Source organism: Salvelinus namaycush, chromosome 1 (genome assembly GCF_016432855.1).
Source record: "Salvelinus namaycush isolate Seneca chromosome 1, SaNama_1.0, whole genome shotgun sequence".
NCBI lineage: Eukaryota > Metazoa > Chordata > Actinopteri > Salmoniformes > Salmonidae > Salvelinus > Salvelinus namaycush.
Genome location: NC_052307.1, coordinates 61990524 through 62134702, shown reverse-complemented (window position 1 = coordinate 62134702; position 144179 = coordinate 61990524). Strand labels below are relative to the sequence as shown.

At 42.2% G+C, this 144179-nt stretch overlaps 1 protein-coding gene across 2 annotated transcripts; it reads right to left on the bottom strand.

Annotated features, from left to right (window-relative positions):
• Positions 1 to 24492: 24492 nt before the first annotated feature.
• Positions 24493 to 122413, bottom strand: LOC120046724 (polypeptide N-acetylgalactosaminyltransferase 18-like). Of its 2 annotated transcripts, XM_038992183.1 has the most exons (11): positions 122163 to 122413; positions 75416 to 75611; positions 74513 to 74679; positions 60752 to 60935; positions 58196 to 58393; positions 57605 to 57719; positions 50015 to 50200; positions 47588 to 47725; positions 45437 to 45532; positions 28985 to 29149; positions 24493 to 25092 (listed from the first exon to the last, which is right to left on the bottom strand). In XM_038992183.1, exons 1-11 carry the CDS (start codon positions 122398 to 122400, stop codon positions 24946 to 24948), a joined length of 1830 nt encoding a protein of 609 aa, XP_038848111.1. In that variant the 5' UTR covers positions 122401 to 122413; the 3' UTR covers positions 24493 to 24945. The 2 variants fall into 2 exon arrangements, with proteins under 2 accessions (XP_038848111.1, XP_038848119.1); XM_038992191.1 differs by lacking the exon at positions 50015 to 50200.
• Positions 122414 to 144179: the final 21766 nt, after the last annotated feature.

Below are 144179 nucleotides of genomic sequence, written 5' to 3'. Positions count from 1 at the left end.
AATAATAAAATCATCATTGTTACCTACAATATGGCAACTTAAAACTTCGCAAAAGGGAAATTATTTATTTTGTTTATGTTATGCAGGGATGCACACAAACACATGTGTGTGTACCCTCACACATGTGTGTGTAACCCCCCCCCCCCACACACACACACGTGCATGTGCGCAGAAACACACCTGAAGAATCCTGCTGGGGTTAAGTGGAAACAAATGGGTCTTCATCTTCATCCTCAGGTTCAGACAACATTTGTGAAGACACCTGTGTGGCTGAGGAGATAGATGGCTCCTCGTCCTGGTCAGTGCCAGAGGGTGCTTCAAAATATTTCATTAGTGCCCCTGAATTTGCATTGAAATACAGTATATGAGTCTGACACCCTAAATACATTTGTTGCACAATTAAATATACATGTGTAACGCTCGTCTTCCTCCTCGTCTGAGGATGAGCAAGGATCGGACCAAAATGCAGCGTGGTTTGAATACATACTTAATTTATTAAAGAAAGACGAACACGAAAAAACACTTGATAAACTACAAAACAATAAACGACGTGAACAGACCTGAACTTGAGAACATAAAACAATAACGCACGAACAGGAAGGAACACACGAATGAACGAACGAAACAGTCCCGTGTGGCACAAACACTGACACAGGAACAATCACCCACAAACAAACAGTGAGAACAGCCTACCTTAATATGGTTCTCAATCAGAGGAAACGTAAAACACCTGCCCCTGATTGAGAACCATATCAGGCTAATTGAAAATGAACCCAACATAGAAACACATAACATAGAATGCCCACCCCAACTCACGCCCTGACCATACTAAACAAAGACAAAACAAAGGAAATAAGGTCAGGAACGTGACAACATGTCATTATGCACAATTTATCAAACTTTCAGAATTGGAACCAAAGGAACCATACAACCTCCTGGACTAATTCTAGGCATAAGCCACCCCAAAAGACTCAATATATCACAAAAGATCAGCATAATATAGACGTCTTTTAAGTTAGCCTACAGCATTGGAAATTCCCCTTACTGAGCTTAGGACCTAGTCAATACAATCACACAAAACCTTTATGATGTCACCTCAATGAAAGTTAACCAAATCAGTAATGTGCTAGTTAGGTTGTAATCGTTTTTCTGCAGGCTACACACATCATCATCATGAAACTGTGTGAAATTACATCCAACGTTATGTACACTAATTTGGACAGAAAACTGAATATTGTCACACTATGTGTAATAGCATAGCAAGCAACATAGCAACATAGGCTAACAAACACAACAGTTATACTAGCCTATTTCATGACATGCATAATATTATACTCATAAAGAGATGACATAGCTGCATACCTTTATCTTTTGCGCGTTTCTCCTCTTCTTTCCTCTTTTTCCTAAACTGGGCACCATATGGCTTAGACCTTTTCTTATTCATTTGTGTTGATTTGGCACTCGAGCATCAATACATTACCCATCCCTCAATACTGTCAACCAAGAGTCAAGACTAAACCAATTCACCTTGGTGGTGTGCAGACTGGTTTTATATTATTCTTAACAATTTCGCACAAACTGGAAAAAAATGCAAACAATATGTCTGTGAAACTATATATTCACAGAATTATGAATGAATTGTGGTTTATTTGGTAGCATTTCGTAGTGTGACTGATTTGACTAATTTCATTAGTACTGTACAAAGTTAGAGGTGCGCTATTTGATAGATTCCCCCACCCCCCCTACCTCGGGCTTCCAGTGGGGAGACCTGAGGTCAACCTACCCCCGCCCCCCTACCTATCTCGTACTTCTGAGTGGGAGCTTCCCAGGCAGTACCTTGCCTAGCTCACAAACTAGGATCAGGGCGCCCACTCCGACAAGGTTAATTGACCCGCAGTCCCACACGGTGACATGATATAATTGACGTGCAAATGAGCAATAGAAAACCAATCGCGCAAATGTCACCATTCCCCCAAAAATTGTACGACTGCCCATGTCGCCCATACCTAAATCCGCCACTGTCTCCTGGAATGCATTTCAATTAACAGGTGTGCCTTGTTAAAAGTTAATGCGTTTGAGCCAATAATTTGTGTTGTGACAAGGAAAGGGTGGTATAGAGAAGATTGCCCTGTTTGGCAAAAGACCAAGTCCATTTTTTTGTCAAGAACAGATCAAATAAGCAAAGAGAAACGACAGTCCATCATCACTTTAAGACATGAAGGTCAGTCAATACGGAAAATGTCAAGAACTTTGAACGTTTCTTCAAGTGTAGTCACAAAAACCATCAAGCGCTATGATAAAACTGGCTCTCATGAGGACCACCACAGGAAAGGAAGACCCAGAGTTACCTCTGCTGTAGAGGATAAGTTCATTAGAGTTACCAGCCTCAGAAATTGCTTCACAGAGTTCAAGTAACAGACACATCTCAACATCAACTGTTCAGAGGAGACTGCGTGAATCAGGCCTTCATGGTCGAATTGCTGCAAAGAAACCACTACTAAATGACATCAATAAGAAGAAGATACTTGCTTGAGCCAAGAAACACGAGCAATTGACATTAGACCGGTGGAAATTTGTCCTTTGGTCTGGAGTCTAAATTTGAGATTTTTGGTTCCAACCGCCGTGTCTTTGTGAGACTCAGAGTAGGTGAACGGATGATCTCCACATGTGTGGTTCCCACTGTGAAGCATGGAGGAGGAGGTGTGATGTGTGGAGGGGCTTTGCTGGTGAATTCAAGGCACACTTAACCAGCATGGATACCACAACATTCTGCAGCAATACGCCATTCCATCTGGTTTGTGCTGAGTGTGACTATAATTAGTTTTTCAACAGGACAATGACCCAACACACCTCCAGGCTGTGTAAGGGCTATTTGACCAAGAAGGAGAGTGATGGAGTGCTGCATCAGATAACCTGGCCTCCTCAATCACCCGACCTCAACCCAATTGAGATGGTTTGGGATGAGTTGGACCACAGAGTGAAGGAAAACAAATGCTCAGCATATGTGGGAACTCCTTCATGACTGTTGGAAAAGCATTTTAGGTGAAGCTGGCTGAGAGAATGCCAAGAGTGTGCAAAGCTGTCATCAAGGCAAAGGGTGGTTACTTTGAAGAATCTAAAATCTAAAATATATTTTGATTTGTTTAACACTTTTTGGTTACTACATGATTCTATATGTGTTATTTCATAGTTTTGATATCTTCGCTATTATTCTACAATGTAGAAAATAGTAAAAATAAAGAAAACCCTTTAATCAGTAGGTGTGTCCAAACTTTTGACTGGTAATGTGGTAATGTTTTCCTAGAAACAAGGATTGCTCAACTTGCCCCTTTTGCTAAACTTGCCCCTATGTTATAAATAATATTTTCCTTCCAATCTTTCAAATTAATAATTACACGATGTTGATGTAAGCAAAATTAAGTCCAACTAAATTTGTTGAAAATGTGTCATCTAATGAGTATGAATGCAATACATATTTTAATATTTATGATTGAATATGTTTACCATACGGAGGTTGTGCCTTGGAAAAGAACTAGGATATTAACTTAACCGCAGTGGGCAAAATCAGGGTCACACAGAGTGTTTATTGGTAGTCTTAAATAGATCTACTTTGAAACAAAAGTATACACCTCACACACATGGTTACGGGCTTAATTAAACTGGCAAAGACTGTGACATACTCTGTTTCCTGGTGATTATACAGTGTCTCCAGAAAGTATTCATACCCATTGACTTATTGCATATTTTGTTGTGTTACAGGCTGAATTCAAAATTGATGAAATATATATTTTTCTCACCCATCTATACACAATTCTCCATAATGACAAAGTGAAAACATGTTTTTAGAATGTTTTCTAAATGAAATATAGAAATACAGCATTTACATACAGTTGAAGTCGGAAGTTTACATGCACTTAGGTTGGAGTCACTAAAACTCGTTTTTCAAACACTCCACAAACGTATTGTTAACAAACTATAGTTTTGGCAAGTCGGTTAGGACATCTACTTTGTGCATGACACAGGTACTTTTTCCAACAATTGTTTACAGACAGATTATTTCACTTATAATTCACTGTATCACAATTCCAGTGGGTCAGAAGTTTACCTACACTAAGTTTACTGTGCATTAAACAGTTTGGAAAATTCCAGAAAATGATGTCATGGCTTTAGAAGCTTGGCAGGCTAAGCTGTCTGCCATCAAGGACCTCTACATCAGGTGGTGTCAGAGGAAGGCCCTAAAAATTGTCAAAGACCCCAGCCACCCCAGTCATAGACTGTTCTCTCTACTACCGCATGGCAAGCAGTAGCGGAGTGCCAAGTCTAGGACAAAAAGGCTTCTCAACAGTTTTTACCCCCAAGCCATAAGACTCCTGAACAGGTAATCAAATGGCTACCCGGACTATTTGCATTGTGTGCCCCCCCAACCCCTCTTTTACACTGCTGCTACTCTTTGTTTATAATATATGCATAGTCACTTTAACTATACATTCATGTACATACTACCTCAATTGGCCCGACCAACCAGTGCCCCCGCACATTGCCTAACCGGGCTATCTGCATTGCGTCCCGCCACCCGCCACCCACCACCCACCAACCCCTCTTTTACGCTACTGCTACTCTCTGTTTATCATATATGCATAGTCACTTTAACCATATCTACATGTACATACTACCTCAATCAGCCCGACTAACCGGTGCCTGTATGTAGCCTCGCTAGTTATAGCCTCGCTACTGTATATAGCCTCGCTACTGTTATTTTTCACTGTCTTTTTACTGTTGTTTTTATTTCTTTACTTACCTATTGTTCACATAATACCTTTTTTTGCACTGTTTGTTAGAGCCTGTAAGTAAGCATTTCACTGTAAGGTTTACACCTGTTGTATTCGGCGCACGTGACAAATAAACTTTGATTTGATTTGATTCTGACAGGCTAATTGACATCATTTGAGTCAATTGGAGGTGTACCTGCGGATGTATTTCAAGGCCTACCTTCAAACTCAGTGCGTCTTTGCTTGACATCATGGGACAATCAAAAGAAATCAAGACCTCAGAAAAAAAATGTAGACCTCCACAAGTCTGTTTCCTCCCTGGGAGCAATTTCCAAATGCCTGAAGGTACTACATTCATCTATACAAACAATAGTACGCAAGTATAAACACCATTGGACCACGCAGCCGTCATACCACTCAGGAAGGAGATGTGTTTTGTCTCCTGGAGTTTGACCCAAGTTAAACAATTTAAAGGCAATGCTACCAAATACTAATTGACTGTATGTAAACTTCTGACCCACTGGGAATGTGATGAAAGAAATAAAAGATGAAAGAAATAATTCTCTCTACTATTATTCTGACATTTCACATTCTTAAAATAAAGTGGTGAGCCTAACTGACCTAAAACAGGGATTTTTTACTAGGATTAAATGTCAGGAATTGTGAAAAACTGTGTTTAAATGTATTTGGCTAAGGTGTATGTAAACTTCCGACTTCAACTGTATATACAAAGATTTTTTAAAGTGACAAGGATTGCACAATAACGTCAGAGACTTATTTCCATTGTGGTCCCCTTTTTTACATGAATACATAAACATTTACACAGATACATACACATTACATTGATAGAGATAAGAAATGCTCAACCTCCAGATGAGTATGAGGGGGTCAAATTCTTACAATCATGTTTTGCTGGTAGCTTATTCTTTATACGTTTGGGGCTGCTGGTGAACCATGATGTGACGGCATAATCAAAGTTACACTGGACTAGCACACTTGCCAGTGTCTTTCGGATGTCTATAGCTAGGTTTCCATCCAATTGGCGACAGATTTTCATGTGAATATTTTTTTTTAAATTATAAAAACAAAATGTAATTTCAGAGTTTCCTTTAGGAAAATTTGCTGCCTGACAACATGACAGGGAAGATTTTAATGTACTGGACATTTGAGACTTTTAACGGCCATCCATATGCATTCAGAGCCAACCTGGCACAGCCAGCGCCGTCAATAAATAAGGGATGTTGGCCAATTAAGCAACATTTACATGTCCTTAAAAATAGCCTTTATCAAATTACAAAACGATGTGTCACATATGGGGGGGGGGGGGTTTAAGCTACTTTCCTACTGTCTATGTGGGAAAGTAGTGTGGCTACTTGTCCCGTGTGGCTCAGTTGGTAGAGCATGGCGCTTGCAACGCCAGGGTTGTGGGTTCAATTCCCACGGGGGGACCAGGATGAATATGTATGAACTTTCCAATTTGTAAGTCGCTCTGGATAAGAGCGTCTGCTAAATGACTTAAATGTAAATGTCTATCTCACGGTTAAACTGTCAGAGATTAGAGTACTAAATGTATCAGGGCATTGCATGCAAAGGTTTAGGTGTCCACCGAATGCACTGTATATAAAGAAAGAGAAGCTTAGCCTAACCCCAGAGAGATAGAGATATACAGGTGGCATGCTATGACATCGACATTGTAACGGTTGTCGTCTGGAGGAGAAGAAGAGGACCAAGGTGCAGTGTGGTAATTGTTCATCTTGTTTAATGAAGGTGAACACTCAAAATACAAAAACAACAAATGTGAAAAACCGAAACAGTTCTATCTGGTGCAGACACACAAAGACTGAAAACAACCACCCACAAAACCCAACACAAAACAGGCTACCTAAATATGGTTCCCAATCAGAGACAATGACTAACACCTGCCTCTGATTGAGAACCATATCAGGCCAAACACAGAAATAGAAAAACATAGATAAACAAACATAGACTGCCCACCCCAACTCACGCCCTGACCATACTAAATAAAGACAAAAACAAAGGAAATAAAGGTCAGAACGTGACAGACATGCACTTTATGTCAGAGGACTACTGCGTCTGCTATACAGATATAGACGTACAGAGGGAGGGTAATTCTTACATTTTCGATTTGAATATTTTGTATGAATATAAGCATTATATTGTTAGATTATAGGAGTCACTCTGGTAGGCCTGAAACAGCCTTCTTCGCCTCAAGTTCAACTGTCGGAGTCAACTGTTGCACTGCCTTCATATAATCGCAGTGCTACTGTAGCTGTGCCACTAGAGATCCTGGGTTCGAGTCCAGGCTCTGTCGCAGCCTGCAGCGACCGGGAGACCCATGGAACGGCATACAATTGGCTCAGCATCGTCCGGGTTAGGGGAGGGTTTGGCCAGCAGGGATGTTCTTGTCCCATTGCGCAATAACGACTCCTGTGGCGGGCCGGGCGCAGTGCACGTTAACACGGTAGTTAGGTGCACAGTGTTTCCTCCGACACATTGGTGCAGCTGGCTTCCGGGTTAAGCGGGCATTGTGTCAAGAAGCAGTGCGGCTTGGTTGGGTTGTGTTTCGGAGGACGCACGGCTCTCAACCTTCGTCTCTCCCGAGTCCATGCGGGAGTTGCAGCGATGAGACAGGACTGTAACTACCAATTGGATAACACGAAATTGGGGAGAAAAAGGGCAAAAAATAAATATAAATAAATAAATCATAGGCCTGCAATAGCTAAAGCTTAATAATAGCCAAACCATACCAAACCTTCACAAAAGTTTCTAAACTATATTAGGGTAATATCAAAGTAAGTCAGGCCATTGTTTATAGGGAAAATACGAGCAGAAGAGCAAATGTAAACCAGGGTAAAAACGCACTACCCTGCCCAGTGCCCCCCAAAAAACCACAAAACCCTCCGCAAAGCAAAAACCTCAGTACGTTTTACAACCCTCCCCAGTAAATTTGAATATGTCCCTTAGAATTACCTTTGACAGTGATTACAGCTGTGAGTCTTTCTTGGTAAGTCTCTAAGAGCTTTGCACACCTGGATTGTACAATATTTGTACATTATTATTTAAAACATTTATGTATTTCAGTCAAATTGGTTGTTGATCATTGGTTGTTGAACATTCAATGTCATCCTGTTTAAAAAATATATATATTTAACCTTTTTTTGGTAAGCAACTCCAGTGTATATTTGGCCTTGCATTTAGGTTATTGTCCAGCTGAAAGGTAAATTTGTCTCCTAGTGTCTGTTGGAAAGCAGACTGAACCAGGTTTTCCTCTATGATTTTGCCTGTGCTTAGCTCAGTTCCGTTTATTTTTATCCTAAAAGACTCCCTAGTCCTTGCCGATGACAAGCATACACATAACATGATGCAGCCACCAACATGCTTGAAAATATTAAAGAGTGGTACTCAGTCATGTGTTGTGTTGGATTTGCCTCAAACAGAACGCTTTGTATTCAGGACATAAAGTTAATTTCTTTACCACCTTTTTTGCAGTTTTACTTTAGTGCCTTATTGCAAACAGGATGCATGTTTTTGAATAATTTTATTCTGTACAGGCTTTCTTCTTTTCACTCTGTCATTTAGGTTAGTATTTTGGAGTAACTACAAGGTTGCTGATCCATCCTCAGTTTTTTCCTACCACAGCCATTAAACACTGTAACTGTTTTAAAGTCACCATTGGCCTCATTGTGAAATCCCTGAGCGGTTTCCTTCCTCTCTGGTAACTGAGTTAGGAAGGACACCTGTATCTTTGTAGTGACTGGGTGTATTGATACACCATCCAAATTGTAATTAATAACTTCACCATGCTCAAAGGAATATTCAATGTCTGCTTTTTTTTCTTCCATCTACTGATAGGTGCCCTTCTTTGCGAGGCATTGAAAGCAGTTGAATCTGTGTTTGAAATTCACTGCTTGACTGAGCCACCTTACAGATAATTGTTTGTATGGGGTACAGAGATGAGGTTGTCAAAAATCATGTTAAACACTATTATTACGCACAGAGTGAGTTCATGCAACTTATTATGTGACTTGTTAAGCACATTCTTACTCCGGAACGTATTTAGGCTTGTCATAACAAAGGGATTAATACAGATTGACTCAAGACATTTCAGCTTTTCAAGTCCACTTTGACATTATGTGTAGGCCAGTGACACAAAATCTCAATTGAATACATTTTTAATTCAGGTCGTAACACAAAATGTGGAAAAAGTCCACGTTTGTGAACACTTTCTGAAGGCACTCTATTTCAGTAAGGGACTAAACCTCTCAGGCTAAACTAATCTTGATGGGGACAGAAATTTTCCAACAGCGATGAGATTTCAGGCCAAGAAAGGCTTTTGTTCATTGCTCTCTTTCACTTTTCCTCCCTTTCTCTCTATCACTTCTGAGTTGATGGTCTCATCCTCCATGGTCGCTTCCCCCAATTACAGAATATTAATCTTCCACACTGTACAGATAAGAATCCTCAATATTGCTGATACCAGAATATACTCTGAATTGAAATAGCTTGCATTTCATTTTGAGTAATTTGATAAATCAGCATGTAACTATTCCCATACCATTACCCAAGACCACTTTCATAGGTCGGTTGCCCTGCCCAGTAATTGACTACTACCTAATACATCTCAAAAAGGGTACAATTAGATTGATTCCATAATCATTCAATCATTTTCTTAAAACATATATTTTCTCACACTGTGCCATTTGAATTCACTTAGCCATAGTTAAAGCTGGAATCCTTCATTGTGAAACTGCCATGTCTGTTTGGGATTTTACAACAATAAAGAAGTTATTGCAAACAACAAACACCGTTTTTTCCCTCTCAGACATCTATTACAAGCGCAATAGAACAGCAGAATATGTACAGAGTTTTTAAAACATGCTGTTCACTTCCATTAGGATGCTCCTCCTCTGTTTAGTCAACATAACAAAAACAATAACAAATGTGCCTGAAGCGACCAGTGTCACTGTTTCCCATTTTGTGGATCCCAGCTTTAAATAGTTATATATACTGTATATTCAGTATTGATCATGACACACAGAGATTTACAATGTTGGGCACGCATGTTTATCAAGGTTATCTGAATGAGCTGAAGTTTATTCATCGTAATTATCCAGAATCAGTAAGCACTAAGATTACGTTGTTTCCCAATCCCTCTTCTGCATGAATTCACACAGCATCTCAAAGACTTGGCAAGCAGAACTGTCTCTCTGTCTCTCAGAACATAAACTTTCTAATAATGTATTACATTTCCTAATTAGTCTATTCAAACATTTTGATCCCCTTCTCGTCTCAAAGGTCAGAGTTTGAATTAGTAGGCTGGCGGACCCTCCGACCTTGCTGTAAAGGCACCACCTCAGATAGCAATGCTTGCCAAATACTCAGAGGAAAACTAAGCAATTTAGCTCGATTTCTTTTATTTTTATCCTAAAAGACTCTCTAGTCCTTGCCGATGACGAGCATACCCATAAGCTCTTTCGGTTAAACCCGATGTCCTCTGCCTTTTAATGACTGTAAAGTAAACACATCTTCAGTAATAAACTTGAGTTAATTAAATTGACATTTCATATCTAATCTCAGTAATGGATTCATAGAAAACATTAACACTGTTTGACCCTTCTCTCACCTTTCTGGATAATAAAGAGATATACAAATAAATAATTGTATGCTTTCTTGTTAATTCCTCCATTCCTTTCAATCACCATCCACTCTGTACCACTCTCCTTCTCTGTTTTCTCTCTCTCGCGCTCTCTCTCGCGCTCTCTCTCTCTCTCTCTCTCTCTCTCTCTCTCTCTCTCTCTCTCTCTCTCTCTCTCTCTCTCTCTCTCTCTCAATTAAATTCAATTTAAGGGCTTTATTGGCACGGGAAAAGCAAGTGAAATAGATAATGTACAAAAGTGATATTGCTTAGTTAAATAAAGGTAAAATAAAATAAACAATAAACAATTAACAGTAGACATTACACTTACAAAAGTTCCAAAAGAATAAAGACATTTCAAATCTGTGCAGAAGATCTAGGTGCTGCTGTAGGCCCTCCTTGGTTGGGGAAAGAAGCACCAGATCATCAGCAAATAGTAGACATTTCACTTCAGATTCTAGTAGGGTGGGGCTTAGGCTGCCTCCCTGTCTTTACCCCCCACGGCCTTGTGGAAAGAAATGTGTGTGTTTTTTTAACCGTACACTTGTTGTTTGTGTACATAGATTTTATAATGTCGTATATTTTTCCCCCAACACCATCTTAGGTCCCTCGCAGCTGAGGCGGGGGGCATGGGGTGGGCAGAAGGGGCATAGGTCTGATATGGAGGGGCCTATATAGAGTGTGGCCAGGGTTTGCTTGGGCTGGTCTTAGCTGGTTAGGGTGTGGCTGATAATGCTATCTCTCTCTCTCTCTCTCTCTCTCTCTCTCTCTCTCTCTCTCTCTCTCTCTCTATCACTCTCTCTCTCTCTCTCTCTCTCTCTCTCTAACTCTCTCTCTCTCTCTCTAACTCTCTCTCTAACTCTCTCTCTCACTTTCTCTCTCTCTCTCTCTCTCTCTCGTCTCTGTGTCCTGGCAGGCCTGTGTCTGGTTGAACTGCATTGACAATGACATTGATAGCTTGCTCCCTCATGGTATGCTAAGTTTTGTTCCAGGAGTTTGCAACACATGCCGACAGATGTCACACAGCATAGGCACAGAAAGGGACAGATCCCCACAGTGGTTGGGTGAGGGATCAGCTGAGCGACTTGGGGACAGGTTCCACTTGAGCTACAGTAATGTGACTGTGTTTCAGACCTTCTGCTCAGAACAAGGGGAGTAAGGCATTCAATGGACGTGCCTGTGTGTTTAGCTCCCTCAGTCTGATGTTGCAGAGATTGTACACTGTGTAGCCCTGCCTGCTATTGCAGACTGTCAAACATGTCTTGAAACTCTGATCTCTGATGATTCAAGAAGTTACAAAAACATAAAAACTAAATCAAGGGAAAGTCTGGTAAGACTACTTTCAGTTTGACGGAATTCATCTCAGGTAGAGCTGTAATGAAATATACATATCAGAAATGTTTACTCCCCATGGTATTCCTTTAAGGCTATGACAGCTCTGTGTCAAATTATTTCCTGTCATCATTAGTTGGTTGAGTCATCAAGGTCAAACACAACTTGAGTGATGGATAATCAAAGAGATGAGGAGGCTCTGACAATCAAATCAAACCCACATCTTCAGATACTGAGACGGTTCCACTCCCTGCCTGCTGGAAAAGGCTCCTTTGATGTTCACTGTGGTTGGGCTGTGCCGATTCAATATCCGGGAATGAGAAGTAGAGGAGAGGCGCTTGCTTAATTATTTCCTTTAGTACCATAACTCACTGTCGAGACAGGAGAGCTGAAGTTCCAGTCAAACATCGCTTGGTGAGAAAAACATTCTAATAAATCACAGGTGGTGTTAACACAGAAGGTATGAGACTGAGAACACAAAGGCAATTGCTCTGCTGGATGTTCAGTGTCAACCTTTTCTAAACAGAGGAAGTAAAACAAGGTTTTGTCAAATACCCCTCGCTCTGTGTGGCGTTCCGTTGTCTCTGTACTCTGAGACTGTGATTACAGCTCATGTCAGGCTGGGCCGGTGATATTCTTGAACTACAATGTCTATTTATCTCCTGCTTTTCAAAGTAATAAGGTAAAACAAGGTAAAACAACCATGCAGGCAGTGTGAAACAAACAATTGTTGCAAACAGGGGCGCAACTTTCACTGGGGACGGGGGAGACATGACCCCCACCCACATTCTGAAATTGTATTTTTGTCACCCCCGAGTTTTATCATTGCACTATGATACAAAAAGCGGCATCGGTGTGCTTTAGGACCATGCGGACGCCGCAGAGCGGTCGGGTAGGCTGTTTGGTGGTTTTAGCCAGCTGGATTTAGGACCGCTCGGACACCACAGAGCGTGCGAACAGAGGCAGCTGTTGTCTGTGTAATTGACATGTAACATTAACTAATGTTTCATCCCTCTTGACTGAAGTTCTGTCTGAAGTGAATGAACGAGCTAGCTAGCGAGCACAGCCAGTTCAGCTCTAGCCTCTAGCTATCTGTCAGGTAGCAGTATCTAACAGCTGTTGTGTGTATGGAAATGTTTTGTAGACTTTGTTTTGTCCCATTTCAATAGAAGTAAATTTACTTGGCTCTTTTTTGCCAGTTGATATACCATTAGAGCTAGCCAAAAGTTGGCTAACGTTACCTATTATTTTTGCCTCAATCACACTAGACCTGAATCAAACGATGAAACCAGCGGCCAAATGATTGAAGACCGATATTCTGATGGTTTTTGACAGCGCAATGTGAGTTTTTCGGGGGTCGGTATAGCAATGTAATGTTATTGATCTGTCAGTTTCCCTAGCTAATTCCCTACCTTTCACACTGACACGGTCTAAACAGCTCTACAGGCTTCACTGTCATGGTGTACAGTTAGTACACAACACTATGCTCATCATGTCTTAGCAGGATCAGATGATGACAGGTATTCCCAGCCGAGACAGACAGCCAGTGAAGACCAGTCTATGGAGCAGAATTTTGTAGTATATTATAACAATCAGTGAATGGATACAAAGTTCCATCTTGAGTTGATAGGTAGACTACAGTCTGGGATCTGGGAATAATGGTCATTTTAATTATTGAACCATTAATACTATTCTTGGATAATGTAATGTATAAATCTACACCAAAGTAATTTTTGTCATGCCTCATTTGAGCAGGATTATTTTTCAGATTATATTGTGCCCAATACAAATGAATGGTAAATAATGTTTAGTGTCATTTTGGAGTCCCTTTTATTGTAAATAAGAATATTACATGTTTCTAAACACTTCTACATTGATGTGGATGCTACTCTACCCAGCCATGCTCCTCTCCCTCGTTATCTGCCTGCCACGGAGGTGTGACTATCACGGATAATCCTGAAAGATTAATAATGATGAGTGAGAAAGTTAGAGACGCACAATTATCATACCCCAAAGACATGATAACGATTACAATAGCAGAGGGGTGGGGGGTGGGAGTTTATAATGTGAGTTTATAATGGGGCGGCAGGTAGCCTAGTGGCTAGAGCGTTGGGCCAGTAACCGAAAGTTTGCTTGATCGAATCCCAGAGCTGACAAGGTACAAATCATTATTCACAATTCATTCAGGATAGAAGTGTTTAGAAACATTGTTATTTACAACAAAAAGTAACACCAAAATGACCCCAAAAGGGTCATATTAAATTGTGTAGAAATGCAGGAAATTAGCTTTAGATGCCTAAAAAATTCTGAGGGAGGACCCCAGACCCCGACAGGATATGTCCCCCCCCCACTTCTAAAACCAAAGTTGCGCCCCTGGTTGCCAGTAATGTTTGTCATTGAACGGGAATTGTTTGCTTCACACTGAGACATTCACAAGAAGCTGCTATTCAGCATTGTATTGAGCCTCACAACAACTATAAAAGTCAATCAGAGCAGTTGCAACACAAAGAAAACACTCCTTTGGCCACATGCCCACTGTTATCACTGCAACCCCTCTATTGACCACTATCTCTGTCCTGTCAGAGAGCTTTCATCCTCCTGTGAACTCTACCCAGCCATGCTCCTCTCCCTCGTTATCTATCTGCCACGGAGGTGTGACTATCACGGATGACTGATTGTCTTTTGGAGCGGGTTGTCCTTCAGTCCCATAGCAGCATCTAATATTGTCCTTGTTCCTTGCTAAACTGCACTAGCAGTCAAGTGCATGCATACGTTTATTACAGTAGATTGTTTACGATAGGCTGATCCTCAGCTATAACGAACTGTATTTCTGGGTAAAATCAAACTCTCTCACCTTTCCGACTGTCTCATCAAGGACAAGGTCACTTTTCTATTGTGATAGCTACTGACATGTACTCATTCTTGGAATCAGAAGGCTACTCTCCCCTCCAACTGTATGTGCTTTCTATGTCAAAAGAAGGTACATTTTACGTATATGGGAATATGCTCTGTTCCATGTCTTTATTGGTGGGGGGCTTACAAGTTGTTACTTTTTAACATCTGCTTCCATTGAGGAAAACATATACAGTTGAAGTCGGAAGTTTACATACACCTTTGCCAAATACATTTAAACTCAGTTTTCACAATTCCTGACATTTAATCCTAGTAAAAATGCCCTGTCTTAGGTCAGTTAGGATCACCACTTTATTTTAAGAATGTGAAATGTCCGAATAATAGTAGAGAGAATGATTTATTTCAGCTTTTATTTCTTTCATCACATTCTCAGTGGGTCAGAAGATTACATACAGTCAATTAGTATTTGGTAGCATTGCCTTTAAATTGTTTAAATTGGGTCAAACGTTTTGGGTAGCCTTCCACAAGCTTCCCACAAGGAGTTGGGTGAATTTTGTCCCATTCCTCCTGACATAGCTGGTGTAACTGAGTCAGGTTTGTAGGCCTCCTTGCTCGCACATGCTTTTTCAGTTCTGTCCACATATATTCTATGGGATTGAGGTCAGGGCTGTGTGATGGCCACTCCAACGCCTTGACTTTGTTGTCCTTAAGCCATTTTGCCACAACTTTGGAAGTATGCTTGGGGTCATTGTCCATTTGGAAGACCCATTTGCGACCAAGCTTTAACTTCCTGATGGATGTCTTGAGATGTTGCTTCAATATATTCACATATTTTTCTTTCCTCATGATGCCATCTATTTTGTGAAGTGCACCAGTCCCTCCTGCAGCAAAGCACCCCCACAACATGATGCTGCCACTCCCGTGCTTCACGGTTGGGATGGTGTTCTTCAAATTTGGGGAGTGGTTGGAAAACGAGTTTTAATGACTCCAACCTAAGCGTATTTAAACTTCCGACTTCAACTGTAGGCTTCTTTCTGGAAGATTATATGCATAAAACAGAATGCAAATTATTTAGTATCCCCTCCAAGTAGGTACCTGAACAATCAGAGCAATGGTTGCCAAGGGACCATAGATTGCTATCCAGCATAGCAGGCACCCAGGAGGCCAAGCTTGCTTGGTGCATCTAAACACAGTTTTCTGTGTTAGAGAGTTACATTGTATTTCAAATCAAGATATTGGTTTTAAAAGGGTGGATTAAAAGGGTGGATTGTTTTTCTTAGCTCTTGCCGATATACAGTAGATGTGCCCCCAGCCACTTTACTGATGAAGACTTAAAGTATAGTACTTTGTAGTGGTTTTTTGTTAGTTTATTCTAATCTCTCAAAGACAGATTCTCGTGGACCTAGGAAACAGCAAGAATCTGTCATGGTTCACGTTGAATTAATAATTATTATTATTACGAGAAGCAGGAGTTCTTGGTTTTGGGTTTTCGTCATTGATTATTTGGAAGAATCAGGATTGGGCGAAGACGGTGCTTAAACTGGTGCAGTGATTTTCAAGCCTGTGTGTGGATAATAAATGCTTCCCACTAAATTCCACAGCCACAAAGTCAAAATTGGCTATATTGTAAAAATTCATGAAACAAACATTTCCATTTTGACCATGATAAATAAGGATGACATTAGCGGAAGGAGGGGTTTGGCCGAGAGTTTCCGTTTGCGAGGGAGGAGAATTCGCTTCCTTCCTTAGCAGAAAGGTAATCACAATTGTTAACGGCATTCCCCCCAGAAGTAAAACAGGAAATGACAAACTTTCGCGAGAGAATTTTAGGTTTATTCTAATTCTCCTCTCATGTTTATATTTTCATTAACATGTTTCTCCCCCCTGTTGCCTGAGTAATAACGTGATCCCAATATTCCCTCATCTCACAATGCTGGGGTAACATAGACATCACTAGCTTAATCCAATTATAATGAAGAATACACAGACTGTGTAATGGAAAATGTGTAAAAATAATAATCTAGTGGCTAACTCCTGTCTCTAGTGGCCATCAGCTGACATTTCTGGGATGCATTAAAATAAAAAATGGAATAAAGCAATTTCTGGGTAGATAAAATATGTTGAAATTCATATTCCCAATTCGATGTGGAAAACATTTTAGATTTGACCTAATTCCTTATCTAATGAAGTAAATTACAAATCTGCACACTCTGATTCGGGCACCTTACTCACAGTCAGAGACATCTATAACACTTTAAACGTGTATCCAGTTTGGTGAAGTACTATGTAAGAGAAACAAAGTTTTAAGACAATTTAACACCCCTCTTTCCTTTGGTTCAATTTGCTTTGCCCAGTTCCTATTGATTTTGTTTCCTCAAGATTGAGACTGATGGGCTCTAAAGTTACATTCAAATGAGATTCCAGAGGAGAAGTGTGGAAAGTTTTGCGGACTCATTCCCTGGGTGGCTTGTCTCTCACTTTCTTCTGGGCTCTGTGCAGTCACTGTATAATTAATTTTGCTCAGTGCTAGTCGTTAGGAAACAATTTACTGCGGCTTAGGCTTTTTTCTCCAACAAATAAGTGACTTTTCTCGTGTCATTAAATATATGGTTTCAGATAGTTTTTTGAGTGAAGCCTGGATAATAAAAAAAACAATACATTGCAGTAGGGAACTAATGTTTTAAGCAAATGTGAATTGAAAAGGACGCAAATAATGAATATACTCATGCTGTTAAACTGAGGAAGAGTAGAGGAGGGATGAATAAAGTGTTATAATACACTTGAGTCTACCCTAATATAGGATACTCTGTGCACTTAGTGATACTGTGTGTATGTACCTAACTCTACTCAAAAGAAACCCCTGAGATGTGTCTGTTACAGTACCTTGATTATTACTCAACTCAAAACATTCCAAAAGTCACACCCATATACCGCATATTAGAGTTCATTCAAGTACAACACACAGATTGTTTGACAGAATAAGACATTTTCAGACGTGGTGTTATGCTGTTGGAGTGGTGTGTCACTGAGCTGTCATCCCCCTGGCAGTGGCCTAATTCTCTGGGTGCTCCATTCCTGTAGACAGACAGGCGGTGTAGGAGGCAGACGCAGAGGGACCACCGTGTCTGTCTGCCTCTTCAAACAGCCACTTCACGCACACACACACACACACACACACACACACACACACACACACACACACACACACACACACACACACACACACACACACACACACACACACACACACACACACACACACACACACCTTGTTTGTCAAGGCTGGTGATGCCTGTCACTATATCTATCTCACAATACTAAAAAAGGCAAAGACATAATCCTGGCCCATCCAAACGAGCTCTCTCATGAGATGTGGCAAGGGCACAATGTGTAGCTCAATATGTGGCTCAGTGATCAATATGTTTGATAAATTGCTGGAGCACTCAGAAAGTTGATAGTCTGACTTCATCAGGCTGTCACTGTGAGCACCACTCTGAATGACCTCACAGCCCTTGGCCTTGCACTTCATCCTTCCCTGGCTGGCACTCCTTGTGTGGTCATTCCACAGTCCAAACTTCAAGAGCTACCATTACTGTGTCTTAGTCCTGATATGAGCACATCGTCCCAAATTAATTACAGTAATGACTTCTTATTTTCTCCTCTCTCTCTCGCTCTCCCCCGTCTTGTTCTTTCTGTCTCACACATTCTTTGTCTCTCTGGGTAGAGTGCTGGCATGGATCAATATTTTGTACTTGCATATTGGTGTGTGTGTGTGTGTGACCTTGCCCACTGTTGTGCAGTATCAAACACCCTCCTCTGCTTACAGTTTTCTCCTGACAGATATCATTAGCATATCAAACTATCTCAGTATCTGTCACATCCCTTGTTCCGGCCAAGGAAACAACATCACAGCTGCTCAATGTTAATGCCTCTGTGTGTCATGCTACTCAGGTCAAATGGTTTCAGTGGGGAAGGAGGAGTGAGAGGCATATTAAATCTATGCCTAGTGTTTGTATGGTTTTGACCTAGAGACTCTAACTATATTCTTCTACCCAACAAACTCAACACTAATATGATCAGCATGTCTCTAAATGAATGTTTATCCCTTAGAGAGTGCAATTTTTGGTTTCGTTAACATTATCAAACCATAAACCCTTTTCATAATCAATACAATTGCATTGTTAACCCTGAGTGCAGCAGTACATTTCCAATATATACTGTATGTTTTGTTCAGCGGAGGTGATAAAACACAATCTCACACACTGACAATCTCAATAGCTATTATATTCTACAATCTAATTGTATTTATGGGTAACAATGGGCAACAAATAGTTTAAGACCTGAACCTTTTTTTGTCATATCAAAAGCTATCATCTTCAGGCTTGTGGGCACTTTGCTCCCTGGGAAACTACTAATCTCAAACAATGAGTAAGAGGGCAGGCTTGTCTGCAGGCAGCCTAATCAGTTCTGCAGCCAGGTTGCATTAGCGGGATGATAAAACCTGCACCGCAGAGGGTAATACTGCAGCATCTGTGAGGCATGGAGCTTGTTATCACACATAGTTCTTTCAGCATATTAATACAAAGGTAACGCTCCTCTTTTGGCGCCCGGTCTGGTCAGCCTCAGAAGGCCAGCCACAAGCCTTCTGATTGTATCTATTCACCCCATTTCACTGTTATGGGATCCCTACTTGACACAGGCATGGGGATGTGCTGACAAATGTATTCCTGACATATCCCTGCTCATTTTCCAATTAAAGCAAACCTTAGCTCAGCTGTATGAAAACACTGCCCCAGTGATTGAGCTGACATGCCCCCCCCCCCACACACCACCACTATGAGAACTGTCAGTCTTCTAATGGGGGGCTAGACCTCCCCTGTACTCTGAATGTATAAACTAATGGATTTCTTCGAAGTTGCAGTGTATGGCATTTAGTTATCATCTATCCATGATAAAGGCCTATTTTTCATTCCCTCGTAAATTGCAGGTTGACGTTTACTTTCATGAGTCTTGTCCTGGAGGCAGAACTGAGCGATTTCCGCCAGATGGGCCAGCTGTTAAAATGTACTTTTGCCCCTAATTTAAGGTTAGGGTTAGGCATTAGGGTTAGCAGTGTGGTTACGGTTAGGGTTAGGTTTAAAATCAGATTTGATGACATTGTGGCTGTAGTGACCACTCTGCAGAACTGCTTCCAAAACAAGATTCATGATGAAAAACGCTAACCTGCTCATAAATTAGGTCATGTCAAAGTGTCTTTAACTGTAAGAATTACAGCTCAAGTGAGAAGGTTACTGATCATGCAAAGGCAGAGATGTAGATAAAGAAATAAATATTGTCATTGCATGAACTTTTACTTTAGAGGAAGATCAGTAGCCTACATAAAAGATCCACCTTGCCTATAAAGGAGAAGTTCATCTCTCATATGTAGATGATTTAATTACACAGACCGGTAAAGCGCACGGAAAACAAAGTTGAGCTGAGATGTTGATCAAAAGTATATTAACTAAACTAGGAACGGCAGGGGAACAGAAAGCTTCTGGTCGTGCTTCTGTTTTTGCAGACTTCAAGGATGAGGTTGACATTAAAACCCTGAAAATTATAAATGACTCAGACATTTATAAATCATTGCGCAAACTAGGACTCTAAACCCAATATGTATCGCCAGGAAGCACATTATGAGTTTCAATGCCATAAGCAATGTATTTTATGAAGCTGAGTCACAAGGCCATTCAGAAGTATTGATGGGTTTCCTACTGCAATATACAGGGGATTAGGGCTTATTGTATTGTGTGCACCGCCGAGAGCAGGTGGTCATAAAATGGGTCTTTATCCCTGTAAAGTTAACACCATTGAAATATTGAACTCCAACTTGAAAGGTATTCTATGATTCTATATTCTATTCTATGATTAATTTTGAATATAAGTCAGCGTATTTTATTGCACTTTTTAAGATCAAACATTCAGTACAGCACCAAAATCTCAAGGTAATTTGCATGAAATATTCCTACACACTAATTGCAATTCATATTTGGTTGTGTTGAGAGGTTTTCTGAGCTGTGTGCATGTCTATTTATTTCAATAAAGATCCACTCACTCTTTATATTGCCTCCCTGGATAGTCTCTCCAAGTGATGAGCTCATGCTGAACAGAGAAACGCTGACTCTCCAAAAGGTTCTCTCTCCTCTCAGTATGTAATGAATTCATTTGCAGACTTGCTCCAAATCTGTCTGCTTCATGACGCCAAGATACCTGTGTAATTTACAGCTTGATTTATTCACATAGAGCTTAACAGAGGGTGTGGTTATATACAAGAGAAAAGTAATTTCACAACAGTCCACAGGAGAGTTTGGTGCAATTGGAGTACAATAACTATAGAAATGTATACAGTAAGACTTGACAAAAGAACAAAAGCAAAACGCACTGGTATAAAAAGATGAGCCAACCTTTATTTAGAAGATTGGAACTCTTAATTCAAACACCATTCCATTGGGCAATGGCACAATCCGTCCCTGCAGGCGCCGTCATACAACCAAATGTTCTTATGCAGTTATTGAGGTGTACAGACATACTGTATGTGTGCCTTGTGTAAATGTACACTGTCATCCACGATACTGCTGTAATCCATAAGCATAAAGAAAGTGAGGCACAGGAAATGAGCCTGATGATTTATCAAGGCTCCTTCTGCCTCTGTGATGATCCAGAAGTTTGACAAATACAGAAAGCCTTACTATTCAGCTTCATTGCTCTATCTGGAGCAGAGAAGCTAACACTGACTGCTTCAATAACATGTATCGATCTACTGACAGACATCCCAGCTGACATTTGCTTTGGAGGAACTTTGAAATTGCACTAGTGGATGTTCAATCGAAACGAGCACTGTTAAAACAGTGAGGAAATGGGAAAGGACTAAAAAAATCCTTTCAGAGATTTTTATGGATGAGTTGCATGGCTTGAATTCACTTCAGATATGGTTTGAGTTTGGTCTGAGATGTACAAGGGGCCTAACCTAAAAAAGCTGATGGTACTGCATGCTATTGTGGTTGCCTTTTTAATACTTGTGAACCTCCGGAAAGCTATCCATCAGTGCATAGCACACAGCACACCTTGTGAATGTTCTTTTTTCTCGTGTCCCTTTTGTACCACACACAGACCATAATATATGCAGATATAAGATGTTTGTTAGTCAGTTCCTGTGCATAGCTCAAGGCATTCAAGCATAGTATTAAAAGGTCAGAGATGAATCTTGTATCAGCAGGACATGTAGATTTGTCGAGTTTGTATGTTCACCTCTGGTGTGATGTCTTGGGATCTGAAAATAAGGTGACTTAAATTAAGCCGCGTTACTACAGTATGGCAACATGAAACATCCTCGAAGAGACGGTGTGGATAAATTGCACTTTAGATTTTGAAAACAGGGACATTTTACAATTTTTTAAATTTTACTAGGCAAGTCAGTTAAGAACAAATTCTTATTTTCAATGACGGCCTAGGAACAGTGGGTTAACTGCCTTGTTCAGGGGCAGAACGACAGATTTGTACCTTGTCAGCTCAGGGATTCAATCTTGCAACCTTTCGGTTACTAGTCCAATGCTCTAACCACTAGGCTACGCTGCCGCCCCTATGTGTTGGATGTAGGTTCACACTAAACCAGTGTAAAGCTATTTGACTATAAATCTGTCTCTTTTACAGCTCAGCAGGCTTGAAATATATATGCAATATAGAGATGACAAATGACTTTACTTTGAGCAAGATTTAATTGAATTTTCAATTGAAAGTTGGCTCCCCATCGCTAGCCCCAGTTCCAATATGTCTCTCGTATCTCCTGGGCCCTCCTGCGGTGGATCTTCACTTAGCCACCTGTATCTTACCTGCAGGATCCACAACTGATAAACTCTCTCCTCCAGTGAGTCCTGTGGGACATTTATTCACTCTCAATTCAGACAAGACGCCGACTCCCTCCATTTGCTACCCAAACCTTTTCTGATTCCCCCGATCATAGTGGGCTTGTTTTGTGCCAAGAATATATCTCTTCTCACTCTTTTTTATTGCAGCTGTGTCAGAGGCAGCAGGAACTGCAAGTGTGCATGATTATCGCGGTGCGCTCTCTCATTGCCTTTCTCCCAAGAGGCAGAAACCTGAATTATAAATGTGGGTAAGGGTAATGGGACCGTCTCACGCACACAGACCAAAGACACCACTGCTTTATTGGGTTAGGAATTCTAGATTTCTCAGAAAGCTCTTGTTTTTAGATGAAATAAAAAAAACAAGAAGCAATGCCATTCATAGAATCATCAAACCCGCATTTCAGATATTGGAAAAAAATGTCAGTTGTCAAAGCAAGATCGTCATTACTCAGTGACATATCCAGGAAAGAAATCAGTATCTTTATGTAAAGTTTGTATAATATCTGTAAAAAATATATAAAATGTAATTCTATTTCTCATATGATGCACATGTTTTTTAGTCATCTTAGAATCGCTGTTACTGGGATTGATTGAACAGGTCCATGTTGTCATGTAAATCACACTTACATTTCTTTGGCTTTAATTCCTGAAACGGTATGTGAATCCTAATGCTTTTACTGTCAGTATGAAGAGGACATTTCAAAGCAGGTGCTATCCCATCATTATGCTCATCTGAAAGGTTTTAAAGATTCACGATTAACATTATGCAAAAAGGCAACCTACTGTATGCGTTAACAAGAGCTGCAGTGTCATAAATAACTCAATGTCACGCTGAGATTCCAAGATTTGAATATCTCACTGAACGTGAGATTTGTTTGAAGAGTTCACTGTATGTGGTTCTGCATTATTTTATGAATTTAGAGCAATACAACTACTGTGGCAAAATTTGAGATGATGAATATGGTTTTCCACATATGAGGTTTGTGCATATCAGTTCGCAACCTTTGGAAAATCAATTCCTTTTTGAATTTGAGAACTCAAAAAAATATTTTCCTGATTTAAATCTGTTGGTGAAGGAAGCTCTGATGAAAGTGGGTTTACATGTATATTTAATGGCACGCCTCCCCTGGCCCGGCATGAATGTGGATGTTAATGAGGACTGGCATGTTGAAAACCGAATGTGCCACTCCTCTCCTCCCCTGGTACACACAACAGTCAGAATAGAAAGGCTTCGACAGAAACAAGCCCTGATTCTAGACTGGTGTCTGCTTCTACTGATATCACTGAGAAACTGACTAGATGTAATTTCTCCAATTGTCTCCCTGTGTGTATGTGTGTACAGTATGTGTGTGTGTGTGTGCGCTCGCAAAATGTTTTTGATACATTATTGCACAAAACCATAAAAGGAGTATACAGATGTAGGATATTATTTTGAAAATAATCCTGCAGCAACAGGAAATGTGAATTATTATGTGGATAATTTTTCATTAGGGCAAATCAAGTCTGACATTTTAAAGTGGAAATTTGACACTGTAGAATACTTTTTAAACCTTGAATAAACTACAAGTTCCTGCTGCACAGCAACAAAAGAGTAATCAAAAAAAGATCCTACATCTGTATGTGATCATTAATATAATTTGTGTAATCCGCATCCATTAAAAAGTGAACATAAACGATTAACTTCTGTATGTTGAGAGAGCTATAACCTTAAAGGCATGAGCGTAAGGGGAAAGACACACATTCATTTTGATAACATGACATTTGCCTTGTGTCACATGGGACAGACGCACATACGGGACAGCTGGTGGCGGTTTACATGGAAAGGGCACACTCAACATTGTACCATTGGGAGAAAAACACTCTACAACACATTCATATAGCATCAGTACTTTTACTGGCATATATTATAAATATTTTGAATATTTACACTTAGAAAATAGTATATTATTTCCATATATATATTCCAACATGTTGGCAATTCCCCAAAACTGTACAGCTTAATCGCATAATAAACTTATCCTACAAACCTGAGACACTAGAAGAAAAGAAAACAGCAGAGAACTTTTCGTAATGCTTGCTACACAGTAGCAGTTATTTACCAAGTACAACAATGAACATATAGAACCCAGTACAACCTTCAAGTCAACAGAAAACCAACTACACTCTTAACAAAATATGTTTCATAACATTGTAGTATCTCATAATGCACAATATCAACCATCTATGGCTGATCCATAGGCTAAAGAAAATGTTTAACATTTATCATGTGATGTCAACTGGTGAACAAAAAGACATCATGGTGCTCCAATGACTCATTAACCATACGCCATTCTCCTTTATCCACAACAGAAAGTCCAGAGGAGCAACAGAATAAGCACCCCACCCAGTCCAGTGTGCTACAGTATATCCAGTGTTCTCTCAGAGGAGCCCATCATAGGGCACTGCCAGGCAGTGTGTTTGTGATGGACCATTTCTGTCCAGTGCATTTTTGAAGGGCCAGCTGGTACCCAAACTCGTTGTCATTGCTGGCCACCAGCTCAAGGCATCGCTTCGATTTCCTGTTCTGAATGGAACCTCCCTGAAAGGAAAAACAGGTAGATCAAATTACAGTGGGATGCAACAGCATCATTGGTGTGCATGTCGTTGATTGCTGTGTCACCTTAACCCCACAGCGCTATGAATTAATGGATGGGGTTGATGTGTATATCTTAACAAGCACGCGCAGCTCTGTTTTTCACTGATTTCCCTTCGGCGCCAGCACTGGGGCCTTCCCAGATAGCATCAGCATGCTCACGAAGCAAGAACAACACTATCTACCATTATACTCAGTAGCACTCTCAGTAGGAATGCCAAGGTTATGTGATAACAGAAGAAGACAGCATTAGATGAGAAGAAAACATTTTCACACGTCACCTGAGAAAACAACCGTCACACTTACAGGAAAAAACTCAATCTTTGTCACCTAAGGAATCGTGTGCTTCGAAGTGTCTCATCATCTCATCTCTCTTTCCTATCTCTTAGAGCGGAGAATCTCTCACATGTATTGGAGGCCTTAAAACTTTGGGTTGGACTCAACTGTTGGGACCAGTGCGATGGGAGTCACTGCACAGATCAGAGAAATTCACTATCTATGTGTAACTTCAGGGCCTGCGATCAGAAAATCTCCCGTCACCTCTCAGTCAGGAGAATGACGACTCAAACTGGAAAGGCAACCGTTTTAAAATGGGCTTTCGTTCTGGTTCAAGATTAGATGCTGATAATAAGAAAGATGCTAGGGCATGTTAAGGTTCAGAAATTCAGACCAATACACATCCTTAAGATTTGCACTTACCAATTAATAATTAAGAGGACATTTTATGAGGGATTAATATTTATACGTGGAGTCAACAACCACCTCTAAGCAATCTCATTGTCAACTTGCCATTAATGTTTTGTTGCACATACAGCATACTGAGGATTTGGTCAGGTTAATTTGAAAGTGAATAAATCAAAATGACAGAGTCTAGTTGATGTCACTCTGACTCAGGATATGATAGGTTTTCATTAGAATAGAATACTGTATATTTAATTAAGAGTGCTTGTCAGGTCTTGCATGCCTAAAAGCTATGGAATGAAACAATTATCTGCTTGAATGCATTCTGTAAAATACATGGGGGACGGATACAGTTTACATATTCACTAATAGTTTTTCATCAGTAATCAACATCTCCACGTGTAGTACTGGTTGTCAGATGTACAGTAGCATGAAATATAACATGGTGGATTCCATATGTTCAACCAAATGAAGAAAAAAAACAGCCATTAGATACACCTCATTGGCCACATGGTGCATATAGCCTGGAATGAGTCCAAGGAAAACAACATTACCGGCAAATAAGATATGACAAAGAAAACAAATAGAGCTACACAATACAGTAGAACCAAAAAGTCACATATGAAAAAAGTTGTACATGTACATTTTTCTTATCATTGCTGCTGTATTTATTTCAGCTCATCAATTGTTAAGACTGTGCTTAGACATCTGAAGTTGTTTCAAAAAATAAAACAATAAATTCATTTTCATTCTGTCATTATCATACTTTGCCAGAGGCGCTTCCTGAAATATTTACGAGGCATCTACCAAACTGCTAAAACACGCATTTATTTACAGAAAATATTCATAATTTCATCCTGATTCTACTCATATTTGCAAGATTACCATCTTGCAGCAGGAAGCCTGCCAAGTTACCCTGGGGCTTTGGCATAATGTTCTTGACCTGATGTTTTGGCTATACATGGCTAAATAGCAAACATTTTCTGAGGCAGTTGAATTCCAGTGAGTCACTGAACACTTCAGAACAATTTCACACAAGAACAAATATCAGTATTACTCAGCCTTTCTCTATCTGGGTAGTCAACATCAAAATATTTTAAACACCAATAACCATTATAACCTACAGGGTGCTTAAAAAGCCTGCGTTCTCTCCAGGAGAGGCTGCATTACAATACGAGGCCTGAGGTTGAATTCTGTACTGGCAGAGGACCAGTCCTGTGCTTGATCCCGTGGGCTGCTGCAAAACCAACATATTGATTTGCTATAGAGAGTGAACCAGCGAGCCAGAATGATAATGGTCCTGGGTTCACAAGCAGCAGTGAAAGGTTAACCAACTCTCCTGTGTTCTTTCATCTAATTGATTATTTTTGAGTGAACAGTTTGGGAGTCTGTGTGTGCATGCATGTGTTTATGTGTTGTGGTACATAAGGAGATAGGAAGTATTTACAGTGGGTAGGCCAACATGAGAGGTAGAAGATACACCATGTAGTAGAAAAGCACAAAGGATAGTAGAAAACAGAAGCACTTGGGAAGGTGACGTCATCGAGTCAGTGAAAGCACTGAGGATGAACAGAAAGCTAATTAGATGTGTTTAATCAGCGTGTTAAGACTGTCTCCCAAGCAGGGCTCTTTACACCAAAACCCTCTGTGTCTCCATACTACAGCCCACGCTACAGCCACCTTAACTGCTGACAAAACCTTTACAAATACAAAAACACCCACTTCTTTCCTTCTGCTTCTTAAGATACATCACAATTATTTCATTTGTTGAATTTCCACTATAAGGCTCTAAAGCAAAGAAAAGTCACAAAATTGTAAGGCACATTCAACCACAGAGACATTCATTGATTGCTGCTCTTCTCCTCCTCTCCATCTCGTAGAATTTAAGTGTGGTAACACTTAAGCTAGAATGGGAATAGGAACATTCCTCCTCGCTACAGCACTGTACAACCCTATGCTTGAGTTGTATCGATGCATCCTACTTCCTTTTGAGGTAAAACACATTTCACACTATGTCTAGCAGAAATGTGATCAATAATGCATGGTGTCTGACTCCATTCCTTCTTAAATTATACAATGATAAACCAAGAAACCACCTACAGAAGAGTCATGTAGATATGTGACACGTGAGACGAAGCATTTCAATTATTTTACACCGCAGAGCTACCTATACTTCAGTGAAACCAGGTCGGTACATTCTAGACACAGTTCCATCAACAATGATCTCTCCAACATAATCAAAGAAAAATTGCATTAAGATGTAAAACCGTGCTTGGCAGCATTTCAATAAAAACCTTTGAACGGAACATACAACATGATTTCCTTCTCAGTAAGTTCACAAGGTATCACACTAATGTCAAAACTATAGACGCAAATAGGTTGAATCCAATATTGACAATACCTTGACTTTTAGGAGTTTTAGTGCTAGAGATTCAACCAATCCAGGCATTTGACATACAGTACATACTACTGTATAGTATGTTTTCAATGTCTCACTCCTTATAATTTTTGGGGGGGATAAGGTACAGAACCTACAAGTTTGTAACTTGTGCGGGCATCCACCCAAAATAAATAAGTGATCCACCAATGGAGAAAAAAAATACATCTTTATCTGTAAACACAATTCCTAGAAGTTGAATTCAAGGTTAGCACCCCACTATTGAGTGGATATTTTGAGTGCATACGTTATGACGACACCGAACATGATCAGAACGGTTTTAATTGCACCTTCAAAACTTCAAATGGGTGAAGCACTCTTCAGGCCATGTTGATGTGGCCCTCATTACAGGCCACTGTGCTCAGTGAGCCAGTCCAATAATGAAGACAGAGAGAGTCATTATGATGTATTTACTGTTCACGTATAAATGGTTTGGAGGAATGTGGAGAGGTCTGTGGACCGTAAAACTCTTATTCCTGTGACACTCCTTAATGAGACCAACCCAACCACACTGAGCAACTGAGCCATGGACTTCTGTGAATATTACACCCTAAAATGTACCCAAGATATCTACCTCCACTTGTGCCACATTTACTAATGGTCCAACTCCCTTGCAACAAAGTAGTAATTTAGATCATTGACCTGCCATTTCCTATTGCTTGCTGGTCTATATTCAGTGAGCAGTCTGAGTGTGTTGGTCAGGTCTGTATGGTTTCTTACCTGAGTAAATAGCCAGTGGAGCTTCATGCGCTTGGCTGTGGCGTAGCTACACTCGATGAGGCGCGGTCGGCTGTTCACATCCACCAGGCACTTGTTGTCATCGTCATCGATGGTGGGACTGAGCACCCCTACATGTAACTGCTGAGTGCTGGTGTAGTACACATTCTGGAATGATAGAAGAGACAGCACATATATACGCTACTGAGAGCTGGAAGGCATTCAAGCATTTCACAAAATGTTGATTTGTTTTAGGCTTTTCACTAGGACTTACATCACCCATATGGCATGTCTATTCATGCAGCTAACCTCACTGGACTGAAGCACAGGGCAGGAAATGGCACAGTGTGGGAAATGGCTTATTGTTTATGGAGAGGTGCGCACTCCATCAACAATTCAAGTCGACCAGCTAAACCCAAACACTTCTAATTGCACTCTCTGATGCGGTCCTTCCAGCCCGTATTTTCCAAGGGCACTTGAGTGCCCATATTTAGCTGGTAAAACACCAGCGGCAGGAAAAAGCATCTGTTTGAACTGAGTTAGTTGTGTGTGCTACAGATGGCAGCTACATCTGTGCTCTGACTATCACCGTGCATATGAGGGATGAGGAGGCTTGTCTGCACATGTGGGGTAGCTAGAACCCTGGGAGAGGCAGGTAAGAGCTGGATGGGTGGGAGGACATCACAGCTGGATAGGGGTGGGGATGAAGGTGGTAGGTAGCACAGGGTTACATTAGGAGGAGTTTACTGCTACCTTGTCGCTCGCAAACAGTTGTCATAAATACACTATGTCACCTTGAAAACTATCCCATCAATCTTACAGGTAGAATACATCTCTATAGAATGACATGGCTGCCAAAGTTTTTGTATTTATTTTCGGTAATACCAATTACCCCACCACTGACATTCTTTAAAAAAGTATACTCGGTCATAGAATAAAAATTAAAAAGTGTTACCTCTTCCTAAGTCCGAGGGTGGTTTTAACCTTCCAGACTCGGAATTCTATCAACTCGCCACCCAAGGCTTTTACTTGCCACATATAGTTAAATGCACTAAAGAGGAACAATGGGTACATATTGAAGATGCACATGCTCATCTCCAGAATATTTTTACTTGTCTATTTTCAAAGGATAAAGCTAAGAACATTAACAACTTCATAGATAAGAACACTATAACGATATGGAAGAAAATGAAACATTTTACAAGAACCAATATCACTCTCTAGACCTTATGGAACAATCCTTGGATAGCTTTTCAGAATTCATTGAAAAATAGGCCCACATGGAAAACTAAAGGCAGAGAAACGGTAAATGACTTGGTAACAGGAAATACATTTATTTCCATGACAGAATTTCAAAGTAATTTTGCACTGACAAATGTAGATAGTTTCAAATAATTCACCGCTTTATTGTCTACGTTTTGAACCAAAACGGATCTTCGTCAGGTCAAACAGACAGTGCTGACATCTCTATCATCCAATACATTTGCATACGCAGGATCTGTAGTACACAGAGCGACTATGACAAACAAGACGACTGTCTGGATGAGCTTTTCAGATAGCAGGGTTACCCAGAGGAATGGGTGCATGACACAAGGGATGATAAAAAAATGACCCAAAATGACATCCTCACACCCAAATCACCCCGCCCCCCCCTGACCAACGAGTTCAGAGTTTCCTTCAATACTCCCCACTTGGCAAACAGTTTGACCATATCATAAAAAAACAATGGCACATTTTGAGCCCTGATTCACAACTGGAAAATACGTTTTTTAGAACCCCCTAGTCTTTCGACGCTCCCCCAACAACAGTCGAATGGTGGTGGCGTCTGATCTTCCACCGGTGCCACGTAGCACCTTCCTAGACAATGTGCTGGACGGTAATTACAGATGTACCCAGTGTAACTTTACAAACAATGCACAATGTTCAATCACATATCATGACCAAGGCCATTAAGATCAAGGGCATCATTACGTGTTCCACCAAAAATTTGAAACAAGGATAGCAGAACACAAGAGTAATATCAGGACTCTTGATCAGAGAAACCCTGTGGCTGTGGATTTCATGGAGTGCTGAGATACATTGGTATCGAACATGTTAAGACTCTTAGGAGGGGGGCGGGGGGAGATAGTGATAATCTATTAATATGAAGAGAATTGTATTGGATTCACTATTTGTCAGCCATGTCTCCTAAAGGTCTGAACCAAGAGTTTGATATCAGACCTTTACTTACATGAATATGTCACGTTGATTTGTCCTACCATATTGGTCTCAACTTGGTCATTTTGTACATATTCGATTTTTTGTAACTACTGATATTAAATTATTAGAGGTACACAAGTTGTTTTTGAAATAGGTCACTAATTATATCTATGGCCACTGCGCGTTCCGCGTGTAATGGTTAAATGCGCGGGTATTCCAACAGTTTCCAACGTAATCTCATTACTGTTGCCTAGGTTTTAACTTGGACCCTTTTGTATGCATATAATACTTTATGACCATATGTACAGTACCTATGTGCAAAAGTGAATTTAATGGTTTCCACACCCATCATGCATCATGTGCGCAATGGTCATGTGAGGTGAAATGTGTATATTTTGGGATGTGAGCACTCAGTCTGTTTGACCTGACGAAGATCCGTTTTGGATGGAAACGTAGTCCATAAAGCGGTGAATTGGGAGCAGAAACAGTGTGCGGGCCTTAAGGTTCTTTACTGGACGATCATTTTCTCATCACTCATCTTGAAAACATTTATACTATAAACTTGGAAGTCAATCAATCTGCCATCTTTGACACAATGGAAAAAACATTTATTATTGAAATAGCATGGGTGACCAAGAAAAACGAATTGGTACAATTTAAGGCCATTTGGCAAACAATAATGCAGGCACTAGGGATGGGGGTGTGAGCATGCGGATCTCGATAGATAAGACGGAGCCATTGTTTGTGTGTGTCTAAGTTGATGATCGTATGTATAAGTTCGTAAAAAAAAAAAAAAGGGGAAAATAAAATATTATAACAAAAAAAATGTAAACTATCATTCAGTCCCTCACCATCAGTGGGAGGTAAAGCAGGAAGAAAACGGCATCTGTAGTGGTGTGAAATTAAAACGGATTCTAAAAGGAGTAACAGCACTGTAACCCGACAACTATTCAACAGAGACATTTGAACAGATTTCTAACATTAATGAGTTCTTAAATTAGCCAGCTCTCGGGATGTGAGATTTGGTGTCATGTTTTCTCTGGAGTTATTTGTTAAGAAAAGTGTGCAAGGCATCTTGGGAAAGATCAGCTCCAACTGGCTTTCTTTCTTGTAAGAGATCACAGGAGATTCCTCCAGAGCTTTAATTTGTAAACCAGCGTAAAAATCAATACAGGTGCAATGAGTGTGAATGGTTTACCATGGAGATGTTTGAATAGGCAAGGATGATAGTGGATGCAACTTTTAGCTTCCCTTTCAAGAATTAGACCACTTTTTACTACACATCTGGCTAAAAGATTACTGTAGCTCTGTTGGCATAACTTTTATAGATAATGTTGACACCTTTTGGAAACAGAATATACTCTACAGGAATGCCGGAGTCCATCCAAATCATCTTGGTGCTTGGACCCTGTCCTCCCATTTCAAGGCTGCGTTGAGACAATGATTTATCAGTGACCCAAGCCCTGCTCAGATAATCCCTACCATTGTGTTCCTGAGATGTCGTAGTGCTGCTGCAAATGTACAGTTTCCCAAGAAAGTTATCAGTCTTAATGTAAGTAACCTAATTTATGTTCCTCTAACTCCCCTGAATGCCTCCGTCAATCTGACAGCAATTGTCAGCAGTAATCATGCGCCTATGAACCAGAGTTATACTGTTAGCACTGATACGGTTTGCTCTAGTAGGAAGCTGTGAGCAGTTCACCTGCACTATCAGCTCAAATATAAATATCACTGTCATGTCTACCTCTGGTAATCCTCCCAGTAAAGCAATGAAAACAATAACGCAAAACAGAAAAGTGTTGAAAATAGCCCACTTTACCATACTGTATGTAGCCAAAGAAACAAGGTTGATGAAATCAATACCTTGCTAGTAACAGATAGCATTAATACACTGGCTAATCTCTGAAACTCACTTAGATAATTCCTTTGATGATACAGTGGTAGCAATACTTGGCTAGAAAATATACAGAAGAGGCAGGAATACCAAGGGGGGAGGTGTTGCTGTTTATATTTAGAGTCATATTCCTTTAAAACTTAGAGACTCATTTCAAATGCTGTTTGTTGAAGTAATATGGCAACAGCTTCACTTGCCTCACCTTAATGCCTATTCTTGTGGGAAGTTGCTATAGATCACTAAGTACTAACAGTCAGTATCTGGATAATATGTGTGATATCAACAGAGATATTTTCTGGGTGACCTAAATATTAACTTTCATCAAGCTGTCCACTCAAAAAAAAGCTTCAAACTGTAACCAGTGCCTGCAACCTGGTTCAGGCTATCAGTCAACATACCAGGGTATTTACAGAAATCTGCTCTAAACTGGATGTAGTGATCATAGTAGCCATATCTAAGAAAAACAACGTGTGGGCCTAATATAGTGTTTCAGAGATCATACAAGAGGTTTTGTACTGATCTTATTTTGAAGATGTAAATAATATTCACTGGTCTGTGTTTTTTAATGAGGAGCAACCAGACACTGAACTTTAATAATTTATGAAATTGCTTATTCCAGTTACTAATAAGCATGCACCCATTAACCTCTAACGCCTCACAAACCCGGATCCGGGATCCCCCCCATCAAAAAAGCTGACTAGCATAGCCTAGCCTAAAGCCACAGGGATATCATATAATAAAATGTTCATGAAATCACAAGTCCAAGACACCAGATGAAAGATACACATCTTGTGAATCCAGCCATCATTTCTGATTTTTAAAATGTTTTACAGGGAAGACACAATATGTAAATCTATTAGCTAACCACGTTAGCAAAAGACACCACTTTTTTTACTCCACCAGTTTTTTACTCCATCAGTAGCTATCACAAATTCGACCAAATAAAGATATAAATAGCCACTAACCAAGAAACAACTTCATCAGATGACAGTCTGATAACATATTTATTGTATAGCATATGTTTTGTTAGAAAAATGTGCATATTTCAGGTATAAATCATAGTTTACCATTGCAGCCACCATCACAACTCTCACCAAAGCGACTAGAATAACTACAGAGAGCAACGTGTATTACCTAATTACTCATCATAAAACATTTCTTAAAAATACACAGCGTACAGCAAATGAAAGACACAGATCTTGTGAATCCAGCCAATATTTCAGATTTTCTAAGTGTTTTACAGCGAAAACACAATATAGCGTTATATTAGCTTACCACAATAGCAAACATCACAACAGCATTGATTCAAGCCAAACATAGCGATAACGTATAAACTATATTATATAAATTTTTTCACTAACCTTCTCAGAATTCTTCAGATGACAGTCCTATAACATCATATTACACAATGCATATAGAGTTTGTTCGAAAATGTGCATATTTAGCGGCACAAATCGTGGTTATACAATGTGATTAGTGGCCAAAACTTCAAGCAATCTGTCCGGCGCCATCTTGGAGAGGCACCTAATCTAATCGAAAACTATTCATAAACTTGACTAAAAAATACAGATTGGACAGCAAATGAAAGATAAATTAGTTCTTAATGCAATCGCTGTGTTAGATTTTTTAAATTAACGTTACTGCGCAATACAGCGTGCGCTAAAGCGAGACCGCACCATAATTCATGGCGGAATTATTATTTGAAATTTGTCAACATAAATACGAATTAACAGCATAAAGACTGCTTACTATTTGCTGAGCTTCCATCAGAATCTTGGGCAAGGTGTCCTTTCTCCAGAACAATCGTCTTTTGGTTGAAAGATGTCCTCTTGTCCTGTCGAAATAGCCGCTAACGTTAGCCACCCACTGGAGAGGTGTCCAACTCGTGAAAGCGCATCACAAAGAAATCCAGGAAAATCGCAATAAACTGATATAAACTGCTATAAGTTGGTTTAAATTAACTACCTTATGATGTCTTTAACAACTATAACGAATAAAAACATGACCGGAGATACAGAACTGCTAAAACGAAAGCTTTGCAGGAGGCCATTGTGATGTCCCTGATGCGCCAGGCGCACCGTTGAAAAGAACGGTACTTTCGTTCCACGGTCTTATATAGGGCCCCAGATTGCGCAATCCACTCCATTCAAATTCTCCCCGCTTACTGACATCTAGAGGAAGGCGTATGCAGTGCATGTAGCCCGATGGCTTACATGGGGACTTATAAACTGACCTCAGAACAGGGACCTCGATTTCTGAAATCTCACTCCCTGACAGGAAATGTGCTGCAGAATGAGTTCTGTTTCACTCAGAGAAATAATTCAAACGGTTTTAGAAACTAGAGAGTGTTTTCTATCCAATAGTAATAATAATATGCATATTGTACGAGCAAGAATTGAGTACGAGGCAGTTTAATTTGGGAACGAATTTTTACAAAGTCAAAATGGCACCCCCCTAGTGTCAAGAAGTTAACCAACTGTGCTATTTTGTGTGTTTTTTCACATTGTTTGAAACTTATGTTGTACATAATGTTGCTGCTACCATCTCTTACGAAAAGAGCTTCAGATAAGAACAGCGATTACACGATCTGGACGAAGATTTTTTCTTTAATGAGTCCGAAGCGAAGGATACACTGTTTCTCCGAGACCAGGCCCAAATCCCAGTAATTTGCGTGAAGAAAAGACGGAGGTACAAGGGGTGGAAATCGGGGTGCCTTATGAGAATTCGTTGGTGAGTGGATAACCCACCTCTACCATCTGTTCTATTGGCCAAAGTGCAATCACTGGAGAATAAACTGGATGAGCTCCGTTCGAGACTATCCTACCAACGGGACATTAAAAACTGCAATATCTCATGTTTCAGAGTCGAGGCTGAACGACAACACAGATAACCCAGCCAACTGTATATTTTCTGTGCATCGGCAGGACAGAAGAGCTACGTCCAGTAAGACGAGGGTTGGTGGTGTGTGTCTACTTGTCAATAGCAGCTGGTGCACTATGTTTAATATTATGGAAGTCTCGAGGTATTGCTCGCCTGAGGTAGGGTACCTCATGATAAGCTGTACTATCTACCAAGAGAGTTATCAATATTTTTCGTAGCCGTCTATTTACCACCACAAACTGATGCTGGCACTAAGACCGCACTCAAAGAGCTGTATAAGGCCATAAGCAAACAAGAAAATGCTCACTCAGAAGTGGCGCTCCTAGTGGCTGGGGACTTTAATGCAGGCAAACTTAAATCCGTTTTACCTCATTTGTAGAGGAAAAAGAGGGGGAAAAAAGTATAATAATTTAACTCTAGACCACCTTTACTCCACACACACAGACGCACACAAAAACTCTCCCTCGCCCTTCATTTGCTAAATCTGACCATAATTCGATCCTCCTGATTCCTGCTTACAAGCAAAAACTAAAGCAGGAAGTACCAGTGACTCGCTCAATACAGAACTGGATGCTACACTACAGGACTGTTTTGCTAGCACAGTCTGGAAATGTTCCGGGATTCATCCAATGGCATTGAGGAGTATACCACCTCAGTTAACGGCTTCATCAATAAGTGTATCGATGACGTCATCCCCCAGTGACCGTACGTACAGTTGAAGTCAGAAGTTTACATACACCTTAGCCAAATACATTTAAACTCAGTTTTTCACAATTCCTGACATTTAATCCTAGTAAAAATTCCCTGTCTTAGGTCAGTTAGGATCACCACTATTTTAAGAATGTGAAATGTCAGAATAATAGTAGAGAGAATGATTTATTTATTTCATCACATTCCCAGTGGGTCAGAAGTTTACATACACTCAATTAGTAGCATTGCCTTTAAATTGTTTAACTTGGTTCAAACGTTTTAGATAGCCTTCCACAAGCTTCCCACAATAGGTTGGGTGAATTTTGTCCCATTCCTCCTGACAGAGCTGGTGTAACTGAGTCAGGTTTGTAGGCCTCCTTGCTCGCACACGCTTTTTCAGTTCTGTCCACAAATGTTCTATAGGATTGAGGTCAGGGCTTTGTGATGGCCACTCCAAAACCTTGACTTTGATGATCTTCAGCCATTTTGCCACAACTTTGGTAGTATAATTGGGGCCATTGTCCATTTGGAAGACCCATTTGCGACCAAGCTTTAACTTCCTGACTGATGTCTTGAGATGTTGCTTCAATATATCCACATAATTTCCCTCCCCCATGATGCCATCTATTTTGTGAAGTGCACCAGTCCCTCCTACTGCAAAGCACCTCCACATCATGATGCTGCCACCCCCGTGCTTCACAGTTGGGATGGTGTTCTTCAGCTTGCAAGCCTCCCCCCTTTTCCTCCAAAAATAACAATGGTCATTATGGCCAAACAGTTCTGTTTTTGTTTCAACAGACCAGAGGACATTTCTCCAAAAAGTACAATCTTTGTCTCCATGTGCAGTTGCAAACTGTAGTCTGGCTTTTTTATGGCGGTTTTGGAGCAGTGGCTTCTTCCTTGTTGAGCGGCCTTTCAGGTTATGTCGATATAGGGACTCGTTTTACTATGGATATAGATACTTTTGTACCCGTTTCCTCCAGCATCGTCACATGGTCCTTTGCTGTTGTTCTGGGATTGATTTGCACTTTTCGCACCAAAATACGTTCATCTCTAGAAGACAGAATGCGCCTCCTTCCTGAGCGGTATGATGGCTGCCTGGTCCCATGGTGTTTATACTTGCGTACTATTGTTTGTACAGATGAATGTGGTACCTTCAGGCATTTGGAAATTGCTCCCAAGGATGAACCAGTCCTGTGGAGGTCTACAATTTTCTTTCTGAGGTCTTGGCTGATTCCTTTTGATTTTCTCATGATGTCAAGCAAAGAGGCACTGAGTTTGAAGGTAGGCCTTGAAATGCATCCACAGGTACACCTCCAATTGACTCAAATGATGTCAATTAGCCTGTTAGAAGCTTCTAAAGCCATGACATAATTTTCTGGAATTTTCCAAGCTGTTTAAAGGCACAGTCAACTTAGTGTATGTAAAATTCTGACCCACTGGAATTGTGATGCTGTGAATTATAAGTGAAATAATCTGTCTGGAAACAATTGTTGGAAAAATGTATTTTTTCATGCACAAAGTAGATGTCCTAACTGTCTTCCCAAAACCATAGTTTGTTAACAAGAAATTTGTGGATTGGTTGAAAACGAGATTTAATGACTCCATCCTAGGTGTATGTAAACTTCTGACTTCAACTGTACATATCCCCACCAGAAGCCATGGATTACAGGCAACATCCGCACCGAGCTAAAGGCTAGAGCTGCCGCTTCCAAGGAGTGGGACACTAATCCGGGCGCTTATAAGAAATCCTGCTATGCCCTCAGACGAACCATCAAACACGCAAAAAGTGAACACGGGACTAAGATTGAATCCTACTACACCGGCTCTGACGCTCGTCGGATGTGGTAGGGCTTTCAAACTATTACGGATTACAAAGGGAAACCCAGCCACGAGCTGCCCAGTGACTCGAGCCCACCAGACAGGCTAAATGCCTTTTATGCTCGCTTCAAGCCAAGTAACACTGAAGCATGCATGAGAGCACCAGCTGTACACACCTCCAAGCTGTGTAAGGGCTATTTGACCAAGAAGGGGAGTGATGGAGTGCTTTATCAGATGACCTGGCCTTCACAATCACCCGACCTCAACCCAATTGAGATGGTTTGGGATGAGTTGGACTGCAGGAAAAGCAACGAACAAGTACTCAGCATATGTGGGAACTCCTTCAAGACTGTTGGAAAAGCATTCCAGGCTAAACTGGTTGAGAGAACGCCAAGCGTGTGCAAAGCTGTCATCAAGGCAAAGGGTGGCTACTTTGAAGAATCTAAAATATATTTTGATTTGTTTAACACTTTTTTTTTAATACTACATGATTCCATATGTGTTATTTCATAGTTTTGATTTCTTCAATACTATTCTACAATGTAGAAAATAGTAAAAATAAAGAAAACCCTTTAATCAGTAGGTGTGTCCAAACTTTTGACTGGTACTGTATGTGTTATGATTTACATCACCTTTAATGGAAGCTTCTCCAATATAGTCCAGGTAGAGTCGTGAATACCCCAGGGCAGCTGTCTAGGCCACTTACCGTACCTTTTTCTATTTTCACTAATGACCTGCCACTGGCACCGAGTAAAGCCTGTGTGTCCGTGTATGCTGATGACTGAACATTATACACATCAGATACCACAGCAAGTGAAATCATTGCAACACTTAACAAAGAGCTGCAGACAGTTTTAGAATGGGTGGCAAGTAATACGCTAGTCATCAATATTTAAAAAAACTCAAAGCATTGTATTTGGGACAAATCATTGACTAAACCCTAAACCTCAACTATATCTTGTAATGAATAATGGGGAAATTGAGCAACTTGAAGAGACTAAACTGCTTGGTGTAACCCTGGATTGTAAACTGTCATGGTCAAAACATATTCATGCAATGGTAGCTAAGATGGGGAGAGGTCTGTCTGTAATAAAGAGCTGCTCTGCTTTCTTGACATTGCTATCAACCAAACAAGTCCTACAGGCCCTAGTTTTATCGCACCTGGACTACTGCCCAGTCATAGAGTCAAGTTCCACTTAGAGGGAAATAGGCAAATTACAGTTGGCCCGGAACAGAGCAGCACGGCTGGCCCTTTCGTGTTCACGGAGAGCTAACATCAATGACATGCATGTCGATCTCTCCTGGCTCAAAGTAGTGGAGAGATTGACTGCATCACTACTTGTCTTTGTGGGAGGTATTGACAAGTTGAAAGCACCGAGCTATCTGTTTAAACGACTAGCACATAGCTCAGACACCCATACATACCCCACAAGACATGGAACCAAGGGTCTCTTCACAGTATCCAAGTCCAGAACAGACTCTGGGAAACAAACAGTACTACATAGAGTAATAACTACATGGAACTCTATTCCACATCAAGTAACTCAAGCAAGTAGTAAAATCGGATAAAAAAACTGATAAAACTAACACACGCACTGCACTCTACACAAGTACACTGTAACGTTGTAATTTTGTTGTATTGTGGTATTATACATTTTGTATTGTAGATACAGTTGAAGTCGGAAGTTCACATAAACATTAGCCAAATACATTTAAACTCAGTTTCACAATTCCTGACATTTAATCCTAGTAAAAATGCCCTGTCTTAGGTCAGTTAGGATCACCACTTTATTTTTAGAATGTGAAATGTCAGAATAATAGTAGAGAGAACGATTTATTTCAGATTTTATTTCTTTCATCACATTCCCAGTGGGTCAGAAGTTTACATACACTCAATTAGTCGTTGGTGGCATTGCCTTTAAATTGTTTAACTTGGGTCAAACGTTTTGGGTAGCCTTCCACAAGCTTCCCACAATAAGTTGGGTGAATTTTGTCCCATTCCTCCTGACAGAGCTGGTGTAACTGAGTCAGGTTTGTAGGCCTCCTTGCTCGCACACGCTTTTCAGTTCTGCCCACACATTTTCTATAGGATTGAGGTCAGGGCTTTGTTATGGCCACCCCCAATACCTTGACTTTGTTGTTCTTAAGCCATTTTGCCACAACTTTGGAAGTATGCTTGGTGTCATTGTCCATTTGGAAGACCCATTTGCGACCAAGCTTTAACTTCCTGACTGATGTCTTGAGATGTTGCTTCAATATATTCACAATTTTCCTGCCTCATGATGCCATCTATTTTGTGAAGTGCACCAGTCCCTCCTGCAGGAAAGCACCCCCACAACTTGATGCTGCCACCCCTGTGCTTCACGGGTTGGGATGGTATTCTTCAGCTTGCAAGCCTCCCCCTTTTCCTCCAAACATAACAATGGTCATTATGGCCAAAATGTTCTATTATTTGTTTCATCAGACCAGAGGACAGAGGACAAAAAGTGCGATCTTTGTCCCCATGTGCAGTTGCAAACTGTAGTCTGGCTTTAAAAAAAAGTAAAAAAATAAAAATTTAAAAATGGGGGTTTTGGAACAGTAGCTTCTTCCTTGCTGAGCGGTCTTTCAGGTTATGTCGATACAGGACTCGTTTTACTGTGGATATAGATACTTTTGTACCCGTTTCCTCCAGCATCTTCACAAGGTCCTTTGCTGTTGTTCTGGGATTGATTTGCACTTTTCGCACCCAAGTACGTTCATCTCTAGGAGACAGAACGCATCTCCTTCCTGAGCGGTATGATGGCTGCGTGGTCCCATGGTGTTTATACTTGCGTACTATTTTTTGTACAGATGAATGTGGTACCTTCAGGCATTTGGAAATTGCTCCCAAGGATGAACCAGTCCTGTGGAGGTCTACAATTTTTTTTCTGAGGTCTTGGCTGATTCCTTTTGATTTTCTCATGATGTCAAGCAAAGAGGCACTGAGTTTGAAGGTATACCTTGAAATGCATCCACAGGTACACCTCCAATTGACTCAAATTATGTCAATTAGCCTTTCAGAACCTTCTAAATCCATGACATCATTTTCTGGAATTTTCCAAGCTGTTTAACTTCTTATGGCTGCAATCCCGTTAACGGGATAATATGACAACAGCCAGTGAAAGTGCAGGGCGCCAAATTCAAACAGAAATCTCATAATTAAATTTCCTCAAACATACATGTATCTTATACCATTTTAAAGGTAATCTTGTTGTTAATCCCACCAAAGTATCCGATTTCAAATAGGCTTTACAGCGAAAGCACCACAAACGATTATGTTAGGTCACCGCAAAATCACAGAAAAACACAGCCAATTTTTTCCAGCCAAAGAGAGGAGTCACAAAAAGCAGAAATAGAGATAAAATTAATCACTAACCTTTGATGATCTTCATCAGATGACACTCATAGGACTTCATGTTACACAATACATATATGTTTTGTTCGATAAAGTTAATATTTATATCCAAAAACCTCAGTTTACATTAGCGCCATGTTCAGAAATGCCTCCAAAATATCCTGAGAAGTTGCAGAGAGCCACGTCAAATAACATAAATACTCATCATAGAATTAAAGATATACTTGTTCTTAATGCAACCGCTGTGTCAGATTTCAAAAGCTTTACGGCAAAAGCACTATAATCAATAATCTGAGAACAGCGTTCAGCCACAAAAGGAAGCCATACAGTTACCCGCCAAATTGTGCAGTCAACAAAACTCATAAAAAGCATTATAAATCTTCACTTACCTTTGCTGATCTTCGTCGGAATGCACTCCCAGGACTCCCACAAGAAATGTTCGTTTTGTTCGGTAATGTCCATCATTTATTTCCAAATAGCTATTTTTGTTAGCGTGTTTGGTAAACAAATCAAAAGTCAGAAAGCGCGTTCACTAAAAGCTGACAATGTCAAAAAGTTCCGTAATAGTCAGTAGAAACATGTCAAGCGATGTATTGAATCAATCTTTAGAATGTTTTTAACATAAATCTTCAGTAACGTTCCAAACAGAGAATTACATTGACTTCAGATATGCGATGGAACAGAGCTCCCTCTCATGTGAACACGCATGGTCAGAGCATGGCCAGGTCATGGTAGACCTGACTATTTCCTGTCTCCTTCGGCCCCACTTCACAGTAGAGGCATCAGACAAGGTTCTACAGACTGTTGACATCTAGTGGAAGCCGTAGGAAGTGCAAAGTCATCCATATCCCACGGTTTGTTCAATTGGGGCTGTGTTGAAAATCTACGAACCTCATAATTCCCACCTCCTGTTTGGATTTTTTCTCAGGTTTTTCACTGCCATATGAGTTCTGTTATACTCACAGACATCATTCAAACAGTTTTAGAAACTTCAGAGTGTTTTCTATCCAATATGAATAATAGTGGTGTATGATGTACTGTTTATTTGTGATGTAATTGCTTTAATCTTGTTTGGATCCCATTGGCTCACGGCAAAAACTTTACCTTATTCAAACAATTTGTTTTGTTGTTGTCTGTTTTAGTCAATTACAAAACTACATTTAAGAAAAGTACAACATGTCTAAAGATTACTTTTAAATATTGCCTGCTCTCTAGTGTTCTCACTACTTAGAAAAAGTACTCACTACTTCCCTCAAGCCCCTTTTAATGACGGTGCTAGCAGCCACTAGTGCTAGCTAGCTACTGTAGCTAGCTACCGACCGAAACATTAAGCTAGCCAAGACCAACACCACAAACAAATAGACTATACAGCTACAAGTAGTGAGTGGAATTACAACCAGACTGTAGTTAACAAGTTAAACGTCTTACCTGTGATTAAATATTTTCTACACACATAGCTACGTGTAGCCTACTTGGACACCGCGTCCCTACATTTCCCACACCGAATAGCCTGAAGCCACAGTGCTCTTCTCGCAGGCTCTATTTTTGACCTGGCTACATGTACATTGAACAAAACAGCAGCTTTTCAGCATGTTTTGTTATTCATGTATTACAAAAAATAAATTAAAATAGATGACGAAGTTGCCTCTCTTACAATGGGGGTCAATAGAAAATAATGTGGTCGAGGGGAATTCCTTATTATTACGTGAATACCAACTGGGGTCATTACAAAATACAAATACTAGTCTGGTTAAGGATCACATAAAAATCTCTAGGCATTGTTCTTAGCCCCTGGCTAGCTAAACCACAGGTTAGTCTGGCCCTGGGCTAGGCTTACCCTGTGTTCACACAAGCATTTGTTAACCCAGGGCTAAGCGTGAGCCCCGGGCTAAGGATTCACACTTGTATTCCAAAGCCCTGGGCTAACGGTCAAACAACATGCGACCAACATTATATCTATGACATGCGACCAATGTTATAAGCAATAAGACATTTATTAGCACATGATTTCCTCTTGCTTCTAGTCTATCATTTGATTTCCAACAGTGATGGTTTGTATAAACCTTGCTGTCTGCCAGTCTAACCTCGGAAACAATGTTTTAATTTTGAAATTCGATCTTGCCCCTGTAAGTCTACACAGAGAATGCTGTGCATGAACAAAAATCAATATAACTTTTCTGATCCAGGCCAAATTATGCAACAATATTATTATCATGGATATATCAAATTAAATGTCAATACAAAACCTATAAAAAGGCGAAGACAATTAAGCTTATGCTGCCCTTCCACCTGTAGAGTTTGTAGCTTTAGTTGGCTAAGTGAGAAGGCATTAGCCAGCCTGCATAGCAACCATTTTTTTAGGCATAGCAACCAAGTATTTATTTATTTTTTCCCTCAGATGGAAGGTTGAAATAGTATGAATTTACTAAATGATGTGCAGAATGCATTAGAGGCATCATCACAAGAATATGTAAATTAAGTGACAGTGCAGCGTTTGTGATTAGACAGTGAGCATTCCAGGCGTTGTTCTTGACCCTGTTTCACACTGGCTATTTTGGCACTGTGTTTTCTGGGGCTAGCCCCGAAAGGTCGATGCTAACCCTGCTCCGGAACAGGGCCAGCTACAGTTGGCCTGGGCTAAGGTTGGTGCTAGCCCACTTTAGAATGTGCAAGTATAAACACTCACCCTGGGGCTAAAATCTCCCTAAGCCCAGGGCTAAAATCTCACCTTCTGCAAACTTGAGAAGTCTATTCAGAAACAATAGAACCAAAGCTCTAATAAGAAATGACTGCTGTGCATATTTATGGCAGAAAAATATACAACTAGGTAGCCGTTGTGGAAAGTTATTTGAGTTTCAATTTTTGTTTTAACATTTACATAGTCCATGGTATCTCAGTTTTAAAAACATTATGGCAATTGTTAGAGAAGGTGAGGCTGATAGTGCAGAGACAGCAGTTGTGCTGAATCATTCTGCCAGCCTGACCCAGATAGAAACAGTGTCAGGGGATGCTCTCCATCGCAACAGCACTGTAGTGGCTTCCTGGAATTAACTGCTAATGCCTGTCTGGAGACCGGGAAAGTATATGTATGTATGCATGTATCTCTCACACACACACACGTTTTGTCTAATCTCTGAGGAAGCTTCCTGTAAATTTACTACTTCCTGCAGACTTGCCACTTTTGAAGTAGAAACTATCTACAAATGGATTCCACTTCGCATTCTGTCAATACAAGACAAATGCAGCTTAGGATGAAGTTCACAGATCAAGCCCATGGTGGATGGGGACCCTTGGCAGTGTGGTGAATGATAAGTGGAGTCCTGCTGGTCAGCTGGTAGATCATGATGGGTGCTGCCATTACTAAGCCATACAAGAGACCAGACACATGTTTCATACAATAATAGCTCTTTAAAGGGACCAACTGTACTGTAGCAGAGTCATGGACTGAATTTCACTGATAAGCCTTATGCAAGATAAGAAAGGGTCAAAAGGAGGGATAAGAAAAGGTGGGCTATACACATGTGGAAGATTTGACACAGAGACAGAAATGATGATGTAGTGACGTGGGCTGAAGAGGGCTCGAGAGGGATCTAACCTGAGGTGTCATCCCATGACAGAGGTACAGGATGGGGACGTTGTCGGTGTCCGGCCCCTGGTCCAGACACAGGTCACTCTTCAGAGAGTTCTTCAGCTGAGGGAGGAAATGATCACAAAGGGAGTCATAATTTGATATGTCACTCAATCGGCTAGTTCAGGGAGAGGTTAGCTGTGTGACAGAGAATCGATGAGACCTTGAAATGATTCAAATATTCCTGCTATCACAGCTCCCTATTCAATCAAACCAGAAAGCAGGTTTCCAGTATAACTTCAAAACAACACATGGAGGGAACACTTTTCTGTTCTTTGCAGAACAACATGACATAGAACATAAATGGGACTTGTAATCCAAACATGAAGCCTTGTGTTTGCACAGTTATTTCAATATATAGCAGTATTTATTTTACAGATCTAGTCAACAGGTTTGTGTGAGGAGAGGGGAGGTACTCTGGAGACAGGGATTGGTGGCTGGGCGGATTAAGATGTGTTTGCCTCGCTCTCCGTGAGGACAGGATTAGGTACGGATATGACATTACAAGGACACAGCCAGAGACTGTGCCTGTCAACTCCCCACTGGCACAGGATATGTCTCATTCTGTCAGCTGATCATTAAAACGCCAGGCAGCACCTGGGATACTCTTCAGGGACTGAACATGATGGAATAAAGTCTGACAGACAACATCTAACCATTTCACTCAGGTTCCATGAAATGAAAAAACTATAACGTGCAAGGTTCATGCATGAGTGAATAAAACCTGGGGCTGCTTGTCAGTGTGGGGTGTAGCATGACATTTGACCTCAAATGCTGTGCTGAACAAAGTCTGCATTCTAGATAATGAATTCTCTGACAAATATGATTGACAAGTTCATAAAATGCACCTAGCAAATGCAGAGTAATGAGGACATTCTATTTTTGAACCCACTTACTACTTGAATTAATTTTAATAAGGCTGACCTATTTTCCTCTCTGCATCTTACTACCTTTCATAATAATATGGAAATACAAAGAAAGAAACCAACCATGAAATGAAGACCGTACTCCAATGAGACTGCTTTTTGGGTGTGTCACTGTAGATTCAGGCATATTGCACTGATGCACTGTGGCCACACAGAAATAAAGCTGTTTGTGTTGAACATGAATTGCTAATATAAATACTGCCAGCGTGCCCTCATGGCCCGAATACAAATTCAGAAACATTTGTCTAGCATTGCTGAGAATTCCATTTGGCCACACAGGCAGATCTCTGTGAGAGGAGGTGACATAAACCAAGCTCTGCTCACCAGCCCCACCACTGCACAACAATATGTGCATACTCAATGGTATAACCTTTGGGTGGTGGAACATTCTTGATACACACAGGAAACTATTGAGTGTCAAAAATCCAGCAGCGTTGCAGTTCTTGACACAAACCGGTGAACCTGGCACCTACTACCATACCCCGTTCAAAGGCACTTAAATATTTTGTCTTGCCCATTCATCCTCTGAATGGCATGCATACAAAATCCATCTCAAGGCTTCAAAATCCTTCTTTTACCTGTCTCATCCTGTTCATCTGCACTGATTGAAGTGGATTTAACAAGTGACATCAATAAGGGATCATAGCTTTCGCCTGGATTCACCTGGTCAGTCTATGTCATGGAAAGAGCAGGTGTTCTTAATGTTTTGTATACTCAGTGTATGTGCATACTATACAATGGTTTGTCTCTTACTGTATGTGTGTGAAAACAATAGACTCTACTCAATGTGCATACACAATGGACAGATTCCTCTGAGTAGACTGGAAAAATAAAGCTTTAGCACATGGGCAGGTTTGTGTACTGTATAATCTCCAGCAAGTCTTCTGTCTTCTCCCGGAGTCTGAGTTCCTGCACCTTTTCCACATCATGCCCACATTGCCCAAGCTTAAGCGTGCCAACCCTGGCAGTGCACACAAAGACTGAGGCTATGGTAGGCATGTCCACGTGTTTTAGAGCCAAGCTGCCGCAGAAATGCATCTCTCTGTGAAATGAAAGTATTCCTAACTGCAGTCATCCAAACCGTAACTCAATGGATTATGATTATTTGTTCAGGCATGGACCGCATGGTTTATTCTGTGGAGGCTTTACTTGACATTGCAAAAAATGGAAATGCTGAGGGCATGTTGCTTACCACTCCATACGCAATGGTGTCTGTGTACATCCTCATCTCTGGGTAGATGTTGACCAGGTACCACCGAAAAGTCTTACACTGGAGCCTCTTCCTAAGGGCCTTCCTCTCAGAGATATCTCCAATGTCTATTCCTGAGTCCTACACACACACACACACACACAACACAGAGATAAACAGTTTGTATCTTGTAAAGATACAAATGCATAAAGATATCATGCATAGAAAAGGGTATATGTGCCAAGCTCTTAGGTGGAAAAAGGAATCAGATTCCCAGTTTCCCTGATTTCAGAGAGGCAATGTGACATAACTCCTGCGAGCCTTTCATGTTCCTTGTATAAAGAACCGCAGGACTAAGTGACTGACATCATTTAACATCATCTGCCATTTCCTCTGAGTCCTCACGCTGCAACAGCCACGCTCTGGCCCAGCCTTCCTTCTGCAGCAAGCTGCCGCTCCTGTCCACTCTACCCCAATTATCTTAATTGCTGCCTCGCTGACAAACTTAAAAGCTGAAGCAGACCTGATAGATCCAACATCAACTGCAATTGAAGCAACTTGCATCCTTCTGAGATACAATAAACAGACTAACGAGAGTCTAATAGACAAAACAGCAACAGCTCTGACTTGAAATGGAATAGGTTTCTAATACGTTTGGACATAATAAATTCACGAGGCTAATCCTGAGGCCAAATTTCCCTCCAAGCTTGTTGAGTAGAATAGCAGAACTCAGTGTATCGATATCAATTTAGAGATTTGCCTGCTGATGCTCATCTATTTGAAAGGAGTTTTTACATAATTCTGAGTATTGAGTGCAAACAGGAAAACTATTAAGCATCTAATCAACTCAGCCTTTGTTCAAAGAAACACCAGGCATTCCTGCTAATGTATTACAACATCTACATATATAAAACATATATACAAATATATATACACACACAGTTGAAATTGGAAGTCTACATACACCTAGATGGTAGTCATTAAAACTTGTTTTTCAACCACTCCACAATTGTCTTGTTAACAAACTATAGTTTTGGCAAGTCAGTTAGGACATCTAAGTAATTTTTCCAACAATTGTTTACAGACAGATTATTTCACTTATAATTCCCTGTATCACAATTCCAGTGGGTCAGAAGTTTACATACACTAAGTTGACTGTGCCTTTAAACAGCTTGGAAAATTCCAGAAAATGAAGTCATGGCTTTAGAATATTCTGATAGGCTAATTGACATCATTTGAGTCAATTGACATAATTTGAGTCAATTGGAGGTGTACCTGTGGATGTATTTCAAGGCCTACCTTCAAACTCAGTGCCTCTTTTCTTGACATCATGGGAAAATCAAAAGAAATCAGCCAAGACCTCAGAAAGAAAATTGTAGACCTCCACAAGTCTGGTTCATCCTTGGGAGCAATTTCCAAATGCCTGAAGGTACCACGTTCATCTGTACAAACAATAGTACGCAAGTACAAACACCATGGGACCACACAGCAGTCATACCGCTCAGGAAGGAGACGTGTTCTGTCTCCTAGAGATGAACGTATTTTGGTGCGAAACGTGCAAATCAATCCCAGAACAGCAGCAAAGGACCTTGTGAAGATGCTGGAGGAAACGGGTACAAAAGTATCTATATCCACAGTAAAACGAGTCCTATATCGATATAACCTGAAAGGCCACTCAGCAAGGAAGAAGCCACTGCTCTAAAACTGCCATAAAAAAAGCCAGACTACGGTTTGCAACTGCACATGGAGACAAAGATCATACTTTTTGGAGAAATGTCCTTTGGTCTGATGAAACACAAATAGAACTGTTTGGCCATAATGACCATTGTTGGAGGAAAAAGGGGGAGGCTTGCAAGCCGAAGAACACCATCCCAACCATGAAGCAAGGGGGGGGCAGCATCATGTTGTGGAGGTGCTTTGCTGCAGGACGGACTGGTGCACTTCACAAAATAGATGGCATCATGAGGCAGGGAAATTATGTGGATATCATGAAGCAACATCTCAAGACATCAGTCAGGAAGTTAAAGCTTGGTCGCAAATGGGTCTTTCAAATGGACAAGGACCCCAAGCATACTTCCAAAATTGTGGCAAAATGGCTTAAGGACAACAAAGTCAAGGTATTGGTTGACACATTTTTCATAAGGGAAAATTAAGTCTGACATTTCAAAGTGGAATTTACAAACTTCAGAAGCCTTTTTAAACCTCAAATACTCTACAAGTTTCAAATGTCCTGCATTGTAGGAACGTTCTCCTGCAACAGGGTGATCAAATTAATATCCTAAACCTGTACACTAACGTATTACACTATACATCACTCTTTATTTACAAATCCCCACTAGCGAGACAATATTCCCACCCTGGCCACTTGCCCACCCTCTATTAGACATGGTTCAGTAGACCTGGTCCAGTTAGCAGCTGACAAACTCTCACCTCCTGAGGGATGTTCCAGGCCATATAGACATGGCTCTTAAACTCGTCCATCCAGACCTCCGCAACCCTCAGGGCGTTCCGTCTCACGTGAGACGTCAGGTCCTCAGTGTAGGGCTTGTGGGCACGCTCTATATGGGCGATACGGGCACAGGGCAGGACTTCCACACTGCCCCCACACTGCCACACCTGGTATTACACATAAAAAGACAGAGCAAAACTTGGTTAATTATGTTGCCAGGCAGGAAAAGACCCAGGGCAGATCTAGAGCTCCAGAGGGTGCTCCAGTAGAAAGACTCAGATCAGAAGCCTCTTACTCTGAGGCTGACAGGGCTACATGAGCTCCACCTCTCTACTTGATCCAAAAAGCCTGTCAAATGCAGCCAGGAAGAGGAGAACCTGGAGAATCCTTGGTCCAGATAACACCTCACAGTACTGAGGTTGCCAGAAGCCTCATCAAAACGGAGCACCATGGCTTCACTGACATCTGACATGCTGTGTCTGACTTAGTGGTCTAACAGTTTTAATTGCTGATATGGGATGACATTTGGAGTCCCAGTGCCTTATGCTTAATGTCATGATTAATGGCTGCTAGGAGTGCGAGAGAGAGACAGCAAGAGCGAGAGAGAGAGGGGAAGAGGAAGCGAGCGAGAGAGAGTGTGTGCGAATGAGAAAAAGGGAGAGGGAGAATTCTGTATGTCAGTAACAACATTCCTACAATATGGCCTTATCTCCTGTTCTTTCTTAGACGTAGTATAATGCTGTGATTCACTGTTGTGATAAAACTGACTGCTCTTTGTCCCCTGTGGCTCTGTGTATCTGTGCTTTGCCTGCTTTTATCTCTCTGCTCTGGCCCTGAAGAGCTCATAGCCTCTCGTCTCCTCTCGACTCCCTCCACGGCACAGCACTAACCGACATCTAACCGGGCTTCAACGGGCTAGCATTCCATCCTGAGAATTCCTGCACACTGACATTCAGTCCACATCTCATCTTATCAGGTCCTATGTGCAAAAATGTACTTCAAAGCTCTGATGTAGTTCCAGAGTTCTGACAGATTTTCTGGAAAGGTAATGCTCATTCCATAATGTTATCATTTCCTACATTGCTGCCCACAGCACTGCATGAACTGGCATGGAGAGTAGATCGGCACCCGCTGTCTGCAAGGAGTTTAACTTCCTCTGTCTACTTATAGCACTCAGGGACAGCCACAGAAATCTCTAAGTCGTCTATCAGGGGATACAAAACAGGACACATACATACATACATACATACATACATACATACATACATACATACATACATACACACATACATACACACACACATACATACACACACACACAGACAGACCCAGAAAGAGAAACAAGTGCACACAGAACAACACACAGTTACAGACCACAACAGTCAGACTACAGTGTTATAGGAGTGATACAGCTCAATGACGCAAGTAATGTAATTGATGATGTCTGTGACTGCTGTGCTGTGATCTACTTCCAAAGATGAGGCACTCTGTCTCTTTCTCTCACAGAGGCGTTCAGTCTTGCTTACCAGAGTCACCTCCTCGCCTCTGTTTGCTGTGCTCATTTCTCCATGGCAAACTAACAAACTGGCAATGTCAATACCCACAGTCCCATTGCCCCATCTGGAGATTCTACTAAACAAACTGAAGGTGCAAAACAGGAATCTGTGAAAAAGTCACGTGCATGTATGTCGATCTTTTCCCCTGACCTGAGTGAACTGGTGTTAATACACTACAGACAGAACAGACAGAAATCTTCATCACTCTGATTGGAGAGGTGCAGTAAAGGTCCTCAAGAACATCAAACTGCTCTCATCATCATTCTCTGATCTTCTCATCTCTTATGGCATTGTGCAGAGTTTGGACACACCAGATACAGACAGATGACCTCAGACAGACAGATTACAGACACATGACCTCAGTGAACCTTCTTCAGGAAAACCATTTCACAACCCACTCATTCTCTCTCCTACATGTCATGACTGCATTTCATGTTACAGGAGCTGTGTATACACAGAGGATGTGTTATGACAGTTTTCCAGCCATTGGCTTATTGCGTCAACATTATGAATAGGATGTTGAACGGAGCAGTTCACAGCATACAGTGTATAAGTGCCTTTGGAATCTATGGAATATTTCCTGCCTACAATAACTAATATAGTAAAACAGTCTCAAAGCCTATGGAGCGTAACTTTTTTTTTTTTACCTGATGTTCAGTAAATTACTTCTGTGTGACACATAGGCTACATTAATATTCATTCTGTGCAGTATGTGTTGATTTACCTAAATGTGCAGGTGTTGTTAAAGAATATGTATGCAAAGCCATACATTCTCAATAGGGTTGAATGGCGGGAACCCGGTTACCGGTGAATTATAATAAATAATTCATGTGAACAGCATGAAATGGAACAGTTAAATTATATGCAATGTCTAAACCTGGTTTCTCTACGGCCTCTGCATGGTAAGTCAACACTCAGACAGCGCATCTCACAATGCGTGTAGACCTATCATTTCATCATAACTTTTTTTCTTATGACAGGAAGGCCTACATTTGCTGCCGCATAGTCTATGCTACAGCAATATAAAGACTGAATGCACGTCTAATTTACACATCTTCACCTGGCTTCAAATCTCCTCCAAAATACAGTAGCTAATTCTGTTATATATATATATATCCACAGTGCATTTGGAAAGTATTCAGACCCTTTGACTATTTACACATTTTGTTTAAGACAACCTTATTCTAAAATTGATTAAACACATGTTTTCCTCATTAATCTACACACAATAATAACGACAGTGAAAACAGGTTTTTAGATTTTTTTTGCAAAGTAATAATAAAAACATCATAAATACCTAATTTACATAAGTATTCAGACCCTTTGCTATGAGACTTGAAATTGAGCTCATGTGCATCCTGTTTCCATTGATCATCCTTGAGATGTTTCTACAACTTGATTGGAGTCCACCTGTGGTAAATTCAATTGATTGGACATGATTTGGAAAGGCACACACCTGTCTGTATAAGGTCCCCTAGTTGAAAAACCAAGGCATGAGGTCGAAGGAGTTGTCCGTAAAGCTCCGAGACAGGATTGTGTCGAGGCACAGATCTGGGAAAGGCACCAAAAAATGTCTGCAGCATTGAAAGTCCCCAAGAACACAGTGGCCTCCATCCTTTTTAAATGGAAGAAGTTTGGAACCACCAAGACTCTTCCTAGAGCTGGCCACCTGGCCAAACAGAGCAATTGGGGGAGAAGGGCCTTGGTCAGGGAGGGGACCAAGAACCCGATGGTCACTCTGACAGAGCTCCAGAATATCTCTGTGGAGTTGGGAGAACCTTCGAAAAGGACAACCATCTCCGCAGCACTCCACCAATCAGGTCTTTATGGAAGAATGGCCAGACGGAAGCCACATGACAGCCCGCTTGGAGTTTGCCAAAAGGGACCTAAAGAATCTCAGACCATGAGAAACAAGATTCTCTGGTCTGATGAAACCAAGATTAAACTCTTTGGCCTGAATACCAAGTGTCACATCTGGAGGAAACTTGGCACCATCCCTACGGTGAAGCATGGTGGTGGTAGCATTATGCCGTGGGGATGTTTTTCAGCGGCAGGGACTGGGAGACTAGTCAGGATCAAGGGAAAGATGAATGGAGTCAAAGTACAGAGAGATCCTTGATGAAAACCTGCTCCAGAGCGAAGGTTCAGCTTCCAACAGGACAACGACCCTAAGCACACAGCCAAGACAACACAGGAGTGGCTTCAGGACAAGTCTCTGAATGTCCTTGATTGGCCCAGCCAGAGCCCAGACTTGAACATCTCTGAAGAGACCTGAAAATAGCTGTGCAGTAACACTCCCCATCCAACCTGACAGAGCTTGAAAGGATCTGCAGAGAAGAATAGGAGAAACTCCCCAAATACAGGTGTGCCAAGCTTGTAGCGTCATACCCAAAAAGACTCGAGGCTGTAAACGCTGCCGAGGTGCTTCAACGAAGTACTGAGTAAAGCGTCTGAATACTTATGTAAATGTGATATTCAGCTGAATTTTTTTTAAATTACCAAACATTTCTAAAAATCTATTTTTGCTTTGTCATTATGGAGTATTGTGTGTAGATTGATGAGGATTTAAAAAAAAACTATTTTAGAATAAAGCTGTAACCTAACAAAACGTGGAAAATGTCAAGGGGTCTGAATACTTTCCGAAGATGTCATAGCCTACATCTTCAGGTAATACATTCAATGCAGTATTAGCCTTATATTTAGCTAATTAATGATGGGTTATGCATAATAAGCTTCTAACTTATAGCGTCCGTCTCTTGCGCAATACACACGTACCTGTGCTCGCTGGTCTCTCCTTAAAAAACGCTCCTTAGCTCTTGGAGTTCCATGCAGGAAAATCTAGACTAGAATATTTTGCTGGATTAGCTTTTCTTATACCAACAGACTATTCAAAGAGGGACAGAAGCTCTTGTTTGCTGAATGTTAAATATAGCACCCAGAAGAGTGAACGCGATATGGCGGTAGGTTATAGCAGTTATTTATTCAGACTCAATCATTCAATCTTCGTGAAGAGAAGTGAAAGCCTTCTGCATCTAATTCTGTCAATAGAATGATGGACAACAAAACTTATTTCATTTAACTGTTAAAAGCGAGGAAGGAATGAAGCAAAAATAGAGAGAAAGAGGAGGTAGACTAATAACATTAAGGGGAAATATTATGGAAGGTATATATGTGCCAGCCTAGTAATTTGAAAAATAGGCCCTATTATATTTCAAAATTATTTAGCCTATACTTGTAACTTTGTAGGCCGCATGTGCTGCACCAGAATTGGATGTTCTCTCCTTGCTTTTCATGGTTTGAACAAGGTCAGTATAATAGTCTACAGTATAATACAATACAGTAATACAGTTCGCAATCAAAAGGATTAGCCTACTGGAGCTAGTTTCATTTATTTACTCAAGAGAGCATATAGCTAGCTACATATATGGGCTTTTATGTTTTCTGTCGTGAGTAAATGTGCAGTAGCTTACATTACCGTTCAAAAGTTTGGGGTCACTTAGAAATGTCCTTGTTTTTGAAAGAAAAGCACATTTGTTGTCCATTAAAATAACATAAAATTGATCAGAAATACAGTGTAGATATTGTTATGGTTGTAAATGACTACTGTAGCTGGAAACAGCGGATTTTTTTATGGAATATCTAGATAGACATACAGAGGCCCATTATCAGCAACCATCACTCCCGTGTTCCAATGGCACGTTGTGTTAGCTTATCCAAGTTTATCATTTTAAAAGGCTAATCGATCATTAGAAAACCCTTTTGCAATTATGTTAGCGCAGCTGAAAACTGTTGTTCTGATTAAAGAAGCAATAAAACGGGCCTTCTTTAGACGAGTTGAGTATCTGGAGCATCAGCATTTGTGGGTTTGATTACAGGCTCAAAATGGCCAGAAACAAAGACCTTTCTTCTGAAACTCGTCAGTCTATTCTTGTTCTGAGAAATGATGGCTATTCCATGTGAGAAATTGCAAAGAAACTGAACGGCACAATCATTTGGCCTTTTTTGGGCATGTGCTCATTAAATGTCTTTAATGTAGGGCTCATAAAATGTATTTAATGGCTCAGGCTTGAATTTTCGTTCAAATTTCTAATCAAATCCAGACATAGGCCAATTTATTTACTTTAGAATGCTTTTGAATGACACTCCCGGTTTTGGCGGGAAACTCCAGGTTACCCGGGTGAAAATTGATTTATGCTCAGGACTGAACATTTGTAAAATACCGGGAAAATATTAAACCCTAATTCTCACCATCTAGCACAACAAAGTACATTTCTGCTTTGTGTTTAATTACGAAATTAAATTTGAGGGATTATCTTTCAGAAATATAATTTAGATTTGGCCGCCGTCTACAGCTGGGTTTTTCATCAGAAAGGACAGAAACATGTTGTGCCCTCTAGCTCCTCTATTTCCATTCCCTAGCAACACATTCTGCAAGCTAAAGCAGCGCACAGGGGACGATTACGTTAAAACTCTGACACATACAATAAATAAATGAACACCATTCATTGTAAATGCAATTCACATGACATTTCATGATCCTTGTATATTTTCTTCCAGTGACAGAATGTGAACATGGTGCAGCTGTCATCCTGATACACCCAGGACATCCCCCTACAGATTACGCCCAAGCCTGGACCAGAGAGGTCCCCTGCGCTGTGCAGCAGTGTTGGCCTTGTGTGTGAGTATCTCTGTGAATGTCCCTTAGCGCTGTTCTGCTGTCAGCCTGAGTGTGTGCAAGCAGGTGGTCTGCAGGCAGGACCAATATGCTGCACCAGGCCGACCCTGCTGGAGCTCAGTGCGCTTGCTGATATGGGCTCCAGTCCTGCAGCTCTCAATTCACTGCATCACCTTCTGTCAGACCAATGCCTCCCATCAGTCCACACATCCAGGACACAGACGAGGGCTGCAGGCTACGCCACATTAACCCTCCATCCAAGGACCAGGGGTCACTTCCTATAGGACTCAGTCCAGATACAGACCCCAGCCATTAAAACAGCATGGGGTTCAAGCAGCACATCTGGAGGCACAGATTTCCTTTGTCTCTATTTTTAGAGGTAGAGTTAACTGAAATTATTAATCAACTGTTTGTACATAGCAGTATGCAGGACACTGATGTATTATGTAGGTGATAAAAATTACCAACATTTTCAGCAGAAAGCAATCAGAGGGGCCATTATCAAGCCCCAAATCCTAAAAGCATGTAATGTTTTGGAGGAAAATGACTTATGGGACTAATCTCCTTCTCTTTCCTAAAGAGTGACTGATGATTACATCTCTGTCATTACCGAGGATGGATATTTCCCCACTTTGGCATCACATCTCTCTCTCTCTCTCCCTCCTGTAATCTACAGAGTACAGCTGGAGGAAGACTGTTTGTCCCGTCTCTGGGTGTTATTGTTGGAGTTGATTGCTGTTTTAGTGGCGGTATATGTACAGTGAGTATAGCAGGGTTATTATTAGACCTCCCTGGGGAAGTCGTGCCTCCTCTGGCCCATCTGCTCATTGTACTGCTGAGATCACACCGACTCTGGCTCGGAGACAGAGCTGAGGCAGGGGAAAGGACCGTCACTCACACATACAGGGAATATACTTGACTGGAGGTATGCTCGACAGTCTGGAAATATGACGTAAGATTAACACAGATAAATATAACTGGCACAACCCAAAGCACTCTTTGAAGTGTATAAAAGGTGTTGATTTAAATCTGACATATTTTTCTTTGCTAGGAAATAAGGGGGCCTTTAAAGACTGAAATAGATATACCACCCCAAACTCATTAAAAAATATAACTCCTCCTAGTCCTCTTACTATACATTGTTAATGTGTTCTAATTACAGACCGCACAAAGCTTTGAGCCAGAGGACACTTTACATAAAAAGTAGAGGGAGGCCAAACTCTAAAAGGTAGGGCTGCCAAAAACAGTGTGGATTATTATCGCTGTTAATTCTCCAGGATCAGAGCCATTACCTAAATGAACGATTCCCTGTGCCTGCTGGATGTGGCGTTATTACTCACCCTGACCCCCAGCTCCACGTTCTCGCCCCCATACACCTCCATCCCCTCGTCAAGCAGGCCAATCTCCTCAAAGTACAGCCTGTCCACCACGAAGCAGCCAATCAGAGAAGGGCTCCTACACCATCACACATGGAGTAGATACAAAATGTATTTACATGTGTTAGTCAACCTACTGGATACTTTGCTGAACTAAAAAAATAATAACTTGAAGGCATGAACAAATTAAATCAATCAATGTATATTTCAATGTGTTATATCCTGTTTTTGAGAGGAAATAAGTGTTTTTACGCTTTCATGTGTCATCCTCTCGGTATCTTGTACTTAAATACTGTATTTTTTCATTTGTACAAACGGTTTTACCCCAAATAAAATGTATATATAGATCTATCAATCAAAAGAATATTGTGTTCCCATGACTTACAGTATATTCTAATACACCTGGATACTTAATTGGCATGTATACTATATGTATACATTTGCCTTGTAAATCAGAAAACACAGCTGTTATGAAACAACGCAACCATCACATTCTGCCTGCATACAAAAGAGCTGAAAGAAAATATATTCATAAGTCCCCATATTTCTACCTACCTAATTGGAGCACTGTTGTTGGCCTGGTGCCACCAGGACTTGGGTGGGTTGAGGTAGCGGCACCACAGCTCCCAGTCGAAGCCCTGAGCAGACAGTGGGTACTCTTCAATCTCAAACGTGTCGTATTTGATGTTATCAAACGACGGCGAGATTATGCGTGTTCTGTCCTCCTGAATTCTCATGAGAACAGGCTCAGCCCTTCAAACACATAGTAGAATGCAATTAAGTTTTAGTACATGAGAAGCTCAATTACCTACCCTACACATGTAAATGAGGACCATGTGCAATAAATAAAAACTCCGCAATTAGCTTTCTGTAACAACCCCTAAAAAAGATCCAGGGTCCATTGTAACTAAGGGTCCAAAAAATATAAAAATGTGTATTATCCTACTAGCACTGACTTTGCTGATAACTACTTTATTGAGAAAAATGTATTTGCGATGACTGTAATATGTGGTTGTCTCACCCAGCTAGCTTAAGATGAATGCACTAATTATAAGTCGCTCTGGATAAGAGCGTCTGCTAAATGACTAAAATGTATATGTAAAAATTAAGCCACTGAGAAAACAGAAATGATTCATACTACTCCAAATGAGCACAAAAAACAATGCAAACAGTATACAATAGTTGTGCAATCATGCTCAGTAAAGGCTTGGATTAGCCACACACTGATAGTTACAAGTAGAGACAGGGTGGCAGGTAGCCTAGCGGTTAGAGCATTGGACCAGTAAACGAAAGGTTGCTGGTTCGAATACCTGAGCCAAGAAAGTGAACAATCTGTTGATGTGCCCTTGAGCAAGGCACTTAACCCTAGTTTGCTCCAGGGATGTTGTACTACTATGGCTGGCCCTGTAAAACAACAAATTTCACTGCACCTATCTAGTGTGTGACACTAAAAAAAAAGATTAGTTTGTAGAAGCTGAGTTGGAAAATTAATCTATTGTATTCTGAACAAACCATGTGCGTAGGCGCTCCTGCCAAGTATTCAGACAAACAATGAATCAGCCTGTAGCAAGCGCACATCTAGGTAAAAGCATTACTGAGGGATGCTATTTGTGCTATGTAGGTTTAATACCAAATCAGCACAGATTAAAAACAGAAATATTTTGGATGCTGTTCAAACCGCCCTGACAGATTTGGGTCAGGCTGTTGAGACCACAATTCGACGGTATGAGAACTCTGTCAGAGCAATGATCGTTGTACCCCAGGGAAGTATGTGTAGGGCCTACAGTAGGCCTCACACACTTCCTGCCACACTGTCATCATAGACAACATGTCATGCCACCACACTGGCAACTATACCTCAGGAGGCAAAAGTCAAATGAAATGCCTGCTCTTCAACCGATCGCTGCCCGCACCCGCCTGCCCGACTAGCATCACTACTCTGGACGGTTCCAACTTAGAATGTGTGGACAACTATAAATACCTAGGTGTCTGGCTAGACTGTAAACTCTCCTTCCAGACTCACATTAAGCATCTCCAATCCAGAATTAAATCTAGAATCAGCTTCCTATTTCGCAACAAAGCCTCTTTCACACATGCTGCCAAACATACCCTCATAAAACTGACTATCCTACCGATCCTTGACTTCGGCGATGTCATTTACAAAATAGCCTCCAACACTCTACTCAGCAAATTGGATGCAGTCTATCACAGTGCCATCCGTTTTGTCACCAAAGCCCCTTATACTACCCACCACTGCGACCTGTATGCTGTCGTTGGCTGGTCCTCGTTACATATTCGTCGCCAAACCCACTGGCTCCAGGTCAGTGGGTTTGGTCTATAAGTCTTTGCTAGGTAAAGCTCTGCCTTATCTCAGCTCACTGGTCACCATAGCAACACCCAACCGTAGCACACGCTCCAGCAGGTATATTTCACTGGTCATCCCCAAAGCCAAATACCTGCTTTTGCCGCCTTTCCTTACAGTTCTCTGCTGCCAATGACTGGAACGAATTGCAAAATAAATAAATAAAAAATAAATATCACTGAAGTTGGAGACATATCTCCCTCACTAACTTTACGCGTCAGATGTCAGAGCAGCTCACCGATTCGCTGCAGCTGTACACAGCCCATCTGTAAATAGCCTAACCAACCAACTACCTACCTCATCCCCATATTTGTTCTTCTGCTCTTTTGCACACCAGTATCTACTTGCACATCCTAATCTGCACATATATCACTCCAGTGTAAATTGCTAAATTGTAATTACTTCGCCACTATTGGCCTATTTATTGCCTTACTTCATTTGCACACACTGTATACAGATTTTTCTATTGTGTTATTGACTGTACGATTGTTTATCCCATGTGTAACTCTGTTGTTTTTGTCGCACTGCTTTGTATTGGCCAGGTCGCAGTTGTAAATGAGAACTTTTTCTCAACTGGCCTACCTGGTTAAATATATATTATATATATATATATATTTATTTTTTTAAGTCTTCGATCAAATGTGGCTTTGAGCATGGCCATAGAGTGCTGTAGCTGAGAACCCATATGCTTCACAAATCAGTGTAAGGAAGTGTGTTAATGTAATGTGCGTGTATGTCATGTGACTCACCAGCCTATGTTGAACTCCACGTGGGCGTCGAACAGGGCCACAACCGGAGCGGTGGCCGCCCTCCACCCACTCACCCTGGAGCGGATCAGACCCTCCTGCTTATCATGGCGCACCACCTTGATGAAGCCGGGACGCTGGCTGTTGGTCTCAGACACAAAGTCCTGTAGCTTCTCCTTCAGCTCATCTAAAAAGGAGACACACAGACACAAGGCATGAATGCACGCAAACACACATGATTAGGCACACACACACACACACACACGCAAACATGCATATGCACACAATAATGTGTTAAACCTTGAGTTTCCTCAATCTCTGGTGAAGGAAGTAAGAAAGGCTACGGATGATACATAGCCTACACCACACTCAATAGACTCCATCTTATCCACCTTGGGGTATTTAAGGGTAGGGGGAGGCAGCCAAAAGCAGTCATGCTCCACTGCTTTGATCAGTAGACCAAAGAACTTGCCTCCAGTTGTAGGGTTCCATAGGGCTTGCTGTACATGAGGGGATATTGCAATCCTGAAGAATCAGACCGCAATTCTATCAAAAGCGTGAAAGTAAGAGCAGGAATTGGGCACAGTTGGGGTGCTTTTGGCCTCAATACAGTATTTAACTTTTCGACAAACCAACAAGTCAAACAAACTGTAGGTTTATGGAAATGAATGGGCCTAAATAAAGATGGTGGCATAGCGCCACGGCTTGTAAAGTGTTGCTATAGAGGTCAACCAAAGACTGTTTCTCTAACCCCTTACACTCATGGGTATTGGCCTATAGGGCTAAATTAAAATGTTTCTTACAGAAGAAACATGGAAAGCATACTGTATGCATAACCATGGTAGCAATTAAAAGGGAACAATTTGGAGATTATGGGGAAATTAGTGTTAGTCACTAAAGGTGAGGACACAACAGTTCACCTGACACAAGACTCAATCCAAATATTACACTGTTGATTTTATTTACTGTACTTTTTGCCTGCATTTGTTAGTAACAAAATCTGTAAATACTCTGGATACATTCAGTAATATGATAAGAATATTCATGGGAACTTTGGGGTAGATGCAACATAATTACAAGGGTTTGAGTAAGAGGTCTATCTGGTGTCTCAAAATGGCCACACACCTCTCCAAAGTCTGCACAGTTCCTAAGCTTTTTCAATGCACTTTTATGACTCAAAGAAGAGTCTTCAACTATAAGGTGCTTTTTATTGCTCTCCTAGATGTGCCGTTAAGGAACTAGAGCAAGCATACTTGTAGTTGTTTTGTTTGGAACACAGACCTGCATCCCCGCCGTCACACAAATACTGCTGTTGTTTACTCAATTCAAAAATGGTCCATTACAAATCAGAAGCTGAGTTAGGGTGGGCATAATTTGAACGCTTGTTCTATTGCCAGCATGACTAGCTAAATTATAAAACATGATCTTACATTGTTAGGCTTTCACAAGGCAATTCAGAGAAGCAGATTGTCATTTTTTGTGCGCATAGAATGGAGTCATAAGTGCATGACTCCATTCTATGTGTGGTCTGTGGAAAAAAAGGTATTCACAATACAACAAACATAGGCTCATCTTGCAACTGATCACAAACCACTGTATTTTACATGAGTTTTATGATATGGAAATGTGAAGTGCACATTTGGATTGCTTGTATGACATCAAAGCAGTATTTATTATAATCCTCAAAATCTCATCTTTCCAAATACATTGAGTCCTTGTCATATGCACACACCATTTCCATCACTCATACAAACAACAAAAAAGTTGCAAAAGTTGCCCAATTAGCAGGAGTGGTGGGGGCAACTTTGACCCTTTTCACACTACGACAGATTCTCTGGAGGTTGAGAGAATACCCTTGGCTATACTGTTTTTAATAATGTGAACTTGCGAACATTCTACATCTCTACATCTACCTTCAGAGGGAGTGCACAACGCTCGCCCGACAGTTGCCCACCTTGAAGCAAGGCTGTGAACAGAATTGCTTTGTTCAGCCCAACACTCCTAGAGCAATACTTTTGAAACAGCTGAAATGTATAAACATTTTCCTAATATTTGAGACTGATTTTATTGAGTTTTTACCTGCACTGAGCCACGGAAAACTATGGAAACCCATCCTCACCACCAAAATAAATGTATAATGTCAATAGTAGATCATACAAAAAGGATATATACATTTAACATTGTGTGGTGATCATCACAGGTCCCAGAGTAAAGTAAGTAGCCTTGGCTTGTGCAAGCTGGAACAGCACATAGGAGCCTATCTCCTGTTTCTGTAGCATGAGGCAGCTTGATGTACAAGTAAACCCCTTGGACAGGACACTAGTCTATAGCAGGGCCTTACCCCCAATCCCCTTAATGGTGAGTGTCAAGCAGAGACAATTTTTTATTACATTTTTTATTTAACCTTTATTTAAATAGGCAAGTCAGTTAAGAACAAATTCTTATTTACAATGACAGCCTACCCTGGCCAAACCCGGACGACGCTGGGCCAATCATGCGCCGCACTATGGGACTCCCAATCAGGGCCAGATGTGATACAGACTTGATTCGAACCCGGGACTGTAGTGACGCCTCTTGCACTGAGATGCAGTGCCTTAGACTGCTGTGCCACTCGGGAGCCCAAGTCAGTTCCCATTTTTACAGTGTTTGGTATAACTTGGCCAGAGGATCAAACTCCCAACCTTCCAATCTCAATAGTCCCAGAGTGGTGGGGTGGGAAAATAGTTTCTGGGGCCCAGTGTTTTTCCTGATCTGGTAACCTAACCAACTCCGGACCCTAGTTGTAGACAATTACTCAGCTGTAAAAAAAAGTTGTATATGGGTTATGATGGGACCAGATTATTTTTCTAATCAGATCATATGTTGTTTTTTTAAACTCCTGGAAAAACTCCTGGCCATAGGGAGAATGAAAACATTAAAATCATGTAAAAACAGCAGAAACATTGTACTTGTTCATATAAATTGTATTTTATAAATAACAAATTTACACAGATGTACATGTCCTTCACACAGACAGAGACAACAACTGCGATTGGACAAATAACTAATAACAGGGCTGAGCGCGCTGTATGCAGGTTTGCATCGTGTAGACCTTGGCATCTGTAATTAAGTTATTAATACAGCATGCCTTCACTATTGTGTTGATTGATTAATTCCAGTCAACAACAAAAAATATAAAAAAGGACTTGAATATAAACCAAATTTGATCACATTCTAGCAGAATACAAATAAATGGGCGTATATTAGGCCATAAATGCATAGCTTAGGCTATAAATACATGACGTTACCGCTTCGTTTCCCCTGACCAGCCCAGATGGGATTTAGGCTATCTGCAGCTGTAGGCTGAAGTTGATAAGCCTGAAGCACAGATTAATTGCGCAAGAGTTGGAAAATCCTGAGGCATATCAATGCATTTCTTTTTTGGGGTGGCGGGTATGGGGTCCATATATAAACAGCTCATCGCAACTCCCCAGTGAATTTGCTTATATAGTATACTCACGTTCTCAGTCATAATTTGCTTTTATTTTACATGTATGTATGTATGTATGTATGTATGTATGTATGTATGTATGTATGTATGTATGTATGTATGTGTATATATATATATATATATATATATATATATATATATATATATATATATATATATATATATATATATATATATATATATATATATATACACACACAAAGGAATCATTGTAAATGAAACTAGGGTAAGCAATACAACAATTCAAAATGATCAGTACAAATTAAATACAAATAAAACTACAAATTACAGAATCAACATTACAGCTTAAAACACCACAAATAAAATGATTTACATTCAATCCAAACAGTTGCAATTCTCACTGAACACATTCAACATTAAAGTCCTAAACTGCCCTATGCCACACCTTGATCTGTTCCACCTGTCTTTGCGCTTGTCTCCACCCCCCTCCAGGTGTCGCCAATCTTCCCCATTATCCCCAGTGTATTTATACCTGTGTTCTCTGTCTGTTGCCAGTTTTGTGAAACCTACCAGCGTTTTTCCCCTTGTGCCTGGCTGTTCTAGTTCCTGTTTTCTAGTTTTTCCATGTTTTGATCATTCTGCCTACCCTGACCCTGCCTGCCATTCTGTACCTTGCCACACAACACTGGATTATTGACCCCTGCCTGCTGTGACCCTGAGACTGCCTGCCGTTCTGTACCCTATCTGGATTACTGACCTCTGCCTGCCCTTGACCTGTCGTTTTGCCTGCCCCCTGTACTAGTAATATACTTTTGTTACTTCGACACTGTCTGCACTGTCTGCATTTTACCACATGTAGACCAAATTATTTGCATGATATTGATAAAAATGAAGCCTGACTTAAGGTAGGCCTACTGTACTTTTATATTCGTATGAGAGGGGGGGGGGGGGTAGTAGGCCTAAACTTTCATTTTTGATAGGCTAAAGTTACTTGATAAAGACATGCTTTTACCAACTGTGCTTATGTCTTGAAGCTAAAATGTATTGTGTAGGGAAAGGGGATACCTAGTCAGTTGCACAACTGAATGCATGAATCGGAGAGGTGCGGGGGGCTGCCTTAATCGACGTCCACATCATCGGTGCCCGGGGAGCTGTTTTTGTTGGGGGTTAACTACCTTGCTTTTTCCACCTTACCGGCTCGGAGTTGAACCAGCAGCCTTTCGGTTACTGGCCCAACTTATTGTCTGCACATGCTTGTGAATTGTTGCCTTAAGAGTATAATGTGATTTGGTTCCATTTTTCAAACGTGTAATCTGGTTAAGATAAAGTCGCTTGCATAGTTGAAGCATACTGGTTGTGGCTATAGTCTACTGGGATATTTCATAGGAATATTTATGGTAAAATGTCCGTTGCCGAACCCTCTTGCGGCACATGACGTTCCGTTGCTAATGTGAATTGAAAAGTGAATATACATATTATGTAAACTGAAATGTTGTCACGCTGCCTCTCCTTCAACTTTTGTCAATGAGAAGAAAAACATGTCGTGCGCGGTGCTCAAATTCAGAACGGCAGTCATTCAAAACCCATAATGAGCTGTAAAGACCCTGAACTCTGACGTCATGTATAGCATGTAACTGTGCAGCCACTGCGTTCCAATTTAGGCACTTAGTGTCCAAATCTGCCATTTCAACCTGTATAGGGGTACGAGTGCAAAGGGCTACTAATCAACATGTCAAGCCAAGTCTCCAACTGAAGGAAACATGAGGTCAACCACCTGATATCAACTGACGTCAGCGGAAAGATAGTTCCAGTTAGCACGCAGGTGAAACAACTCTGAGGTACCACTGACTTAACCTGAAACATTACAATTCACTCTACAGGACAGGAAATCGTTACATTCAGAGTAATCACACATTGGGGAATAGCAGCCGATGAAATGCCAGCCAATCCAAAGGTTTCAGTCAATTACAAAGAACATTAAATACACTTTAATGAGCTGTGTAAACTTCCAGAGAAATGCCTACAGTATGAAGAAGATGGACTCTTCCAAAGTGCCCTTGTTCAAGTCTCAGCGTTCTGCTGCATCATTTATAAAGTAGAAAGATGTGGTAAATGACTCTGCACACCCCCACCAGGCACCTGCTTGTTTGCATCTGACGTGCTATCAGTCATCTCTCACAATGTTCACCAGATGGTATGACTACAGGCCAGGAACAGAGGGACCCCTAAGCACAACAACTACTGTGCTGTGTATGGCTGGCAGCCATAATCCAATAATCACACATTTCACCATGTGTAACACCACACTAAACAGTCCACCTGGGAGTAATGACTTACTGTAAACACTAATGGATCCACAGAGAATGGGACAGAAGGCCTCCCTGCCTACATTTTTTGGGTGGTTCCCTTTTCAGTCAGTACACTCATTACAACACAAAGCTATGGGGATTGCGCTCCACCGAGATCGACTGAAGAACCTTTGAGAAAGCATTTGTAGCGATCCAGCAAACTGGGAACATTCCTAACATTAGGATGATAACATCCCAAAAGCATTCATTCAAATATTGTTTTTGATAAAATGTTTTAAATGAAATATCCTTGGAATGTTCTCCTAACATTCACTAAAACATCTAACAACCACCACAGAACATTCCACAAACATTCTCATTAGGTTTCCCGGCTATGCAATAACGCAGACAATGTGTTCTGGGAACATTCTTGCAACATCAGGCGAATGTTTTATACAAACATTGTATAATCATCAGCACAACTGGACAGTGTTTGTGTTATGAGAACATTTGCTGCACCTTAACAAATGTTCTGGGAACTTTCACAGAACCAATTTTGGTATTCTGGGTAGACACTGCAGAGCTACCAGCTCTCAAAATTTTATAAAGACACTGATGGTCATCCCATTCAGAGGGAAAGCATTGAGTGTCATTATACTCAGAGGCATTGATTTCATTACAACCCAAGCAGAGGTAAGTAGAGAATGGAGGGTGTTATCTTAACTTGGCCATTTTGCTTCCTCATTGTTTTCCATAATGCCGCTGTAGTTCCCCTCAAGCAGCAGTCTCCATTCTAATCTTCTCCCATAGTGAACAGCAGCATACTAAACATTGTCTGAGGGAGTGGAACTCCAGGTACTATAGAATCTCACTGAATAAAAAAAGCACATGAGATCTCTACTAAGATACATTTTTCAGCAAATATAAGAATAATACATGCAGCAGAATTTTTTTTCAAAGTATGAATAAACATGACTGAATTAGATTTTTATAATACAATGGTACATTTGTTTATAATAACCACTCCAGCACCATGCAGTCCCAGTTCAGGTCAAGTAGATTGTGTTCTGAGAGAACCTTGTTTGCTGCCTTGAAGCACAACACCTTGCCCTTGAAATAGTTGTTCTTTTTGGCTGAGCGCACTAGTGTTTTGTTTATCCTTGAGCAAAATTTGTCCCTCATCGATCTTTGGGGAAAGTTCAATAGCCCAACTGGACGTGCTGTGAATGGTGGTGCTGTTCTATTTCAGAAAATGAGCGTTGGTTACAAGATGTTTCACAAATTGTGTTAATGCTTTCAGAGTGGCACATATCAGTTCAGTGATGGAATGGGGAGGAGCTAAATGACATTCTCTGTTCAGATCATTCCCTTTATCAGTCTCCTCAGGAAAGCAATTGGCACCTTATGGGCACGTGCTGATGACGTTTCATCAGCCGCATTAAGTCATTTGTTTTATACAATTAATAATTAAGAGATTCAGATGTGTGTGAATTGAGAAGAAGAATGATGAAGTGTAATGGGTTCTAATGAATCATAATAAAGCACATGGAGTTACAGGTTCATTACCCTGGGAACGGCTGATGACCTAGAACATCAATCTTTTATGACTGATATCCTAACTGAAGCTTCCTAAGAAATTCTCATGTTTGAATGTAATAGGCACAGTCCTACAGTTAGAGTTGTGGGAGGATCCAGCTGCACAAAACTGCAACATCCTCTCGATTTGTGAAGTCATCAAGTGAAAAGTGTTTTTCATATAGATTCAAAGTTCCTTTCATAAATATTATTCCGTTTTGTAAATTTGTGGAAAAAGCTAATGAAGACAACTGCAGAATCATGGACATAATAGTTTGCTATAAAAGCAAATGCACAGTACAGATGTAGGATCTTAATTTGATCACCCTGTTGCAGGATAACTTTCCTTTAAAACATGTAGTGGTTGAGGTTTAAAAAGTCTTCTGAAGTTTGTAATTTCCACTTAGAAATTTCAGACTTGATTTTTCCCTTATGAAAAATGTATTAACCCCTACAAAAATATCCATTAATTACAATACATTTCCTGTTACTGCAGGATTATTTTCCTGCTGTAGCAAACTGGCTCAAATTAAGATCCTACGTCTGTATAAGAAGCATAATGAATAGGTGATGATATACAGTGAGCTCCAAAAGTATTGGGACCGACTATTTTGTTGTTGCTTTGGCTCTGTACTCTAGCACTTTGGATTTGAAATGATAAAATGACCGTGAGGTTAAAGTGCAGACTGTCAGCTTAGTATGCTGATGAAAATACCCTCAAATATCCTCAAATTAAAGCCGACAGTCTGCACTTTAACCTTATAGTCATTGTATTATTTTAAATCCAAAGTGCTGGAGTACAAAGCCAAAACAACAACACATTTGTCACTGTCCCAATACTTTTGGAACTCACTGTTAAGTCATTTCCTATATTCCAAATTGGGCACAACTGAGGAGTTTATAATCCAGGGGGGATGGACACAATCCTTGTTGTTGAGTCAAAGTTTCTGTATGTACAGCCTACTCCACCAGCCAGCAGCACTATCATTTTAGTCAATAAGATTTTTTGCAACGTAGCTTAACTTTCTGAACATTCGAGACGTGTAGTCCACTTGTCATTCCAATCTCCTTTGCATTAGCGTAGCCTCTTCTGTAGCCTGTCAACTATGTGTCTGTCTATCCCTCTTCTCTCCTCTCTGCACAGACCATACAAACGCTTCACACCGCGTGGCCGCCGCCACTCTAACCTGGTGGTCCCAGCGCGCACGACCCACGTGGAGTTCCAGGTCTCCGGCAGCCTCTGGAACTGCCGATCTGCGGCCAACAAGGCAGAGTTCATCTCAGCCTATGCTTCCCTCGACTTCTTGGCACTGACGGAAACATGGATTACCACAGATAACACTGCTACTCCTACTGCTCTCTCCTCGTCTGCCCACGTGTTCTCGCACACCCCGAGAGCTTCTGGTCAGCGGGGTGGTGGCACTGGGATCCTCATCTCTCCCAAGTGGACATTCTCTCTTTCTCCCCTGACCCATCTGTCTATCGCCTCCTTTGAATTCCATGCTGTCACAGTTACCAGCCCTTTCAAGCTTAACATCCTTATCATTTATCGCCCCCCAGGTTCCCTTGGAGAGTTCATCAATGAGCTTGATGCCTTGATAAGTTCCTTTCCTGAGGATGGCTCACCTCTCACAGTACTGGGTGACTTTAACCTCCCCACGTCTACCTTTGACTCATTCCTCTCTGCCTCCTTCTTTCCACTCCTCTCCTCTTTTGACCTCACCCTCTCACCTTCCCCCCCTACTCACAAGGCAGGCAATACGCTTGACCTCATCTTTACTAGATGCTGTTCTTCCACTAATCTCATTGCAACTCCCCTCCAAGTCTCCGACCACTACCTTGTATCCTTTTCCCTCTCGCTCTCATCCAACACTTCCCACACTGCCCCTACTCGGATGGTATCGCGCCGTCCCAACCTTCGCTCTCTCTCCCCCGCTACTCTCTCCTCTTCCATCCTATCATCTCTTCCCTCTGCTCAAACCTTCTCCAACCTATCTCCTGATTCTGCCTCCTCAACCCTCCTCTCCTCCCTTTCTGCATCCTTTAACTCTCTATGTCCCCTATCCTCCAGGCCGGCTCGGTCCTCCCCTCCTGCTCCGTGGCTCGACGACTCATTGCGAGCTCACAGAACAGGGCTCCGGGCAGCCGAGCGGAAATGGAGGAAAACTCGCCTCCCTGCGGACCTGGCATCCTTTCACTCCCTCCTCTCTACATTTTCCTCTTCTGTCTCTGCTGCTAAAGCCACTTTCTACCACTCTAAATTCCAAGCATCTGCCTCTAACCCTAGGAAGCTCTTTGCCACCTTCTCCTCCCTCCTGAATCCTCCTCCCCCTCCCCCCTCCTCCTCCCTCTCTGCGGATGACTTCGTCAACCATTTTGAAAAGAAGGTCGACGACATCCGATCCTCGTTTGCTAAGTCAAACGACACCGCTGGTTCTGCTCACACTGCCCTACCCTGTGCTTTGACCTCTTTCTCCCCTCTCTCTCCAGATGAAATCTCGCGTCTTGTGACGGCCGGCCGCCCAACAACCTGCCCGCTTGACCCTATCCCCTCCTCTCTTCTCCAGGCCATTTCCGGAGACCTTCTCCCTTACCTCACCTCGCTCATCAACTCATCCTTGACCGCTGGCTACGTCCCTTCCGCCTTCAAGAGAGCGAGAGTTGCACCCCTGCTGAAAAAACCTACACTCGATCCCTCCGATGTCAACAACTACAGACCAGTATCCCTTCTTTCTTTTCTCTCCAAAACTCTTGAACGTGCCGTCCTTGGCCAGCTCTCCTGCTATCTCTCTCAGAATGACCTTCTTGATCCAAATCAGTCAGGTTTCAAGACTAGTCATTCAACTGAGACTGCTCTTCTTTGTGTCACGGAGGCGCTCCGCACTGCTAAAGCTAACTCTCTCTCCTCTGCTCTCATCCTTCTAGACCTATCGGCTGCCTTTGATACAGTGAACCATCAGATCCTCCTCTCCACCCTCTCCGAGTTGGGCATCTCCGGCGCGGCCCACGCTTGGATTGCGTCCTACCTGACAGGTCGCTCCTACCAGGTGGCGTGGCGAGAATCTGTCTCCGCACCACGTGCTCTCACCACTGGTGTCCCCCAGGGCTCTGTTCTAGGCCCTCTCCTATTCTCGCTATACACCAAGTCACTTGGCTCTGTCATATCCTCACATGGTCTCTCCTATCATTGCTATGCAGACGACACACAATTAATCTTCTCCTTTCCCCCTTCTGATAACCAGGTGGCGAATCGCATCTCTGCATGTCTGGCAGACATATCAGTGTGGATGACGGATCACCACCTCAAGCTGAACCTCGGCAAGACGGAGCTGCTCTTCCTCCCGGGGAAGGACTGCCCGTTCCATGATCTCGCCATCACGGTTGACAACTCCATTGTGTCCTCCTCCCAGAGTGCTAAGAACCTTGGCGTGATCCTGGACAACACGCTGTCGTTCTCAACTAACATCAAGGCGGTGACCCGTTCCTGTAGGTTCATGCTCTACAACATTCGCAGAGTACGACCCTGCCTCACACAGGAAGCGGCGCAGGTCCTAATCCAGGCACTTGTCATCTCCCGTCTGGACTACTGCAACTCGCTGTTGGCTGGGCTCCCTGCCTGTGCCATTAAACCCCTACAACTCATCCAGAACGCCGCAGCCCGTCTGGTGTTCAACCTTCCCAAGTTCTCTCACGTCACCCCGCTCCTCCGCTCTCTCCACTGGCTTCCAGTTGAAGCTCGCATCCGCTACAAGACCATGGTGCTTGCCTACGGAGCTGTGAGGGGAACGGCACCTCCGTACCTTCAGGCTCTGATCAGGCCCTACACCCAAACAAGGGCACTGCGTTCATCCACCTCTGGCCTGCTCGCCTCCCTACCTCTGAGGAAGTACAGCTCCCGCTCAGCCCAGTCAAAACTGTTCGCTGCTCTGGCACCCCAATGGTGGAACAAACTCCCCCACGACGCCAGGTCAGCGGAGTCAATCACCACCTTCCGGAAACACCTGAAACACCACCTCTTTAAGGAATACCTAGGATAGGATAAAGTAATCCTTCTAACCCCCCCCCCCCCCTTAAAAGAGTTAGATGCACTATTGTAAAGTGGTTGTTCCACTGGATATCATAAGGTGAATGCACCAACTTGTAAGTCGCTCTGGATAAGAGCGTCTGCTAAATGACTTAAATGTAATGTACTGTAGCTAAAAGCTGGGAGTTGGCGAGACAGAGGCTGCCATCCATCACTCAAAATGAGCCTGGGTTGGCAACTGTCAGGGCTGTGAATGTAATACATGAACAAATCCTCGTCATGCCGCCCAGACCAAGAGAGAGAGAGGGAAAGAGAAAAGAAAGCGAGAGAGAGAGTGCGAGAGAGTGCGAGAGAGAGAGAGAGAGAGAGAGAGAGAGAGAGAGAGTGCAAGAGAGAGAGAGAGAGAGAGAGAGAGAGAGAGAGTGCGAGAGAGAGAAGGCAAGAGTCTGAGAGAAGATGAGGGACCAGAGAGCGACAGAGAGAGTAGACGGACAAAGATGGATCCTCCTTCATGCTTCTTGCTCTAGCCCTGTGATATACGCCCTTTCTCCCTGCAATGGAGAGTAGCTGGATAACAAGGCATGACACCCTCATAGATATTCTACTCTTTGTCTGTTAGGATATGCCTAAGGGGTTCTCATTGCCTGTTCGTAATGATAATCATTTAGAAACTCACTCTGTGATGTAACCCTGTCAGATGACCTCATGCTAATTTGAATACAGAGATATACACAAGATCACAGGTTCAACTAAAGACTGACAACATTCCAAACAATATAAGTTCTGCTGTTTACAATTATCCTTAAATACAGTAGTGTGTAGCTCAATGTTGAAACACTGAGGGGTCATTGGCAGCCATTCCAAATCCTGCTTGGCTTCCAATGAAATCTTGAGCCTTCTTCCAATCAGTCAGATGATTGGACACCTGTCAGAGTCCCTGTGGCATGTAGACATGTCTTCCTCAGGCCAGGTACATCATCCAATCAGCCAGGCAAATTGGCCCTTCTTCCCCTCAACGGTCACAGTGTCTCCTGCATGCTAATGCTGGGTGGAGGTGGAGGTGAACTCTCAGAGATTCCCATTATGGATGCTCCTGGTGCTGAAGGACCGCAGCTAGATGGTGACCCCCTGAAAGCGGCCTCGGCAGCACCACGGGTCAACAGGCTGACAACGTTTAGTAGAGATAAGATTAGAAATCATGACGATAATGATAAGGGTAAATCTATCAGAGTGAATCTGACAGAATGCTCTGGCAAACAGGTTGCAATGCCATTAGCAAAATGTCACGGCGTGACTAGCTTTCCTGAGGGACCTCAGGGGCTGCTCTCTGCCTCCCAATTATGTGATAAAATCAAAGACTCCATGTGACACGGTAATCCACTTGAGCTGAGAGAGGACGGCAACAACCTTTGGAATTTCACCTCACTTAGGGGTGAAACAGATGGCATCTCCAGACAGGGGCACTCAGCCTACCCCCGTACCCAGGTAATAATGGACTGTCCCAGGAGGCTGTCAACTCGCTGAGGCAATAAAGTGTGCCTCAGGTACCTACGGATTAGCAGAAGGGTGCAGGAGGTTGAGTGCACAGCAGGATAGAGCGGAGAGAAGAGATGAGGGAGAAAAGGAAAGAGGGATATCTTTAAATGAGTTCTTATCCCAGCAGGGAGAGTATGAGGTTCTTCTGGCTGACCCAACCCACTGACCCACCCAACAGCATTCTCTCCAATCAGCAGTCTGCACCAACTGATAGCTGGGCATTATTGACTTTTAGTGATGTAGTCCTGCACAAACTCTACAACAGCAGGATGTTTGCCTACATCTCACAGCTGGCGTCATCTTTAATCAGCCTTCCCCTCCACACCAGACTGTGTGACGGTGGTCATTAGTAACAGTAGACACAGGCCGCTCACAGATACGGCTGCACTGTTTTAAAAGACGGTGTGCTTGTGGTGAGACTCCATAGGATCAGCTGGTGTTTTAAACCAGGCACAGTTTGAGACAGATCTCAGAACCAGTAGGCTCACACAGCTGGGAGGCCATAATACAATTCAAAATACTTAATTACCTCTCTGGATGGTAATCTACCATCAGGCAGATCTCCCTGCTTTTCTTGCTAATTAGTATTCTTTCACCTATCCTTTAAATCCAGTGAGCACAGCCCATAATTAAGGACATTAAAGAGCTAGATTAGAGATAGTCTACAGGAAACAAAGGGGTAATTACTAAGACTAGAAGATTCCCACAGAAACTGGAGGCCAACAGAGCCAAGACCCAGAGGGAAAGAAAAGTACCACTGCTCAAGTTCTCAAAGGAAAAGGCAATCAAACAAAATATGGGCAAGCTACGGCTGCTTCAGAGAAAACACTTTGTTGCAATACACTTTCATCATGGGTAATTTCAGTTCTATACAGTCTAATGATGCTCACCGTTGTCACTGTTGTCGTCAACCAGGATGATCTCTTTGAGGAGGTGGGAGGGGGTCCTGTGCATGGCAGAGTGGATGGAACGCAGGATGACGGACAAGGCCTCGTTCACAAAGATAAACACAATGCTAACTTGAGGGAGGTTAGATGGATACGTGATGTTTTTACACCTGGGGAGAAAACAGACCTATTGTGAGCGGAGTGTGGAAAGAAGGGACCTGATTTAGAGACGTGGACATGCATAGCAATAACATTCTAGCTAGATTAAACATATTTGTCTGTTTCTCAGACACTTGGGCAATTTGTAGTCTCAATGTTGAGGTGGTTATGTTAATGTCCCTGGCAGACCTCCAAACCCAACAGCAAAAATACAATATGTGTATTTCAGTGATCCAGATAAAAGCATCTGTGAAGCAAACAATGGGATAAGATATGACACTTTTCACAATGTAACTTTATAGTCTGAGAACCACAGATAGACAGAGGGGGAGTGAGGGTCTTTTATGCTCCTACTGGGTAGACAAGAGTTGGTAATCATGGGAGATAAAATTGCACCCCGCTGTTTTGAAGTAACACTTTCCTCCTCTGTTGCCTGTCAAAACAGTGAAGGCTTGAGTCAAATGCAGAGGCATATTCTCAACATGAAAACCCACTAGGCAGCTTTGTTTTTTATGCTCTCGACACAGTCAAACAAGTGGGGACTCTAATGTGTGCTCTTCCATATAGTCTGTATCCAAAACGATCACAACTAGTGTGTTATAGTCAGACCATAGTGAATTCAGACAGTCTGGATATGAAGGTCCTGTTAGCCCCTGGGCTGCTGGTATGACTTGGGGGGACAGCAGAAGTTTAAGTGGGAGATATTCTCAGTGGTTTTCTGTGCTCTATTCAGATAGCTCAGCTTACCCATCAGGTCTGAGGTCTGGGATGGCTCTGTCCAGGGAGAGGCGCTCGCTGAGGTAGCCGTTGTAGCCGTAGTACTGGAACATCTTCAGGGCCACCCTGCGGCTGTCAGCGCTCAGCTCCTGACCCCAGTGGGCAAACAGGGACGAGTCAGAAAACGATTTGTCTCCTAGAACGTCCTCTCCTTTCAGGGGGGTTTCTGTGGGAGCCAGAGAGAGAAAAAAATAGAATATTTGTATAAGCCAGCCACACACAGTCCCTGCCTGTTACTGGGGGTGCATGACAGGAGAGAGGGACACTTCAATAACAAGGTCAATGTAACTTAGAACACTTAGTAGAGCTCTCACATGAATAAATGAATTGATGTTACACTGCTTATGTCCACACAGCTATCACACCTTAGAAAGCAGTAACAATACTCATATCAATATACAGTTCCGAATGTTAAGTAAATAATTGTATAGTATTACATTCGTATACAATGATAGAAAATAGACTGTATCCATTTATACAGCTTTTCAAGATAATAGATTTCCATGGTCACTGAGAAAGACGTAGTCAAGCATTGTGATGAAAGCCCGCGCAGAACGCAGCCACGGCCTAGTGGTTTGTAAACCAAAGACACATTTAACCAAGTCGACAAAAAATGAAGGCTCCAGTGAGCGTGATAAAGTGAAACATTAAAGCTGTCAAACAGACTCGGTGTTGGTACGTGTGATTACAGTGTTTACTTCTGGAATCCAATTGAATTTAAATAGATCCTGCGTCTTCCTCTATGACTCTCACAGCCACACTGAGTGCCCCAGGGCTGTCATTTAATGCACTCATTCCTTTAAATCCCAGTGTGGAGGGATTCTACACTGTCAGAGTGAGGACAGAATGATACATCTGAAAGCTCTGTAAAGCTGAATGCTGCAGTGTGATTTGAATGTTACATTGTTGTACAGCTCGATTACATTTATGATCCCTGTGAAGACAAGGAAAACAGACTCAATACATTTGTGCAAATCTTGAATGTCGCTTCATCATAAATTACTCTATAGGGGATCAGTGGAAAAGGTTATTTTACGATGGTTCAGGGTAGTGTGTCTATCTAGGAGCTTTCAAGAGAAAACTGCAGAAAATCAAGCTGAAGTGCTGTAGGTTTTCAATCTGCTCATTTTGTTTTGGCTGCTGTGATGACCTTAAGCCTACAAGGTCTCCCATTTCTTCTCAAATACATATATCTCACATGGTGACCACAGTGGGGCTCAAGTTTAGCAGGAGGACAGTCTTTGTTTAAGGGGTTTAGCCAATACCTTGTAACACAGGGGAGTTGGGAATGTCACTGAGTAGTCATTGCCTTGTTTTGTGAAAGGAAACCAGAGTGTGCACGGCCGTTGTAACAGAACAGTAAGGGAGAGCAGCTCCAGAGGCACTGGTCAGGACACTGAGACTGAGGGGTCAGGGAGGGTCCTGGGCTGAATGAAAACCTGGTCTGTCAGATGTGGGCATGTGATAGGATGCACTACGTGAAGAAAAAAATTATGTAATGCATATGCAAATGTAACTATTATACAGTGGTTTTAGTCAGAAACAACATACTGTAAGAAAAAAATGAGATGACATTTTGTTTGGTTTCATGTTAAGGGGCCAATGGATCTAGATTGCCTACAGCTATTTCCAGATTAACTCAACAGGCTAAAACAATTGCTTTGACAAGACAAATTACACTTCCCCTAACATGAGGTCATTTTGAAAAGAAAAAAAGGGGTGAGAATTAGACTAGAATTGAAACTTGAAACAGCACTATGAGCATCTGTTTGATGGCAGCATGACAATGAACCATTACCCTTTCACAGAAACCCACTGTTACTGATTAAAAGAAAATGAAGCTCGACAGTGGGGGAAAAAAAACACTTCCATTTATTTTCCAGGTATCAAATGTGTTTTCCAAACCAAGAATAGACAAACATTAACAAGTAATGCTACTGTTAAACATCCAACAAATTCAGAAGGAAATATGTGCTTTTAATGAATTATCGAAAACTCTAAATATACATAGCAGATGGTTGATTATTGTTTACCTCCGATTGAATGGTATACTTTCAGAGACAGAAAACAGTACCTCCAATGGTCTGCCTATCTGTAGGTAAAGGTCTCTATCTATCATTTAATCTTATTACTTGAGTCAGTGTGCAGAGCGGCATTGGACTTTCCTATGAAACAAACAAACAACCTTGTTATTGGCTGCGTTTCAAACTCATAAAAGACACCCCCCTCCACTTACCCTGGCCTTATGCCCTTGGTGGAACACCCTCCTCCACTTACCCTGGCCTTATGCCCTTGGTGGAATCCCCGTGGCCACCTTTGCTGTCAGTCCAAACAATTAGCCAAGCAAGTTGGCAACATATCATGTTGATGACACTGCTCGCGTTGCAAAATAAATGTACACATACATGTTATTCAAATCATTGCACCCACACTGGTCGCGAGCATCTGCGTGGCCAGGCGTTAAAACAGAAATTGGTTCTATTTGACACCCAACGCGCTGCAAGTCCAGCCTCTCCCATATCCTCATTGGTTTTTAGGAGCATATACCCACGTGCCATCTCATTGGTTTTCAGGAGCCTATACCCACGTGGGTGATTGAAAGATTAACTGTGGTTTACCGTTTTATGTGGATTAATTGTCGGAGAAGAGGACCTTATGCATTTTAGCTAAAATAACAACACAATATTTCTATGCCAGGACAAATTAGCTAGCTAGCTAAATTGCCATAAATGTTTAATGCTTTTTGACCTTCCCCAAATTCATATAATTGATTTAGAGTTTGTTTTGTTATATAATCTGCGTGCCCTGATCGCTTCTGATGTGGGTGAACAAAATCAACGTGCGTGCGATGGCACACACGTGTCCGGTTTGGTCAGCATGTAAGCCCCTCAGCCCTAGTTTGTGATCAAGTGTGCGAGTGTACAATTCTGTTCACTCCAGGGCCTGAAACTGCCCATAATTCAATTTGCAATAATTGTACATTCGCTAAGAAAAGTCTACCAAAACCTTTTTTTAAACAATCAACATACAAGTGTTAAGTAATATTATTTTTTATTTTTTTAATAAGTTAGAAATTGCTACTAATGCACATAGCAAAAAAACATATCGTAAAACTAATGGTTTAGTTTGGTTGGCTTTTGGAAACGTTAGCAGGGAAAGTTGTATGCGCTAGCTATCACAGTTATACATTGTAATTTTCGATTTACTTGATATCGTCGGATAGTGTTCGTTGGCTTCTAGCCAAGATATGAAATGTAATCATAATTGACTGTAGCGCATACAAAGCACACACACAACAGCTACCGGTGGTTCCATGATGACTGAAAACACAACTGTGGGACGAACGAGTGACGAATTTCCAGGCAAGGGCGGTCCATTTAAAATTAATTCATTCTTCCCTCGCCCCTTCTGTTTCATTGAGGTATATACACTGCTCAAAAAAATAAAGGGAACACTTAAACAACACAATGTAACTCCAAGTCAATCACACTTCTATGAAATCAAACTGTCCACTTAGGAAGCAACACTGATTGACAATAAATTTCACATGCTGTTGTGCAAATGGAATAGACAAAAGGTGGAAATTATAGGCAATTAGCAAGACACCCCCAAAAAAGGAGTGATTCTGCAGGTGGTGACCACAGACCACTTCTCAGTTCCTATGCTTCCTGGCTGATGTTTTGGTCACTTTTGAATGCTGGCGGTGCTCTCACTCTAGTGGTAGCATGAGACGGAGTCTACAACCCACACAAGTGGCTCAGGTAGTGCAGTTCATCCAGGATGGCACATCAATGCGAGCTGTGGCAAAAAGGTTTGCTGTGTCTGTCAGCGTAGTGTCCAGAGCATGGAGGCGCTACCAGGAGACAGGCCAGTACATCAGGAGACGTGGAGGAGGCCGTAGGAGGGCAACAACCCAGCAGCAGGACCGCTACCTCCGTCTTTGTGCAAGGAGGTGCACTGCCAGAGCCCTGCAAAATGACCTCCAGCAGGCCACAAATGTGCATGTGTCAGCATATGGTCTCACAAGGGGTCTGAGGATCTCATCTCGGTACCTAATGGCAGTCAGGCTACCTCTGGCGAGCACATGGAGGGCTGTGCGGCCCCACAAAGAAATGCCACCCCACACCATGACTGACCCACCGCCAAACCGGTCATGCTGGAGGATGTTGCAGGCAGCAGAACGTTCTCCACGGCGTCTCCAGACTCTGTCACATGTGCTCATGTGCTCAGTGTGAACCTGCTTTCATCTGTGAAGAGCACAGGGCGCCAGTGGCGAATTTGCCAATCTTGGTGTTCTCTGGCAAATGCCAAACGTCCTGCACGGTGCTGGGCTGTAAGCACAACCCCCACCTGTGGACGTCGGGCCCTCATACCACCCTCATGGAGTCTGTTTCTGACCGTTTGAGCAGACACATGCACATTTGTGGCCTGCTGGAGGTCATTTTGCAGGGCTCTGGCAGTGCACCTCCTTGCACAAAGACGGAGGTAGCGGTCCTGCTGCTGGGTTGTTGCCCTCCTACGGCCTCCTCCACGTCTCCTGATGTACTGGCCTGTCTCCTGGTAGCGCCTCCATGCTCTGGACACTACGCTGACAGACACAGCAAACCTTTTTGCCACAGCTCGCATTGATGTGCCATCCTGGATGAACTGCACTACCTGAGCCACTTGTGTGGGTTGTAGACTCCGTCTCATGCTACCACTAGAGTGAGAGCACCGCCAGCATTCAAAAGTGACCAAAACATCAGCCAGGAAGCATAGGAACTGAGAAGTGGTCTGTGGTCACCACCTGCAGAATCACTCCTTTTTTGGGGGTGTCTTGCTAATTGCCTATAATTTCCACCTTTTGTCTATTCCATTTGCACAACAGCATGTGAAATTTATTGTCAATCAGTGTTGCTTCCTAAGTGGACAGTTTGATTTCATAGAAGTGTGATTGACTTGGAGTTACATTGTGTTGTTTAAGTGTTCCCTTTATTTTTTTGAGCAGTGTACTACCGGTAAAAAGTTTTAGAGCATCTACTCATTCAAGGGTTTTTCTTAATTTTTACTATTTTCTACATTGTAGAATAATCGTGAAGACATCAAAACTATGAAATAACACATATGTAATCCTGTAGTAATCAAATAAAAATATATTTTAGATTCTTCAAGTAGCCACCCTTTGCCTTGATGACAGCTTTGCACACATGGCATTATGTGTTTCATAGTTTTGATGTCTTCACTATTATTCTACAATGTAGAAAATAGTACAAAGAAACAAAGAAAAACCCTTGAATGAGTAGGTGTGTCCAAACTTTTGACCGGTAGTGTAAATATAAAGTTGACACACAGGCCAAGTTCCCATAGTCATTCATCACTTTGGGAAAGATCCGAGAACAGTAATGATGTGCGACCAAAGGTTGTGGAGCTGCACAAATCAGGAAATGGCTATAAGAAAACGGTTGAAAATGTCCACTATCAGGGAAATAATTAAGAAGTTTAAAGTAACTGGAGATGTTAACAATCGGCCTGGAAGAGGACGTGTGTCTATATGGACCCCACACACAGTGAGGAGGATGGTTCGAGTTGCCAAAAAATCTCAAAGGATCACAGCTGGAGAATTGCAGAAGTTAGTTGTGTCTTGTGGTCAGAAAGTCTCCAAAACTACAAATCAGACGCTACCTACATAACCACAAGTTGTTTGGGAGGGTTGCCATAAAAAAGCCTTTGCTGTCATCAAACAAACCCAAGCGCCTACAGTTTACCAAACGTTACTGGAACTTTCAAATGGGCCCGGGTTCTAAGGTCAAATGAGACCAAAATAGAGCTTTTTGGAAACAAACACCGGAGGTGGGTTTGGTGTAGACAGAAAGATAGCCAGGCAGAAAAGTACCTCATTGCAACTGTGAATTATGGTGGTGGATCTTTGATGCTGTGTGGCTGTTTTTCTTCCAAAGGCCCTGGACAACTTGTTAGGATACATGGTATTACGGACTCATGGTTTTACATGGTAAAACCTGACTTTTTTTACATGGTAAAACCTGACTGCCTCTGCTAGGAAGCTTAAACTGGGCCGTGGTTGGATCTTCCAGCAGGACAATGATCCAAAGCACACCTCAAAAATCAACACAAAAATGGTTCACTGACCACAGAATCAAGGTTTTGCCATGGCCATCCCAGTCCCCTGACCTAAACCCCATAGAAAACCTGTGGGATAAGCTGAAGAGGAGAGTCCACATGCGTGGACCTCGGAATCTGAAGGGTCTGGAGAGATTCTTTATGGAGGAATGGTCTCAGATCCCTTGCCATGTGTTATCCAACCTCATTATGCATGATAGGAGAAGACTCAAAGGGAAAGGGAGGTTGTACAAAGTATTATTATTATTTGAGAAAAATATTTCAAAAATGAGACAAATATTTGTTTTATGATAAGAATGTATTTTTTCTTTCAATTATTTGACTTTAATTAAAAAGGTTAGATTTTTTGTGAATATTTTGAATGAAAGACCAAGAGGATAAAAAAAGGTTTTGCGCATATTTACCAAGGGTGCCAATATTAGTGGAGGGCACTATAATGCCTGGAGCTGTGTATCGTAAGTTAAACATACAGCATTGAACATTTCGGTTGCTTTGATGAACAAGGGAATGCCTCCATTCTTGATGGGAGAAGAACACAGTGATTAGGCTCAGACCGGGATGAAGTTCTAAAAGTCTGCCAACCCCAGCAAACATGCCTCCAGGCTCATTCACGTGACTACTTGTGCTGGTGATTAATTAGGCCTTGTGAGACGCTTTCCTCAGGAGTGAAAGGCTAGAGCGCCGGCTGGGTCAAGGGTTGATGTTTTGCAGACAGGGTAACCTAGGCAACTTGTACTGGCTTAGTCTGGGCAGTGTGTCATCCCAAAGGCTCTTTTGTTGGGACAAGAACTCAGAAACCCCTAAAACATGTAGGCAGCCTCTCATGCCCATTGAACACAGTAGAGGAAGCACTCAACTACTGCATGCTCAGTGCTCTCTGACAAAAAAATGGTACTGTAATTCAGTGATGATCGTCTCTAAGACAAAAGATAGTGTTACTGAGTTTGACACTATGAACCAAGTCTGTGTAATGAATTATAAATTAATGCATTCATATATTTATAAACGCTTATTGCTAGTCATATTATCCCACTTTCTGCTGACACACACAAGTCCCAATCACAGTTCAACAACTCACAGCACTCTGGCCTCAAAACAAGACTTAAAAAAATGTAGAAGGCAGAAGAAATGTATATCTCAAAAACATGACACGAAGTAGGTAAACTGATGTTTCAGTAGGAGAAGAAGAGGGAGAGTAGAAGGAAAGGAGAATGCATGTCAATACATGTCTAGTTATGGAATGCTGAGTTTTGATATTATGTCGCACGATTTGCTAGCAACAACATTGAGTTACCAAGCGCATTCACACAGATGAGTAACACAAATGAGGAAAAAGTTGGTGGTTGTATTCAATAAAAGTTGTTATTAAAAGCATGAATTTAAGCACACAGCGGAAGGACCACAGTTGTACAGGACAAACATAGGTACAAGTAAGCGTTTTCAGAATTACATTTTTTACAAGTATCGACTGATGGTGGCTCAATGTTGTTGATAGCAAAACTCAACCCCGCCTCAATATAAGAGAACAGAGTTGAGCGTTCCTCAGCTAATACTGAGCGGTTCCATTTAAGTAGCCTACAACTCCTATGATAGGAAGAGAAACACCCTGCCTGTCTCTTGCTCCTGGCTTGTTTCTCTGTGGGTGGGAGTGTGTGTCTGTGTGTATGCGGTGGATTCTGAAGGGCTCAGGAAGGGGGACCCAGCGGGGTTTTGCTTTAAACTGTGATGGCTCTGGTCCAGACACAGAGAGCAGCAACATAGGCCCAGAGCTTATCAGCAGCAGTCCAGCCTGGTGAAGTGAGTCAGTCAGTGCGCTCCATTGTGTGTACATCAGGACAAGTCAGTTAGGGCCATGTGCTTACTGTGGCACATCCACAGAGGAGGAAGGCTGAGATACAACATGAAGAGGGAAACAGGACACACAAAGTGCCTTTATTCCTGGTTCAGGAAGGCAAACAGCACAATATAGCGAAGGGATTATGGCAACGAGAGGCGAGGGGAAGGTTTACAAAAGGAGGTCCACCGCAGAGGGAGAGAAAGTTAGATACAGTGAACAGGTCTGTACGCTGCAGCAAAACATGTGTTCCCTATGCTAACCTCCATGACAGAACACACAGAATCAACCCAGGGCGAACCGCACGAGGGAGGATTTCTGCTGTATTATGGGAAAACAGGGATTTCAGAACAATAAGACATTGCACCAGAGCTCCGCTCTTGCCTGCCGATCACTGTTCTCCTTAGTTGTTCAGTGAGATGAATGTCTTGTCTGGAGTATAATAGGCAATTAAGACTCAACAGCGCTCATCTGTGCTGCTGTACCATGAGGCATCATATCAAACACTATCAGACGATATACATGATGATGGATTAAAGCTGCTCTCCAGCAGAGTGAGGGGAGGTCAGCAGAGACAGAGGGAAGAAATACACTGAAGGTTTACATTAACCCTTTACATCCCAATTAAATAATTACTACAAAGTATTATTATATTTTTAAAGCTATCATATCATGCCATCATTTTCAATTACATTTTCCCCACAAAACACTAACAGTATCCTATCTGATGAAATCACTGTGATAAGAGTACTCTGAAGATAATGAAAAGAGATAAACTGAAGAAATCACATTACAACTCCCAGTGGCCTCGCAGTTGGAACATATTTCAACCAGGCACCGTTTGTCTTTGACACCTCCAAGGTGAGGCCCTGCACACATGGTAACTCAGAGGCAAAGTTGTGTTGACAAAAACACTGTAAATCTTTACCTGTCGAAAGAAGGGGAAAAAAGGAAAATATACACCCTCAGTACACACATTAGGCCCTCATAACTTGCCCTTGTGTGTAACTTTATTACCCAGAAATCCATCCGATATGACGCAACACTGTGAAAGTCGCTCTCACTACACTAGAACTTAATAGGAATACGACTTTTAGATTATGATAAACGTTTTCGCACATGTCAGATTTCAACACTAGCTGATGCCATAATTGGAGGATGTCTTCTCTCGAATGAGCCATTGATCATATTTCTGCGATATTCCAACCTCGAGAAATTTGTAATTTAATGCATTTTTCCTATTTGTCTGCCTCTTTAGTCCAGGGTGCATTGCATGTTGCCGTTGCCAGAGATATTATAGACAGGCAATAGGAATCCATTGAATGATGGACCTTATAATGCCCCACCCAGCATACTGTCAACCAATTGTGCTCATGTTGTCATGCTGTGTCACACAGTTGCTAAGCTAATGGTAACACAATCCCTTCTCAAAGTCAGTGTATATGTCGAGAAACGTGCCTATTTTCCTCCAAAGTTCCTTATGTCACGATTCCAAAACTATACGATACTACAGATTACAAGTTAATCTCACATCTCGGAAAATATTTATAATGTACTTCTTGTTGCCAAAATTCGTGCTAATGTTGGGTTTATGAGCTAGCGCCCAATAGACTCCCATTCACTCCTTGAAGGAGGGGGCTCCTTGTCCCAGAATCGCCCAGAATGCACCGCGCTGCTCATTGACATAGCATGGGCAACGTTTCCCATTTTCTCAAAAGTATATCTGCTGTTGCAAATGTTGACCCCACTCTGAGGCACATCGATCTGCAGGTTGAACATGATGCGATTGTAGACTAAATTGATAGTGTAGTTTGTTTTGGCAATTTTACAGCTAACTAGCTACGTTACATGCTGATATTGTCTTTGGTATTATTGTGTGTAGCTACTTTTGCTAACTAGCGAGCCACCAGCCAGTCCATAGAGAGAGCATTGCATTGCTTAACTCTACACACAGAGGAGAGGGACACTAATCCGGACGCTTATAAGAAATCCCGCTATGCCCTCAGACGAACCATCAAACAGGCAAAGCGTTAATATAGAACTAAGATTGAATCCTACTACACCGGCTCTGACGCTCGTCGGATGTGGCAGGGCTTGCAAACTATTACGGACTACAAAGGGAAATCCAGCCGCGAGCTGCCCAGTGACGCGAGCCTACCAGATGAGCTCAATGCCTTTTATGCTGGCTTCGGGGGAAGAAACACTGAAGCATGCATGAGAGCACCAGCTGTTCCGGACAACTGTGTGATCACACTCTCCATAGCTTATGTGAGCAAGACCTTTAAAACAGGTCAACATTCATAAGGCCGCGGGGACAGACGGATTACCAAGACGTGTACTCAGAGGATGCGCGGACCAACTGGCAAGTGACTTCACTGACATTTTTAACCTCTCCTTGACCGAGTCTGTAATACCTACATGTTTCAAGCAGACCACCATAGTCCCTGTGCTCAAGAAAGTGAAGATAACCTGCCTAAATGACTACCACCCTGTAGCACTCACGTCGGTAGTCATGAAGTGCTTTGAAAGGCTGGTCATGACTCACATCAACACCATCATCCCGGAAACTCTAGATCCACTCAGCTCAGTGCCGTGACATACTGTATCACTTCTCTCTACGACTGTAGTTTGGTTGGTGCCAGCTAGCTTGAAAGCACATATTACAGCTAACAGCCAATTAACGTGCTCACAGGTTGGGAGGCTGTGTACTCTGTCATACTGGTGCCCAGTGGAGACTGATGAAGTTCTCTGACTGGGTCTGTAAAGGGGGCACTCTCTCATTAGAACACATCAGCAGCTGACACGTCTTCCTGACATTGTTTTTTTCTCTGGGAGAAGGGGAGGAAGAATCAAATCAAAGTTTGTCACGTGCGCCGAATAAAACAGGTGTAGACCTTAGTGAAATGCTTACTTACAGGCTCCAACCAACATTGCAAAAAAGGTATTAGGTGAACAATAGGTAAGTAAACAAATAAAAACAACAGTAAAAAGACAATGAAAAATAACAGTAGCGAGGCTATATACAGTAACGAGGATATAAAAGTAGCGAGGCTACATACAGGCACCGGTTAGTCGGGCTGATTGAGGTAGTATGTACATGTAGATATGGTTAAAGTGACTATGCATATATGATAAACATAGAGTAGCAGGAGCGTAAAAGAGGTGTTGGCGGGTGGTGGGACACAATGCAGATAGCCCGGTTAGCCAATGTGGGGGGCACTGGTTGGTCGGGCCAATTGAGGTAGTATGTACAGTTAAAGTGACTATGCATATTTGAAAAACAGAGAGTAGCAGCAGCAGCGTAAAAGAGGGGTTGGGGTGGGGCACACAATGCAAATAGTCCGGGTAGCCATTCGATTACCTGTTCAGGAGTGTTATGGCTTGGGGGTAAAAACTGTTGAGAAGCCTTTTTGTCCTAGACTTGCCACTCCCGTACCGCTTGCCATGCGGTAGTAGAGAGAACAGTCCATGACTGGGGTGGCTGGGGTCTATGACAATTTTTAGGGCCTTCCTCTGACACCGCCTGGTGTAGAGGTCCTGGATGGCAGGCAGCTTAGCCCCAGTGATGTACTGGGCCGTACGCACTACCCTCTGTAGTGCCTTGGGGTCGGAGGCCGAGCAATTGCCGTACCAGGCAGTGATGCAACCAGTCAGGACGCTCTCAATGTTGCAGCTGTAGAAACTTATGAGGATCTGAGGATCCATGACAAATCTTTTTAGTTTCCTGAGGGAGAATAGGCTTTGTCGTGCCCTCTTCACGACTGTCTTGGTGTGTTTGGACCATTCTAGTTTGTTGGTGATGTGGACACCAAGGAACTTGAAGCTCTCAACCTGCTGCACTACAGCCCCGTCGATGAGAATGCAGGCGTGCTCGGTCCTCCTTTTCCTGTAGTCCACAATCATCTCCTTACTCTTGGTTACATTGAGGGATAGGTTGTTATTCTGCCACCACCCGGCCAGGTCTCTGACCTACTCCCTATAGGCTGTCTCGTCGTTGTCGGTGATCAGGCCTACCACTGTTGTGTTGTCTGCAAACTTAATGGTGTTGGAGTCATGCCTGGCCATGCAGTCGTGGGTGAACAGGGAGTATAGGAGGAGGGGACTGAGCCCGCACCCCTGGGGGGGGGGCTCCAGTGTTGAGGATCAGCATGGCAGATGTGTTGCTACCTACCCTCACCACCTGTTGGCGGCCTGTCAGGAAGTCCAGCATCCAGTTGCAGATGGAGGTGTTTAGTTCCAGGATCCTTAGCTTAGTGATGAGCTTTGAGGGTACTAAGGTGTTGAACGCTGAGCTGTAGTCAATGAATAGCATTCTCACATAGGTGTTCCTTTTGTCCAGGTGGGAAAGGGCAGTATGGAGTGCAATAGAGATTGCATCAACTGTGGATCTGTTTGGGCAGATCCACTCCAAATTGGAGTGGGTCTAGGGTTTCTGGGATAATGGTGTTGATGTGACCCATTACCAGCCTTTCAAAGCACTTCATATTACGGGTCTGTAGTCATTTAGGCAGGTTGCCTTTGTGTTCTTGGACACAGTGACTATGGTGGTCTGCTTGAAACATGTTGGTATTACAGACTCAAATCAGGGACATGTTGAAAATGTCAGTGAAGATACCTGCCAGTTGGTCAGCACATGCCCGGAGCACACGTCCTGGTAATCCGTCTGGCCCCGCAGCCTTGTGTATGTTGACCTGTTTAAAGGTCTTATTCACGTCTCTTACTCACGTCGGCTACTGAGAGCGTGATCACACAGTCGTCCGGAACAGCGGATGCTCTCATGCATGGCTCAGTGTTGCTTGCCTCGAACCGAACATTGAAGTGATTTAGCTCGTCCGGTAGGCTCGTATCACTGGGCAGCTGGCGGCTGTGCTTCAAGTCTTGTAGTCTGAAATAGTTTGCAAGCCCTGCCACATAAGACGAGCGTCGGAGCCAGTGTAGTATTCAATCTTAGCCCCGTTTTGACACTTTGCCTGTTTGATGGTTCGTCGCAGGCCATAGCAGGATTTCTTATAAGCTTCCGGATAAGCTTCTTGCACCTTAAAAGCGGCAGCTCTACCCTTTAGCTCAGTGCAAATTTTGCATGTAATCCATGGCTTCTGGTTGGGGTATGTAAGTACAGTGACTGTGGGGATGACATCCTCGATGCACTTATTGATAAAGCCAGTGACTGATGTGGTGTACTCCTCAATGCCATCGGAAAAGAATCCCGGAACATGTTCCAGTCTGATAGCAAAACAGTCCTGTAGTTTGTCATCTGCTTCATCTGACCACTTTTTTATAGACCGAGTCACTGGTGCTTCCTGCATTAATTTTTGATTGTAAGCAGGAATCAGGAGGATAGAATTGTGGTCAGATTTGCCAAATTGAGGGTGAGGGAGAGCTTTGTACGCGTCTCCGTGTATGGAGTACAGGTGATCGAGAATGTTTTTCCCTCTGGTTGCACATTTAACAGGTTAATGGAAATGAGGTAGAACTGATTTAATTTTCCCTGCATTAAAGTCTCCGGCCACTAGGAGCGCCGCCTCTGGGTGAGTGGTTTCCTGTTTGCTTATACAGCTGACTGAGTGCAGTCTTAGTGCCAGCATCTGTCTGTGGTGGTAAATAGCCAGCCACAAAAAGTATAGCTGAAAACTCTCTCGGCAAGTGGTGTGGTCTGCAATTAATCACAAAATACTCTACCTCAAGTGAGCAAAATCTAGAGACTTCCTTAGATTTCGTACACCAGCTGTTGTTTACAAATATGCACAGACCGCCCCCCCTCGTCTTACTGGAGTGTGCTGTTCTATCCTGCCGGTGCAGCGTATATCCCGCTAGCTGAATATCCATGTCGTCATTCAGCCACAATTCCGTGAAACATAGGATATTACAGATCTTGATGTCCCGTTGGTAGGATATTCGTGATCGTACCTCGTCTAATTTATTGTCCAATGATATCACGTTGGCGAGTAATATTGACGTAACGGCAGCTTTCCCACTCGCCTTCTGCGGATCCTTACGAGGCATCCCGCTCTGTGTCCCCTGTATCTGCGTCTCTTCCTCTTGCAAATAACTGGGATGTTGGCCCTGTTGGGTGTTTGGAGAATGTCCTCTGCCTCTTGCTTGTTGAAGAAAAACTCTTTGTCTAATCCGAGGTGAGTGATCGCTGTCCTGATATCCAGAAGCTCTTTTTTGCCATAAGATACGGTTGCAGAAACATTATGTACAAAATAAGTTACAAAACGCGGAAAAAAAACACATAATAGCACAATTGGTTGGGTGCCCGTAAAACTGCTGCCATTTCTTCTGGTGCCATTTCATCCGGTGTGGTGGGGAGTAGGCCTACTCTCTGGGTTTATTCCTGAGAGGGGAAATACACACTGGCAGAGTTTGGATTTAGGGTTGTCTCTGCTCCCCACAAACTATTGTTTACCCTGCTCCTTCCTTTCTGCTCATTAAAGTAATACAATCACTAGGCCCTTCAGGAAGGCACTCACATTTCCATCCCTGACATCCCTTAGGAAACCAATGGGTGGTTCACAGATGATAGATATGGCCTATTTTAACAATTCCAGGCTACAAAATGAAAAATAATGTTAAAAAAAAACAAGAGAACATCAGAAGGGGATATTTCTCTCCCCCAAAGCAAAGTACATGTTAAAAAAACAGCACAAAAACATTTTGTTTCTTATGTTTGTGTACATTTTTCAGTCTCTTCAATGAGGTAGACAGCAGTCTTTGAGAGACTAGATGTTAGATGTGTCACTCTATTAAACCAGTCAGTGGAGTTGCGTCTCCTGTTGCCCCCTATCATGTTGATCTGACTCCCACTACACTTGGTGCCTGTGGATTAGTGCTCACTCTCTGAAGAGGGGAGATTTGAAAAGAGATTTTGTTTTTGCTTTGTGTGTCTCATCTGCACAGTGCTCTGAGCATGATTTCTCATGAAGGGTTTCTATTTTCAGTGTAGGGTATGGCCTCTGCTCAGAAACAAACTCACCACTGCAGGAAACAAATCAAAACGTTTCACAGCAACACATTACAGTGGCTGAACAACAGTGGTTGCCAAAGGCATGCAAAGACAGTCAGGAATCAATATGAAAATACTGTGCATCTTCTTATCGAAGCACAGGCATCTTTACAGTACATGTCTCAAGTACCATTGATGATGGCCTCTCGTCTGCTTACGTGGCTGCTCTACCATCGAAAACAAAGGTTTTTACAGTAAAAACCCTTGATCAATATTTGTATAGAAATCAACGGGTGATATTTTTTTTCAAACAAAGAAATGTATCTCAGATCGATACATGTTTATTCTAGGACAAAGACCAGGAAATACAGCGACAGATGCATTCTTCAGGAAATAAATCAGGCAACTATTTCTTCACCATTTGACCAGTCTTAAATTGCTACAAAACCCTCATACACCTTCAGAAATATTCAGCAGTATCAGAGGGCCGGTCTCAAGTCTAGAACTCCAAAATCTATGTCTAATATTGTTTTCTGAGAGACGAGGAGTTGAGTATGGTACAAACTACTACCTACTAAATATAAGAACATTTAAAAGAAGTACATTGAAAATGTAAATGAAATATGGATAGTGTGGGATAATGTGTGTGGGCGTTGTTAAAAATCTGTTGCACTGGTGCTATTTATATCTCCTTGAGTCATTCATTTGATTAAATGTCACATGGTCACAGATGGAGAGCACTGAGCATGCTTTAGTGAGTGCAAATTAGCATGGAGGTGTGGTTACACTTTAAACTCTCATTTCCTTTGGCTACGCCACAAAACTGCAAACCTAGAGGGGTATCAAGAAACACTGCTAACTTTATGGGACAGGTATGTCCCCCAAAAGTCAAATCTCTTATGTAAATTATCCTGTGTCTCATTTGCTCAAATCTATACTAGCCTATTGGGAATCATCTAACGGATTTAATGTCCTCAGTTGCCAGACAGTCTGACTCACAGCGCATCGCTCAGCTAACAAGTTTGGCAGGGCTAGAGCAATTACACCAATGACATACAATAAGCTCTATGGACGCACTGAATATTCCTCAATGAAAGACCTATAAAAAGTCAACATGGCTCACATTTACTTTGTATCAAATTAAGTTCTAGTATGTGCACCTTAATGTTTGACTACATTGATTTCCAGTAAGCTATTACTTGCCTTGATTGCTCACCACCTAAACCTCATTGAAAATGTTTCTCCTCTGCCACAAATTAAGTATTGTAATGGAAATCAAAACACTTTTTCAAAATGGAGAACATAAATCTGAATGTCACATCATAACTTTTAATCAAAGTTTCAATAATATCCAATTAATCAATGCAATATAATGCTGGGAGGATAAGTTAAAGACTTAACCCAATAACAAAGCAAACTTTAATGTTTTTACTGCATGAGAGAGCAAGCAAGAGCGAGAGATGCGCCTCCCTAAACCTTTTGAATATTTTCCAATATGATAATAAGACTCTGAAGCTGGAAAGAGGCAGAAAATGACTTTCATGCCCATAACATTTCACCTTCCCTTCCCTTTTAGATTGGATCACAAGATTCAGGAAATAAATACTTGGCTGAGCCAAATGAAATGAGATCAAGGCGGCTAAAGCTGCCAAGATCTGTCTGATAATAGAGAGTTATCTGGTCAAAATCTATTATAAGTACAAAATGATGGTGCTTGATCCATTACAGAACATGAATTTCCACTAACTTGGATCAAAGCCCTGCAGGTTAATAAGTTAGATATTTTTATCACAGAGATAATACTGAGATAAGATAATACAAAGATCTTGCAAAGGAGCCTGCTTAAGCAAAGTTAATCTAAGTGCAAGATAACTTTTTGTGAGAGTGACATTGTTCAAATAATGGATCTGCATGTCTGCAATGATATCTAAACTAGAGGTCGACCGATTGATTTTTCAATGCCGATATCGATTCCGATTATTGGAGGACCAAAAAAAGCCGATAACGATTAGATCGGACGATTTTTATATATTTATTTGTAATAATGACAATTACAACAATACTTATTGAACACTTTTATTTTATCTTAATACATAAATAAAAGTAAATTTAGTCCAAAAAATATGATGAAACATGTTCAATTTGGTTTAAATTATGCAAAAATACAGTGCTGGAGAAGTAAGTAAAAGTGCAATACAGTTGAAGTCGGAAGTTCACATAAACCTTAAACCAGTTTTTCACAATTCCTGACATTTAATCCTAGTAAAAATTCCCCGTCTTAGGTCAGTTAGGAGCACCACTTTATTTTAAGAATGTGAAATGTCAGAATAATAGTAGAGAGAACAATTTCAGGTTTTATTTCTTTCATCACATTCCCAGTGGGTCAGAAGTTTACATACACTCAATTAGTATTTGGTAGCATTGACTTTAAATTGTTTAACTTGGGTCAAACGTTTTGGGTAGCCTTCCACAAGCTTCCCACAATAAGTTGGGTGAATTTTGTCCCATTCCTCCTGACAGAGCTGGTGTAACTGAGTCAGGTTTCTAGGCCTCCTTGCTTGCACATGCTTTTTCAGTTCTGCCCACAAATTCTCTATAGGCTTGAGGTCAGGGCTTTGTGATGGCCACTCCAAAACCTTGACTTTGTTGTCCTTAAGCCATTTTGCCACAACTTTGGAAGTATGCTTGGTGTCATTGTCCATTTGGAAGACCCATTTGCGACCAAGCTTTAACTTCTTGACTGATGTCTTGAGATGTTGCTTCAATATATCCACATAATTTCCCTCCCTCATGATGCCATCTATTTTGTGAAGTGCACCAGTCCCTCCTGCAGCATAGCACCCCCACAGCATGATGCTGCCACCCCCGTGCTTCACGGTTGGGATGGTGTTCTTCAGCTTGCAAGCATCCCCCTTTTTCCTCCAAACATAACAATGGTCATTATGGCCAAACAATTCTATTTTTGTTTCATCAGACCAGAGGACATTTCTCCAAAAAGTACGATCTTTGTCCCCATGTGCAGTTGCAAACCGTAGTCTGGCTATTTTATGGCGGTTTTGGAGCAGTGGCTTCTTCCTTGCTGAGCGGCCTTTCAGGTTATGTCGATATAGTTACTTTTGTACCGGTTTCCTCCAGCATCTTCACAAGGTCTTTTGCTGTTGTTCTGGGATTGCTTTGCACGTTTCGCACCAAAGTACGTTCATCTCTAGGAAACAGAATGCGTCTCCTTCCTGAGCAGTATGACGGCTGCGTGGTCCCATGGTGTTTATACTTGCATATTATTGTTTGTACAGATGAACATGGTACCTTCTGAGGTCTTGGCTGATTTCTTTTGATTTTTCCATGATGTCAAGCAAAGAAGAACTGAGTTTGAAGGTAGGTCTTGAAATACATCCACAGGTAAACTCAAATGATGTCAATTAGCCTATCAGAAGATTCTAAAGCCATGACATCATTTTATGGAAATGTCCAAGCTGTTTAAAGGCACAGTCAACTTAGTGTATGTAAACGTCTGACCCACTGGAATTGTGATACAGTGAATTATAAGTGAAATAATATGTCTGTAAACAATTGTTGGAAAAATTACTTGTGTCATGCACAAAGTAGATGTCCTAAACGACTTGCCAAAACTATAGTTTGTTAACAAGAAATTTGTGGAGTGGTTGAAAAATAAGTTAATGACTCCAACCTAAGTGTATGTAAACATCCGACTTCAACTGTATGTGCCATGTAAAAAAGCTAACGTTTAAGTTCCTTGCTCAGAACATGAGAACATATGAAAGCTGGTGGTTCCTTTTAACATGAGTCCTCAATAATCCCAGTTAAGAAGTTTTAGGTTGTAGTTATTATAGAACTCTCTCTCTCTCTCTCTATACCATTTGTATTTCATATACCTTTGACTATTGGATGTTCTTATAGGCACTATAGTATTGCCAGCCTAATCTCGGGAGTTGATAAGCTTGAAAGTCATAAACTGCGCTGTGCTTCAAGCATTGCGAAAAGCTGCGGGCAAAAGCAGAAAAGTGCTGTTTGAATGAATGCTTATGAGCCTGCTGCTGCCTACCACCGCTCAGTCAGACTGCTCTATCAAATCATATACTTAATTATAAGATAATGAACACACAGAAATACAAGCCTTAGGTCATTAATATAGTAAAATCCGGAAACTATAATTTCGAAAACATAACGTTTATTCTTTCAGTGAAATACGGAACTGTTCTGTATTTTATCGAATGGGTGGCATCCATAAGTCTAAATAGTGCTGTTCCATTGCACAACCTTCAATGTTATGTCATAATTATGTAAAATTCTGGCAAATGAATTACAGTCTTTGTTAGGAAAAAATGGTCTTCACACAGTTCGCAACGAGCCAGGCGGCCCAAACTGCTGCATATACCCTGACTCTGCTTGCACAGAACGCAAGAGAAGTGACACAATTTCCCTAGTTAATATTACCTGCTAACATTAATTTATTTTAACTAAATATGCAGGTTTAACAATATATACTTGTGTATTGATTTTAAGAAAGGCATTGATGTTTATGGTTAGGTACATTGGTGCAACGACAGTGCTTTTTTCGCGAAAATAAATTAACAGGCACCGCATTGATTATTTGCAACGCAGGACAAGCTAGTTAAACTAGTAATATTATCAACCATGTGTAGTTAACTAGTGATTATGTTAGGATTTATTGTTTTTTTATAAGATAAGTTTAATGCTAGCTAGGCTCCTTGCTGCACTCGCGTAACAGGTGGTCAGCCTGCCACGCAGTCTCCTTGTGGAGTGCAATGTAATCGGCCATAATCGGTGTCCAACAATGCCGATTACAAATTGTTATGAAAACTTGAAAATCGGCCCTAATTAAAAATCAGCCATGCCGATTAAAATCGGCCGACCTCTAATCTAAACCATATCTAAATCTTAATTATTGTATCAAGCAAATGAGACAACATAATATTTTAAAGAAAACTTTGAACAGAAAGAACAAAAAACACATCTCCAAAACTGACTAGAATTCAAGTCATGCTCGCTCCACCATGACCTATTCCTTTACCTGTACCAATCCATGAAGACACCATTAGGTAAAGTGTAAAGGAACTTGAGAAGACTCATGAAGACACCAGTAGGTAAAGTGTAAAGGAACTTGAGAAGACTCATGAAGACACCAGTAGATAAAGTGTAAAGGAACTTGAGAAGACTCATGAAGACACCAGTAGATAAAGTGTAAAGGAACTTGAGAAGACTCACGAAGACACCAGTAGATAAAGTGTAAAGGAACTTAAGACTGAAGGTTTCTTCTATCTTCTGTGTTAAAATATTTCAGTAACAGAATGCTGTCTTTAAACAGCCATTCTACAGATGTCACACCAACCACTTGTAATGTGCTCCTGAGCTTGAGTTGTTTCTCACTGCAACTAAAAACAGACTTCACTGGCCTATATACTAGAACACTAGGTCCACATGGATTTAGATTGCAGGCCCAATCACTGGGATCTCTCATCATAACATCAGTTATTCCAGCTGGTGTTGGTTTTCAATTAATTATTCAAGTTGGGAGAGCTCAGAATTTTACTGAGGGAATGTTGATGGGAATCTGGTACAGGTCAGTCCAGCCTGAGCCTTTTGCAATTACTTCAAATCAGACAAGCTGCTGCTCTCTTGGTGCTTGGCTTTTGGCTAGGAACATAAGGTCCTAGATGACACTCTGTGGCAGAGGCTAGGATCACACGTACACCACCCTTCTTCACCAAAGCACAGAGTTGATGGAAGTACAGTAAGCGTGTGATTTATTTGTCTGGCATTATATTCTGCTAACCCAGCTCTGGTGAACTAGCCTCCTCTGTTCTGCTGCCGGTGTGAACAGGTTTGCTGCATCAAGGAGAGATGGGATAGGTGGAATGATAGCCTGAGGTAGTAGTGTTGTTGTTGTTTAATAGCAGGCTGAATGTGTCACCAGCCATTGAAGGTGGAAAACAAGCCCCAGAGCCCAAGAAGTCTCCCATAAGGGTGCACGATGGAAACAGGCTGCCAACCTAATTCAAGACATCAAGATGTGAGCCTGGGAATAATACAAAATAGATGGTGAGCCTGCCTATTATAAGATGTATTTTCTGTACCGGACCATCCCACATGCAAACAGCAAGAAATATGTCCACCATCTTTCTATTCTCCAGCTCGAATACAGTCCTAGCCTTTTCCTTCCACGCATTGACAGAATATATGTATGATGAGAAATGACAAACAGCTGAATGGAAGTGAAGGGAAAGTCAGTCATCTGTTGTTATCTATTGTCCTCCCCTTGCCTTTATTCATCACTTACATTCCACTCCAGTTAGACTGCAGTCTGAAAATAAACAGCTTTCTATCGAGTCCTGTCTCCACATCCTCCCACTCTCTCTGAGGGAGTAATATGGGCACAAGGAGAGCAGAATTTAAATGTTTACCCATCTCCAACTGAACCTGCCCGCTCCCCTCTACCACAGAGACACTTTAAGGAACTTTCTGGTGACTATGGAAACCCCGTGACAGGACCAATGGACACAAGAGCACTTCCACCAAATGAAAAGGCCCGTCCTTCTCAATGAGGCCCAGATCCCCTCCTCTTCCAGAAGCTATTAGCTCTCTAACCAGAAGGAGCAGGACTGGAGGAGACTGGAGAAGGCTGAAGGAGACTGGGGAAGGCTGGAGCAGGAAGGAAGTGGCTGAAGCAGGAAGGAAGAGGGAGGAGGCTAGGGGTGACTGGATGAGACTGTCCTTTAAACAGGGCCTGACTGACTGGGGGGTCTCTGTGCTGCTGAGCGTGCTCAGTTTGCGTGCTGCAGAGACAGACATCCAGCAGGGAGCTTTAGGCTCCTTTCAGAGGGAGAAGTGCTTGGCTGAATCTGCATTGTGTGTACCAGACAAACAACATTACACTTTGTTTGCCTGAGGTGGAAGGCTACTCAATGAGGCTACAAAGATGTGCATTCAGATGTCTTATATTTTTTTCATGGATGTTTTTCCTCTCTAAATATTTATGGAAGGGTAAAAGCGTTCTCATTTGTGATAATTACCAACCTTGCTACAGCAGATAACTTTTATTTCTCTCAAAGCTGGAGGGTTTGACCTGTCTACTTAGCAAAGTTTCTCTCAGACACAACAAACAACACATTCTTTAAAGTGAATCACAACAGGGAACGGCAGCTGCATGGACCACCAGTTAATGCCGCGTTCATGTGCTAGTCGGAAGTAGGAAACTCTGAAATGTTCTACTTGCTAACTGGTTGAACGCGGCACATGTATAACCACAACCTGTTAGCAAGTGGTAAATGTACGAGTTTCCTAGTTACGACTAGCACATGAACACAGCATTAGATTATGGGAGTGCTGAAGAGTTTGTGAACAGTTATGAAACAAGCTTATATTCATACACAGCCTACTACGTCTCAAGAAAGCAATAGATAACCATGGAAGAAAAGACATTTCAATTGCTGACATCGCCTACGGTTTACATGTTAATTCATTGAAGAAACTTTCGACAGTATGTAGTCCCTGGAAGTCTCTGCATTTTGGAGAATAAAGCATTCTACATCACGCACGTCTATGCTGTTTCTGTCTCCTGGCATAGAAAACACTAGAGCCATCATTCTTCATACTATTTACAGAAGGAAATGTTACCTTCAAAATCATTAAAATGGAGTAAAACGCCCATGTGAGGTGAACTTGATGAATTGAAATTGACTAGGGGATGTGAAATTGGCAGTAACACTGATACTCAGATGGAATAAGATTAAGTTTAAACTGTAGCTCTAATTCAAAGAAAATGGCAGTCTCCTGGCATATACAGCACAGTGAGAGAAAGAAATGCTTAGATGTTCAATAATTTTGTAATCAGAGTAAAGCACATCCATGCTTACCTTACTGTTTGAGGGGGTTATGACAATAAACTCAGCTATCATTTTACAACATGTTCTATCATGACTGGGGTTGCAAATTCATAAATTCTGAACCAAACAATTTCCCTAACTTAAATTCCAAAAAGTGCTATGAGAGATTTAATTGACTCGAAACTGTCTGCAGTGAGGGATTTTTTTTAACAGTCCACTCCTTATCACCACTCTGCAGATGCCCCACTAAAGCACATGAGAGGGAAGGTTTTCGCTGTGCTGCTTCGCTAACACCTCAGGTCAGACAGAGTGGTTGGCCGCTGACGGCTGTCATTGCCCTCTGTGCCAGACTGACAAAGCGCTGCCTGGTGGCTATATTCCTCCTATCATGTTTTGTCAGAATATCTGTTTTCCAAAGCTTCAAACTGGGTTTTTATGAAAGACAGCTCAGAAGTATCCATTTAGAGCTTTCAGAAGTAACATACAATGCCCTGTAGCCTTTCAATTCAATACCATTCTCTTTTCTGTTCTTCTCAAGCTGCTGGTGGCTGAACAATATTCTCCAACCATAGCATGAAGACATTCAAAGCTGTGACCGAAGAATGAATATCTTGTTACTAAATAGGCATTATTTGCATTGTGCTCTGTGCAGCATGCCTGCTGTAGAGTTATTACTAGAGATATCGAAAAAAAATTAGTTAATATTAGGATATTATTTTTTACAATATATTGTATCATATCGCAATATTATTTTTGCGCTAGTTGGCTGTACCTGCACCAAAACTCCAGTATTTTCCTTCATAGCTTGTTCTCCATCTCATTTTTAAGTAGGGAGCTAATTTGTTTTTAGCACTTTCATTTCCATGGCTCACTCTTGTCCCTCTGCAGCAGATGTAACTGACAAATTGTTATTTTATTACAGAGCAGTACTCTACTATCCTTTCTACAATGGGGAATTGTCGTCAGAGTTGATATAAACCTGTAATAAGAGAATACAATACACTGTTGTGGAACTAACTTTAGAAAGTAATACCTGCATCAGGATTGTTGTTAACATTCCTCTAACCTTCTCCACGCCGTGCTATTTGTCTTCACATACATATTTCTCGGAATAATTGCTGTGTAGGAAATTTATTGAATAACTGATAAAGGGCGGGAGTAGCTAATGAGGCTGAACCTGAACCTGTGACCTGAGGTCTGAGGGGTCATGTCATGAGTGTGAGAAGTACTAGCAGATGCACATCATACACTTCAGGCTATCCTCTTTGATTAATGCACCACTACCATTTTAAGGAGCCTTTGTGGGTCCAACAGAATCAGACTGCAGCGAGCCAACACTACCGCTGTTGGAATGCTCAACCCGAGTTCATTCGAGTTCCGCACACAATTCAGTGGAGGCGGTCGGATGCAAATACAAACAGCATTTTAAGTATCTTTGGGGAGAATGTGTAATGACTCTTTCTTCCAGTATCACCACCTTAAAACATACTGGATCTATTTTTACACTTTGCATTTGCATTCTAAAGGCAGCAGTGAATATTTGATTGCTTGCACTTGTGCAGTGAGGAGGCGGAACAGAGAGGCAGAGGAGAGAGGCTGGCAGAGCAGAGCACTCCAGGCATAAACTCCTCTTATGACCAAAGTTTCTGGCTCCACTTCAACCTCTGACTGGCGTAGGCTACTTCTCTATAGAAGCTGATGGCCTTGATGAACATAGGAGAGATTCTAAATCAATAGCAGCTCAAAAAGCAGGTTTCATAAGGAAGTAGAATATAGAAACCACACATGCTAAAGATATATATATTTTACCTTTATTTAACTAGGCAAGTCAGTTAAGAACAAATTCTTATTTTCAATGACAGCCTAGGAACAGTGGGCAGGGGCAGAACGACCTTGTCAGCTCGGGGATTCAAACTTGCAACCCTTTCGGTTACTAGCCCAACGTTCTAACCACTAGGCTACCCTGCCACCCCAGATATCAGTAATGAGGTTTACAGATCCATACCTCTCAAATGTGCAAAACCTCATGCTGATTGAGAAACACATCTGTGATGCCTGTGTGTCATATGCATTTGTTGGAACAAGTAAAATGTCAGACTAATTTCAGGAGTAGAGACGACATGTTTCAGAACACCACTCATCTCGCTGGGCATTCCTTGAGGTATAGCCTGCAGTGACATAGTGACAGCTCTAGAGAGGCGGATAGGACTTAACCAGTGTTGACAAGTTGAAGAGACCTTTTCAGACATATAAAACAGAAAACATTTGATACTCCTGAATATTGTTTATGATAAATACCCACACATTGTTTCTGCTGATGCACCTGCTATAAAATGTCCCCTGTGACACTGATCCAATTCAGGTGTAAGCTCTGAGCTTCAAAGGCTCTGCTAACTTCACCTAGCATCACGTCCTACAGTAACACAGTCATCTCTGTATTGGTTCCCTGTGAAAACAGATGTATAAAGGGCTCTCCTCCTCCAGCCCTGTGGTCTGTGCTCTTCAACATGAGGCATCTAACACCGACATTCCAAGTCTAAGAGTTTACTGAAACAGCAGAGGACAGGCTGCTATCTGTCCTCACATCTGACGTATGCAAATGCCAATGTCACAGGGGCTTTCAATTTCAACTGGAGAGAAGAGGAAGAGTGAGTTGAACTTGGAGGGTAAATAGATTATCATTCTCTTAAAATAAGAATTTAAGGCTACTGTCTTTCATGCTAATATCACAACTTAAAGTTAAAATAATTAGGGTTTCTCTCTGATGTAAGGTGAATGAAGTAATCAAAAGAGGATGGGATAATGAGAGTGAATATTCTTTGAAGCAATTTTATCTCGATTCAAAAGGTTACAAGACACGCCTACATGGTAATGCCAGAGGTGAAACATACCGACACAGGTGGGAAAGTTAACACAGTGGGAAAGTTTACACATCATTGCGTCTTCTTTCTGAGCAGAGCAGAGGCTTGCCTTGAAGCCTACCTGAACTGTTCCTGAGAAACTGCTTTAAAAATCTTTAAAACATGACTATTAAACCTAATCCAATGTTTTGTTTCAAGACAACAGTCTCTTAAGTGAGCTACGCTGAATTTGAGTGTCTGTTAGGCCACTGTCTGCTTCTACAGCTCTGTTCTTCCTTACGAGATGAGTCAGTCTATGAGACAGATGACTAAACCGCTGCCCTCCGCCCACTGGCCAGAATGGAGAGGTTTGATAGTGCAGGCATGGTTGATTTCCCCCTCATAATAACATCTGTTCAAAGTTAGTCTTTTGAGTCATCTGTGGTTTACAACAAACACCAATAACAACAGCAGGTGCACTCAATGGGCTTCAACCGAACCGTGCACGCTGCTCTGGCTTCAAAACAAATCACTTCTAGACTTTGTACACTGCAGTTCAAAAGTTTGGGGTCACTTAGAAATGTCCTTGTTTTTGAAAGAAAAGCACATTTTTGTCCATTAAAATAACATCAAATTGATCAGAAATACAGTGTAGATATTGTTAATGTTGTAAATGACTATTGTAGTAAAATGGCGTCGGAAGAAATGGCAGCAGTTTTACGGGCGCCCAACGAATTGTGCTATTATGTTTTTGCGTTATTTGTAACTTATTTTGTACATAATGTTTCTGCAACCGTATCTTACGGCAAAAAAGAGCTTCTGGATATCAGGACAGCGATCACTCACCTCGGATTAGACAAAGAGTTTTTCTTCAACAAGCAAGAGGCAGAGGACATTCTCCAAACACCCAACAGGGCCAACATCCCCGTTATTTGCAAGAGGAAGAAACGCAGGTACAGGGGACACAGAGTGGGATGCCTCGTGTGGACCCGCAGAAGGCGAGTGGGAAAGCTGCCGTTACCGTCAATATTACTCGCCAACGTGCAATCATTGGACAATAAATTAGACGAGGTACGATTACGAATATCCTACCAACGTGACATCAAAAACTGTAACATCCTATGTTTCACAGAATCGTGGCTGAATGACTACATGGATATTCAGCTAGTGGAATATACGCTGCACCGGCAAGATAGAACAGCACACTCGAGGGGGGGGCGGTCTGTGCATATTTGTAAACAACAGCTGGTGCACGAAATCTGAGGAAGTCTAGATTTTGCTCGCCTGAAGAAGAGTATATTGTGATAAATTGCAGGCCACACTACATGCCTAGAGTGTTTTCAGCTATACTTTTCGTGGCTGTTTATTTACCACCACAGACAGATGCTGGCACTAAGACCTCACTCAGTCAGCTATATAAGGAAAAAAGCAAACAGGAAACCACTCACCCAGAGGCGGCACTCCTAGTGGCCGGAGACATTAATGCAGGGAAACTTAAATCAGTTCTACCTAATTTCTATCAGCATGTTAAAATGTGCAACCAGAGGGAAAAACATTCTAGATCACATGTACTCCATACACAGAGACGCGTACAAAGCTCTCCCTCCATTTCGGTAAATCCGACCACAACTCCATCCTTCTGATTCCTGCTTACAATCAAAAATTAAAGCAGGAAGCACCAGTGACTCGGTCTATAAAAAAGTGGTCAGATGAAGCAGATGATAAACTACAGGACTGTTTTGCTATCACAGACTGGAACATGTTCCGGGATTCTTCCAATGGCATTGCGGAGTACACCACATCAGTCTCTGGCTTTATCAATAAGTGCATCGAGAACGTCATCCCCACAGTGACTGTACGTACATACCCCAACCAGAAGCCATGGATTACAGGCAACATTTGCACTGAGCTAAAGGGCAGAGCTGCCGCTTTCAAAGTGCGGGACTCTAACCCGGGAGCTTACAAGAAATCCTGCCATGCCCTGCGACGAACCATCAAACAGGCAAAGCTTCAAAACAGGGCTAAGACCATCTAAGACCACACCGGCTCCGATGCTCATCTTATGTGGCAGGGCTTGCAAACTATTACAGACTACAAAGGGAAGCACAACCGCGAGCTGCCCAGTGACACGAGCCTACCAGACGAGCTAAATCACTTCTATGCTCGCTTCGAGGCAAGCAACACTGAGGCATGCATGAGAGTATCAGCTGTTCCGGACGACTGTGTGATCACGCTCTCAGTAGCCGACGTGAGTAAGACCTTTAAACAGGCCAACATACACAAGGCTGCGGGGCCAGACGGATTACCGGGACGTGTGCTCCGGGCATGTGCTGACCAACTGGCAGGTGTCTTCACTGACATTTTCAACATGTCCCCGATTGAGTCTGTAATACCAACATGTTTCAAGCAGACCACCATAGTCCCTGTGCCCAAGAACACAAAGGCAACCTGCCTAAATGACTACAGACCCGTAGCACTCACATCCGTAGCTATGAAGTGCTTTGAAAGGCTGGTAATGGCTCACATCAACACCATTATCCCAGAAACCCTAGACCCACTCCAATTTGCATACCGCCCAAACAGATCCACAGATAATGCAATCTCTATTGCACTCCACACTGCCCTTTCCTATGTGGACAAAAGGAACACCTATGTGAGAATACCATTCATTGAACGCTGAGCTGTAGTCAACACCATAGTACCCTCAAAGCTCATCACTAAACTAAGGACCCTGGGACTAAACACCTCCCTCTGCAACTGGATCCTGGACTTCCTGACGGGCCACCCCCAGGTGGTGAGGGTAGGTAGCAACACATCTGCCACACTGAACCTCAACACTGGAGCCCCTCAGGGGTGCGTGCTCAGTCCCCTCCTGTACTCCCTGTTCACCCACGACTGCATGGGCAGGCACGACTCCAACACCATCATTAAGTTTGCAGATGACACAACAGTGGTATGCTGATCACCGACAACGACGAGACAGCCTATAGGGAGGAGGTCAGAGACCTGGCCGGGTGGTGCCAGAATAACAACCTATCCCTCAACGTAACGAAGACTAAGGAGATGATTGTGGACTACAGGAAAAGGAGGACCGAGCACACCCTCATTCTCATCGACGGGGCTATAGTGGAGCAGGTTGAGAGCTTCAAGTTCCTTGGTGTCCACATCACCAACAAACTAGAATGGTCCAAACACACCAAGATAGTCATGAAGAGGGCACGACAAAGCCTATTCCCCCTAGGAAACTAAAAAGATTTGTCATGGGTCCTCAGATCCTCATAAGTTTCTACAGCTGCAACATTGAGAGCATCCTGACTGGTTGCATCACTGCCTGGTACGGCAATTGCTCGGCCTCCGACCGCAAGGCACTACAGAGGGTAGTGCGTACGGCCCAGTACATCACTGGGGCTAAGCTGCGTGCCATCCAGGACCTCTACACCAGGCGGTGTCAGAGGAAGGCCCTAAAAATTGTCAGACCCCAGCCACCCCAGTCATAGACTGTTCTCTCTACTACCGCATGGCAAGCAGTACCAGAGTGCCATGTCTAGGACAAAAAGGCATCTCAACAGTTTTTACCCCCAAGCCATAAGACTCCTGAACAGGTAATGAAATGGCTAACCAGACTATTTGCAGTGTGCCCCCCCCAACCCCTCTTTTACACTGCTGCTACTCTCTGTTTATCATTTGCTGCTACTCTCTGTCTGTTTGATTGAGTGTGTGGACAGGTGTCTTTTATACAGGTAACGAGTTCAAACAGGTGCAGTTAATACAGGTAATGAGTGGAGAACAGGAGGGCTTCTTAAAAGAAAAACTAACAGGTCTGTGAGAGCCGGAATTCTTACTGGTTGGTAGGTGATCAAATACTTATGTCATGCAATAAAATGCAAATGAATTACTTAAATCACATTGTATGATTTTTTTCTGGATTTTTGTTTTAGATTCCGTCTCACAGTTAAAGTGTACCTATGATAAAAATTACAGACCTCTACATGCTTTGTAAGTAGGAAAACCTGCAAAATCGGCAGTGTATCAAATACTTGTTCTCCCCACCTTATGTATGTATGTATGTATGTATGTATGTATGTATATATACACACACATACATATATATATTATATATTGGTTCCTGACAACTGAAAAGTTGCATATCGCGGGGGCTATAATCGCGTGGCTGGTGTCACGTCACTTCCTCTTGAATTTGCAGACGTGTTGCTGTGCGTTTTGTTGCTGTGCGTTTTGTTGCCAACTTTACTTTGCTAGCTGACAACTTTACGTTTTTTTTTCTTTTTAATTACCGTTTATATTTTTATTTTTTCCATCGCAACTTTTTTCCCTCATTCAACTTTTTCACTCCGGACGCTTTATCTGGACATGGTTCGTCAGCACCTTCAACAGCCGAAGCTAAGTAGTAACATTAACATGATGTCTTCTAATTGCAGTCGCTGTACTCATAATATACAGGAGAACGATCGCCTTACGGCGAGGATAGCTGTGCTGCAAGCCCAGCTTCAGACGCAATCGTTAGGCAAGGGTAATTTGAGTGTAGGAAAGGAAGAAACAGCGTCTGTGCCACCAGTAAGTACAGATAGTAACGTTAGTATAAATCCCCCCGCACAGTCCCCGCAGCCGGACAACTTTCTCATGGCTTCTGGAGGGAAATGCTGTTGGAATGCTCAACTGGTTTCGCTCATTCAGCCGACAGAAACTTTCAACCGGTTTTCCCCATTGAGTAGCGAGTCGGAGTCTGAGGCCGAGTCTTCTCTTGTCTCTACTCCTCCCGTTACGGGGTCTGAGACGCCGAAGGCTCCAACCATTAGCTCTGACAAATTGAAAACCCTAGTCATTGGCGACTCCATTACCCGCAGTATTAGACTTAAAACGAATCACCCAGCGATCATACACTGTTTACCAGGGGGCAGGGCTACCGACGTTAAGGCTAATCTGAAGATGGTGCTGGCTAAAGCTAAATCTGGCGAGTGTAGAGAGTATAGAGATATTGTTATCCACGTCGGCACCAACGATGTTAGGATGAAACAGTCAGAGGTCACCAAGTGCAACATAGCTTCAGCGTGTAAATCAGCTAGAAAGATGTCGGCATCGAGTAATTGTCTCTGGCCCCCTCCCAGTTAGGGGGAGTGACGAGCTCTACAGCAGAGTCTCACAACTCAATCGCTGGTTGAAAACTTTTCTGCCCCTCCCAAAAGATAGAATTTGTAGATAATTGGCCCTCTTTCTGGGACTCACCCACAAACAGGACCAAGCCTGACCTGCTGAGGAGTGACGGACTCCATCCTAGCTGGAGGGGTGCTCTCATCTTATCTACTAACATAGATAGGGCTCTAACTCCTCTAGCTCCACAATGAAATAGGGTGCAGGCCAGGCAGCAGGCTGTTAGCCAACCTGCCAGCTTAGTGGAGTCTGCCAATAGCACAGTCAGTGTAGTCAGCTCAGCCACCCCCATTGAGACTGTGTCTGTGCCTCGACCCAGGTTAGGCAAAACTAAACATGGCGGTGTTCGCCTTAGCAATCTCATTAGGATAAAGACCTCCTCCATTCCTGCCATTATTGAAAGAGATCGTGATACCTCACATCTCAAAATAGGGTTACTTAACTTCTTGAGCCTATGGGGGCGCCATTTCGACTTTGTTAAAATGAGTTCCCAAATTAAACTGCCTCGTACTCAATTCTTGCTCGTACAATATGCATATTATTATTACTATTGGATAGAAAACACTCTCTAGTTTCTAAAACCGTTTGAATTATGTCTGTGCGTGAAACAGAACTGGACTTAGAGCAATTTCCCTATGTGGAGTTGAGAATGCAGATTTTTCCAACCTGTTCTCAGACCTGTGTATAACTCTGCCTGTCTTCTATTGGTTGAGATGCACTGCATACGCCTTCCCCTGGGTGTCAGCGAATAGAGGGCCTTGAAATGGAGTCTCTAGGCAGATCCGAAAGTCTATAAATTGATTGGAATCAAAGGGTCCCCTCTTTTGATTCTTCGCGCTGACGCAGTGAGGACCTTGGCATGTCGTTTTAGAAGCTCCCGTTTTAGCTCCTAGATATATCCGGCTCTGTTTTTATTCGATATAGGCTTTAAAGACATCATAATCTTGTTATTTTAAACCGATTTATATCAGTTTATGTCAGTATATTGCGATTTTCGGGTATTTCATTTTCTGGCGTTGTAGGAAGTTGGGTATCTCTCTCGCATGCCATTGTTTACTGCTAATTGCAACGTGGAAGATGACTTTCTCCAACCCAGCAACGATTCTTTTGGACAAAGGACACCTATCCCAAGATTCTGATGGGAGGTCATCCAAAAGTAAGAACTATTTATGCTGATAATTCATTGTTCTGTTGAAAAAAGTAAAATGCATAAGACGCCATTACTTGCAGTGTAGCCTTGCTTTGTCGCACCCTGTATTGCGCAGTAACGTTAATTTTATAAATGTAATTCAGCGATTGCATTAAGAACTAATTTGTCTTTCAATTGCTGTCCAACCTGTATTTTTTTAGTCAAGTTTATGAATAGTTTTCGATAAGAATAGGTGCCTTTCCAAGATGGCGCCGGACAGATTGCTTGAGTATTTGGACACTATTCTCATTGTATAAGCACGATTTGTGCCGCTAAATATGCACATTTTTGAACAAACTCTATATGCATTGTGTAATATGATGTTACAGGACTGTCATCTGAAGAATTCTGAGAAGGTTAGTGAAAAAATTAATATATTTTGGTGGTTTATACGTTATCGCTCTTTTTGCCTTGAATCAATGCTGTGGTGATGTTTGCACATGTGGTAAGCTAATATAACGCTATATTGTGTTTTCGCTGTAAAACACTTAGAAAATCTGAAATATTGTCTGGATTCACAAGATCTGTGTCTTTCAATTGCTGTACGCTGTGTATTTTTAAGAAATGTTTTATGATGAGTAATTAGGTAATACACGTTGCTCTCTGTAGTTATTCTAGTCGCTTTGGTGAGAGTTGTGATGGTGGCTGCAATGGTAAACTATGATTTATACCTGAAATATGCACATTTTTCTAACAAAACATATGCTATACAATAAATATGTTATCAGACTGTCATCTGATGAAGTTGTTTCTTGGTTAGTGGCTATTTATATCTTTATTTGGTCGAATTTGTGATAGCTACTGATGGAGTAAAAAACTGGTGGAGTAAAAAAAGTGGTGTCTTTTGCTAACGTGGTTAGCTAATAGATTTACATATTGTGTCTTCCCTGTAAAACATTTTAAAAATCAGAAATGATGTCTGGATTCACAAGATGTGTATCTTTCATCTGGTGTCTTGGACTTGTGATTTAATGATATTTAGATGCTAGTATTTACTTGTGACGCTATGCTAGGCTATGCTAGTAGCTTTTCTACTGATGGGGGTGCTCCCGGATCCGGGTTTGGGAGGTGTTAGAGGTTAATGTTAGATCCCTCACTTCAAAGGCAGTCATAGTCAATGAACTAATCACTGATCATAATCTTGATGTGATTGGCCTGACTGAAACATGGCTTAAGCCTGATGAATTTACTGTGTTAAATGAGGCCTCACCTCCTGGTTACACTAGTGACCATATCCCCCGTGCATCCCGCAAAGACGGAGGTGTTGCTAACATTTACGATAGCAAATTTCAATTTACAAAAAAAAAAAAGACGTTTTCGTCTTTTGAGCTTCTAGTCATGAAATCTATGCAGCCTACTCAATCACTTTTTATAGCTACTGTTTACAGGCCTCCTGGGCCATATACAGCGTTCCTCTCTGAGTTCCCTGAATTCCTATCAGACCTTGTAGTCATAGCAGATCATATTCTAATTTTTGGTGATTTTAATATTCATATGGAGAAGTCCACAGACCCACTCCAAAAGTCTTTCGGAGCCATCATCGACTCAGTGGGTTTTGTCCAACATGTCTCTGGACCTACTCACTGCCACAGTCATACTCTGGACCTAGTTTTGTCCCATGGAATAAATGTTGTAGATCTTAATGTTTTTCCACATAATCCTGGACTATCGGACCACCATTTTATTACGTTTGCAATCGCAACAAATAATCTGCTCAGACCCCAACCAAGGAGCATCAAAAGTCGTGCTATAAATTATCAGACAACACAAAAATTCCTTGATGCCCTTCCAGACTCCTTCTGCCTACCCAAGGACGTCAGAGGACAAAAATCAGTTAACCACCTAACTGAGGAACTCAATTTAACCTTGCGCAATACCCTAGATGCAGTTGCACCCCTAAAAACGAAAAACATTTGTCATAAGAAACTAGCTCCCTGGTATACAGAAAATACCCGAGCTTTGAAGCAAGCTTCCAGAAAATTGGAACGGAAATGGCGCCACACCAAACTGGAAGTCTTCCGACTAGCTTGGAAAGACAGTACCGTGCAGTACCGAAGAGCCCTCACTGCTGCTCGATCATCCTACTTTTCCAACTTAATTGAGGAAAATAAGAACAATCCAAAATTTATTTTTGATACTGTTGCAAAGCTAACTAAAAAGCAGCATTCCCCAAGAGAGGATGGCTTTCACTTCAGCAGTAATAAATTCATGAACTTCTTTGAGGAAAAGATCATGACCATTAGAAAGCAAATTACGGACTCCTCTTTGAATCTGCGTATTCCTCCAGGGCTTAGCTGTCCTGGATCTGCACAGCTCTGCCAGGGCCTGGGATCGGGAGAGACACTTAAGTGTTTTAGTACTATATCTCGACACAATGATGAAAATAATCATGGCCTCTAAACCGTCAAGCTGCATACTGGATCCTATTCCTACTAAACTACTGAAAGAGCTGCTTCCTGTGCTTGGCCCTCCTATGTTGAACATAATAAACAGCTCTCTATCCACCGGATGTGTACCAAACTCACTAAAAGTGGCAGTAATAAAGCGTCTCATGAAAAAGCCAAACCTTGACCCGGAAAATATAAAAAACTATCGGCCTATATCGAATCTCCCATTCCTCTCAAATTTTAGAAAAAGCTGTTGCGCAGCAACTCACTGCCTTCCTGAAGACAAACAATGTATACGAAATGCTTCAGTCTGGTTTTAGACCCCATCATAGCACTGAGACTGCACTTGTGAAGGTGGTAAATTACCTTTTAATGGCGTCAGACCGAGGCTCTGCATCTGTCCTCGTGCTACTAGACCTTAGTGCTGCCTTTGACACCATCGATCACCACATTCTTTTGGAGAGACTGGAAACCCAAATTGGTCTACACGGACAAGTTCTGGCCTGGTTTAGATCTTACCTGTCGGAAAGATATGTTTGTCTCTGTGAATGGTTTGTCCTCTGACAAATCAACTGTACATTTCGGTGTTCCTCAAGGTTCCGTTTTAGGACCACTATTGTTTTCACTATATATTTTACCTCTTGGGGATGTTATTCGAAAACATAATGTTAACTTTCACTGCTATGCGGATGACACACAGCTGTACATTTCAATGAAACATGGTGAAGCCCCAAAATTGCCCTCGCTAGAAGCCTGTGTTTCAGACATAAGGAAGTGGATGGCTGGAAACTTTCTACTTTTAAACTCGGACAAAACAGAGATGCTTATTCTAGGTCCCAAGAAACAAAGAGATCTTCTGTTAAATCTGACAATTAATCTTGATGGTTGTAAAGTCGTCTCAAATAAAACTGTGAAGGACCTCGGCGTTACTCTTGACCCTGATCTCTCTTTTGACGAACATATCAAGACTGTTTCAAGGACAGCTTTTTTCCATCTACGTAACATTGCAAAAATCAGAAATTTTCTGTCCAAAAATGATGCAGAAAAATTAATCCATGCATTTGTTACTTCTAGGTTAGACTACTGCAATGCTCTACTTTCCGGCTACCCGGATAAAGCACTAAATAAACTTCAGTTAGTGCTAAATACGGCTGCTAGAATCCTGACTAGAACCAAGAAATTTGATCATATTACTCCAGTGCTAGCTTCCCTACACTGGCTTCCTGTTAAGGCAAGGGCTGATTTCAAGGTTTTACTGTTAACCTATAAAGCGTTACATGGGCTTGCTCCTACCTATCTTTCCGAGTTGGTCCTGCCGTACATACCTATACGTACGCTACGGTCACAAGACGCAGGCCTCCTAATTGTCCCTAGAATTTCTAAGCAAACAGCGGGAGGCAGGGCTTTCTCCTATAGATCTCCATTTTTATGGAACGGTCTGCCTACCCATGTGAGAGACGCAGACTCGGTCTCAACCTTTAAGTCTTTACTGAAGACTTATCTCTTCAGTAGGTCATATGATTGAGTGTAGTCTGGCCCAGGAGTGTGAAGGTGAACGGAAAGGCTCTGGAGCAACGAACCGCCCTTGCTGTCTCTGCCTGGCCGGTTCCCCTCTCTCCACTGGGATTCTCTGCCTCTAACCCTATTACAGGGGCTGAGTCACTGGCTTACTGGTGCTCTTTCATGCCGTCCCTAGGAGGGGTGCGTCACTTGAGTGGGTTGAGTCACTGATGTGATCTTCCTGTCTGGGTTGGCGCCCCCCCCCCTGGTTTGTGCTGTGGTGGAGATCTTTGTGGGCTATACTCGGCCTTGTCTCAGGATTGTAAGTTGGTGGTTGAAGATATCCCTCTAGTGGTGCGGGGGCTGTGCTTTGGCAAAGTGGGTGGGGTTATATCCTTCCTGTTTGGCCCTGTCCGTGGGTATCATCGGATGGGCCCACAGTGTCTCCTGACCCCTCCTGTCTCAGCCTCCAGTATTTATGCTGCAGTAGTTTATGTGTCGGGGGGCTAGGGTCAGTTGGTTATACCTGGAGTACTTCTCCTGTCTTATCCAGTGTCCTGTGTGAATTTAAGTATGCTCTCTCTAATTCTCTCGTTCTCTCTTTCTTTCTCTCTCTCTCTGAGAACCTGAGCCCTAGGACCATACGTCACGGCAAACCGGGCATGATGACTCCTTGCTGTCCCCAGTCCACCTGGCCTTGCTGCTATTCCAGTTTCAACTGTTCTGCCTGCGGTTATGGAACCGCCACCTGTCCCAGACCTGCTGTTTTCAACTCTTAATGATCGGCTATGAAAAGCCAACTGAAAATTATTCATGATTATTATTTGACCATGCTTGTCACTTATGAACATTTTGAACATCTTGGCATAGTTCTGTTATAATCTCCACCCGGCACAGCCAGAAGAGGACTGGCCACCCCTCATAGCCTGGTTCCTCTCTAGGTTTCTTCCTAGGTTTTGGCCTTTCTAGGGAGTTTTTCCTAGCCACCGTGCTTCTACACCTGCATTGCTTGCTGTTTGGGGTTTTAGGCTGGGTTTCTGTACAGCACTTCGAGATATTAGCTGATGTACGAAGGGCTATATAAAATAAACTTGATTTGATTTGATATTCGATGCCAATGCAGAACGCCACAGGATGTTTTTGTGCTGGTCAAGGGCAGTCAAATCTGGGGTGAACCAAGGACTATATCTATTCCTAGTTCTACATTTTTTGAATGGGGCATGCTTATTTAAGATGGTGAGGAAAGCACTTTTAAAAGAGCAACCAGGCATCCTCTACTGATGGGGTAAGGTCAATATCCTTCCAGGATACCCGGGGCCAGGTCGATTAGAGGAAGTGTTTTAGGGAGTGATTGACAGTGATGAGGGGTGGTCGTTTGACCGCGGACCCATTACGCACGCAGGCAATGAGGCAGTGATCGCTGAGATCCTGGTTGAAGACAGCAGAGGTGTATTTAGAGGGCAAGTTGGTCAGGATGATATCTAAGAGGGTGCCCATAGTTACGGATTTAGGGTTGTACCTGGTAGGTTCCTTGATAATTTGTGTGAGATTGAGGGCATCTAGCTTAGATTGTAGGATTGCCGAGGTGTTAAGCATGTCCCAGTTTATGTCACCTAACAGTACGAACTCTGGCGATAGACGGGGGGCAATCAATTCACATATGGTGTCCAGGGCACAGCTGGGGGCTTAAAGGGGCCTATAACAAGCGGCAACGGTGAGAGACTTGTTTCTGGAAAGGTGGATTTTTAAAAGTAGAAGCTCAAATTGTTTGGCCACAGACCTGGATAGTATGACAGAACTCTGCAGGCTCTCTCTGCAGTAGATTGCAACTCAGCCCCCTTTGGCAGTTCTATCTTGTCGGGAAATGTTATAGTTAGGGATGGAAATTTCAGGATTTTTGGTGGCCTTCCTAAGCCAGGATTCAGACACAGCTAGGACATCCAGGTTGGTGGAGTGTGCTGAAGCAGTGAATAAAACAAACTTAGGGAGGAGGCTTCTAATGTTAACATACATGAAACCAAGGCTTTTACGGTTGCAGAAGTCAACAAATGAGAGCGCCTGGGGAATGGGAGTGGTGCTGTGGGCTGCAGGGCCTGGGTTAACCTCTACATCACCAGAGGAGGAGTAGGATAAGGGTACGGCTAAAGGCTATAAGAACTGGTCGTCTAGTGCGTTCGGAACAGTGAGTAAAAGGAGCAGATTTCTGGGCACGGAAGAATAGATTCAAGGCATAATGTACAGACAAGGGTATGGTAGGATGTGGGTACAGTGGAGGTAAACCTAGGCATTGAGTGATGATGAGAGAGGTTGTGTCTCTAGGAGGCACCATATAAGCCAGGTGAGGTCACCGCATGTGTGGGGGGGTGGAACAGAAGGACTAGCTAAGGCATATTGAGCAGGGCTGGAGGCTCTACAGTGAAATAAGACAATCACTAACCAAAACAGCAATAGACAAGGCATATTGACATTAGGGAGAGGCATGTGTATCCGAGTGATCATAGGGTCCAGTGAGTAGCTAGGCGAGCTGGAGACACGGCGATTCAGACAGCTAGCGGGCCGGGGATAGCAGATGGGCCTCCGGGGACGTCACAACGGAAGAGCCTGTTGAAAGCAACTCGGACAGTTACGTCGGCAGACCAGTCGTGATGGATTGGCGGGGCTTCGTGTCAGCAGTAAAGGGTCCAGGCCAATTGGCAAAAGAGGTATTGTAGCCCAAGAATTGGCTGATGGACCTCTTCGGCTAGCCAGGAGATGGGCCTAGCTCCAGGCTAGCTCCAGGCTAATCTGGTGCTTGCTTCGGGACAGAGACGTCACAGGAGTAGCCACTCGGATAGCAGCTAGCTAGCTGCGATGATCCGGTGTAAAGGTTCAGAGCTTGCAGTAGGAATCCGGAGCTGTGATAGAGAAAAAGCAGTCCGATATGCTCTGGGTTGATATCACGCTGTGCAGACTGGCAGGAATTGACCGGACTGAGGCTGGCTGATGTCCGAGTTAACGGTGATGACCGCTAGCAGTGGCTAACTGACTACTAGCTAGTTAGCTGGCTAGCTTCTGATGTGGGTTCCGGTTCTAAAGTATAAAAAAATAGCAGATCCGTACCACATTGGGTGAGGCGGGTTGCAGGAGTGTATGTTCAGTCAGTAGATGGAAATTGAGATTAAAAATATTTACGAAATATATGAAGAAATGATATATACACGGGACAAGACAAAACAGACGTCCGACTGCTACGCCATTTTGGAACAATGGGCTGTTGAGAATATTATCAAGTGCTTGTCAAATTGTGAATGAGTGATTGACGAAGTTTGTGCAGCCTGCACAACAAACAAATCAGAGCTCATGCCTAAATCTAAACATATAGCCCAACGTTTCTATCACAACTAAAGTTACATAAATAACTCGATATTAAATCATATATCAGGACTTGTTTCTTTGTTAACACAGAATAGCGTGCACTTCTTTGGAAACCATTTGGAGAATGTTTTTTTTAATTCAGCTATGTTCAATTGTATTCTTCATACTATAAAATAATAAATAATTATGTGGAATCTAAGCAACTCGTCTGCTAAATTAACTAGTGTAGCCCACAGCCATATGGCATAGCCATATCAGGGCCTGATATAAGGACAACTCAGTATGCTATACTGTTCTTCTGAAATAAACATTTTCTTCATATCATGTTTCTTTAGACCAGGCTAAAATAAATCATGAATTTATTGTGATGGTGTAGGCTATATTAAATGGATTAAACTTTTTTTAAATGTAGATGTTCCAAAGGTTGCGTCAGTGGCTTGGACGCTATGCGTGGAAGCCAGGAGATGCTAAACGTGTTTATGTTAATTAACAGTCAATTGCCTTGAGACCGGCAGTTATTTGCTTGACAATCACCGGCTGACAAAATGTCATGACCCCCACAGCCCTACTTGGAATATGTTCAATATAATGATAGTAATGTGCCTTCCTGTGTAGTCTATAACTGGTAGTAATAATGTGCACTATAAGAAAACACAACAGCATGAATGAGGCATGTCTTTAATACGCACAGGGCAGATTGTGATTATATGGATTGGTGATAACTATTATGAATAACAGGACGTGTTGCAGCCCAGTGGACAAAAGTGGCCAGATGCTAATTGCTATAGCGATTTTAATAAACATCTGAAAATAAACCTGTGTGGTGTGGCTGTTGCCTTCAGGTGTTTTGTGAGGAATACTGAAAAACAATTAGATAACAGGAGAATTTAGCGGCACTAAGTAATTAAGTTCCAGGGTAAAAATTATCAAATGAGACATGGTGATAATTGAGGCTGATTTTCAACATCCTGTGGGTATGAGATGCCTCAGTAGCACTCTCTTGCAATACATCAGCACAAATGCCAGTCTGCAATGGAGCGCTAATTTCTGTCAGGTTCAGGGAATGTTCAACTCTGGCTGATTGGGCCTATACTCGTAGCTCCTCACAGGTTCTTCATTCCCTCTAATTAACTAGCAATTAGGTCCCATTGCCGCTAATTAGAATCCCCTGCTCAAGATATGGGAGCAAAAAAGTGGCTTCTCTGTAATTAGCTACTTCATACACTCAATAGTTAGTATAAGTTAGAAAGCCTCTCCACTCAGTACACTCCGTAATAAGAACACTGATGCAGGAGGGAGTTGTTTCACTCACTGACTGTTCAACAACGACATAGCAACAACCTCAATAGTCTCCAGCTACGTATGTGCCAATGAATAACTATCATAGAATAACACACAATGACAGTTAGTTAGGTCCATTCGGTTCACTTCCGTATCAGTGATGGATTATTAATGTTTTATGAGCCCTGGGAGTCAGTGAGCAGGGGACATGATGAGACATACGCGTTTTGATTAACATCCCAATTAGGGTTAACAGCGATGAATCCCCGGGCAGGTCACTGGTGATGCAGCCTCCTGCTGAGTCTCCTTCTTTCCTGTCATCATCTCTCTTCCTTCAGTCTCTGGGTTATCAATCCACGGTTTACACCAACCTTCAGCAGGATACAGATGTAGGATCTTAATTTGAGCCAGTTTGCTACAGTGGTTAAAATATCCTGCAACAACAGGAAATGTGAATTATGTGGATTATAATTAAGACATTTTTGTCGAGGTTGATACATTTTTCATAAGGGTAAATCCAGTCTGAAATGTGAAAATCTCAAACTTCAGAAGCCCTTTAAACCTCAAATACACTACATTTGAAAGTTCCCCTGCAACAGGGTGATCAAATTAAGATCCTACATCTGTAGTCTGCTGATTCACCAGGGAGAGGCGCAGAGGCATAGAGAAATTAGGCATGCAATAAAGAACAACTCTTCTTTTCCTCTTTGCCAATAGACTCCAGCAATACCCTACCTTAAATGTCGTAACCTGCAGACACTACCTACAGAATAATACATCTTCATTACAGATATAGTATCTTAATTTGATCACTGTGTTGCAGGAGAACCTTCCTGAAATGCAGGAAATGTAAAACTTGTAGCGTATTTAAGGTTTCGAAAGGCTTCTGAAGTTTGTAATTTCCCTTTGATTTTCCCTTGATTTTCCCTTTTAAAAATGCATCAACCCCTACAAAAATGTCCATTCATGATAATCCACATTTCCCGTTGCTGCAGGATTATTTTCCTGCTGTAGCGAAATGGCTTAAATTAAGATCCTACATATGTAAATATCTCCAGACCTGTTTTTGAATGCAGCCAGACTGTGCTGTGCTCTGCATGACCTCGATTTGCACCACTGTGCCAACTCTTCCTTCATGCTTGTCAGGGAGTTTCTATATGAATTCCTAAATAAGAAAATGTGTTTGTGCATTTCTCCTGTGTAGTACATCCTGGTATGTTTCCTGCTCTATGAGAAAACAGTCCTACTCATAAATTAATACGTCAAAGACTAATAGGGTATTAGAAAACAAGAAAGACTGTAGAACTCCAGAAATAATACATTATTTTTTGCTCAAACCAAAATTTTACTTTCTTACTCAGAGGCATGAATTATGAAGTATATAGGATGGCAGATGAATATGGGTAGACAATCTAGCATGTAAAAACAAAGCACTCCAATTTGTCTAAGTTACTGTCACCTTCACTCAGCTTCCTCGTTTCGCCACATGGAGATGAGCCTTCCCTAAAAAGCCTGTCTGGTGGAACACAAGCTGTCTTTGTGCCCATGTGTGCACTTAGCAAATAGACCGGGCAGATATGAGGGACTGAGACAAATTGCTTTGCATGATGGTGGGGTATAGAGGAGAGGAAGAGTCTGCATGGGACCATTTTAATCACGGTACAGCCAGAGAGGGCTGTCAAACGCTTTTGTTTCAGTGGGACACTTCTAAATGCTGTCCTGAATTATCTGTACGTTGCTTTCTAGATATTATAGCAGATACGGAGTAAACCGTTAAAATATCCTCCTCCTTACACTTCTCCAGCAATGAGACATGAATCTACCTCAGAATCAGAGTAGTGACTAACAACAATTACACGAAGATACTAATTTATAATTTAATTCAAATTAACAAGGAACAGTAGCCTTGAAGAAGTGCCATAGCTATTTTCCTGTTTAGAGTAAATTGTCAGGGGAAACTCTGAACTGAAATACTTGCAAGGGAGGTTACAATTTCTAATTTATTCAGATTTTCTTCATGATGCTTTTGCCCTCTGCATTCATGGTAATTAATTGTTTTCATTAGCAATCGTCCTCCAGTGCATTTGTTTCTCTGTAATTCAATAATCGTTCCATTACTGGTAAAGGAAATCAACATTCTGGAGACTCCCTTTCCCCTCCCTATCCTCACCTTCACACTTCAGCACACTTTCACTGACACCACATTCACTTGGGATTGGTAGATCTTTGTCATTCCAGTAAGTTTACAATCCCAAAACCACTACATACATTGAGGCTGTGCTCTGTAAAGAACAGACACCCTGTAGAGAAATGACAACATTTCTACTTGGTTACCCTGACACCCACATTCTACCAATCCACAACCCGCTAAGGTAATTAACTGTGGGAGTTGCTAAGAGGAATTCTGAGAGAAAAAAAGGAAGTATGGGAGAATGAGATACTGTATCTCCACTTTCCTTTGAGGGAAAAGGGTTACAGCATATCTGCATTCTGTTCTGAAATGAGGATATTCATTGGTCTCCGAAGAGTAGTCTACATAAAGACTGTCAGTGAAAGGAAGCAGGGTACTTAACTAAATATCTAATGAAAACTTTCTCAGACAGACTTCCCCAGTCTGTCAATCAAATGTTAGTCTTTCATGCATAAAGTAACGATTACAAATACAAAAGTAACCTGGCATCGCCAATGATTTCATTCATATTTTGGGTAGCTTCCCAACCGTCAGCAGATCAGCTGAACACGACCCGTTCAGCACTATTGTTAGATCAAGAGAACCACTTGTTTGCGATCCATATTTAACCTATATTCAGCAAGTTAAGCATTATGTATTATTATGACACTTGGTCAACGCCTGCAGCCTCTTGCAGTCATTATGTCATTCAATATTTCATTGAAAGGATGTAGGGGCAAACTGACTTGGCATGGCAGAATATGTGGAGGGGTATTTTTGTGGAAGCAACAAGGCAGATAAGTGCTCTATAGCCAAAACCATGCAAAAAGATAATACCGTCGGATATACATTTCTTGTTCCATTATACAACATTTATTACTGGCCCTCCAGCAAGGAGCAAAACACACACCCTCTCTCACACCTCTTCTCAAGAGTAAACACTCATTATGATTTAGAGGGCTTTTCAATTGATTTGACGGGTTTATTTGATTGAGGCATCATCATCTCCCTCTGAATCAGCACCATATAATTAGTTATCCCCAGGGGTAATATACAGCCCCTGAGGTTAAATCAACCAGAGGACCACTGCCTTCTCACAAAAACAATCACCATGAAATAGAACCATACTCTGTCTTTTCTTTCCTCATGTTCAGAGGGGAGATCTATAGTAAAGTCTGAGGCACAGCTGTACTTTATGGAAGAAAACGCCTTTGGAGTTCTGTCATGTCTAAATTCATATTCACTTTTTGATGACTCAAGAAGACCTCTCAAGTGAATTCGCAGTTACCTGTGTTGAGGAGCACTCGGAGCGGCTCAAAATGTGAGCGCTGGTATGCAGGAGGAAAGACACTTCACACTTACAATACAAACACCATCATTCTGAGTGATTGATGCCTGAATGATGCCCAGTGTTATACGGTACAAGACACATTTCTATGTCTCTGTACAAGAACACTCCGTCCATATTTGGTTGTCACATACTAAATGGTTTAGAACGATAGTCAATTGTTCAGGGTAAACAAGTGTCATGGCAGTGCATTTATTAATAGAGGACTATGTAAGTTGTTGTCCGTTTAGTACAGCAGCACCCTCACACACATGCATTAACAATATGAAGGCTTTTGGGAGCATGAGGAAAGCCATAGAGTGCAGTAACAGCACTTATGGTGGGCGTGTGTGGACTTGTCAGCTACGCAAACTAGAAATGTTTTCATTCTTGGCACTTACATTGGCAAGATAAACAGAACTCTAGATGTGTTCTGAGTAGTAGTCTTCCTAGTTTACTATTCTACAAAATGAATCCAAATATTTTATGCCTGCCCAAGCCGTGTCTTCAATCCTCTCTCAAACCTGAGGCCCACCTTTAATAGGCTGATTGATGATACATTCCAAATCAACATGCATGTACAGCAGAGTTAGAGTGCATGTTTTATCAGTCCACCCTCCATCCATACAGTATAGTGCTATAGACAGAGGGCATTCTGTCCTTCCAGCCGTGTTCTGTGCCACATTGAATTGATCTTTACAATCTGACCTAATGCCACATTTCCCCTTTTGAGTAACACAAATAGTCCAAACATTTCCTGAGGAAATAAGACAGAAATGTTTGGCAGACACTCTTACACAGAAAACGTACAGAGCGCTGTTCAACAGGCTGCTCTCTGTCAGTTCCAAACAGTGAAATGTAGTCTTGGCACCACAACGAATGTTTACTCAACTGACCAGCCAGGCTTGACTATGTACGGTGCCTCACAGCTCAGTGAAGTCCACCTCTGCCCGTGACCTAGGGATGGGTGCCTCCCTGTAACTCATACTCTACCTGTCCTCTCTTCAAATCAGGGCCTGGGTAACATTATTCTTGTGTTGACAATAGTAAAGCTCAAATCATGACACAGAAAGGGAGGGAGATAATTACAGTATGAGTATGGAGTAACTGTATGCTGTAGCTGTAACGGTTCTCCTCTTCCTCTTCATCCGAAGAGGAGGAGCATGGATTGAACCAAGACGCAGCGTGATACTTAGACATGATATTTATTTAGACACGACAAAACAACGAAGACAAAAAATGAACTATACTTGAATTAACTAACAAAATAACAAAACGAATGTAGACAAACCTGGACGTAAGAACTTACATGTAACACGAAGAACGCACGAACAGGGAAATGACTACATAAAAACCGAACGAACAAAATTAACAAACAAACCGAAACAGTCCCGTATGGTGCAACATAGACAGACACTAACACAGGAGACAACCACCCACAAACAAGTGTGAAAACACCTACCTTAATATGACTCTCAATCAGAGGAAAATGAAAACCACCTGCCTCTAATTGAGAGCCCTTTAGGTCACCCTTTAAACCAACATAGAAACAGAAAACATAGACTGCCCACCCAAACTCACGTCCTGACCAACTAACACATACAAAACTAACAGAAAACAGGTCAGGAACGTGACAGTAGCGAGGGGCAAAGCCTGAAGGAATTTGAGAAGGGAATTCCAGACATTCCCAAGAACACAAGAGTAATCCAAAGTCAAAAGGATATTCAATATGGTCTACAACAAAATGTATTTTTTTTTAAAAATCAGATTCCCATTAGATTAACTGAATTAGAGGCACCATTCTGTAGCATTTGAGCTTGTGAGATAATAATATAAAGTACAGTATAAAGAAATAATGTCTGTGGAAATTCACTTGTTGCAAGTTCAACAGTATCTCCAACGCTATGTCTGGGGAAGACAGACCAACCTCTGTTTGGGTACAGTCTATACTGTGTGTGCCGTATTACATTGACATAACATCCTTCAAAATGTAGTCCCAGTACATTTGACATTGAGTTTATAGCTCAAAATAGATGACATTGTAGCAGATACGTACAGTACGCTGGGCTAGTTTCACATTCACAGTCTACACTACAGTTTTCATGAGACAGTCTGAGAGAAGACTGTTTTCTACTATTGGCCTAACAGACAAACAAACTTAAAGAGTGTCACAATAGGCAGTCATAATAAACCTGATGAGCAGACGCAAATAGACAATTATGCCAAAATGTATAAGGAGACAGACTTGGGTTTTGAAAAAGGTTTTAAGCTTCAGCATGTGAGAGACAGCAAACTGAACAATAAGGTTGAGTATAACTGCAGCTATACATTTATTATATGTATATTTCACATGGTGGGAGAAGCTATTATGATCACCAACACTGTTCGAATTATAATACATAGACTACTATGAATTTTGCCCCCAGAGTATGAATGGCCTTTGCAATGATCTCATTGTCCTTTTCCCTTTCTGTCACATGGTCCAGACAGGCAGACCATTCGAAGTAAGGAGATGACAAATGGTGGTCACATTATTCATAAAGGACAATGTTATGGTCATCTTATGTTATAAATCAACAATGTCATGATTTGCTGCGTTTGGAGATATAGGCTCGTTCACATAGGTCGATATCATTAATAAATCACAAACCATGCATTCAATGCAATTAAACATATGCAACTCAGAATCTATAAAATGGTAAGTAAAGGATACTTGCTCAGTGTAGTGGTTACTTTACCTTGTATGTGCTGGTTGACCACATTCTCAAGTCGATCAAGTCTTTCTATGATCCGTAGGGTGTCCCCCTTCTTATCGCCTTCTAACTTTTTCTCTGGGACAGGCATAGGGACTTTGATGTATACATTCGCGATATAATTAGTGACCCATCCAACATAGAGGAGACACACGATGTTGGTCATGCCACTCAAGATCACGCATGTAGACACCAAAGTTTTGGTTCTCCTGGTGCAAGCCATCCCGACATCCCTCCATACAGCCAACGAAATTCAGTACACCAGAGGACAAGTGCGACTGTCGCCCACCAAAATCCTAGAATGTGCTATGCACGTCACTTGAGAGCAACCTGGATAAATTACTACAACTCCACAACGTTGCAATTCGTTCTGCAAACGCGGGCAACGGAGCCAATAACCGCACTGTGTCTTCACACGCAGAAGGCTATGATTTAATCCAAATAGGTAGGTCAAAGATTTAAAAAATATCTCAGTTGTTGGAAAGTAAAGTTGATTGTCTTGGTGACGAACGTTCCCTATTTCGCTTCATTTGCAAGTCCACACCAGTCGCGATTTCACCGACCGACAGAAGGCGTGTGGAACATACGTTCAACCGCTGTCCAATGAGATACGATAGTGAAATTGTGTAATATCCTACTGTGCATTCACTTCCACAATTATCCATTTAGATTAGAATGTGGGAGGGTTTTATTGTGAACGTTTTCAATTGTGCTAATAATTAATAGATAGTAATTGCTCGTTTACAATGTCGCAGCAATTATTAACTGTAATTGTTTCAATATTTTCCTATTTTGACATAAAGGTAGGCTACTGTACAGTCCAAGAAGTCATACCATGATTCAAGTTTGACTTAACTGTTTTCCAATCAAGGAAAAGATTAAACCTAGGCTACAATTTATATAGCGAAATGTGACGTTTACATTCTTGTCAAATACTTATTTATTGTCACATGCATTCTTGTCATCTACAACCTGGCACATACTAAGCGTAGGCCTAGTAAACGTATCCTAGAGATGACAGCATATTAAATATTGCCACCTTTACTGACTGGCTTGGAGAAAGCACTCCTCATTTTGAAAGTGGAATCAGTTGGTATGTCATGATCTTGTGATAAAAGTATCCCCATATTGCTTATGGTAATTGTTGACACCTAATGGTTTCTGTATCCAAATAAATGATTGACCTATTTTTTTTATAGTGTCTCTCCCTGCAAATTGAACATTCAACTTTGTTTCCAATGGATGAAGCACTGAGCATGCATGAGAGATCACTTGCAATACTTAATTAAGCCAGAAGATAGAGACACTGGGACCTAAATGACAAGGTGTATTATAATTGTTTGTACACACTACTTCATCAGTTCGACAGGAGAGGTTCATGTTAGAAAATGAACACGTTTATCTCATAACAGTGTCCTGCTTGTTGCTCGTAGATTAAGTCTATTCTCTCTCCAAAGGGAGGAACACTGGACAACCCAATTACTACATTTCCATTGATCATCACAGTTCCGCTATGTGAGGACACAGTGGAGTAGACAAACAAACAACAGACAGCCAAACAAAACAATAAGGTGCTGAAACACATTCCCATTTTCGTCCTCATCGTCATCATTATTATTATAATCAAAGTCGCTTAGAATACACATTTTCCTTGCATGCACAGCAACATACTTCATTGCACAATGGCACAGAAATCAATATTTGCTGTGTGCATTTAGGTGTCCCTGAGTGAGAAGCCTACTTGAAACAGGCTACAACTGTTTGGGTGGGGACCATGGTGAAAGCATTTGGCCCAGTCCTTCCATCAGTGGTCTTAGAACTGACCCCCTCATGCACAGTGGCTCCTTCTGGAGGGAACCCAGTGTGATCCCTCTCCCCCTGTATTCCTCCGGAACATGAAAGCATGAGAGAAATGTCACCCCTCAGGCCTAAAAACGATTTCACCCCTGCAAGCCTGAAAACGGTAATAAGCACTGAAACATCTCAGCAGCCGCTCAATGGGGGGCATCATGGAAGATGGATATGCAATATTATATTGTAAGGTTGAGAAGGCTATTGATCTCTGATGCCAGCGTGAGTTCAGTGGAACATTGAGACTTTGACTTTATGCCTCGTAGGGATGCAAATGTGCTGGTGCAAGCCATTATTTCCTCCCCTCTAACGAGTGATTCAGTGCTTGAACAATATGGTGTCATTATTTTGTAAAGTAATGGATTTACAGTAAAGCAAAGATAAACATATTCAGCACCACAACGATTCATTGACGCATGGTTTTGCATTGTCTTTTTCTATCGACACTGCATTCTGAAAGTATTCAGACCCCTTGACTTTTTCCACATTTTGTTACGTTAGTCTTATTCTAAAATGGATTCAATAAAAATAAATCTACACACAGTACCCCATAATGTTAAAGCGAAACAGGTTTTTAGAAATGTTTGCTAATTTATTACAAATAAAAAACAGAAATACCTTATTTACATAAGTATTCAGACCCTTTGCTATGAGACTTGAAATTGAGCTCAGCCGCTTCCTGTTTCCATTGATCATCCTTGAGATGTTTCTACAACTTGATTAGAGTATAGCTGTGGTAAATTCAATTGATTGGACATGATTTGGAAAGACACACATCTGTCTATATAAGGTCCCACCGTGGAAAGTGCATGTCAGAGCAAAAACCAAGCCATGAGGTTGAAGGAATTCTGCTAGAGCTCCGAGACCGTATTGTGTCTAGGCACAAATCTGGGGAATGGTACCAAAACAATTATGCAGAATTGAATGTTCCCAATAACACAGTGGCCTCCATCCTTCTTAAATGGAAGAAGTTTGGAACCACCAAGACTCTTCCTAGAGCTGGCCGCCCGGCCAAACTGAACAATCGGGGGAGAAGGGACTTGGTCAGGGAGGTGACCAAGAACCTGATGGTCACTCTGAAAGAGCTCCAGAGTTCCTCTGTGGAGATGGGAGAACCTTCCAGAAGGACCACCATCTCTGCAGCACTCCACCAATCAGGCCTTTATGGTGGAGTGGCCAGACGGAAGCCACTCCTCAGTAAAAAGTACATGACAGCCTGCTTGGAGTTTGCCAAAAGGGACCTAAAGACTCCCAGACCATGAGAAACAAGATTCTCTGGTCTGATGAAACCAAGATTTAACTCTTTGGCCTGAATGCCAAGCGTCACATCTGGAGGAAACCTGGCACCATCCCTACGTTGAAGCATGGCGGTGGCAGCATCATGCTGTGGGGATGTTTTTCAGCGGCAGGGACTGGGAGACTAGTCATGATCGAGGGAAAGATGTACCGAGCAAAGTACAGAGAGATCCTTGATAAAAAACCTGCTCCAGAGCGCTCAGGACCTCATACTGGGGGCAAAGGTTCACCTTCCAACAGGACAATGACCTTAAGCACACAGCCAAGACAACACAGGAGTAGCTTCGGGACAAGTCTCTGAATGTCCTTGAGTGGCCCAGCCAGAACCTGGACTTGAACCCGATTGAACATCTCTGGAGAGACCTGAAAATAGCTATGCATAGACGCTTGAGAGGATCTGCAGAGATCAACAGGAGAAACTCCCCAAAAACAGATGTGCCATGCTTGTGGCGTCATACCCAAGAAGACTTGAGGCTGTAACCGCTGCCAAAGGTGGTTCAACAAAGTACTGAGTAAAGGGTCTGAATACTTATGTACCATTTTAGAATAAGTAACGTAACAAAATGTGGGAAAGAGTCAAGGGGTCTGAATACTTTCCGAATGCACTGTATATCCAGCCTTTATGTATATGACATTGGTCAGAGGTGAAAGGCTAACAAAGGTAAAGGTTGGGGGCGCTGCACCTCTTCCGTCACGTCCCTTCATTCCTCATCCTCCACCCCAACAATGCATCCTCCTTCTTGAATGACATGCCCCACTGTACACTAATTGCCTTTCTGGGCCTCCCTTTTGTTGTGACGCCGTTAATGGAATTCAAATTGTCTAGTCGTATGAAACTTTAATTTGGAAAATTGGTATTTGCGTCTGCCCAGAGTGCAGGCCCTTTGTGAATGGCTTCAGTGGCAGTTTTGTAAGTGCCAAGCACACTGCAGCTGTGGGAGAGAATGGAGACTCAATTAAGGGGCACAGCAGAAAGCCAGGCTTATTCCGCAGAACATAGTCAGAGTGCAGAGGGTTTTGTAAAAATCTCAGTCCAAAGCATCATGCTGTAATTCTCATATCTGCTGGAAAATAATGTTCTTGGTGCAGTGGGGCCAATGGATTTTCTGTTGTGTACCTGTTGGAACAAAATGTCCCCAAAACCCATTCTGATTCACTCTTCATGCTGGCTGCTTTTAGAGATGACAGATCTCTGTGTAATGCCTCAACTGTTCCTCTGATACCAGCAGCTTCCAACACCTCTTTTCCTGTCGCCAATCAAGAGGAAATAATTTATACCTTTTTACAGGTCAGTCCACTCTATACGTTGTATTCATAAATCCTGCTAGTGTAACGGATGTGAAATGGCTAGCTAGTTAGCGGGTACGCGCTAGTAGCGTTTCAATCAGTTACGTCACTTGCTCTGAAACCTAGATGTAGTGTTGCCCCTTGCTCTGCAAGGGCCGTGGCTTTTGTGGAGCGATGGGTAACGACGCTTCGTGGGTGACTGTTGTTGATGTGTGCAGAAGGTCCCTGGTTCGCGCCCGTGTCGGGGCGAGGGGACGGTTTAAAGTTATACTGTTACATTGGTGCCGTGACCCGGATCACTGGTTGCTGCGGAAAAGGAGGCGGTTGAAAGGGGGGTGAGTGTAACGGATGTGAAATGGCTAGCTAGTTAGCGGGTACGCGCTAGTAGCGTTTCAATCAGTTACGTCACTTGCTCTGAAACCTAGATATAGTGTTACCCCTTGCTCTGCAAGGGCCGCGGCTTTTGTGGAGCGATGGGTAACGACGCTTCGTGGGTGACTGTTGTTGATGTGTGCAGAAGGTCCCTGGTTCGCGCCCGTGTCGGGGCGAGGGGACGGTTTAAAGTTATACTGTTACACTGGCCCCATGGTCCTCTTGTGAGGTTTGTTGCAGTGTGTCCAGAACATTACTTTTGTGTAGCTCCCTATTGCTAAAGCACCGAGTTTCTCAGCTTTCTCTCCCTCATGATTCCTAATGGGCATAAATGGCAGTATCAAAGTCTGGTATCAGCATCCAACCTAAAACTAAATTTCTCAATATGATCTGAAGGAGAGGTAGAGGGTCATTGGCACTCAGTGTCTTAGTCATCACAAGCACCAGTCAAAGACGGCAGCAGGGCCAGACTCACAATAGATGTGATGAAAGAGAGGCAGGGAATGTTGCCCCAGCAGGCCAGTTGTGTTTTCAACACCGGATTAAAGGCGGATAATTATGACAGTTCTTTGCCCCTGACAGACGTCTGCACTGCTTAAGGAGTTTGACCAACATATTTATGTCACAGCAGGGAGGTGGCAGTTGCCCTCTCAACCTGCGTTGTGGGACACTCACAGTCCCTGCCTCTTCAGAAGAGAATGAATTACTGGCCGCCTGTGTGGCTGGCCTTGATTACAAACTTGATTAGAGAGAGGATGCCACAAGTAGAGAGCACCAAGCAGCCTCAGCATCTCTGGGAATTAAAAGGCTTTAACAATTGCGTTGATGGGGAATTTGTAAGGATCAGTAGGGGAAGACATTATGCAAACACAATTAGAAGATGTAATACCATCTGCTTACCATTTGATATTAAATGTATTCCTTTATAATCCCATTAGAATCACATCACATTTGAACATAGAGGGCATTGTTATTTAAATATATTTGATAATCAAGATTTTTATTTTTTATTTCACCTTTATTTAACCAGCTAGGCTAGTTGAGAACAAGTTCTCATTTACAACTGCGACCTGGCCAAGATAAAGCAAAACAAGTTTGTGTCACGGCTGTTGAATGAAGTAGACCAAGGCGCAGCGTGGTGAGCGTACATATTCCTTTTATGAGGATGACGCAATCAAAACAATAAACAATACAAAAACAACCGTAAAGCTTAAGGCTATGTGCCACAAACAAAGTTAACTTCCCACACTGAAAGGAGGGAAAAGGGCTACCTAAGTATGGTTCCCAATCAGAGACAACGATAGACAGCTGTCCCTGATTGAGAACCATACCCGGCAAAAACATAGAAATACAAAATCATAGAAAACAAAAACATAGAATGCCCACCCCAAATCACACCCTGACCAAACCAAATAGAGACATAAAAAGGCTCTCTAAGGTCAGGGCGTGACCGTTCGACACATACAACAACACAGAGTTACACATGGAATAAACAAGCATACAGTCAATAATACAGTAGAAAAAGTCTATATACAGTGTCTGCAAATGAGGTAGGATAAGGGAGGTAAGGCAATAATTAGGCCATGGTGGCGAAGTAGTTACAATATAGCAATTAAACACTGGAATGGTAGATGTGCAGAAGATGAATGTGCAAGTAGAGATACTGGGGTGCAAAGGAGCAAGATAAATAAATAAATGCAGTGTGCGTAAAGCTAGTGTGGGAGAGATAAGTCTCCAGCTTCAGTGATTTTTGCAGTTCGTTACAGTCATTGGCAGCAAAGAACGGGAAGGAAAGGCGGCCAAAGGAAGAATTGGCTTTGGGGGTGACCAGTGAGATATACCTGCTGGAGCGCGTGCTACGGATGGGTGCTGCTATCGTGACCAGTGAGCTGAGATAAGGCGGGGCTTTACCTAGCAGAGACTTATAGATGACCTGGAGCCAGTGGGTTTGGCGGCGAGTATGAAGCGAGGGCAAGCCAACGAGAGCGTACAGGTTGGAGTGGTAGGTAGTATATGGGGCTTTGGTGACAAAACGGACGGCATTGTGATAGACTGCATCCAATTTGTTGAGTAGAGTAATGGAGGCTATTTTGTAAATGACATCGCCGAAGTCGAGGATCGGTAGGATGGTCAGTTTTACGAGGGTATGTTTGGCAGCATGAGTGAAGGATGCTTTGTTGCGAAATAGGAACCCGATTCTAGATTTAATTTTGGATTGGAGATGCTTAAAGTGAGTCTGGAAGGAGAGTTTACAGTCTAACCAGACACCTCGGTATTTGTAGTTGTCCACATATTCTAAGTCAGAACTGAGTAGTAGTGATGCTGGACGGGCAGGTGCGGTCAGCGATCGGTTGAATAGCATGCACTTAGTTTTACTTGCATTTAAGAGCAGTTGGAGGCCACGGAAGGAGAGTTGTAATGGCAAGATGGGATCCATTTGTTTTTCGTTCCCTCTTCCCAGTGTAAGCCCTGAGGTGACATGACAAACAACCACTGGTCTCCTCTGCTGCTCCATCTCATCAGCTTCACACTCATGCGAGAATGAGTCAGGCCCTTATACAGTAATATCAATGTGGTCCATTCCTCCCAGCTAACAGGCATACAGCCCACTGCATCTGTGATTTACTACAGTGTGGAGGCAGAGGTTTGTAGGGCTACCTGGATGTGATGTAAGCCTCCCGGGTGGCGCAGTGGTCTAGGGCACTGCATCGCAGTGCTAGCTGCGCCACCAGAGTCTCTGGGTTCACGCCCAGGCTCTGTCGCAGCCGGCCGCAACCGGGAGGTCCGTGGGGCGACGCACAATTGGCATAGCGTCGTCCGGGTTAGGGAGGGTTTGGCCGGTAGGGATATCCTTGTCTCAGTATGTAAAATGTAATAAAATGTATGCACTCTACTGTAAGTCGCTCTGGATAAGAGCGTCTGCTAAATGACTTAAATGTAAATGTAAAATGCCAATGCTTATTTTCATCTGGCTCTGATTATTTACACTTACATCAGAATTAATGTCAACCCCACCACTCCAGCCCAGCCTCCATTCCTTTCATTTAACCTTGCCATATCTATCTACACTACAGTATGTGTCTTGGAAATCAGTCTTCAGACTATCCTAAAAAAACATAGACTTGGATTTTTCCAGGTCAGTTGAAGTGCTTTTTAACTAAGTTCTAACCCTGCACAGTTCATAACAAGGTAACTGGCCTTAAGCTCTCCTGCTTCAAGTTATGGCATTAGCGTTTTAATCAAAGCGTATAGAAAGCAGATGGCAACTCTCCTTGCGTTTAGACCAGCATATTATTAATATGATATTCTCTGTCTTTAATCACTCTGATGACAGACATGGCTGACAGATGGCCCTTAGGTTTTGAGGCCATCAAATCGTGAGTGCTAATGTCTAAATAATTTTATGCTTATTCCAGCCCATGCTGCTGATGCAAATATACTCCATCCACTTTAACCCACTACATCTAGTCCTGACAGTGCATACAGTAGATGCCTGTATTTCCCAACATAGGATTATCTCACATGTTGTGGTCAAAGTATCCTCAAACAATCTCTGACTACAGGTATAATAATGGCCGAGGATGCCAACCATGGAAACCTTGCTTCCGCAGTGACATAGCAGTGTGTTGTCATTAAGCTTGGCGCCTGTCATCTCATATTTATGTCTAAATTGTATATATATACAGTATTTTTTATAAATAGTTTTGACAGTAACCCTCCTTTTTAATTTCCACATGTAAATTAAAAAGGAGGGTTATTGTCAAAATTCGTGTGTTGTTCAATCTACAGTAGTTGAGTCAGACAATATAGTTTCCATTAATCAAATTAGCCTATTTCTCAACGGCGCCGGCGGCGGCCCGCCTCGGCCTCATCACCTAATTGCCTATCAAGTTCAAAAAAGTTAGGTGAATCGGATCGAACTCGGATGGAGAGTGAGTGAGTTGTTCAAGGTGGATAAACAATAGTCAAGACCAATTGGTGTACAAATACGCCGCAAAAAAGCTTTATCTGATCAAGCTCGTGCCAAATTACCACATCAGCAAAGCTACCCCCTCGTCCTCGTTTGACGAAACACCATCACAGGTGGAAACTAGTAGGCCTCGTTTTGCAGCAACTAGCACTAGCAGCCTCCCAGGCCCGACAGAGACCTGGACTTTGCGGGGTCCAGAGAAACTGCCCTAAGCCAGTAGAGACAGGGTCCATTAATCAACATACCTTACACTGGAGTGGGTGTTGTATATTTATAGTCTGACCTTTACATTACAGAGAGAACAATGATTCACTGTGAACGGATGTAGGAAGTTTTATGTCTATTGTCTAAGTACCAAGGACGCAATCTGAACTATAGCCTGCAAACATGGATGTGACTCAACCCATGGTGCTTCTAGCTAGAAATTAATTTCCTCTTTGCGAAAACTTGCTAGAGAGGAATATTACAAAACTAAAAAGTCTTGCCAGACACAGAACTGTACTTAACTAAACTATGCTTGTCAAACTACATTATGCAGTGGTGTAAAGTACTTAAGTACAAACACTTTAAAGTACTACATACAGTAAGTAGTTTTTTTGGGGTACAGTGCATTCGGAAAGTATTCATACCCCTTGATTTTTGCCATATTTTGTGATATTACAGCCTTATTCTAAAATAGATTTAGTTTTTTTTTTTACCTCATCAATCTACACAAAATACCCCATAACAACAAAGCAAAAACCGATTTAGACTTTTTTTTGTTGTTGTAATTTTTGTTGTTGTTGAAATATCACATTTACATAAGTATTCAGACCCTTTACTCAGTACTTTGTTAAAGCACTTTTGGCAGCAATTACAGCCTTGAGTCTTATTGAGTATGACGCTACAAGCTTGGCACACCGGTATTTGGGGAGTTTCTCCCATTCTTCTCTGCAGATCCTCTCAAGCTCTGTCAGCTTGCATGTTGAGCATCGCTGCCCAGCTATTTTCAGGTCTCTCCAGAGATGTCGATTGGATTCAAGTCCGGGCTCTGACTTGGCCACTCAAGGACATTCAGAGACTTGTCCCGAAGCCACTCCTGTCTTGTCTTGGCTGTGTGCTTAGGGTCGATATCCTGTTGGAAGGTGAATCTTCGCCCCAGTCTGAGGTCCTGAGGGTTCTGGAGAAAGTTTTCATCAAGGATCTCTCTGTACTTTGCTCTGCTCATCTTTCCCTCGATCCTGACTTGTCTCGCAGTCCCTGCCGCTGAAAAACATCCCCACAGCATGATGCTGCCACCACCATGCTTCACCGTAGGGATGGTGCCAGGTTTCCTCCAGACGTGGCGCTTGGCATTCAGGCCAAAGAGTTCAATCTTGGTTTCATTAGACCAGAGAATCTTGTTTCTCATCGTCCTTTAGATGCCTTTTGGCAAACTCCAAGCAGGCTGTCATGTTTGTTTTACTGAGGAGTTGCTTCCGTCTGGCCACTCTACCATAAAGACCTGATTGGTGGAGTGCTGCAGAGGTGGTTGTCCTTCTGGAAGGTTCTCCTATCTCCACAGAGGAACTCTGGAGCTCTGTCAGAGTGGTCATCAGGTTCTTGGTCACCTCCCTGACCAAGGCCCTTCTCCCCCGATTGCTCAGTTTGGCCGTGTGGCTAGCTCTAGGAAGAGTCTTGATGGTTCCAAACTTCTTCCATTTAAGAAGGATGGAGGCCACTGTGTTCTTGGGGACCTTCAATGCTACAGAAATGTTTTGGAACCCTTCCCCAGATCTGTGCCTCGACACAATCTTGTCTCGGAGCTTTAAGACAATTCCTTTGACCTCATGGCTTGGTTTTTGGTCTGACATGCACTTTCAATTGTGGGACCTTATATAGACAGGTGTTTACCTTTACAAATCATGTCCAATCAATTGAATTTACCACAGTTGGACTCCAATCAAGTTGCAGAAACATCTCACAAGGTTTTGAATACTTATGTAAATTAGGTATTTATGTTTTTATATTTTATAAATTTGCTAAAACTTCGAAAAATCTTTTCACTTTGTCATCGGCTATTGTGTGTAGATTGATGAGTAAAACAATTAATTTAATACATTTGATAATAAAGCTGTAATGTAACAAAATGTGGAAAAAGTGAAGGGGTCTGAATACTTTCCAAATGCACTATATTTGTACTTTACTTTACTATTTATATTTTTGACAACTTTTACTTTTACTCCACTACATTCCTACAGAAAATAATGTACTTTTTACTCCATACATTTATCCTGACACCCAAAAGTGCTCATTACATTTTGAATGCTTAACAGGTTTGAAATATTGTCCAATTCACACACTTATCAAAATAACCTCCACGGTCATCCCTGCTGCCTGTGATCTGGCAGACTTACTAAACACAAATGCTTCGTTTGTAAATTATGTCTGAGTGTTGGTGTGCCCCTGGCTATCTGTAAAAAAAATGGTGCCGTCTGGTTTGCTTAAGATAAGGAATTTGAAATTATTTATACTTTTACTTTTGATACTAAAGTATATTTTGGCAATTACATTTACTACAGAGGTGGAGGTAGAGAGAGAGAAACAGCTGCATGTGAGTTCTCACATTTTTCAACATGTTTTTTACAAAAAGATCGATTTGGAGTTAGATAAACTTGGAATTTTTGGCAGGGACATATAAAGGATGCTACCCTCCACAGCATAACATTCACTCCAGATCAAAACTCCAAATCTATTACCTAATTTTGGACAAAATTATCTGGAAGGATTAATACACAATGTAACCTGGAAGTGAGACAGACCAGACAGACTAGATACAACTTCAATTAGCACTGAGGTGTGAAGTGAGAGGTGTCGAAGCCTATGAGCCCAACACATGGCAGGCTACCCCACCCAAATCCAGAGGCCTTGAAGCCCCCTCCTGCTGTTCAGTCCATCCACTGGCATTTTCTACAAGAAATCTGCCTCCAGAAATAAAAGCTTGGGCGTGACACCTACTCCCGTTGCCTGCTGCACTGCTGCTTGGATTCCACCTGGTGATCTGTTCACCTTCTGCTCTGGTTGTCTCCCCCTGCTCTGGTTGTACCCCCCCCCCCCTCTCCCGAGCTTTTTCGCTCACCTCCAGCACACAGGCACTGTTGGGGCGAGTGACTCTGAACTTGCAATGGCTAGCCCCAAGTTGTTATATTTTTTTCTTCTAGATTTTGCTATTTTGCTATATGACTCCTGCATGCTTTGTTGACTATGAACTTTCTTATTTGCCCAACTGTGGGACAGACTATGTTTGTTCCCACACTCTGGATTCTGACTCTCTATTGGTTACACTGACTTTTGGCCTCCCATCCTATTCTAACCACCTCTCGCTGGCTTTGTAATCATGTTACCTGATGAAATTGCTGTATAATGTGATCTTGTTGCCATCAAATGCACATTCAAATGTCATAAATCAACACTGCAGAGCTCTCCCTGTCCTCTACCGGGCTTTTGATTGTATTACTGTTGATGATATCTGGAAATGTGCATGTACACGTACATCCTGGCCCATCTACTGTTACTAACCCCAATTCTGACTTGTGCTCTGATATCTGTTTCACAGATTTCTGCTCTCGTAAAAGCCTGGGTTTTCTGCGGGTTAACACTAGAAGCTTATTACCTAAAATGGATCAACTGAAAGTGTGGGTTCACAGCTCCAATCCAGATGTGTTGGTCATTACTGAGACATGGTTAAGAAAGAGTGTTTTGAATACTGATGTTAACCTTTCTGGTTATAACCTTTTTTGGCAAGACAGATCTTGGGGGAGTGGAAATCTTTACCAAGGATCACTTTCAGTGCTAGGTTGTCCCCACAAAGTCTGTCCCCAAACAATTTGAATTGCTGGTTTTAAGCATTAAACTTTCAAATAGCTCTTTGTTGACTGTTGCTGGGTGTTATCGTCCTCCATCAGAACCGGCCTGTACCCTACCTGCCCTAAGCTCTCTCCTGGCCCCTTACACTAAGTCTGAATGTATCCTGCTTGGTGACCTAAACTGGAACATGCTTAAACCATCTGACCAAGTCCTAAACAATGGGACTCGCTAAATCTTTCTCAGATTATTACCAATCCCACAAAGTATGACTCCAAACACCCAGAAAAGGCTACTCTCCTCGATGTTATCCTCACAAATAATCCTGATAGGTATCAGTCTGGTGTTTTCTGTAAAAGACCTGGAGAATAAACCCTCCTCCTCACAGCTGCCCATGTCCCTTAAAGTTGATGATGTGGTTGTTACTGACAAAGCACATGGCTGAGCTTTTTAATCACCACTTCATTAAGTGAGGATTCCTATAGCCGTGCCTCATTGCCCGTCCAACATTTCCTCATCTCCCACCCATTCTAATGCCACTAGCCCGATGCTCCTTCCTATTTTCCCCCTGCCCCGCTACAAAGTCACTGACTCCGAAGTGCTAAAGGAACTCCTTAAACTTGACCCCCAAAAAACATCTGGGTCAGATGATTTAGAGCCTTTCTTCTTTAAGGCTGCCCCTATAATCGCCAAGCCTATCTCTGACGTTTTTAACCTGTCTCTCCTCTCTGGGGAGGTTCCCATTGCTTGGAAGGCAGCTATGGTTCATCCTTTATTTATTTAAAGGGGGAGATCAAGCTGATTCTAGCTGTTATAGGGCTATTTCTATTTCGCAATGTTTATCAAAAGTGTTGGAAAAACTTGTCAATAATCAACTGACTGGCGTTCTTGATGTCTATAGTATTCTCTCTGGTATGCAATCTGGTTTCCGCTCAGGTTATGGATGTGTCACTGCAACCTTAAAGGTCCTCAATGATGTCACCATTGCCCTTGATTCTAAGCAATGTTCTGCTGCTTTTTTTATTGACTTGGCCAAAGCTTTTGATGCGGTAGACCCTTCCATTCTTGTGGGCTGGCTAAGGAGTATTGGTGTCTGAGCGGTCTTTGGCCTTGTTTGCTAACTACCTCTCTCAAAGAGTGCAGTGTATGAAGTCAGAACATCTGCTGTCTCAGCCACTGCCTGTCACCAAGGGTGTACCCTAAGGCTCGATCCTAGGCCCCACGCTCTTCTCAATTTACATCAACAACATAGCTCAGGCAGTAGGACGCTCTTTCATCCATTTATATGCAAATGATACAGTCTTATACTCACCTGTCCCCTCCCCGGATTTTGTGTTAAACGCTCTACAACAAAGCTTTCTTAGTGTCCAACATTCTTTCTCTACCCTTTACCTTGTTCTGAACACCTCCAAAACAAAGGACATGTGGTTTGGTAAGAAGAATGCCCCTCTCCCGACAGGTGTGATTACTACCTCTGAGGGTTTAGAGCTTGAGGTAGTCACCTCATACAAGTACTTGGGAGTATGGCTAGATGGTACACTGTCCTTCTCTCAGCACATATCAAAGCTGCAGGCTAAAGTTAAATCTGGACTTGGTTTCCTCTATCATAATCGCTACTCTTTCACCCCAGCTGCCAAACTAACCCTGATTCAGATGACCATCCTACCCATGCTAGATTACGGAGACGTAATGTATAGATTGGCAGGTATGGATGCTCTCGAGCGGCTAGATGTTTTTTACCATTCGGCCATCAATGCTCCTTATGGGACACATCACTGCACTCTATACTTTCCTGTAAACTGGTCTCTGTATACCCGTTGCAAGACACACTGGTTGATGCTTATTTATAAAAACCTTCTTAGGCCTCGCTCCCCCCTATCTGAGATATCTACTGCAGCCCTCATCCTCCACATACAACACCCGTTCTGCCAGTCATATTCTGTTAAAAGTCCCCAAAGCACACACATCCCTGGGTCGCTTGTCTTTTCAGTTCGCTGCAGCTAGCGACTGGAACGAGCTGCAACAAACACTCAAACTGGACAGTTTTATCTCAATCTCTTCATTCAAAGACTCAATCATGGACACTCTTACTGACAGTTGTGGCTGCTTTGTGTGACATATTGTTGTCTCTACCTTCTTACCCTTTGTGCTGTTGTCTATGCCCAATAATGTTTGTACCATGTTTTGTGCTTCTACCATGTTGTGCTGCTGCCATGTTGTGTTGCTACCATGTTGTTGTCATGTTGTGTTGCTACCATGCTGGGTTGTCATGTGTTGCTGCCATGCTATGTTGTTGTCTTAGGTCTCTCTTTATGTATTGTTGTGTTGTCTCGTCATAATGTGTGCTTTCTCCTGTATTTTTATTTAATTTAGTTTTAATCCTAGCCCCCGTCCCCACAGGAGGCCTTTTGCCTTTTGGTAGGTCGTCATAGTAAATAAGAATTTGTTCTTAACTGACTTGCCTAGTTAAATAAAGATTAAATAATACAAAATAAAAAAATACTTTTGATACTTAAGTATATTTAAAACCAAATACTTTTAGACTTTTACACATGTAGTATTTTACTGGGTCTCTCACTTTTTCTTGAGTAATTTTCTATTAAGGTAGCTTTACTTCTGCTCAAGTATTACAATTGGGTACTTTTTACACTATTGACAATACGATACTTGATAAGTCCTACTGATGTGAACAGTGCTGATGTAATTGTATTCCTCTGGCTGCTGGTCTGCAGACACTCTCCTTCATCTGAGCCCCAGAGAACACTCATACTCCTTTATCATGTCAGAAAATGTTCAGTGATGGACAATCTCCATGATCAATACTTTGATGGGACTCATACAGGTTAATTATGGGTTATGGCATCCCTTACACTGTGATGGAAGCTCTGGGGTCCCATGAGTCCCTCTAGTAATCAACCGATTGTTTCTTAGCTAGGGAATGTGGTGGTGGGGTGATTCATAGAGTAATTCATGGGACTAATCCCCTCTCTGCATGCATGAACAATCCACACAGTTTATAGGCCACAGGCACAGATTAAATAAATAAACTCAAGGAGCTTGAGTCATTTTTCTAAACGTCTCCACATTGTGCATATTAATTATTAAGAGTGGACTAGCGTTTTATATGGAGGTGTTAAAGATTTGAAATGGATCCTCTTAATAGTAAACACAAACACACAGCTCCACATTAATGAGCTCACAGCTTATTACAGCGTGCAAAACTTAAAGGCAACAGGAAGGAGGCACGTGCTCTGTGTACCTTTTGTGCGTCTGCAGGGATTACGGCGCTGCGTTTGGCATACATAACTAATTCACTTTATACAGTATCTTCCCTAACACCTTTAAAGAGATCTGTGTAGGGTGTTTGAATAGCTAAGCAGTTTTATTGGTCTTCATGGTAGGTCTTTGGGGGATGGACTCCAATTTCCTCTTTGGACAGTATAGCTCAGTGTGTGTGGTGTGTGTGTGTGTATTTTGGAAGCCTGGCAAACTTCTAAACTGATGTTGCAGTGTTTAGAGATATGTTTTTTTTAATTCAAAATTCACATGCAAGTCATACGTCTATAATAATATCAGAGGCAGAGCTCTGAATTTTACGTCATCTTGTCCTAAGCTGTAAATGGACCCAGAGGAGAATGTCTGTTTGTTTTTCATTACTGTCTGTGCCCCATTCTGTTGACCCGTTGGATGGGTGGTCACAGATGAGATTAAGGTGGAACAGGGATATTACATTTCCTGCCCTTGGCCAGTCTCTTCTGACTTCACTGGCATCAGATAAGTTCACAATAAATGAGCCCAGAGAATGGAGGGAAACAGAGGCCTTCAGACAGGAGGAACAGACACTTTAGGTCACCAACGAGGGGAGTTAGCAGGGGACATGTTTTAATTTTCTCATCATGCTGCATGCTGGGAAAGCTCAGTGGGGCCAGATGTGAGCCTTTCAAAAGAATTGCTTCAGATTGTGGAAAATAATCAGGAAACAAGGAGAAACAACAGGCAGGAAAATTAATATGTGAAGAGAATCGTCTGTGATGTCACAGGGGATTTGAGAGGTAATAGCATTAACGGGCATAGTTGGGTCCCCTGGAACAAAAGTCTGGGGCCTTTCTCTCTGCAGGCAGTCAGGAGTCAAATAAGGATAACTTATCACTGAGCTTGAGTTAGTGAGACAATGCTACAGCAAAGGACATTGAATCTTAATGGTATCTTTTATTTCATTAATTTCATAAGTCCCTAATCCAAGAGTTGAATGAGTTGAACATTTTTGAAGCCCTCTCGGTTGCTGAAATAAAAATATAGGACAGAGAGAGAGAGATAACACTAGCTACCAGTCTGTAGACATGATGCCAGGCTAAACCTGACAGGATTATCCTTAAAAAATACCCTGTGTAGTGAAGAAAACCACAGTCTTTGCTTGAATGAAGTAGAAAGGGAAATCATTTTGACTTGGAGAAACATTGTTCTTGAACTACAGTATGAGACATAAGTTACATCCATGAGGTTAGAAAATAGAAGAAAGCTTCACTTGCTGAGGGCACATGTTTAGTTGGTATATAATGTTTCCTTCCCTTCTCAGTCATCACCCAAGCAATGTTAAATACATCATAGGGGTCTCTTGTAATAGAATCAAAATAAGACTAAAGTTTTGGCAAATAAACTGCAATTTATCTCTGAGGCGTTTTAGTACTGAATGTCGCTTTGCATCATGTAGGAACAACCGCACACTTAAGCTGCGTTTGTCCCACATAGATATATAAAGATGCTTGTCCAGTTAATCTGTGCTGGATGGGTGATGTATTTGTTTGAACCTTAATCTGCTTTTTTATGTTGAGGAAAAACAACCAATTGATAAGCCTTGTCAAGTACAGCTTTGGGTTCATCCATTTTTCTAATCCAATCCAATGAACTCTCGTCCTGATCAACAGACTTCGAGTAACCGGCCAACAATGCACGGAGACAGCTGCATGTCAGTTCTATGCTACTGGAATGTTATGTATAGATAGTGCTGTGCTTATAGCTTGTGGTTCTTGCTGATACTGCAGGTCTTTACCGTTTATGGCCCTTTATGAGATAATGCGAAATTTGCATTCACAAATATTGTACAAATTCTGCTCTGCTCTCCCAGTAACCAGAATGTAGCAATAATAACATGATAACAGTCGTGGACTAACACCTGGGAGAAAATCCCTTTGCCCCTCTTTTTCAGTTGGAGTTGCAGGTGGAGGCAGCAATTCCACTCCATTTCTCTGGTGTATACAGTAAGAAGAGCACTGACAATACTCTGAGGAGAGGACACAGTCTGCTCTTGAATGTACCATTGCCTCTCACATTTTCACTCACATGTCAGGGTGAGCGGTGAGTCACATATCAGCAGTGCAAGGAGCAGCCAGACATCATGTGGTCAGAGTAGATCAGCGTCTAATTACTGACCTCCCATGATCCTCAGTCCCTGACCTCTCATCAGACTCCTATCGGCCTCATCTGAGGAAATTTCCATCGTCAAGAGAATCTCTTTAGGAGATAGGTCATCATGTCAGTGATAATGACTGCATGGGGGTTTTCTATAGAGTAGAGACATTTAGACAGGAAAGGAACACTGCTGCCTCTGTCCTAATGCATCGCCATCTCTGCAAGGGGGAAAGGACATTTTTACCAAATATTGTACACTAGGCCTATTTGAGAGTGATCTTCCAAGCCCCTGGTCACTTTTGCCCTATTTCACTCCTAAATCTTACCTCAGTCATTTCTAGGCACCCAGGGGTCAGGGTAAATGTAAAATTGTTCTAATACAGCTGTACCTCACTGTCATTGCTGCATTCACCGTGACTCAGATGAACTTGTTTTCATTTCTCCCTAGACCTATAAAGCGAATGACATACATATAAGATCAATATAGCATATTCATATAAATGTTTGACAATATTACAGATGATGTCACTCATTTATCTTGAGTGAGTGTCTTTGTAATCACCACGGTATGGTGATTAGCTAGCTTGCTGTTGAAAAGCTCTTTACATATTGTGGAAAGCTTGTAAAGCTTGAGAACTGTGACCAAGAAGTCTGTGACAGGCCTTTGTGAAACAAAAGCTTTCAGGGTAGCCTAACAGTCGGTGCTTGCCGCCTGCTTGCCCGTCCTTGTGTCTGCCACTTCATCTCTCATACCAATTTGTTGCTGTCACTTATCTCCATGTTCTCTGTGGGCAGCAGAGAACAAGGACACGAGAGGAAACTCTGTCCCTGAAGTGAGGCTTTTACAAATCAGTGTGTGCAAATAACACTTTGTCTTTGACTGAACACCCAGTAGCAATGGTGAGTATATTTAAATGCAATTCTAAAGGAAAATCCCATTTTGAGGATATAAATCGTAACCAAGCGGCTATGGGAGGATTGAACAACAATAGTATTTTCCTGAGAAATGTACTGTATTTCCTGATCTGGTCACCATGGTCTTTGATAATCTAATAGCCTATGGGTTTGAGCGGTAATAGCATCTAAGTACAGGCATAGCAGGAACACTTGAGAAGAAAATCAATTGTGAGGATTCTCCTGGCTCCGACTTCTCGACAATTTAATGATTTAGCCCATTTGATTGATGCTTTTTGAGTCTCTGAATTATTAACACAATAAAGATAGACCCATGAGCGGGGATAGAATTACATGAACAGATTATTAGTGTTCTGACCCATGTGCATGGGGGATATTATTTAACTGAACAACCAGTGCTTGACTTGAGCTCACTGGCACCTAAAAAGTTATACTGTTTGAGCTCCTGTTCCTCCTACAGAATATAAGCACAAAAGTACTGTTGAGCTCCTGCACCTAAATATAAACAGTACCTGCACCCAAAATGAGTACCGGAACCTATTTCAGTCCAAGTCAAGCACTGTGAACAACAATGACACTATCATGTGTAGATGAGGCATTGTATGTTATACCTGATTCTGATTTATGCTACTAATTGAATCTGATACATTTTGGTAGCTATACGAGACCTTTTCAAATAGAAATCTAATCTAATTTTATTGGTCACTTGCGCTGAATACGACAGGTGTAGACTACAATGAAACGCTTACTTATGAGCCCATTCCCAACAGTGCAGAGTTAGTTACAAAGTAAGACAAATGTTTGCTAAATACAAAAAGGAAATAGTAACACAACCAAAACAATAATGGGGCTATATACAAGGAGTCAGTACCGAGTCAATGTGCAGGGGTACGAGATATCTGAGGTAATTGAGGTAATACAGTATGTACTGTACATGTGGGTAAGGGTAGAGAGGGGTAGAGACAAACTTTGGAGGATAACCGACTGCATGCATGAACCCATTAAATTAATCTTAGTTATCAAGTGTATCTTCTGAAGCAGAATGGAAATATATACACTGCTCAAAAAAATAAAGGGAACACTTAAACAACACAATGTAACTCCAAGTCAATCACACTTCTGTGAAATCAAACTGTCCACTTAGGAAGCAACACTGATTGACAATACATTTCACATGCTGTTGTGCAAATGGAATAGACAAAAGGTGGAAATTATAGGCAATTAGCAAGACACCCCCAATAAAGGAATGGTTCTGCAGGTGGTGACCACAGACCACTTCTCAGTTCCTATGCTTCCTGGCTGATGTTTTGGTCACTTTTGAATGCTGGCAGTGCTTTCACTCTAGTGGTAGCATGAGACGGAGTCTACAACCCACACAAGTGGCTCAGGTAGTGCAGTTCATCCAGGATGGCACATCAATGCGAGCTGTGGCAAAAAGGTTTGCTGTGTCTGTCAGCGTAGTGTCCAGAGCATGGAGGCGCTACCAGGAGACAGGCCAGTACATCAGGAGACGTGGAGGAGGCCGTAGGAGGGCAACAACCCAGCAGCAGGACCGCTACCTCCGCCTTTGTGCAAGGAGGTGCACTGCCAGAGCCCTGCAAAATGACCTCCAGCAGGCCACAAATGTGCATGTGTCTGCATATGGTCTCACAATGGGTCTGAGGATCTCATCTCGGTACCTAATGGCAGTCAGGCTACCTCTGGCGAGCACATGGAGGGCTGTGCGGCCCCACAAAGAAATGCCACCCCACACCATGACTCACCCACCGCCAAACCGGTCATGCTGGAGGATGTTGCAGGCAGCAGAACGTTCTCCACGGCGTCTCCAGACTCTGTCACGTCTGTCACATGTGCTCATGTGCTCAGTGTGAACCTGCTTTCATCTGTGAAGAGCACAGGGCGCCAGTGGCGAATTTGCCAATCTTGGTGTTCTCTGGCAAATGCCAAACGTCCTGCACAGTGTTGGGCTGTAAGCACAACCCCCACCTGTGGACGTCGGGCCCTCATACCACCCTCATGGAGTCTGTTTCTGACCGTTTGAGCAGACACATGCACATTTGTGGCCTGCTGGAGGTCATTTTGCAGGGCTCTGGCAGTGCACCTCCTTGCACTAAGGCGGAGGTAGCGGTCCTGCTGCTGGGTTGTTGCCCTCCTACGGCCTCCTCCACGTCTCCTGATGTACTGGCCTGTCTCCTGGTAGCGCCTCCATGCTCTGGACACTACGCTGACAGACACAGCAAACCTTTTTGCCACAGCTCACATTGATGTGCCATCCTGGATGAACTGCACTACCTGAGCCACTTGTGTGGGTTGTAGACTCCGTCTCATGCTACCACTAGAGTGAAAGCACTGCCAGCATTCAAAAGTGACCAAAACATCAGCCAGGAAGCATAGGAACTGAGAAGTGGTCTGTGGTCACCACCTGCAGAACCATTCCGTTATTGGGGGTGTCTTGCTAATTGCCTATAATTTCCACCTTTTGTCTATTCCATTTACACAACAGCATGTGAAATGTATTGTCAATCAGTGTTGCTTCCTAAGTGGACAGTTTGATTTCACAGAAGTGTGATTGACTTGGAGTTACATTGTGTTGTTTAAGTGTTCCCTTTATTTTTTTGAGCAGTGTATGTTATGGAAGTCTGCATTTGTTTCATGTCGAGGCTTTAACAAACCCATTCTACGGGGTCCCTTTTGACAGAATAAACACACATTTCTTTGAAATATCAAACCTATTTAGATGAGGAACATTTGCTCGAGCAGTGCAAATTGAGGTCACAAAACAAACTGACTCAGAGCAAAGTTAAAGTCTACCCTCTTGGGAGATTGCCGCATCACTAATGAAGACATGTAGTTGCTCTCTCCTCAGGCAATGGATTTCTTGTGAGGTAGCTAGACGACAAAGGGGTAAGTGTAGTGAAGATCACGATTCATTAGGAATAGACATAGGTCACTTCCCACTGAAAACAACTGGTTGAATCTGTGATAATGTGCGTCTAGGTCGTAGGTGTAGGGGTCAGGCGCAGGAAAGCAGGGATGTCTGAGAAGCATGTTTTAATAAGAAAGTCCACCAACACAGGAAT

Bases quoted from the DNA above. Each gene is read 5' to 3' on its own strand.
- LOC120046724 (XM_038992183.1), bottom strand. From the start codon at position 122,400: ATGGCTTGCACCAGGAGAACCAAAACTTTGGTGTCTACATGCGTGATC. The intron at 74,680-75,415 runs GTAAGCTGAGCT...TTTTCTCCCCAG, and splicing joins CCAGACCTCAGACCTGATGG to GTGTAAAAACATCACGTATC. The intron at 45,533-47,587 runs GTAAGCAACATG...TTCCTCCCTCAG, and splicing joins ACACCATTGCGTATGGAGTG to CTGAAGAACTCTCTGAAGAG.